This window comes from Saccopteryx leptura, chromosome 13 (genome assembly GCF_036850995.1).
Source record: "Saccopteryx leptura isolate mSacLep1 chromosome 13, mSacLep1_pri_phased_curated, whole genome shotgun sequence".
Classification (NCBI taxonomy): Eukaryota; Metazoa; Chordata; class Mammalia; order Chiroptera; family Emballonuridae; genus Saccopteryx; species Saccopteryx leptura.
In genome coordinates this window covers 38,164,258-38,308,436 of record NC_089515.1, presented here as the reverse complement: position 1 = coordinate 38,308,436, position 144,179 = coordinate 38,164,258, and the positions used below count along the sequence as shown (strand labels likewise).

Genomic DNA, 144,179 nt, shown 5'->3' with positions numbered 1-144,179 from the left:
CAATGCACAACAAAAAAATTATCCAGTCAAAATGTCAATAGTACCAGGTGAGAGATCCCACTCTTTACTTATAAGGACTTTTTTTTTTTTAAGATTTTATTTATTGATTTTTACAGAGAGAAGAGGTAGGGGGAATGAGAAGTATCAATTCATAGTTGCTTCACTTTAGTAGTTCATTGATTACTTGTAGGTGCCTTGACTGGGCAAGCCCAGGATTTCGAACCAGCAACCTCAGTGTTCCAGGTCAGTGATCTATCCACTCTGCCACCACAGGCCAGGCTACAGATAAGGACTTTTTTTAAAAAAAAACCTCAAATCATGATCCTACCTAAAAAATAATTTTAAAATATTGTACATGCAGTCAGTGTTTACATTTCCTCAGTCATCTTGTAATTGCTTAAATGATGTGTTTGAATCAGGTGCAAAACAATGTCGACACATTACATTTAGTAGGTAGAGCTCTTAAATACCTTCATCTATAAATTCTCCCTTTTTTTCATCTTGCATTTTGTTTAATGTTGATCCTGTAGAACTTACATTCTGGGGTTTTTTTTATTACATCTTTGTGGATCAGACTTAGTTTCAACCAAAATTTTGGCAGGAATATTTCAAAATTCCTATTATATCACATCAGGGCCTTATCTTTTTTTTTTTATTCATTTTAGAGAGGAGGGGGAGAGAGAGAGAGAGAGAAGGGGGAGGAGCAGGAAGCATCAACTCCCATATGTGCCTTGACCAGGCAAGCCAGGGTTTTGAACCTGCAACCTCAGTGTTTCCAGGTTGATGCTTTACCCACTGCACCACCACAGGTCAGGCCTTATCTTTTTTTTAATTATTAAAAAAAAATTCCCTATTGATTTGAGAGCAAGAAAGAGGGGGATGGGGGATGGGGGAGGTGAGAGAAAAACACATCAACTTGCTGTTCCATTTAATTGTGCACTCTGGTTGCTTCTCATATGTGCCCTGACCAGAATTTGAAACCTGTGACTTTGCTGGTACCAGGATGACTTCTAGCCAATGAACCATTCCAGCCAGGGCTAGTCTTATGTTTTTATTAAGTAAAACAGACTGGTTGGCTTCAAATGTTGCCAGCTTGATTGTTGCCCCTTGGGTTTCCCATTAGCTTTTCATCACATACTACATGAATTCAGCCTCTGATGACTGCCTAGATTTCTTATCTCATTAGGGTTTACAAAATGATGATATTCTAAGTCTTATCATTTCCTCCTTCATTTAGCAGTTAGATTCTTCTAAAAATAATTTCCTGTCATCAACTATTCGGTTACCTTAAAGAATATTCACACAGGAAGGATGCATGCATCTCTCTCTTTATTTCCCTGTTTTCAGAATGAGATGGTTCCCTAACAGCTTTGAAAGGTGACCAATGAGATGTTTATAGGCAGATAGAGGGGGACAGAAAGGGAGAGACCAACAGGAAGGGAGAGATGAGAAGCATCAATTCATAGTTGCGGCACCTTAATTGTTCCTTGTTTGCTTTCTCATACATACCTTGATTGAGGGGGCCGAGCCAGTGACCTCTTGCTCAAGCCAGCGACCATGGGGTCCTGTCTATGACCCCACACTCAACCCAATGACCTTGAGGTTTCGAATCTGGGACCTCAGCATCCCAGGCCAATGCTCTATCCACTGCACCACCACCTGGTCAAGTGGTAGTTGTTTTAAATCATATGACTCCTAGGTTTTAATGCTCAATTTTTCCCTTTTGGAATAATAGAAGTACTTTCACAGTGACTGTTGAGTCATTGGACATGACCCTAGTAGATTTGGTAGCTTCCTTGCTCTCTAGTGTATGATGTTTCAGTCTCATCTTGTTGCATTTCTCACTCAAGACCTAGAATCAACCATTTCTCCAAGGAGCCCTGATTACTTTTAGTGGGAAATGGTGTTTAGAGAACATGGTTTGGGTGCCAGGGGTGCTCATCAGGAATAGGTTGGTCATTGTTTTCTAAGCTTTTCAATGGAAATGGTTGTTTGTTTGTGTTTTTTCAAGAAAACATTTCCTGAGTTCACAAGAAAACACATTTTTATTTATTTTTGTTTTTTATTTATTTTTACTATTTTAAGAGACAAATGATTTATTTGGTAACACAGGTAAAAGAGGAATTCTTAATTCCTTTTCTCTTTCTGATGACGGAACTGTGATAGTCAAATGGATAGCAACCTATCCTGACAGCAAGGATTGCCTTGCAGTCCTTGATCTTTTACAGAAGTACAAAGATACCTTGAGTTATGTGGCTTGTAATTATTATTTTCTAGGCAGTGCCAGCTGTTGGGCTTTCCAGTGTATCAACAATTGCTACATTTTCCTTTTCATCTTCAGGTTTCATGGAAGGAAACAGCAGTACTCCTCTATGTTATCAGAGTCTGTGGGAAACATGGTGACTGTTGGTGCCTATCCCCCAGCCAGCGGTGGGTGGCACCCCATATGCCAGGGCAATGCAGAAGTTTTTGTCTGTGAACATGGCCTCATCATCACCCAGCGGCCTTGGCCTCGGCCTGTTCTTTGGAAAACTACCATGGCCTCATGGGGTCATTCAACCCAGTCATTCAGGCATTTCCTTCTTCATGACAAAAGCTCAGAGACTCAGTCATACCCTCTTCAGAGCGGTGCCATTTTGCCAAAGGGCTCATTATCTGCAGATGATCACAGATGAATGTAGAATTGATGCATGTCATTTCCAAGAACTCCCCACAAGCTTATCAAGGAGCCTGGCCATAGTCCGCGGTAGAGGGCATTCAACAGCTTTTGCCACACAGATATCATCAAAAATTTTGAGAGTTTCTTCATTTTCCAAGAGTTTAGTTTCTGGCAGCTTCACCCGCAGGGCTTTCCCAGACTCTTCTACCATGCTCATTTTCCAGAAGGGTCAGATGAAGTCAATCTCATAGGATTGGCTTTCTGAATGGTAGGTGACCTTGTAACCACGTTTAATGTGCTTCACCGTCCCTGAAATCACCTTTGTGATTTCCATGAGATTGTGAGGGTCCGCGTAGGCTGTGTAAAGCTCACAGGTGATGAACTCAGGATTGTGAGTCAAATCAATTCCTTCATTCCAGGACTGGTTTCCAATTACGTGAACCTGGTCAATGCCACCAACCACCGGCATCTCTCATGGTAGAGTTCTAGAGCAGTTCTCATGTATAAACTCATGTCCAGCTCATTGTGGTAGGTGGTAAAAGGCTTGGCCACAGCTCCCCCTGGGATAATGTTTATGGGAGTTTCAATCTCTAGGAATCCCAACTTGTCCAAGTAACTTCTTATATATGTAATAATCTTAGAGTGGATAAATTTCTGCCTCACAGAGTCATTCAAAATCAAGTCCAAGTATCTCTGATGATATCATGTGTCCTTGTCTTTGAGGCCAAAGTGAAGATGAGGCAAAATATTGCAAGAAAGGAGACAGCTATGTGATCTCATAGGGAATGACACTCAGCTCACCCTTCTTGGTTTTTCCAAGATTCCCCTGAATTCCAATTTGTTATTGATACAAAGAAATTCTTATGATTTATAATTCCTGGAATTAGCCACAACTTGCAACTTGACCCTCTCTCCTTGAAGCTCCTAGAAGATGAGCTTTCCCCCAGAAACTCTTGGCACGGATCCTACCTGCCACCTTAAGGTAATGTTACTCAGGTTCCCCAGGATGCAGATGACTATATTCTTGGATGAAGGGAGTGAACAAGGCGTCTGCAGGGAGCTTGGGTGGGTATGGTCTTCCCCATTGACCTTTAGTTGGCGGACTGCTGGACTGTGGGTTTTGCAGTGTTGGCTCAGGTCCAGGGCTCCCCTTGGCACCACAGCCTTATCAGCAGAGTGTGGTATGGTGGGTGGCAGCAGCATTGGCCTGGCTTAGTTGTTTCTCACTGAACTCCTGCTTGGCTTTTTTCTTCACTTTTTACTCAGCTTTCAGGCATCTCTTTAGCTCATTTTTGCTCAGTTTTGACTCACTGCTGTCCACATTCACCTCAGGACCCCACTCCATAGCCATCTCTCTGGAGTTCTGAACTGAAAGGAATCAGAGAACAAGTTTTTGTTGTTGTTGTTGTTTTCTTCTTTTTTTTCCAAGTGAGAGGAGGGGAAATAGAGAGACAGACTCCTGCATGTGCCTCGACCAACATCCACCCAGCAACCTCTGTCTGGGGCTGATGCTCTACCCATTTGGAGCCAATGCTCATAACCAAGCTATTTTTAGTGCCTGAGGCAGAGGCTACACAGAGCCATCCCCAGTGCCCAGGGCCAATGCACTTGAACCAATCGAGCCATGTCTGTGGGAGAAGAGAGAGAGAGAGAGCAGAGAGAGGGGTAGAGAAGCAGATGGTCCCTTCTACTGTGTGCCCTGTCCAGGAATCGAACCTGGGACATCCACATGCCAGGCCAAACTCAACCACTGAACCAACCAGCCAGAGCCTGGAAACAAGTTTTTAAATAAAATATGAAATGCTTTTTTCTTCATATATGCAACTCTATGAAAGAAAAAAAAATTCCCAAATTAGTATTTGTCAATTCCACAGTGTAAATACTTCCCCATAGCTGATTTCAAACTTGATGGTCACTTGTCACTGAATGGAGAGTTGAGAAGAGATCCTAACAATCAGCTCTCATGAGTTATTACAAAACAATTTATTTTATTCTAAGACTAATAGGGAGCAATGGTTGGATTTTAAAAAGATGAGCAAGAAATTGCCTGATTTAAGCTTTAGAAATTTGAGGGTTGAACTGGATGAGTAGGTGACACTCAAGGCAGGTTGTCCTAGATATACTCTACTCGTCCCTCCAGGTCCACTCCACCCTCCACTCTCTTCTGTGCCCTGCGAAGCTGGCCCCATGAACTGCATCACTGTGATCCTGCAGTATCTGATTGGGTTTGGGCAATGATGGGCACAACAAGGAGATAAGTTCTGAAAGAAGGTGAAGTAGGATTTACTCATCCAGGTCACTGAATTGGCTGCCTCTTTCTACTAAAGGCCAGAGCTCCAGTCAGGCAGCTCTTCCCAAACAACCACCCTCCCCATATGGCAGTAAGCAGTCCCTCCAGGCCCCGTACTAACGATTCCTTAGCCCCAGGGGTACTGCATTATCCCTCCCAACTCTGCCTTGTTCTCTTTATTAACCTTTCATCAAATTACCCGTTTGAGTGTGCTATCTGTTTGCTGCTAAGGGGACCAATTAAGTTCTCAGTTAGTGAGAGTTTGGTGGCCTGAATTGGGGATTCACAAGGGGACCAATTAAGTTCTCAGTTAGTGAGAGTTTGGTGGCCTGAATTGGATAGTAGTTGTTAGGTTAGAAAGAGGGAGTAAATGCTAGAGATATTTATTAGGAAATAGAGTTGATTTACTGGGTGTTGGGGGGACAGTGGAACACAGTGGAACAATGGGCCAGCGAGTGCTCCTTGGAAGAAGTCTGTGAACAAGAAGGATTGAGATGTGCTGTAGTCTATCACTCTACTTGCAAGTCATGACACACACCACTGTATTCGCTTTGCAAAGTCCTACAGATGAAATCTGCTAAACTATGCATTACCTAGCTCTCACCTAGTGTACTTGACTGCAATACCAGCCCTCTTACTTTTTAGGACACTCCTGTTAGCATCTGTGAAACTCATGTTCTGTGTGTGTGTGTGTGACAGAAACAGAGAAAGGGACATATAGGGACAGGAAGGGAGAGAAATGAGAAGCATCAATTCTTTGTTGTGGCTACTTAGTTGTTCATTGATTGCTTTTTCATATATGCCTTGACTGGGGGACTACAGCAGAGCGAGTGACCCCTTGCTCAAGCCAGCAACCTTGGGCTCAGGCCAGCGACCTTTAGGCTCAAGACAGCAACCATGGGATCATGTTGCTCAAGCCCATGACCCCGTGCTCAAGCTGGTGAGCCCGCGCTCAAGCCTGTGACCTCGGGGTTTCAAACCTGGGTCCTCTGCATCCTAGTCCGACGCTCTATTCACTGCGACACTGCCTGGTCAGGAAAAACTCATGTTCTATGGAGCATGCTCCCAAATGTTGAAGAAAGAGCATAGACTAGAACTTGAGTTCAAGCTTTTCATAACTAGTAAATATTATTTAGGGAAAAAAAAGCAAAAATAAAAATGCAGATACTTATTCTCTGTTTTGCCCTTAATTGTCTAGGAAATAATTTTGACATGGACATGTAAGAAAAGTTCACTTGGTATACTCACTCATAACCACTGGCCTTTATCTGAGGAAACACATTCCCGAATTCCTGTAGGCACAAAAGGACAGAGATTTGGAGGTAGACATTGAAAAGAAACAGAAAAGATGAGATAGGAATTAAAGGGTAGCTCTTCTCATAAAAAGCCAAATCAGAAAGAACTAGCTTCCAAATACAGTGTGTCCATAGAGTCATGGTGCACTTTTGAAAGCAACAAAAGACGATAGAAATATGAAATCTGCACCAAATAAAAGGAAAGCTCTCCCAGTTTCATACCTATTCGGTGCAATTCGATGTTGGCTCATGCACAGATTTTTTAGGGCTCCTTAGGTAGCTATCCCGTATAGCCTCTACAGACTTGTCACTGACTGATGGCCTACCAGAACGGGGTTTCTCCACCAAACTGCCAGTTTCCTTCAACTGCTTATCCCACCGAGTAATGTTATTCCTATGTGGTGGCGCTTCGTTATAAACGCACCAATATTCACGTTGCACTTTGGTCACGGATTCGAATTTAGCGAGCCACAGAACACACTGAACTTTCCTCTGTACCGCCCATATTTCGACTGGCATGGCCGTGGGCTGCTCCGCTGTATACACGGTGTTATGTCATCATCTGCACATGCACACATGCTGCCACCTCATCCTACAGAAACTGGAAGGGTTTTCCTTTTATTTGGTGCAGATTTCACATTTCTATTGTCTTTTGTTGCTTTCCTGTGACTGGTCAAAAGTGCACCATGACTTTACGGACACACTGTATAAAGAGAACCAGTGTTCAACCACCCCTTTGCACTAAAAACCAGAAGTGCTTAGAGAACAGGCTGGTTCTGGGGCTGGGCAGAAAAGTCTGAGATGAGCCTAGATCATCTTGTGCCCAGTAATAAAAAAATATTTATTTATTTATCTACCAAAAAATGAATGGGGAGATATTAAAAGGACACAAAGCCAGCTTGAAAATTCAAATCTGGGATTATTTAAGTGTGAAAAATAGTAACAGTAACAGAATATAACCTATTGGATAAAATAAGAATTCGTGAACCCATTCTGATAGAAACAAGTAGGAAAAGGACAAGCGGAGCCATCAGTGGGAGCTGGAACTAGTGAGTGGGAGCTTGCTGAGAAACAAGATAGTTATAATGTCTCAAAGCCTCTCTCTTGAAGACTCTTATTGATTGCAAAATGAAACAGAAAAAAAGTACAAACTTTACAGTGAGAAACCTGCTCTATCAACATCACCATAACCAAATGGTCCAGCTTAACATCAGTAATAAAACAACTCGGCATCACAGGCCTTCTGACTGATAAACTGAGAAGAACCAGTACTACTCCTGGGCCATTCCTGCCCAGAATGCAAAATCTGAAACTAACCATGAGAACGCACAAGATAAACCCTAATCAAGGGACATTCTGCAAAATGACTTTTTAGTCATGAAAGACAAATAAAAATTGAACTCTTCCAGATTAAAGGATACTGAAGAGATATGACAACTGAATATAGTGAGTGATCTTAGATTTCCTTTTGCCATAAACAATATTATTGAAACATTTGGTAAAAAATGTTAATACCATCTGTATGTGAGATGATAGTACTTTATCAACATTAATTTTCTGATTTTGATAATTATACTGTGGTTGTATAAGAGTATATCCTTGGGCCCTGGCTGGTTGGCTCAGTGGTTAGAACATTGGCCTGGTGCAGTAGTCAGCAAACTCATTAGTCGACAGAGCCAAATATCAACAGTACAATGATTGAAATTTCTTTTGAGAGCCAAATTTTTAAAACTTAAACTATATAGGTAGGTACATTGTTATTAACTTAATTAGGGTACTCTAAGCTGGCCTTTGAGCCCGCACATGGTATTCTGTGGAAGAGCCACACTCAAGGGGCCAAAGAGCTGCATGTGGCTCATAAGCCGCAGTTTGCCGACCATTGGCCTGGCGGATAGATGTCCCAAGTTTGAGTTCCAGTCAGGGCACACAGGAGAAGCAACTATCTGCTCCCCTACACACACTTTCTCTCCCTCTTTTTCTCATCCCAGGCAGTGGCTCCAGTGGTTCAAGAGTTGCCTGTGCCCTGAGCATAGCTCGGTTGATTCTATTATAGGCAACTAGACCAAGGTTGCCAGGTGGACCCTGGTCAGGGCGCACGTGGGCGTCTGTTTCACTATCTCGCCTCCTCTCACTTAAATAAAAAAGATGATGTCCTTGTTTTTATTAAGTAAACACAGGTATTTAGAGATAAAGGGGGCATCATACCAACTTACTCTCAAATAATTTAGAAAAATGAACACATATATTTAGAGAAATGATAAAGCAAGTGCAATAAAATGTTAACATTTGGAGAATCCAGTAAAGAGGCTATGGGAATTTTAGTTTTTGTTTTTATTTTTGTTTAATCAGCGAGATAGATAGCAAGACAAACAGGAAGGGAGAGAGATGAGTAGCATCAACTCATAGTTGTGGCACTTTAATTTCTTCTCATACATGCCTTAACCAGGGGCCTCCAGCAGAGCCAATTACCTCTTGCTCAAGCCAGCAACCTTGGGCTCAAGCCAGTGACTTTGGCCTTCGAGCCAGTGACCTTTGGGCTCAAGCCAATGAACATGGGATCATGTCGATGATCCCGCACTCAAGCAGGCGACCTCGTCTCAAACCGGATGAGCCCGCGCTCAAGCGGGCGACCTCAGGGTTTCAAACCTGGGACCTCAGCAACCCAGGTCTGCAGTCTATCCACTGTGCCACCACTGGTCAGGCAGCTATGGGAATTCTTTAGAGCAACTTTTCTGTACGTTTGAACATATATAAAATTAAAAGTTTCTGCATTTATTTATTTTAAGAAAAAAAGGATCTTTGAGTGCATCAAGAATGATTTTGGCTGCAAGAAATGGAAAACCGGCCCTGGCTGGATAGCTTGGGTGGTTGGAAGATCATCTCAAAGCTCAGAGTTTGGTGGTTTGACCCCCAGTCAGGGCACATACAGGAACAGATCAATGCTCCTGCCTCTCTCTCTCTCTTTCTCAAATCAATAAAATAAACATTTAAAAAAAATGGAAAACTGACTTCCAGTGGTTTAAACAAATTTATTTCACCAAAATCTAGAGGAAATACAATTGCAGTCTTGGTTTAGCTACTCAACAATGTCTATCTTTCTGAATACTGACTTTGTTTTCTTGCTTTCTCTTCTCATGGTTTCAAGATGGCTCCGTAGCTCCAGGCATCCCATCTGTACTCAAAGTATAAAGAAGTAGAAAGGGACTAACTGCAGCTGAATGTGTCCCTTTTATTTGAAAACCAGTTTTCCTAGAAGCTTTCCAATAGGCTTTCCCTTATGTGTCAGGAACTAAACTGGTCCTGTTGCCAACCCATGTGTGAGAGAGCCCAGGGAGTGTGGCGTGTGCCTTTCTGGTCTCTGCAGTACAAGAGTGGAGGGAGTGTTTGCTATACCGAGAGGTTGAAAGCTTTCAATGTGAAAATTACAGGCTATATTAATTCTTTGACACATTCAATTATCCCATTCTTTTTTAAAACATAAAATTTCTTAGGGTGACACTGATTAATAAGATCATATAGGTTTCAAGTGTAGATTTCTTTTTTTTTTTTTTTTTGTATTTTTTTCCTGAAGCTGGAAACGGGGAGGCAGTCAGACAGACTCTCGCATGGGCCCGACCGGAATCCACCCGGCACGCCCACCAGGGGGCGATGCTCCGCCCATCTGGGGGCGTCGCTCTGTTGCAACCAGAGCCATTCTAGCACCTGAGGCAGAGGCCACAGAGCCAACCTCAGCGCCTGGGCCATCTTTGCTCCAATGGAGCCTTGGCTGCAGGAGGGGAAGAGAGAGACAAAGAAGAAGGAGAGGGGGAGGGGTGGAGAAGCAGATGGGCGCTTCTCCTGTGTGCCCTGGCCGGGAATTGAACCTGGGACTCCTGCATGCCAGGCCGACGCTCTACCACTGAGCCAACTGGCCAGGGCAGGAATTTAAATTTTAAACAAGCACCTGATTTCAAACAAGGTTCTAGACAAAGATAATGGAATATAGCAAAACACTTAGAAATGCTAGAAAACTATGTAATGCATAGTTGAACTCACAAGAAAAGAAAATCTTCAAGTGACTAAAAATCAGATCGTAAATGTGTGGTTATTTATCCTAGTAATTTAAGAGCATCAAAAAATAATTTTAATTAACCAAAATTCATACTTTATCAGGGTTTCCCAGTTTTTACCTATCATCCTTTATCTGTTCTAGAATACCACATTGCATTTAGTCATCATGTCACCTTAGGCTCCTCTTGGCTGTGACAGAGTTTCTGTTTTTAATGCTCACTTGGTAAAGGGGAGGGATGCTGGACTTACAGGACCCTGGGAGTTAAGCCTGGAATCCAAGCCAGGACCCTCAAAAGGATACACTCTCAGATGTGTTGGGAGAGGCAACTCTCTATGGGCCCTGGTCATGCTTGGACATTCTGGTTGGTTATGCCACAAATACAAAGCTATGATCATTCTTTCTTTTTTTTTTTAATTTTAATTTAAGTGAGAGGAGGGAGGTAGACAAACTCCCACATGTGCCTGACTGGGATCCACCTGGCAACCCCTGTCTAGGGCCAATGCTCTGCCCATGTGGGGCCAATATTTGCAACTGAGCTATTTTTAGCACCTGAGGTGGAGGTTTCACAGAGCCATCCTTAGCACCCAGGGCCAACATGCACAAATCAATTGAGTTATGGCTGTGGGAGGGGAAGAGAAAGAAGGGGGAGGAGGAGGGGAGGAAAAGCAAATGGTTGCTTCTCCTGTGTGCCCTGACTGGGTATTGAAGCCAGGACTTCCACACACCAGGTCAACACTCTACCACAGCCAGGGCCTATGATTACTCTTTACTGTGACATTTCTCACAGTTGTGTTTGCAATGAGAAACTTTGAGGGATGAGTTAATGCCTTCTTCTGGGACAAAGAGCAGTTTCTTTCCTCTCCTGTAACAGAACCCACTGCATGTATAGGTAACTATCTGAATCACCCCTGTGGGACTTGCTGGGCAAGGGAAATTGACACAAAAATGGTGCTCATGCTGCTTGTTGTTCTGGTGTCTCTGACCCAGGAACCTCATGCCTCTTGCCAGCATCTTTGAAACATTGATGGGCTAATGTCCTAGCTTGTAAGAAGGGTAAAACCCCAACCTGAAATGATGAGACCTACCATTGGTAAAGTTAACGAAGAAGCCTGATGTGGCCAGCTAAAAGCCAGGGTTACTTTTAGTAACTGAGAGAAGGCAGAATGAATATTGGGAGACAACTAGCAATCTCTGCTTGTGTGTGTGTGTGTGTGTATGTTTGTGTGTGTGTGTGTAAACATTTTCATTTCCAGCAACAAGGAATCACCCTGGCTGGTGGCACAGTGGATAGAGCATGGTCCTGGAGCACCAAGGTCACCAGCTTGACCCCAGAGGCCAGCTTGATCCTGAGGGCACTGGCTCAATCCAACGTCGCTGGTTCGAGCCCCAGTCAGGACACATATGAGAAGCAATCAACAAATGCACAACTCAGTGGAACAATTAATTGATGCTTCTCTCTCTCTCCCTTGCTCTCTCTCAAATCAATTTTTTAAAAAAAGAAAGAAATAAGGAATCTATACATATTTAGTGTTTCTGTCTTCAGTATGAATGGAGAGTCAAGGATCACCAGAGATTTGAGGAAAGCTTCTAGATGGAGACCAAAATGAGCAAACTAAAAAAACAAACTCGGCCTGACCAGGCGGTGGCGCAGTGGATAGAGCATCAGACTGGGATGCAGAAGACCCAGGTTCGAGACCCCGAGGTCGCCAGCTTGAGTGTGGGCTCATCTGGTTTGAGCAAAAGCTCACCAGCTTGGACTCAAGGTCGCTGGCTCAAGCAAGGGGTTACTTGGTCTGCTGAAGGCCCACGGTCAAGGCACATATGAGAAAGCAATTAATGAACAATTAAGGTGTCACAATGAAAAACTAATGATTAATGCTTCTCATCTTCTCTCCTTTCCTGTCTGTCTGTCCCTATCTATCCCTCTCTCTGACTCTTTCTCTGTCTCTATAAAAAAAAACCTACAAAAAAACCCCAAAAAAACTCAGACTAAACAGAGATAATGTAAGGGATAAAAGAAAATGTAAAAACAGAAATAACCTATACTTAAAGCACATCCATGGAATAAGTACAGGATGCTATTAAAAAAGAAACATTCAAAAATCAGGAAAGAACATTTACAAATTAAAAATATAATAGCAGAAATATACCTGACTTCTGGTGGCACAGTGGAATGCTGAGGTCGCCAGTTCAAAATCCTCATATGTGACCAAGGCACATATGAGAAGCAGCTATGATTTGATGCTTCTCACTCCACCCCCACCCCCCCAAAATAAATATAGAAATAAATAATAGCAGAAATAAAAGTTCAACAGTAGGGTTGGAGGATCAAGTTAAAGAAAACTTATCAGGAAATAGAAGGACAGAAAAAGATGAAGCAATAGAAAATAAGAGAGAAAAGATAATTAAACAGAAGAGATATCTAGAAGACCCATCAGCTCACAGAATTTCTGGAAAGAACAAGAAAAGTGAAAATTTCAAAGTGAGAAGACAATTTCCCAGAACGAAAGGATAGGAGTGTCCAGTTTCTGAACACACACACATTGCGCAGCACAATGAACAGCAAAAACCCCACATCAAGGCACATCATTGTAATGTATCAGAACACTAAGTCTGCAGAGAATGGCAGTGGGGGTAAAAAATTAATAACAGTTCTTAAAAACCCAGGTCACCTACAAAGGAAAGGGAAACAGAATGTGAGCCACCTTCCCAACAGCAGCACTGGAAGTGAGAAAAAAAAGAAGTGATGAGTCAAATACCTAAGCGAAAAGGGTTTCCTATGGCAGCCATTCTCAGCCAAACTATCAACCAAGTCTGAGGGTAAAATAAAAATATGTGCACAAATAGTCTCAAGAATCTTATTTATTTGTTTATTTATTTATTTTTGTATTTTTCTGAAGCTGGAAACGGGGAGGCAGACAGACTCCCGCATGCGTCCGACTGGGATCCACCCAGCACGCCCACCAGGGGGCGATGCTCTGCCCATCCGGGGCGTTGCTCTGCCGCGACCAGAGCCACTCTAGCGCCTGGGGCAGAGGCCACAGAGCCATCCCCGCCCAGGCCATCCTTTGCTTCAACGGAGCCTCAGCTGCGGGAGGGGAAGAGAGAGACAGAGAGGAAAGCGCGGCGGAGGGGTGGAGAAGCAGATGGGCGCTTCTCCTGTGTGCCCTGGCCGGGAATCGAACCGAGACTTCCGCACGCCAGGCCGACGCTCTACCACTGAGCCAACTGGTCAGGGCCTATTTGTTTATTTTTTAATTGAGAGGAGGGGAGATAGTGAGACAGACTCCCGCATTCACCCTGACCAGGACCCACCCAGCAACCCCTTCTGGGACCACACTCAACCAACCAAGCCATCCTCAGTGCCCAGGGCCCACGCTGGAACCAATTGAGCCACTGGCTGCAGGAAGGGAAGAAAGAGAGAAGGGGAGAGGGAGGGGAAGAGAAGCCAATGGTCACTTCTCATGTGTGCCCTGACTGGGGATAGAACCTGGAATGTCTGCATGCTGGGCCAACGCTCCATCCACTGAGCCAACCAGCCAGGGCTAGATTTTATTTATTTTTATTTATTTATTTTTTGATGAAAGAGAGAGAGAGACGAGAGAGAGGAGAAACATCAACATATAGTTGTTTCACTTTAGTTGTTTATTGCTTCTCATACATGCCTTGACCTGGGTCTCAAGCCCAGCCAGTGACCCCTTGCTCAAGCCAGCAACCTTAGACTTCACTCCAGTGACCCTGAGATTGTGTCAATGATCCCACACTCAAGCCAGGGACCCTGTGCTCTAGCTAGATACCTTGGGGGTTTCGATCCTGGGACCTCAGCATCCAGGTGGAGGCTCTATTCACTGTGCCACTCCTAATCAGGCTCAAGGATTTTATTTTTTTGTATTCCTTTTTTTTTCTCTCAAGAAACTACTGGAGAATGTACTCCACTAAAATTAAGGAAATGGGCCTGGTTTGTTGGCTCAGTGGTAGAGCGTTGGCCCGGTGTGTGGATGTCCCAGGTTTGATTCGTGGTTAGGGCTCACAGAAAAAGCAACCATTTGCTTTTCTAGCCCTCCCTCTCCTCTTTCTCTCTCTCTCTCTCTCTCTCTCTCTCTCTCTCTCTCTCTCTCCCCCCATACTGTAGCCATGGCTCAATTGGTTAGAGCAGTGGTCCCCAACCCCCGGGGCTGCGGACCAGTACCGGTTTGTGGGCCATTTGGTACCAGTCCACAGAGAAAGAATAAATAACTTACATTATTTCTATTTTATTTCTATTTAAGTCTGAACGATGTTTTATTTTTAAAAAATGACCAGATTCCCTCTGTTACATCCGTCTAAGACTCACTCTTTTTTTTTTTTTTTTCCATTTTTCTGAAGCTGGAAACAGGGAGAGACAGTCAGACAGACTCCCGCATGCGCCCGACCGGGATCCACCCGGCACGCCCACCAGGGGCGACGCTCTGCCCACCAGGGGGCGATGCTCTGCCCATCCTGGGCATCGCCATGTTGCAACCAGAGCCACTCTAGCGCCTGAGGCAGAGGCCACAGAGCCATGCCCAGCGCCCGGGCCATCTTTGCTCCAATGGAGCCTTGGCTGCGGGAGGGGAAGAGAGAGACAGAGAGGAAAGCGCGGCGGAGGGGTGGAGAAGCAAATGGGTGCTTCTCCTGTGTGCCCTGGCCGGGAATCGAACCCGGGTCCTCCGCACGCTAGGCCGATGCTCTACCGCTGAGCCAACCAGCCAGGGCTAAGACTCACTCTTGATGCTTGTCTCGGTCACCTGGTACATTTATCCATCCCACACTAAAGGCCAGTCCGTGAAAATATTTTCTGACATTAAACCAGTCAGTGGCCCAAAAAAAAGGTTGCGGACCACTGGGTTAGAGCACATCGGCCCTGGGTGCTGAGGATGGCTCTGTGGAGCCTCTGCCTCAAGCACTAGAACATAGTTCAGTTGAGAGCATCAGCCCCAGGCCCCAGACAGGGGTTGTCGGGTGGATCCAGGTCGGGGTGCATGTGGGAGTCTGTGTCTCCTCTCACTTGGAAGAGAAGAGAAAAAAATAATAATAATAAAATAAAATGAAGGAGAACACAAAACAAGAGGACAAGGTGGGATGCAGGCAGCAGAGGTGAAGGGACTGGAGATGTAGGTAAGCCCAGGATGATGACGATCATCGCCACAGCAGCGCAGCGGGCCTGCAGAGCAGCCAGTCCAGGGGGCAGCAAGAAGAAATTGCTCGAAGACATAAATTTCCCCCAAAACCTATCATTTAATTTTGGTTATGTTTTTCTGAGTTCTTCCAGAGAATTTCAGAAAAAAAAGTCACTAAAAGAGGAGAGGAACAGGGCGGATAATACAAAGCTAAATTAAAGAAAGGATTTATAATGGTTTGAGAAAAATCTAAGCAAATAAAAAATGGAGGCAATTGTTAACTCCAAAAAACTGTGCAAAAATGGCACTATAGTACACTCTGTAAACACTTAATATGCCGAAAATATCATGTATTGTATTTCCTTACATATAAGATGCTCCCATGTATAAGATGCACCTTAATTTTGGGGCCCAAAATTTGGGGAAAAAAAGTATTAAATAAAGTTATTGAACTCGTTTTATTCATTATAAAATTCATACAACTCCTCATCACTGTCAAAACTCCCTTTCATTAGCTTGTCCTCATCTGTGTCTGATGACGAATCATTGTCTTCATTTATTGCCTCGTCCTCAGTTTCATCTATGGCATGTGAAATGCCACACTTCTTAAATGACTTGACAACGATCTCAATCTTGATATTATCCTAGGATCTTTTCACCCAGGTACAAACTTCTCCTATAGTTGGTTTTTTCACTCTTCCTGCTGGTGTCAGATTGTCCCCAGAAGACTTCATCCATTGGTTCTATTCGTCTCTCATGCAGCTTTGAAGGGTTTCTTTTCTTTTTCATTATTATTATTATTATTATTATTATAGACAGGATCGAAGAGAGATGAGAAGCATCAATCATCAGTATTTTGTTGTGACACCTTAGTTGTTCATTGATTGCTTTCTCATATGTTCCTTGACCATGGGCCTTCACCAGACCAAGTAATTCCTTGCTCAAGCCAGCAACCTGGGGTCCAAGCTGGTGAGCTTTGCTCAAACCAAGCTGGCGACCTCGGGGTCTTGAACCTGGGTCCACCGCATCCCAGTCCAACACTATCCACTGCGCCACTGCCTGGTCAGGCTTTGAAGGGTTTCTTTTTTTTTTTGGAAGGGTTTCTTAATGCTGATATTAAGTGATTGGAGCTGGGATGTTAAGCCTCCAGGTATGACAGCAAGTTTTGTTTTTTGCTCTGCAACAATCTTCTTTGTGTTTTTTATGTGTGCCCTGAACTGATCAAGCACTAATAGGGCAGGTTTGCATAAGAGTCTACCTGGTCTCCTTCTCCAAACTTTCTCAGACCAGATCTTCATCCCATCCTGATCCATCCAATCCTTGTCATGACCGTGGACAATCACTCCTCGAGGAATGTCTTCTTTTGGCATTGTTTTGCATTTGAAAATCAGCGTAGGAGGCAGCTTGGTTCCGTTGGCACAACTGTAAAATGGCTCTTTTCATGTCCATTTATCTTCACAGTTACAGTTTTCACCCTCCTTTTATCAACACTTCTGTTACTTAGGATGACTTCTGTTACTTCAAAGGGAGACTTCATCCATATTTGCAGTCTGTCCCAACTCAAACTGTTGTGTCTTCTGACATTGAATGCAAAACAATGAAATTCAAAGACTTTCTGCGTATAGCCTTTAGGCATTTTGGGCAAGTCTGGTGCATGTATGCATGCTTAGTCCATTCTGTTTCACGAACCTGAAACACCAATTGTGCCCTGCTTTGAAATCAGTAACTTCTTTTTCATCAGCAATTCTTCTTGCCTCATGCTGAAACATCGTTGTGGACACAGGAATTCCAATTGCCCTTTGCTCTTCAATCTATATTTTCAATTCTCTTTCTATATCAGGACGTTTTGCTGACTTGCCTCTCATGGACTTCTTCTGCTGTGGCATTTTCAATAGGGTTTCTTCTTCCCGTAGCCAGTCACGGATTGATTTCTCAGTTGGAGGAGGACCAAATTTACGTTCATTTCAGCAGCATGATTTCCATTCACTTTTAACTTGAATTCAGCACTGTATGAAAATCTTTTCTGAGTCATTTCTGGGCAGAACGTGGCAAAAAGTAACCTATTGCAATATACTGGTAACAAGTGTGAAACAAAGGAAGCACTAACCCCCACACGCACCTCCACCGGGCAAAGACAACAAACGCGAAAAAGTGGGAAATGCAATTTAAAAAAAAAAGAGCTATAACCACTGTATAAGATACACTCAGTTTTCAGACCCCAAATTTTTCGAAAAAATGGTGCGTCTTATACATGGGAAATATGGTAACTGCATTGAAAGAATGAGAGCAGGAAAAATTTTTTTGATGGGGACATAAAATAGCCAAAGTTTTTTTTCCATAATAGAAAATGAATAGTTAGCATCAAAAGTTAGAGCCTGGTCCTGGCTGGTGGCTCTGTGGATAGAGTGTCAGCCTGGGTATAGACATCTTGGGTTTAATTTTCAGTCAGGGCACGCAGAAGAAGCAACCATCTGCTTCTCTCTCCCTCCCTTTTCCCTCCTCTCCCTCTTTCCCTCCTGCAGCCAGTAGCTCATTTGGTTTGAACATGACCCCAGGCACTGAGGATAGCTCAGTTGGTCTGAGTGTGGCAGCCTCAGGTGCTAAAATAGTTCAATATTTGAGCATCGGCCCCAGAAGGGGTTGCTGGGTGGATCCTGGTCAGGGCACATGTGAGAGTTTGCCTCACTATCTCCCCTCCTCTCATCTAAAAGAAAAAAAAGTTTAGCCTGACCAGGCGGTGGCGCAGTGGATAGAGCGTCGGACTGGGATGCAAAAGGACCCAGGTTCGAGACCCCGAGATTGCCAGCTTGAGCGCGGGTTCATCTGGCTTGAGCAAAATAAAAAATGCTCACCAGCTTGGACCCAAGGTTGCTGGCTCCAGCAAGGGGTTACTCAGTCTGCTGAAGGTCCGCGGTCAAGGCACATATGAGAAAGCAATCAATGAACAACTAAGGTGTCGCAACGAAAAGCTGGTGATTGATGCTTCTCATCTCTCTCCGTTCCTATCTGTCCCTACCTAGCCCTCTCTCTGACTCTCTCTCTGTTCCTGTAAAGAAAAAAATAAAATAAAAAAATAAAAAATAAATAAAAGAAAAAAAGTTTAAGAGCCTGATTGATGGTGGCACAGTGGATAGAGCATTGACCTGGGACACTGAGGTCTCAGGTTCGAAACTCCGAGGTCTCATGGGCTCATTGGGCTTGAGCATGAGGTCACCAGTCTGAGTGCAGGATCATCGACATAATCCCAGTGTTGCTGGTTTGAGCCCAAACGTCATGGGCTTGAAGCCCAAGGCTGCTGGATTGAGCAAGGGGTCACTGGTTCAGCTTGAGTCTCACCTTCTGTGCCCTCTGCCCCTGCCCCCACCCCATCAAGGCACATATGAGAAAGCAATTAATGAACAACTAACGTGATGCAACTATAGTTGATGCTTCTAATCTTTCTCCCTATGTGTCTCACTCTCTTACAACAGAAAAAGAAAAAAGAAGAGGAAAGAAAGGAAAGTAAAGAAAATATATCACAAAGCAAGCAGCAGGATAAACTTATTTACAGTGAAAATTTGAAATCACTTCTTTTTTTTTTGTGACAGAGACAGAGAGAGAGTCAGAGGGACAGATAGGGAAGTCAGACAGAAAGGGAGAGAGATCAGAAGCATCAATTCTTTATTTCAGCTCCTTAGTTGTTCATTGATTGCTTTCTCATATGTGCCTTGACTGGGGGACTACAGCAGAGGAAGTGATTTCTTGCTCAAGCCAGTGACCCTGGGCTCAAGCTGGTGAGCTTTGCTCAAACTAGATGAACCTGCACTCAAGCTGGCAACCTCGGGGTCTCGAACCTGGTTCTACATATCCCAGTCCGATGCTCTATCCACTGTGCCACCACCTGGTCAGATGAAATCACTTCTTTTTTAAGTTATAGGCTTTGTGAACTATTTTTATTGTTGTTTTTCTTTAATTATTATTATTTTTTCTTTTTTTCTTTTTTTCTTTTTCATTTTCTGAAGCTGGAAACGGGGAGAGACAGTCAGACAGACTCCCGCATGCGCCCGATCGGGATCCACCGAGCACGCCCACCAGGGGCGATGCTCTGCCCCACCAGGGGCAACACTCTGCCCACCAGGGGGCGATGCTCTGCCCCTCCGGGGCGTCGCTCTGCCGCGACCAGAGCCACTCTAGCGCCTGGGGCAGAGGCCAAGGAGCCATCCCCAGCGCCCGGGCCATCTTTGCTCCAATGGAGCCTCGGCTGCAGGAGGGGAAGAGAGAGACAGAGAGGAAGGGGGGGGTGGAGAAGCAAATGGGCGCTTCTCCTGTGTGTCCTGGCCAGAAATCGAACCCGGGTCCCCCGCACGCCAGGCCTACGCTCTACCGCTGAGCCAACTGGCCAGGGCCTTTAATTATTTTTTTATTTTTATTTTTTTGTATTTTTCTGAGGTTGGAAACGAGGAGGCAGTCAGACAGACTCCCGCAAGCGCCTGACCGGGATCCACCCGGCACGCTCACCAGGGGGCGATGCTCTGCCCATTTGGGGCGTTGCTCTGCCACAACCAGAGCCATTCTAGCGCCTGAGGCAGAGGCCACAGAGCCATCCCCAGCACCCGGGCCAACTTTGCTCCAATGGAGCCTTGGCTGCGGGAGGGGAAGAGAGAGACAGAGAGGAAGGAGAGGGGGAGGGGTGGAGAAGCAGATGGGCGCTTCTCCTGTGTGCCCTGGCCGGGAATCGAACCTGAGACTCCTGCAAGCCAGGTTGACGCTCTACCACTGAGCCAGCTGGCCAGGGCCTCTTTAAGTATTTTTAATTCATTTTTTAGAAGAGAGACAGAGATAGATAGAGAGAGAGAAAAGGGGGGGGGGAGCAGGAAGCACTAACCCCCACACGCGCCTCCACTGGGCAAGCCCAGGGTTTTGAACCAGCAACCTCAGCGTTCCAGGTCGATGCCTGATCCACTGCACCACCACAGGTCAGGCTGAACTATTTTTAAATAATTCACTTGTATTTGTTCGACTTAAAAATTAAAATGCTTAGGTTAATAAGAATAGAAATGGAATGAGTATCTTCCAAATCAATAGGGGAAATGTGGAAATGTTTTTAAAAAGTCATTCAATGCAGATATCATATCAATGCAGATATCATATCAATACAGATGACAGATACCTGCATGGGTGAATTGGGGAATGAATGGGGTGGATTTAGCTCAATACCCATTCCAGTGTTCTACTGTACCTTACTATATTTCAGAACTTAACAAGCTACAAATACATTTCCTAGATGTTATTGTGAATAGGATTCTGGATGCAATTTTGGCTCCTCAATCAAATTTTCTCTCTGATTTGGTATCTAAGGTATAAGTGAAGCAGAGCCTGTGTGTGTGCTGTTTCGGTTGGTGAGGACTGTTGTAGGATTGTCTGATTTTTCTGCAGTGGTTTCTTATCATGACAGCAGCTGTATGGTTCAGGAGTGGCAACTGCAGTGACAGCTTTCTAATTCAATAGGTGGCATCCAGATTTTAGAAGAGGCAGTGGCTCCTTTGGTGGCCTGGTTCTGCAGCATGGCTTTCAAAGTCATTCTTGAATGTTCGACTTGGAGCCGCTTCTTGAGCCCTCACAAAGAAGTCCATAAGCCATTTTTTTTTTTTTTTTGTATTTTTCTGAAGCTAGAAACGGGAGAGACAGTCAGACAGACTCCCGCATGCGCCGACCGGGATCCACCTGGCACGCCCACCAGGGGGCGACGCTCTGCCCATCAGGTGGCGATGCTCTGCCCCTCCAGGGCGTCGCTCTGCTGCGACCAGAGCCACTCTAGCGCCTGGGGCAGAGGCCAAGGAGCCATCCCCAGCGCCCGGGCCAACTTTGCTCCAATGGAGCCTCGGCTGCAGGAGGGGAAGAGAGAGACAGAGAGGAAGGAGAGGGGGAGGGGTGGAGAAGCAGATGGGCGCTTCTCCTGTGTGCCCTGGCCGGGAATCGAACCTGGGACTTCTGCATGCCAGGCCGACGCTCTACCAGTGAGCCAACTGGCCAGAGCCATAAGCCACTTTATACTGTGTAATTATCTTTTTGTACTTAAACTATGTAGAATGAATTCTGTTCTTTGAAAATGAACCCAGACAATATAACAGAAAATCAGAAAATAAAATATAAAAAAGCATAGTAAACAGCACAAAAAACCAGAATAAATAGATCATAATTAATAAAACAAGCTAAACTCTAGATAATACAGATAGATTGTCATATTAAAAGTTTTTAAAAATCCAGCTAGCTGCTATATATGAGACACATGAAAAACAATGAAATACTACACAGTAGTTAAGTGAATCAACACGAAAGAATCTCAAAAACGATGGTAAATGAAAAAAGTTGCAAAAAAATTATTTCAGCATGTCATTTTTGTAAGATTTAAAAACAAAATTTGGCCTGACCAGGTGGTGGCGCAGTGGATAGAGCGTCGAACTGGGATGTGGAGGACCCAGGTTCAAGACCCCGAGGTCACCAGCTTGAGCACGGGCTTATCTGGTTTGAGCAAAAGCTCACCCACCAGCTTGGACCCAAGGTCTCTGGCTCGAGCAAGGGGTTACTCGGTCTGCTGAAGGTCCGCGGTCAAGGCACATATGAGAAAGCAATCAATGAACAACTAAGGTCACAATGAAAAACTAATGATTGATGCTTCTCATCTCTCTCTGTTCCTGTCTGTCCCTATCTATCCTTCTCTCTGTCTCTGTAAAAAAAAAAAAAAAAAAAATTGTCATTCCATATGTATTCCAAAAACAAATTTGAGTAGATCCACACATCAGATGTAATAAAAGTATAAAAACATGAAGAATGAAATGAAATGCACCAACCTGAGCGCAGTAACTGTCTCTAGAGAGGAAAGAGAAAGGATAAGGGTGGGGCTTTAGTTATGTCTAATTTTGTATTTCTTTACTAAATACCCAGTAAGTGAAGCAAAATGTTTTGATGTTTCATCTTGATGGTGGAGGGCGTGGATTGTTAATATTTTCTGCACTCTTCTGCCTGTCTCTGATATTTATAAAACACAGACACACTTTCAGAGCTGTCTGCGACATCTTTATGCACGTCAGCATTTATACTGAGTGGCTTCTGAACTGCAAAAGAACTGTGGAGGATGACAGGCTGGTTCAAAAAGGTGAGGATGACATCTGGCTGGAGCCCGAGTTTGCAGAGGCCATTGGGAGATTTGGAAAGAACCTGAAAAAGGAGCCTGGGCTAAGGGGCTAAGAGGTTGCACCAAGGCTAGGATGGTGTCTCGGGATCGTGAAAATCAGGAGATGTGGTTTTAAAAAGATCCAGATTTAGTAACTTTGTCTTGGGTGGTCCTGAGCACACTGTCAGCGAAACGAACGGAAGCAGTGAGCTGGCTAGGAACTAGGGCCGGAGGGTAAACGTTAGGCCCGCCGTGTGGGAACTAAGGGAGAGAACTGCTCACACTGAAGTCCCCCAATTTTCACCCCAAGAAGTAAATCATCATAATTTGGGGGAGAAGGGTGTTTTAAAATTGTAACGTAAATCCAGAAGCCGCGTTATTCTCAAAATGCAGCGTTTCAATAACGTAGTAGGCTAGCTTCTCCAGCGGATTCATTTGCTTTGCTGAGGGGGGTTTCCTCTGGGTCTGCGAGCTGCGGAGTCTGGAGCGGGGATTGGGGGGTGGGGGGAGCCCTGGGTCCGAGACTGGAGGTGGGGGCGGGATCAAGCGGGAGGAACAGGGCGGGGCTTGGCCACGGGAGGGCGGGTCCGGGGCGGGGCCAGGGTGGGGGGCAGACCTCGCGCGCTCCCGGCCGCTCGCTGGCTTAGGGGCCGTGGCGGCTCCTGTGCGGGGTCGCGCCGGAGGAAGGCCCTGCGGCTTCAGCTTGGGCAGCCTGCGGACTGACAGACCGACGGGTGGGTCGAACCGTAGGCCCTGCGCCCGCCGTCTCCCCTCCGCCAGCGCCGGGCCGCACTATGGCCTCTTCGCCGGGCGCGGGCAGCGCGAACCCGCGGAAGTTCAGTGAGAAGATCGCGCTGCACACGCAGCGGCAGGCCGAGGAGACGCGGGCCTTCGAGCAGCTCATGACCGACCTCACCCTGTCGCGGGTGAGGGCCTGGGCCGGTGCGGGCGGGGGCGACCACGGACGCGGGTGGGCCCCGCGCGGCGGGTGAGAGGTCGCGGGCCTGATGCGCCGGGGCCGGGGCGGCGGCCGGCGGTCGGCGGTGGGGGCCGCCGGCCGCGGCCTCGGCTCTTCGCGTGTCGACACCCGCGCCGTGGAGGTGGGAGGTCGCGCGGGGCCGGGCGTGCGGGTCGAGGGCGGCCTGAGAGCAGGGTGACCCGGAACCCGGGAGGAAATCACAAACAGCCCGGCGGCGCGCCGTGCGTCTCTGCCCCGAGCGTGCACCGCCCGCGAGCCCGCGGGACTGCTGGGCGACGGGGCCGCGGGCCGAGTGGCGCCCGCCCCTCAGGAGCGCTCTGGGCCGCCGGGCGCGGGGGTCTGGGCGCCGCCTTTCCTGCTTTCACTCCTCGGAGGTGCTTTATCGCCGGCGCCGGGGTTCAGCCCCGGGTATTTCCCGGGAGCCGGCAAGGTGCACCCGTTGCTGGTGGCCGAAAGGGTTCAGGGGGACTGAGTGGGGCGCGAGCGGGGCGAACCCGGCGGGGTTGGAGAGCCGTGGAGTGACGGGTGGAGGATGGAGAGCGCGGCGGTGTCCGCGCGGGACGGCGGGAGGAGGCTCAGCAGGGGCCGGGCGGCCTGGAGGATCCTGCTGCCGACCTTGAGGGACCGGCGGGAGGATGGGGGAGGATGGACAGAGATGCTGGGCAGGGAGGCGGATGGAAAGAGGCTGAAAGCAGAGTAGCAAACGGTGGCCCCGGCGCACCGAGCTGCAGACACAGTTTTTGGTCAGCACGATGTTGGGGAAAAACTTGAATCTGTTGCCAGAATTTTTTTAATTGAGAGATCTTCACAGAAAACCGAAAAATTTCACAGAAAATGTATTTTCTATATACATATATATTTCTATATATATATATAAGATTTCCTTAAGTATATATTATATTATATTATGATATTATATATACATAATTAATTGGGAGACACTCATTCTGAATTCCCAAAAGACAACCACTGGCTGGAGCTGGGTGTCCTGGCGCCCCCACAGATGGAGCATGAGTTTTCCTAGTTGACCACAGTTCACACCAGGCACTGTTGCGATGCCCCAACACTGAGGCTAGCTGTCACTTGCCACTTACCATATTTTTGGTGGTGTTTTCTTTTAGCAAAGTTAGGGGGAAAGTGAAATATTTTTATACTTACTTACATTTCTATCCCACTCAGAAAAAAATATATAAATAAAGAAGGCTGAGGATTTCAAGAAAACTTATTCTCATTTATTACCTGCCTGGTGTCCAGGGTCATTTACATGTGACCTTGGTTAGATTCGGGATGAGCATGACAAGCTCAGAGCACATTGAGGAGAACAACTGGGTGAACACTGAGGATTAATGCTGGGGCCTGTGTTGTTTAGATACATAAAATATATATGTACAAACACAGGTTCTCTCTGTCTGTGTACCTACAGTTGATCCAATCTCTCACCCAATTCATGAATACCCCTTTAAACAGTGGTCCCCAACCCCCGGGCCACGGACCTGTACCCGTCCATGGGCCATTTGGTACCGGTCCGCAGAGAAAGAATAAATAACTTACATTATTTCCGTTTTATTTATATTTAAGTCTGAGTGATGTTTTATTTTTTTTTAAATGACCAGATTCCCTCGTTACATCCGTCTAAGACTCACTCTTGATGCTTGTCTCGGTCACGTGATACATTTATCCTTCCCACCCTAAAGGCCGGTCCGTGGCCCAAAAAGGTTGGGGACCACTGCCTTAAAACATCCCTGACAGATGAAGCAATGAGTAAGATACAGGCTTTATTTTTTTAAATTATTGTTTGATTTTTGAAAGACAGAGAGGAAAGTAAAGACAGAGGAAAGGAAAGAGAGCAAAGCATTCATTTGTTATTCCACTTAGTTGTGCATTCATTGGTTGCTTCCCATATTTGCCCAGACCAGGGATCGAACCTTCAACCTTCATGTTTCAAGATGATGCTCTAAACTAACTGAACTAACAGGCCTGGACAAGATACAGACTTTTGAAAAAGATTTTATCTATTGATTTTTCGAGAGAGAGGAGAGAGAGAAGCATCAACTTGTAGTTGTTTCACTTTAGTTCTTCATTGACTGCTTCTCACATGTGCCCTGACCGGGCAAGCCTGGGGTTTTAAACCGATGACCTCAGCATTCCGGGTTGATGCTCCATCCACTGTGCCATCACAGATCAGGCATACAAGACTTCTTTTAAAGGAAAAAATTTTCACAGATCCTCAGTGTTCAATTTAGATTATGTTACTCAGATATTTTCAAACATAAACTTTTTTTTTTCTTTTGACGTTAACAGAGAAAATCAGACAGATAGGGACAGATAAACAAGAAGGGAGAGAGATGAGAAGCATCAATTCTTCGTTGCGACACCTTAGTTGTTCAATGATTGCTTTTTCATATGTACCTTGACCAGGGGGCTACAGCAGAGCGAGTGACTCCTTGCTCAAGCCAGTGAGTGACCTTGGGCTCAAGCCAGCGACCTTTGGGCTCAAGCCAGCGACCATGAGGTCATGTCTATGATCCCACACTCTAGCCAGCGGCCCTGTGCTCAAGCCAGCAACCTTGGGGTTTCAAACCTTGGTCATCCAATGCTCTATCCACTACACCATTGCCTGGTCAGGCTCAAACATAAACTTATATATAATGTCTTTTGCTTATAGCTGTGATAGAACCATAAACTAAAACACAAGTATAAATAAATTCAGTCAAAGTTCAGAATGCAGTGAATTCAAGTTAATATTAATTTATGTGACAAATGCTATTAAAAAAATTTTTTTTTGAGAGAGAGAGAGGGACAGACAGGAAGGGAGAGATGTATCAACTCATAGTTGTAGTACTTTATTTGTTCATTGATTACTTTTTTATATATGCCTTGACGAGGGTGGGGGAGGGTGGGGCTCCAGCCAAGCCAGTAACCCCTTGCTCAAGCCAGAGATCTTGGGCTTAAGCCAGCAACCTTGGGCTTCAAGCCAGTGACCTTTGGGCTCAAGCCAGTGACCATGGGGTCATGTTTATGCTCTCATGCTCAAGCCAGTGACCCCGTGCTCAAGCTGGTGAGCCCACATTCAAGCTGGATGAGCCTGCATTCAAGCCAGCGACCTTGGGGTTTTGAACCTGGGTCCTCAGTGTCCCAGGCAGACACTCTATCCAGTACACCACTGCCTTGTAACAAATGCCATTTTGCCAAACTAAGTTGAAGTTCTCGATGTGAATGTAATGCTAATTCCTATAACTCAGAATCTCTTGAGTTTGGCTAGCCTGGTCAGCTGTGCCCCAAGTGATAACTCAATTCAGCCAGCACGTCTCTATGTTCTGCTTACTACAAAACTATGATGTCACTTTGTTCTTCACATAGTACAGAACATCATTTACATGTTAATTTAGCTTTGTTCTTTTCTGCTCTGAATTGCAAGTAAAGAAATACTACTTGACTCTACTGTGTTCATAAACACAAAGACAAATGTTAACACTGAATTTGCTGAGTAATATTTGCTTATTTAAAAATTTAAGGGTTATTTTCAAAATAAGTCACAAAACTGAATACTTCTAGAAAACTCCTATATCCTCAAGCATATGCCTGAATTTCCAATGATCTAAAGATTTCAAATGAAGAAGAATCCATCTAGTTCCTTACTGGTAACTGGATGGTAGCTATCCTGACTTTCCACTACCAGCTCATGGCAGACATCACTAATCAATCTAGGTATTCTTTCCCCTCTAAGCCTGTGCTGGGCTTCAAGACCTCTATGTGATTACAGCTTATCCTTCAAGTGTTGGAGTTAAATCCTATTTGCCTAGTAGGTGAGATGGACTAGATTATGAAAATTTTTTCATTCCAGCTTTAGGGTTCAGCCTTATCAGAAATCAGTTGGAAAATTTTGAGAAGAGAATGCTAGGTTGTCCCTGGGATGGTAAGAAGAGGGAAGAAAGTAAAAGCAGCTATACCTGGAAGGAGGCTGTTCTTTTGTTCATTTATTAATTTGTCAGTACTGGAGTGCCCAGTGTGGCTAATGGGTGTGTGCGTGGGGAAGGTGAAAACATGGTGTCTTGCTTCAAAGATCTTATTAATTTATTCAACAAGTATTTATTGAATGAGCCCTTTGTGTGTGCTGGGGGTTAGGATGGAAACTAGGGATACAGTAGTGAGCTAAGCAAAACACAGTCTTTTCATGGATTTTAGGTTTTAATGGTTTTAATGAAAGACACTCATTTGACAAGTAAGAACACATTTTGATGAATATTACAAAAGGGGAAGCAGAGGGAGCCCTTGGAGTATATGATGGGGAATCTTGACCTCTTCTAGTGGCCTGAACGGTTCATGGGAGTCGGGAAGGCATTTGAGGATATATCCTTGTATGTTGAGGGAGAGAGAATGTTTCAGGCACAGGAAGCAGAGGTTCAGCAAGGGCGCAAGGGTGACTTGAGATAAGGCGTAGAGACAGGCTCTGGGACTTGATTCTAAAGACAATGGAGAGTCATTGAAGGGGTTGAACCAGGAGAGCTTTGCATTTTCAAAGAATGCCTCTAGCTCCAGAATGATGGATGGAACAGAGCAGAAGGTGGCAGAGACATTGTTTGTAGGTTGTCATACCATTCTAGAAGATGAGAGGATGGCATTGACTAGAGTGGTAGCAACAGGGAGGCAGAGAAGTAAACAGATTGATATTTAGGAGGTTGAAATTACAGAGTTAGTGAATGGTTGAGGGCGGCAAGGGAGAGGGAGGACTCAAGGGTGAGCCCCAGCTTTCTGACTCGAACCATTTCAGGGTCTACCCCCTTAAAAGAGGAGCAGGGTGGGGCAGACTCCTCAGTGTGTAGAGATGCTGGGTTTCAGGTGCCTGTGAAGCATGTAAATAGAGATGGTCCAAAAGGCAGTTGTTAAGTGGTCCTGGAGCTCAGGAGGGAAGTCTAGGCTAATGATATAAATGTGGGTATCTTTGCTGTGTAGCTGCAAGAGTAGATTCACTGCCTAGGAAGAATTTCTAGAACAGATCTTGCAAATTGTGGCCTAAATTCGAATTTGGCCCTCTGATGTGTTTTGAATTTGGAGGGCCCAAATATGTGTTTTTAAAAAACTAGGGTCAACAATGAATACTGGAATTTTAGATTAAAATATGGACTCTGTCTTTTTTTGAAAAATGAGATTATCTAACAACACTCAACCTACATTTCTGCTTGGCAGCAATTACCTGGAGCTGAATAGTGGCTGCCACCATCAGATAGGGCATGCATATGTTCTTCAGTTTGCCACAGTCCTCACCCCTCACCACTACCTATGGTGTTCCTCACAGCGATTCTAACTCCCTTTGCTTAATTATCTTCCATACTTGGTCTTGGTACCTGTAGGCATTTGAGTTTGTGACCTCTCCTTAGAGTGAGATGCAAAGAGCCCAGGAGAAGCCCAAGGAGCTCCACTGTTTAAGGGGAGGGAGGGGAGGAGAAGATGTCAGCAAAGAAGACTGAAGAGCCACTAGACAGAAAAGCCAGGAGGGTTATTGTTAAGAGGAGGGAATGTCGACCAGCCTAGCTCAGTGCTGCTGACTTGGTCTAACATGATAAGGACCTGTCTCTTGGTCTGCTAGTCACATGAAGGTCTTTGGTAATCTTGGTGAGAGCCACTTCATTCACAGGTTGCTGTCTGAAAGGGAGGTTGTAAAGCATTGAGGAATGAATGGGAGAAAATAGATGGGTTGGTGACTTGTTCAAGAAGCTTAGCTTTGAAGGACAACTTAGTGTTGAGAAACCAGAGGATAAACTCAGCACATCAACCTGGAGCATTAATTTGGCTGAATATTTGTTTAAAAACATTATTTTTAGGTTAAAACAAACAAATGTTAGATATGTTATGGAGTAGTGAGGCCTCTGAGAGGAATAGAGAGGAGAGATTAGAAAGATTGGTTTCAGCTAAGCATTGAGCATTGTCTTTTTGCCAGGCATGGTACTGATCCTTTACATTCATTATCTCATGTAGTTCTCATAATGACCCTATGGAATGTTTCTAGGATGTTCTTCATTTTGCAGACGAGAAGGCTGAGGCTTGAGAGGAAGGGTTGCATGGTTGGCGAGTGGTAGAACTGGGGTTTAAATCTGGCTGTCATATCAAAAGTTTATATATTCAACTATTTCAGGAGCATTTGTTGAAACTTTTTTTTTCTATTGAATTCCTATGACACTTTTTGTTAAAAATTATTTGGCCATATATGTATGGGTCTATTTTTGTACTCTTCTGTTGTTCTACTGATCTCTCTCTCTCTCTCTCTTTCTCTCTTTCATACTAGCACACTGCCTAGATTCCTGTAGCTATAAAGTGAGTTCTGAAGTGAGGTAACTTAAGTCTTCTAACCTTGCTCTTTTCAAAACTTGGCTTTGGCAAAAAAAAAAAAAAAAAAAGAAAGGAAGGAAAGGAAAAGAAAAGAAAGGAAGGGAAAGAAAGAAAAAGAGAGAGAAGAAGGGAGGGAGGGAGGACAGGTCTGACCAGGCAGTGGCATAGTGGATAGAGAATTAGACTGGGATGGGGAGGACCCAGATTTGAGACCTTGAGGTCACCGACTTGAGTGCAGGGTTGCTGGCTTGAGCCCAAGGTCGCTGGCTTGAGCAAGGGGTGACGCACTCTGCTGTAGCCCCTTGGTCAAGGCACATAGGAGAAAGCAATCACTGAACAACTAAGGTGCTACAATTAAGAATTGATGCTTCTCATCTCTCGCCTTTCCTGTCTGTCTGTCCCTATCTGTCCCTCTCTCTGTCACAAAAAAAAAAAAGAAGGAAGGGGGGAGGAAAGGAAAAAAGGAAGGAAGGAAGGAAGGAAGGAAGGAAAAGGAAGGAAAGAAAAGGAAGGAAAGAAATAGCACTGGCTAGATAGCTTGGTTTGGTTGGTTAGAGCATCCTCTCAAAGCACAGAGTTTGCTGGTTCAATCCCTGGTCAGGTCGATGTTCCTCTCTCTTTCTCTCTCTCTTTACCTTCTTCTCTTGCTAAAATCAGTAAATAAAAATTGAAAAACAAAAAAGAAAAAGAAAAATTGTTTTGGCTATTTTAGGTTTAATTCTACGTTTACTCTATAAAATTTAGAATTATCTTGTCAATTTCTATGAAAAGACCTGCTAGGATTTTGTTTGGGATTGTGTTGACTATTACCATACTTTTTCGTAAATGAATTAGTGCAGATTGGATCTCATTTCATATAGACATTGAAGGAAATTCCGCTAGGGTGTATGACTATAGTCTAAAGCAGGGGTCCCCAAACTTTTTACACAGGGGGCCAGTTCACTGTCCCTCAGACTGTTGGAGGGCCGGACTATAAAAAAAACTATGAACAAATTCCTATGCACACTGCACATATCTTATTTTAAAGTAAAAAAACAAAATGGGAACAAATACAATATTTAACATAAAAAACAAGTAAATTTAAATCAAGAAACTGACCAGTATTTCAATGGGAACTATGGGCCTGCTTTTGGCTAATGAGATGGTCAATGTGCTCCTTTCATTGACCACCAATGAAAGAGGTACCCCTTCCGGAAGTGCAGCGGGGGCGGATAAATGGCCTCAGGGGGCCGCATGTGGCCCATGGGCCGTAGTTTGGGGACCCCTGGTCTAAAGGTTGCTATCTCAAGTTCTGTGGTAAGGCAGGTAAGAGAAATGAGTGGAGGGGTAAGGAAGGAGATAATTCATAGTAGCTGACTTCAGGCTGTAGTGGAGGAATAATAGGGTACAATGAGGACTTGGTCAAACAGGAGAACCTAAACCCTGTCTAAGGAGGCAGTCACTTCTCAGCTTGATGCATTTTGCCATGCAAGAGTATGGCTTTAGTATATTGTTTGATCTCTCAAAGAAGAGAAGCTGGAAATCCAGATTTTTATGCAGTCTTCCAATTTTAAAATTTAAAATTTAAAACATTTAGTGGGTCAACATCATGTGGGTCAGACAGAACTCTCTAGGCTAAATGTGGCCTATGGCCTGTCAGTCTGTGACCTCTACTTAAGGCTAATCATTCTTTGGTCCTCGTTTACATCATTAGTAAGTGTGACAGTGTCGCAGACAGTCTCTATGGTTCTTTCTGGTTCAATTATTCTATGTCTCAAAAGAGGAAAATATAAAATTCTCAGGCTTAGGAGGTAGTTGAAAGTATCAACAATCATGATGTTTTGAGAAGTCCAGAGCTTTACATTTTACATACCACCATTATGTCTGTTCTTTCTTTCAATCCTTATATCGTCTTTATGAAGTAGACTGCAGAATAATTTGCCCAACCACATGGTAGCTCCAGGTTTCAAAGTCAGATCCTTTATTTCCAAATCCAGTGCTCTTTTTACTATAGTTCAGCTGTCTCTCAAGGGCCTAGAAATAAGCACTTTGGGAAGGAGAGCAGATGTGGGAGACCGTGAGAGGGGCTACAGCTCAGCAGAAGGCAGGTCTGTAACTAGATGTAGAACTAAGCTTGGTTGAAGCGTTAAGGCTTTGGGGTAAGAGTCGAAGCCTTTGTGAGAACTCTTTTGAAGGCAGGAACTTTGGTACATATTCATCTTTGTGGGCCAGTGCCTGACACAGTACCTGCCATACAGTTAAAGGTTTTTATGTAGGTGAATAAATGGATGAATTGATAGAAGAAGGAATCAAAAGCTTTAGATCAACCCTGACCAGGTAGCTCAGTTGGATAGAGCGTCATCTCTGTATATCAAGGTCCCGGGTTTGATCCCTGGTCAGGGTACTTACGAGAATCAACAAATGAATGTATAACTAAGTGGAACAACAAATCAATGTCTCTCTCTCTCTCTCTCCCTTCTCTCTCTAAAATCAAATTTACTTATTTTTTTGTATTTTTCCAAAGCTGGAAATGGGGAGGCAGTCAGACTCCCGCATGCGCCCGACCAGGATCCACCCGGCATGCCCACCAGGGGGCGATGCTCTGCCCACCTTGGGGCGTCGCTCTGCCACAATCAGAGCCATTCTAGCGCCTGAGGCAGAGGCCACAGAGCCATCCTCAGCGCCTGGGCAAACTTTGCTCCAATGGAGCCTTGGCTGCGGGAGGGGAAGAGAGAGACAGAGAGGAAGGAGAGGGGGAGGGGTGGAGAAGCAGATGGGCTCTTCTCCTGTATGCCCTGGCCGGGAATCGAACCCGGGACTCCTGCACGCCAGGCCGATGCTCTACCACTGAGCCAACCGGCCAGGGCCTAAAATCAATATATATATATATATATATTTGTATTTTTCTGAAGCTGGAAACGGGGAGAGTCAGTCAGACAGACTCCCACATGCGCCCGACCGGGATCCACCCGGCATGCCCACCAGGGGGCGATGCTCTGCCCCTCCGGGGCGTCGCTCTGCCGTGACCAGAGCCACTCTAGCGCCTGGGGCAGAGGCCAAGGAGCCATCCCCAGTGCCCGGGCCATCTTTGCTCCAATGGAGCCTTGGCTGTGGGAGGGGAAGAGAGAGACAGAGAGGAAGGAGGGGGGGGGTGGAGAAGCAAATGGGCGCTTCTCCTGTGTGCCCTGGCCGGGAATCGAACCCGGATGCCCCGCACGCCAGGCCGACGCTCTACTGCTGAGCCAACCGGCCAGGGCCTAAAATCAATTTTTTAATACAGGCTTTAGATCAAGAAGGGTGAGAATTTTATCTAGAGAATTTCAAGGGCAGAGGTTCAAATGCTTTGGTAAGTGCTTTGAGAATATTAATGTTAAAATCAAAACCTGAAACTTTATTCTTATAACTCAGTTGATAGAGAGAAAGCTCACCATGTCTTCCTTCTCTCATTTGACTCTCAGATCTGGGTTTTGATTAATAGATCATAACCATCTCCTAGGAAGTATGCTAGATAAATCAAATTCTGTGGGTATAAGGAAATTAAGGCCACTAAAGAGCTTCGTATGCCTTTAAAACTTCCAAACAGATACAAATCCTTATCTTTTGGAGATGCATGTTGAAATATGGAATGATATGATATCTGGATTTCTTTTAGACGGGTGCCATGGGTAGTGGTAGGGGTAAAGATGGATCAAGATTTGCCCGACCAGGGGGTGGTGCAGTGGATAGAGTGTTGGACTGGGATGCAGAGGACTCAGGGTTGAAACCCTATGATCGCCAGCTTGAGGGGGCTCATCCGGCTTGAGCATGGGCTCACCAGCTTGAGTACAGGGTCGCTGGTTTGAGCCCAAGGTCACTGGCTTGAGCAAGGGGTCACTCGCTCTGCTGTAGCCCCCCCCCCCCCCCAGTCTGGGCACATATGAGAAAGCAATCAATGAACAGCTGAATTGCCAAAACGAAGAACTGATGCTTCTCATCTGTTCTTTTGTCCCTATCTGTCCCTCCCTCTGTCTCTGTCACAAAAAAAGAAAGAAAGAAAAAAAAAGACTATACAAAAGTTGGAAATATTGTTGAAACTGGAAGATTGCTGGATAGGGTTTCGTTATACTCATGTCTATTTTGTATATATTTCAAAGGTTTCCTAATAAATGCAAAAAACAAAATCAGAGAGCTTCATAGACTCAGCAATACTTTTGGTCAACCAAATTTCACTTTTCTCTGAGCCTGTAAATAGTATGGTTATTAAGGGAGAAATGAAGGGAAAAAAAGGAAAAGAATATGGCAGAAATAAGAAAGAGTGTGGGTTTTGACATAGACCGCCATAGCTCAGCTTCCTGTAGCTTTGCGACTTTGTGCAAGTCTCTGAACTGCTCTAAGCCTGTGTCTCCAGGTCTGTGAAAGTGGGATAATGCAGTCTCCCTTGGTGATTGTGGCAAGTGTTACAGATGAAGTGGGTAATAGAGACTCAGAACTGATAGTAGTTGGTTTTTTTTAATTAGAAAAAGAGCAAGAGTAGCCTGATCAGGCGGTGACCCAGTGGATAGAGTGTCGGACTGGGACGTGGAGGAACCGGGTTAGAGACCCTGAGGTTGCCAGCTTGAGCGTGGGCTCATCGGGTTTGAGCAAGTCTCACCAGCTTGAGCCCAAGTTCGCTGGCTCAAGCAAGGAGCCACTTGGTCTGCTGTAGCCCCCCAGTCAAGGCACATATGAGAAAGCAATCAATGAGCAACTAAGGTGCCACCACAAAGAATTGATGTTTCTCATCTCTCTACCTTCTTGTGTGTCTGTCCCTATCTGTCCCTCTCTCTGACTCTCTCTCTCTCTGCCACAAAAAAAAGAAAAAGAGAAATAGTAATGAAAGGGTAAAAATCTTCCTCACGGTTCCCATCTACCCTTTCTTCCCAACATGAATTATAATTGCCAAGGGTTATATAACCAAGAGGTAATTTATTATTTTAGAAAGAGAACTCTTAAAGACCAAATTGGACCACTTTGGGGTTTACAAGAACTGTAACCAGTTTATTGCCTTTTGAAAAATGAAGCAAGGAAGAACTTGCAAAAGACAGGCATATTAAAACAATGGAATATAACAAATGAACAGAACCAAAAAAAAAAAAAAAAAAAAAAAAAAAAAAAAAAAAAAAAAAAAAAAGGAGGGGAAAAAACAAATGAACAGAACAACAACAAAAATAACCCAAAGAAGTAAAACAGTGGAATCCCATTCTATACCTGTTGAATTGGCCTCTTTCCTTACTGCAATTAATGATCATATCCAATATTAGTGAGGTGTTTGGTGAAACTCTTCCCATATATGCATTGGTTTAACCTTTGAACATTCCGATAGGATGTGTTGAGAGCCATTAACAGGCCCTACCCAGAGATTTAGTAGTTACATTTTGGAATGTCTTCTATGGAAATAATTCAAAAGAAGAAATGTTATGTTGCCATTAAATATAACTATTAAATATATAAAAGGCTTAAGATTATACCTATGTTAGGATTACAGCTATGCAGTTATTACACATAAAGGTGAATGAGTGGTAAAGAGCACGGAGAAGGGAGAACAGGTCATGTCACAGAGTTGTAGATAGTGGCTTAGTTTTTCTTCAAGAAATTCTTTATTGCTGGTTAAATATTATGTCTGCATGCCTATACACACACTCAGAGACCTTGCACAAGAGTGCCTTACTATCATAGTGCAGAGGACATTTGGAACATGGGTAAATTCTTTCCAAAAAAAGACTAAAAAACCACAAAGCACCGGAAACCTGACAGTTTTAAGTAGAGAAGAAATTGAAACCAAGACTTTCACTCTTGAACCATTTCACTACAAAACAGAACACTTTGATGCTTTCTCCAGACCTTTGCTGTCATCTCTCAAAGGTCTTGAAATCTCTGTTTCCAGGTTCAATTTCAGAAGCTTCAACAACTGCGCCTGACACAATACCATGGTGGATCCTTACCAAACGTGAGCCAGCTGCGAAGCAGTGCATCAGAGTTTCAGGTACTCCGGATATTTTCTTCATCAAGCTGAGTGGACTGTAAAGAGATAGGCAGAGATTATCCTTAAAAAGATTAGATCTGGAAGGATAAACCTGTCCTAGATACAGTTCAGTGTTTTTCTGGGAAGTCCATCATTATTCTCTTTCCTAGTTTCTGCAGCACGAGGTAGTGTGAGTTCACAAATAGCCTAAGGCAGCACTGTCCAGTAGAAATATGTGAGCTGCAATGTAATTTAAACTAAACTTTTTCAGTAGTCACATTAAAGAAAAAACAGGTGGAATGAATTTTATTTAAATAGTTTAATTATTTAACTTAATATATCCAAAATATTATTTCAACATACTATCAATATAAATAATGTACTATTTCACATTCTTTTTTTTTTTTTTCTTTTTTCTTTTTTTTTTTTGTATTTTTCTGAAGCTAGAAACCGGGAGAGACAGTCAGACAGACTCCCGCATGCGCCCGACCGGGATCCACCCAGCACGCCCACCAGGGGGTGACGCTCTGCCCACCAGGGGGCGATGCTCTGCTCCCCCGGGGCGTCGCTCTGCTGCGACCAGAGCCACTCTAGCGCCTGGGGCAGAGGCCAAGGAGCCATCTCCAGCGCCCGGGCCGTCTTTGCTCCAAAGGAGCCTCGGCTGCGGGAGGGGAAGAGAGAGACAGAGAGGAAGGAGAGGGGGAGGGGTGGAGAAGCAAATGGGTGCTTCTCCTATGTGCCCTGGTCGGGAATGGAACCCGGGACCTCCACACGCCAGGCCGATGCTCTACCACTGAGCCAACCGGCCAGGGCTATTTTTTTTTCTATTAAGTCTTTGAAACCTCGTGTGTATTCTACACTGAAAACATTTCTGAATTTAGAGTAGCCATATTTTACTCCCTTCATGTGTCTAGCTTCTATCATGTTGGAGAGTGCCGACCTAAGGCACAGACAGGTGATCTCTATTGCATTTAGATTTGTGCTTTAATCATATCAATGAAGAGCCCTGTTCAGAACCATGTGAAATTGGTATTTCAGACAATGGCATATAGTACTTTTGTTAAGACCTGAATTAAACTTATTGAGATGTTCTAGTCTCTGAAAAATTAGCCTATCATTCTAATTACACAATTTAAGATTTTGTGTTCAAATTGAAATATAAACTTTAATATATAAACTGTTTGATTCACTTGGATGCCTCTCCATTTTAAAAGTAGTCTTTCTTTCTTGTGAAAACTGGGTTCACTATTTGATGATGTATCATAAAAAGTATTATTTAAATTGGAGATTTCCACTTAAGACTGCTAATAGGAACTCTGAAACATGCTAGTGATTAGAAAAAGTATACAATATGAACAGATTTGTACCTATTGCACTGGAATCTTGTCTTTAATATACACTGCCAGTGTTAGAGGTCTGTTTCTGTAGGTCAGACCTCTGACATGTTGGCCTGTTGGATCATTTAGTATCCACATAAATTAGGTCTCTGTTTTGTGCTGGGTTTCATGCTTCAGAAAATAGAGCATTGTCAAGGATGGCTGTTTTTGAAATCCCAATTCTGTGGCACGTTATTTTCAATTTTAGAGGAATACAGATTTTGCTATCACATCCCTCTCCTGTTGCATTGGGGAATGGGATGAAGTGACAGCCCTTGACTGTCCCAGGATTCCTTTTTTTTTATTAAGTGATAGGTGGGGAAGCAGAGAGACAGACTCCTGAATGTGTCCAACCAGGATCTACCTGGCAAGCCCCCTTCAGGGCAATGCTCTGCCCATCTGGGAATGCTGCTTGGCAACCAAGCTATTTCAGTGCCTGGCTACAGGATAGGGGAGGGAAAGAGGGAGATGGTGAAGGGGGAAGGGAGGAGAAGCAGATGGTTGCTTCTCCTGTGTGTCTTGACTGGGGATAGAACCCGGGACTTCCACATACTAGGCGAATGCTCTACTGCTAAGCCAACTGGCCAGGGCCAGATTCTTTCTTTGAATACTTTCTCTACTTGGAAACAATCACAAACTTACAGAAAAATTGGAAGATTGGAAGTACCATTCAAATAATTTCTTCTCCCTTGATAAGTTGCTGACCTGATGCTGTATCATCCCCAAAATACTTCCTTCCCTCTGTGTTTGCTACAGGCAAGGACATTGTCCTACATAACAAAAATAGAGCCATTGAAACCAGGAAATTGGCACTGATAATTGTTACCATCTGACTCTCAGACCCCACTTAAGTTTTATCAAATACAGTGGTACCTTGAGATATGAACAGATGAACATACGATTTTTTTTTTTTTTTTAAAGATACGAGCTGTGTCTCAGTCTGTATTTTTGTTCGAGATCCAAGTGAAATTCTGAGATATGAGTCGTGATTCGGGAAGCTGCCGCTAGTTGGCGCGTGTTGGCGCACGGGTCCAGTATTGGCAGTTTGATATACAAGTTGACTGACTTACGAGCTTGGTTACAGAACAAATTAAATTCGTATCTCAAGGTACCATTGTGTCACATTACTGTTTTCTGTCACAAAAAGATGCAATTCAAAACCTAATGTATTTAGTTATTGTCTTTAGTGCCTTTAGTCTCCTTTAGTCTAGAACAATTATTCAGTTTTTGATCTTTGACATGAAAAAAATTATTTTTGCCCTTTGTGGCCTTGCCACTTTTGAAGAATATTTCTTCCCTGGGGTCTATCTGATGTTTTTTCATGATTAGATTCAGATTATGCATCTTTAGCAGAAATAGCATAGAAGTGAGGTTGTTATGTGCCTCATTAAGTGGGTGATATCCATTTATTACTAATGATGTTCGATATGATAGGGTTGTATCTTTCTGTCAGCCTTCTCCTTTTTTTTTCCTCTTTTTTTTGAGACAGAGTCAGAGAGAGGGATAGATAGGGACAGACAGACAGGAATGGAAAAAGATGAGAAGCATCAATCATCAGTTTTTCATTGCGACACCTTAGTTGTTCATTAATTGCTTTCTCATATGTGCCTTGACCGTGGGCCTTCAGCAGACTGAGTAATCCCTTGCTCAAGCCAGCGACCTTGGGTCCACGCTGGTGAGTTTTGCTCAAACCAGATGAGCCCATGCTCAAGCTGCCGACCTCGGGGTCTTGAACCTGGGTCCTCCGCATCCCAGTCCGACGCTCTATCCACTGCGCCACCACCTGGTCAGGCAGCCTTCTCCATTTTAAAGTTATACTTCTCTTTTGTAATTAAATAATATTTTGTGAGGAGATACTTTATATTGACCTTTATCAAACTTTTCTAGTTTGATACATTATTTTTCTATATGGTTTTGTGTTTTTTTATTTTATTCCATGTGTTATAATCAATAAAATTATTATTATTTTGACCCTCACATTATCCCTGATTAGGCCAGGGGGGACCCTCTTCTCAGGGTTCCTGACAAACTAAGGATAAAAGGGAATTCCTCAAGCACAGACTTTTTTTTTTTTTAATTTAAGTGAGAGGAGGGGAGTTAGATGCTGACCAGGATCCACCCAGCAACCCCATCTGGTGCTGATGTTCTGCCCATCTGGGGCCGATGCTTGCAACTGAGCTATTTTTAGCACCTGAGGTGGAGGCTCCACAGAGCCATTCTCAGTGCCTGGGGCCATCTCACTTGGATCAATTGAGCCATAGCTGTGGAAGAGGAAGAGAAAGAGAAAAAGAAGGGGGGAGAAGCAGATGGTCACTTCTGTGTGCCCTGAACAGAAATTGAATCTGGGCCTTCCACATGCTAGGTCGATGATTTTTTTTTTAATTGATTTGAGAGAAAGGGAAGAATGGGAGGGGTTGGGGAAGGGACAGAGGGAGAGAGAGAGAGAGAAACATCAACTCATTGTTCTACTTAGTTGTTCCATTCAGTTGGGTACTCATTGGTTGCTTCTCACATGTGCCCTGACCAGGAATTGAATCTGTGACCTTGGTGCACCAGGACAGTTCTCTGTTTACTGAACCATCTGGCTAGGGCCTGTTCCACTTGTTTATGCATTCATTGGTTGATTCTTCTGAGTCCTGACCAGGGATTGACATCACAACTTTGGTTATATCGGAATGATGCTCTAACCAACTGAACTACCTGGCTGGGGCTATCCATTTTTAAACTTAAATGAAATATGTTTGTGTCAACATAAGAACCTGTAGAGAATTTTTATAAAAAGTATTTGCATCAAACAGGAAATACTTTTAGATGCAAGATCTTAACAGACTGAGAAAAAGGATTCCTAGCACAGATTTTTTATTTATTTTTTATTTTTTATTTATTTATTTATTTTTATTTATTTATTTTTTACAGAGGCAGAGTTAGACAGGGACAGACAGACAGGAACGGAGAGAGATGAGAAGCATCAATCATTAGTTTTTCGTTGCGCGTTGCGACTTCTTAGTTGTTCATTGATTGCTTTCTCATATGTGCCTTGACCATGGGCCTTCAGCAGACCGAGTAACCCCTTGCTGGAGCCAGTGACCTTGGGTCCAAGCTGGTGAGCTTTTTGCTCAAGCCAGATCAGCCCGCACTCAAGCTGGTGACCTCGGGGTCTCGAACCTGGGTCCTTCCGCATCCCAGTCCGATGCTCTATCCACTGCGCCACCACCTGGTCAGGCTAGCACAGATTTTTTAAAGTAAACATTTTTGAAGTATAGTTTACATATAATACAATGACCTTTTTTAGGTCTACAGTTCTCTGTGAAATAATCAGCACCGCAGTCATCCCCCAAAAGTTCCCTTATGTCCCTTTATAATCTATGTCTACCCCCCACCTTCTGCAGTATATCTTTTAAATGGAATAAGAAATATGTAGTCTTTTGAGTCCTTCCACTTAGCACATTGCATTTGAAACTCACCCATGTCCTTGCACCTTGTAGTTTCCTAGAGCTGCTGTAACAAAGTACTGTAAACTGGGTGATGTACAACAGACATTTATTCTCTCCCAGTTTTGAAGGTGAGAGCCTGAAATCAAAGTGTCAGCCGCTGTGTTCTCTGAAGGCTCTGGAGGAGAATCCTCTTGCAGTTTCTGTTATAAAGACACCAGTATTGGATTTAGGGCTCACTCTAGTCCAGTCCATTATAACTCACCTTAACTTGATTGCATCTGCAAAGATTGTTTTTCCAAAATTATCAAGGTCACATTCACAGGTACTTGGGATTAGGACTTAAATCTGTCTTGTTTGGGGAACATAATTCAATCTACCACATTGCATTTATTGGTAGTTCGTTTCTTTTTTATTGCTGAATAGTATTCCATTGCATGAAGGTACTACAGTTTATCTCTTTACCCATTGATGGGCACTTGGATTGTTTCCACCTTTTAGCTATTGTGAATAAAGATATTATAAATGTTTATATACAATTTTTGTGTAAGCTCATAGTAGTGGAATTGTTGGATCATATGGTTAGTGTATATTTTATAAGAAACTTCGAAACTGTTTTACAAAGTGGATATACCATTTCACATTCCCATCAGCAATGTATGAGAGTTCTAGTGACGGCCTTCTCTCTCCATCACTTGGTTTTCAGTTTTTTTTAAATACAATAAAAACAACATAAAATTAGCTGTTTTAGCCATTTTTACGTATAAGTCCAGTAGTGTTATGTATATTCACATTGTTGCACAAGCAATCTCCAGGACTTTTTGATCTTGCAGAACTGAAACTCTGTACCCATTAAGTAACAACTCCTCATTCCCATTCCCCAGTCCCTGGCAACCATTGTTCTACTTTTCTGTCTCTGTTAATTCAACTATTTCTAGGTACCTCTTATTATAAGTAAACTCATGTAGTACATGTCCTTTTTGACTGGCTGTTTCATTTGGCACAGTGTCCTCAAGGTTCATCCATATTGTAACATGTGACAGGATTTCTTTCCTTTTTAGACTGAATAATACTCCATTTTATGTATAAACCACATTTTGTTTATCCATTCATCCATCAATGGACATTTGGGTGGCTTTCAGCTTTTGGCTATTGTGAATAATGCTGCTGTGTACACAGGAGTGCAAATCTTTCTTCCAGAACATGATTTCAGTTGTTTTGTGTGTGTATACTCAGAAGTGGGGTTGCTGGATTATATGATAATTCCTTTTTTTTTTTTTTTTTTTGTATTTTTCCAAAGTAAGAAGCAAAAACGGGACGGGGGTGGAGAGAGGCTGACAGAACCCCGCATGTGCCCGACCGGGATCCACCCAGCATGCCCACCAGGGGGCGATGCTCTGCCCATCTGGGGCGTTGCTCCACTGCAATCAGCCATTCTAGCGCCCGAGGTGGAGGCCATGGAGCCAGCCTTAGCGCCCAGGCCAACTCTGCTCCAAAGGAGCCTTGGCTGCGGGAGGGGAAGAGAGAGATAGAGAGAAAGGAGAGGGGGAAGGGTGGATAAGCAGATGGGCGCTTCTCCTGTATGCCCTGGCCGGCAATCGAACCCAGGACTTCCACATGCTGGGCCTATGCTCTACCACTGAGCCAATTGGCTAGGGCTCTATTTTTTTTTTTTTTTTTGTAATTTATTTATTTATTTATTTTTACAGAGACAGAGAGAGAGTCAGAGAGAGGGACAGATAGGGACAGGCAGGAATGGAGAGAGATGAGAAGCATCAATCATTAGTTCCTCGTTGTGACACCTTAGTTGTTCATTGATTGCTTTTTCATATGTGCCTTGACCATGGGGCTTCAGCAGACCGAGTAACCCCTTGCTCAAGCCAGCGACCTTGGGTCCAAGCTAGTGAGCTTTGCTCAAACCAGATGAGCCCGCGCTCAAGCTGGTGACCTCGGAGGTCTCGAACTTGGGTCCTCTGCATCCCAGTCCGATGCTCTATCCACTGCACCACCGCCTGGTCAGGCTAGGGCTCTATTTTTAATTTTTTTGAGGAGGTCCTCAACTGCTTTCCACAGTTGTTATACCATTTTACATTCTTACCAACAGTGTGCAAGCATTCCAATTTCTCCAGGTCATCACCATTGCTTGTTATTTTCTGGAAATTGGAATTTTTTTTTTTTTTTTAGTAGTAGTCATCCTAATGGATGTGAGGTGGTAGTATTTCTTTTTTTTTTAATTTTTGGTTATTCTAATGCATGTGTAGTGCTAGCTCATTGTGGTTTTGATTTGGGTTTTCTTAATAAGTAATAACATTGAGCACCTTTTGTGTGCTTATTTGCCATTCGTGTATCTTCTTTGAAGTGTCTCTTCAAATCTTTTGCCCAGTTTTTAAATTGAGTTGTTCATTTTCTTATTATTGTTTTGTGAGAGTTCTTTATATATTTTGGATACCATTTCGTTATCCAATATGTATTTTGCAAATATATTTTCTCAGTCTGTGGCTTGTCTTTTCATTTTAACAAAAGTCTTGAAGAACAGATGTTTTTAATTTTGATGAAGTCTAATTTATCATTTTGTTCTTTTATGATTTGTGCCTTTTGGTCTTTTCTAAGAATTCTTTGCTTAACTCAGGGTCAAAAAGTTATTTCTTCTTATGTGTTCTTCTAAAAGTTTTATACTTTTAGGCTTTACAATTAAGTAATTTCAACTTAATTTTTTTAATGTAGTACAAAGTATGGGTTGAGGATCATTCTTTTTGCACATGGATGTGGACTTGTTCCAGCACCATTTGTTGATAAGACTTTTCTTTCCCTATTGAACTGCCTTGGCAATTTTGTTGAAAATCACTTGACCATATTCATGTGGGTCTACTTCCTGGCTGTATCTTCTGTTCCATTGGTCTCTCATTTTGCTAATGCCATGCTATCTTGAGTGCTGTACCTTTATAGGAAGGCTGAGAAGCAGGCAGTGGGAGTCCTGCAACTTTGTTCTTTTTCAAAGTTGTTTTTGTTTCTTTGCTTATCCATGAAATTTTAGAATCAGCTTGTTGATTTCTATAAAACAGTTGACTAGTATTTTTTTTCTATTGATTTGAGAAAGAGAGAAAGAGACAGGGGAAGAGAGAGAGAAAAGCATCAATTCATTATTCCATTTAGTTGTTCTGTTTAGTTGTGCACTCATTAATTGTCTCTTTTACGTGCCCTGGCTAGGGATTGAACCCACCCTCTTGGTACGCTGGGATGATGCTTTATCCACTGAGCCACCCAGCCAGGGAAATCTGCTAGTATTTTTTTTTTTCATTTTTCTGAAGCTGGAAACAGGGAGAGACAGTCAGACAGACTCCCGCATGCGCCCGACCGGGATCCACCCGGCACGCCCACCAGGGGCGATGCTCTGCCCACAAGGGGGCGATGCTCTGCCCATCCTGGGCATCGCCATGTTGCGACCAGAGCCACTCTAGCGCCTGAGGCAGAGGCCACAGAGCCATCCCCAGTGCCCGGGCCATCTTTTCTCCAATGGAGCCTTGGCTGCGGGAGGGGAAGAGAGAGACAGAGAGGAAAGCGCGGCGGAGGGGTGGAGAAGCAAATGGGCGCTTCTCCTGTGTGCCCTGGCCGGGAATCGAACCCGGGTCCTCCGCACGCTAGGCCAACGCTCTACCGCTGAGCCAACCAGCCAGGGCGAAATCTGCTAGTATTTTAAGTGGGTTGCATTGAATCTTTAGAACAGGTTGGGGAGAATTACTAGCTTAACAATACTGAGCCTTCCAATCCACAACTTGGTACAGAAGCCCGGGTTTTTATTCCATTTAAGTTTCTTACAATTATTTAAACACAATCATCTTTTATGTTTTAGATCATGTTGGAGTTTACACAGCTGTTAATTTACTTGATCCTTACTACAACATCAGTTGCTAAGCGTAGTGCTATTTTAACATTGATTAAAGACCAACAATTTCTGTATCCTCATGAAGGATCTAAAAGCACATTCTTTTCTCTACCCCACGAGGCCTTTATCAGAGAACACAGACTTATCAGATGAGTAAACCAAAGCAAGCTTTTCAGGCTGCCCTCAGGGATGGCTAGGGTCATAGCCCTCATATTTCTAGGCAGGGCCTGGCCTGTGGACATTGAAGGCAGAGAGGAGGAAGTGGGCATTATTTTCTTCTCTGTGTCTTCTGGTTAGGGGATGGCTAATTGTTTTCTAGTGTGTTCCAGCTTGCAGAATAGCTAGGGTACCTGTTGTCTGTGTGGCCTAAAATGAGCTACAGAGAGAGGGACATATGGCTTTTATCTATATAGGACTATCTGCATATAGTTGTAGCCTTTTGTAGCCTTCATGTAACCCACCTTGTTCTTTCATATTACACCACTAAAGGTCCTGGCCAGGCAGCTCAGTTGGTTAGAGCATCATTCTGATATGTCAAGGTGTGGGTTTGATCCCTGGTCAGGCACTATAAGAAGCAACCAATGAATGCACAACTAAGTGGAACAAATTGATGTTTCTCTCTCTTACCTTCTCTCCCTCCCTTCCTCAGCTCTCTAAAATCAATTAAAAAAATACACCACTAAAAACGAATCACACTTTATACATTTCTGACTATGGTGTATTACATTTTAACAAAATTGTGTCATCTTGTTTGTAACTGAGGGTTTGTGAGTTTCAACTAATGTAGGGAATAATCCTGTGGCCAAAAAAGCCCTGTTGCAGAGCAGTAAGGCTTGGTGGGCCAGGTCCAAATGGTGGTTTTCTTGAGGCCTACCACCAATGAGTGGGTATAATGAGGCCTAGAGTCTGCATAGCAAGTATATAAGAGAACCAGAACTTATCAGTCAACTCCTAGTTCAATTTCAGTGGCTTTTCTTTACTGTACCTTCTTTTAAATTTTTAAGATTCTTTTTAAAAGATAAATGGTAAAAGATGTTGTCCCTGGCCGGTTGGCTCAGCGGTAGAACGTCAGTCTGGCGTGTGGAAGTCCTGGGTTCGATTTCTGGCCAAGGCACACAGAGAAGCGCCCATCTGCTTCTCTACCCTTCCCCCTCTCCTTTCTCTCTATATCTCTCTTCCCCTGCTGCAGCCAAGGCTCCATTGGAGCAAAGTTGGCCCGGGGCATTGAGGATGGCTCCATGGCCTCTGCCTCAGGTGCTAGAATGGCTCCTGTTGCAACGGAGCAATGGCCCAGATGGGCAGAGAGCATCATCCCCTGCGGGCGTGCCAGGTGGATTCCAGTCGGGAACATGCAGGAATCTGTCTCTCTGCTTCCCCGACTCTCACTTCAGAAAAATACCAACCCCCCCCTCCAAAAAAACAAACAAAAAAAAAAACGGTAAAAGATGTCAGTTAAATTCAAACAAATGGACCTGGCCTGTGGTGGCACAGTGGATAAAGCATCAGCCTGGAACGCTGAGGTCGCTGGTTTGAAACCCCAGGCTTGTTTGCTCAAGCCACATGTGAGAAACAAATATGAATTGATGTTTCCTGCTCCTCCCCACACGCTTTCTCTCTCTCTCTCTCTCTCTCTCTCTAAAAATCAATCAATAAAATCTTTTGAAAAAATTCAAACAAATGGAAAACATAAGTAGCAATATTAATCTCAAAATACTACAAGTACTAATAGCCATCATTTATTGAGTACGTGTTTGTGCCAGGCACTGCATTAAACTCTCTATATAGAATAATTAATCTTCACTGAAACCCTTTGGGGTTGGTATATGTATTTGGTAATTGTCATAGTTTTTGACTTTTATATGATGAAATTACATAGCAACAAATTACAAAAAGCAAAAACTAGTAAAATGAGGGTATGACAGAAGCACAGCTATAGATTTTTTTTTTAATTGAGTGAGAGCCAGGGAAGCAGAGAAACAGACTCCCACCTGTGCCCTGATCAGAATCCACCCAGAAAGCCCATTTTGGGGCAATGCTCTGCCCAGGGCCAACTTGCTCCAACCATTTGAGCCATGGCTGCGGGAGGGGAAGAGAGAGTGAGAAAAGGGGGGCAGGTAGAGAAGCAGATGGTTGCTTCTCCTATGTGCCCTGACATGAAATTGAACCTGGGGTTCCCATACACCCAGCCGATGCTCTACCACTGAGCCAACAGCCAGGGCCAGCTATAGATTTTTAATTCATGGTTAAGCCATTATCCAAAACAAAGATAAAGGACAGTAACATCCTTAACAAATCAGAATTACTATATATAAAATTTTATTTTTTATAATTTATTCTCTAAAAAGGCAAAATACCTTTTTTTTTTTTTTTTTTTCATTTTTCTGAAGCTGGAAATGGGGAGAGACAGTCAGACAGACTCCCGCATGCGCCCGACCGGGATCCACCCGGCACGCCCACCATGGGGCGACGCTCTGCCCACCAGGGGGCGATGCTCTGCCCATCCTGGGCGTCGCCATGTTGCGACCAGAGCCACTCTAGCGCCTGGGGCAGAGGCCACAGAGCCATCCCCAGCGCCCGGGCCATCTTTGCTCCAATGGAGCCTTGGCTGCGGGAGGGGAAGAGAGAGACAGAGAAGAAAGTGCGGCGGAGGGGTGGAGAAGCAAATGGGCGCTTCTCCTGTGTGCCCTGGCCGGGAATCGAACCCGGGTCCTCCGCACGCTAGGCTGACGCTCTACCGCTGAGCCAACCGGCCAGGGCCAAAATACCTTTTTTATATATTCATAGACAAATATTAAAAACATTTTTGTTTCCTTGTTTTATTTATTATTTATTATTTTTTATTTTTTATTTTTTTGTATTTTTCTGAAGCTGGAAACGGGGAGAGACAGTCAGACAGACTCCCGCATGCGCCCGACCGGGATCCACCCGGCACGCCTACCAGGGGCGACGCTCTGCCCACCAGGGGGCGATGCTCTGCCCCTCCGGGGCGTCGCTCTGCCGTGACCAGAGCCACTCTAGCGCCTGGGGCAGAGGCCAAGGAGCCATCCCCAGCTCCCGAGCCATCTTTGCTCCAATGGAGCCTTGGCTGCAGGAGGGGAAGAGAGAGACAGAGAGGAAGGAGGGGGTGGGGGGTGGAGAAACAAATGGGCACTTCTCCTATGTGCCCTGGCCGGGAATCGAACCCGGGTCCCCCGCACGCCAGGCCGACACTCTACCGTTTGTTTCCTTGTTTTAAAAGTGACAGTGGACCCGGGTTCGATTCCCGGCCAGGGCACACAGGAGAAGCGCCCATTTGCTTCTCCACCCCTCCGCCGCACTTTCCTCTCTGTCTCTCTCTTCCCCTCCCGCAGCCAAGGCTCCATTGGAGCAAAGATGGCCCGGGCGCTGGGGATGGCTCTGTGGCCTCTGCCCCAGGCGCTAGAGTGGCTCTGGTCGCAATATGGCGATGCCCAGGATGGGCAGAGCATCGCCCCCTGGTGGGCAGAGCGTCGCCCCATGGTGGGCGTGCCGGTTGGATCCCGGTCGGGCGCATGCGGGAGTCTATCTGACTGTCTCTCCCCGTTTCCAGCTTCAGAAAGATGAAAAAAAAAAAAAAAAAAAAAAAAAAAAGTGACAGTGGCGCCTGACCTGGTGGTGGTGCAGTGGATAGAGCATCAGACTGGGATGCAGACGACCCAGGTTCGAGACCCCGAGGTCGCCAGCTTGAGCGCGGGCTCAACTGGTTTGAGCAAAGCTCACCAGCTTGGACCCAAGGTCGCTGGCTCAAGCAAGGGGTTACTCGCTCTGCTGAAGGCCCATGGTCAGGGCACATATGAGAAAGCAATTGGTGAACAACTAAGGTGTCGCAACGCGCAACGAAAAACTAATGATTGATGCTTCTCATCCCTCCGTTCCTGTCTGTCTGTCACTGTCTATCCCTCTCTCTTAAAAAAAAAAGAAAAGAAAAGAAAAGAAAAAAAAAAAAGTGACAGTGGCATATTATGGAAAACAGTTAACATTTCTTTTTACATTTCGGTTATTTTCTTTCAATAGTTTTAAAAAAATCAGCATCTGGCCCTGGCCGGTTGGCTCAGGGGTAGAGCTTCGGCCTGGCGTGCAGGAGTCCCAGGTTCGATTCCCGGCCAGGGCACACAGGAGAAGCGCCCATCTGCTTCTCCACCCCTCCCCCTCTCCTTCCTTTCTGTCTCTCTCTTCCCCTCCCGCAACGAGGTTCCATTGGAGCAAAGATGGCCCGGGCACTGAGGATGGCTCTGTGGCCTCTGCCTCAGGTGCTAGAATGGCTCTGGATGCAACAGAGTGATGCCCCAGAGGGGCAGAGCATCGCCCCCTGGTGGGCATGCCGGGTGGATCCCTGTCGGGCGCATGCGGGAGTCTGTCTGACTGCCTCCCCGTTTCCAGCTTTGGAAAAATGGAAAAAGAAAAAAATCAGCATCGTACTGCATATATAGTTTTATATTTTTATTCTTTATGTCATGAACATTTTCCTTTATGTTTAAATGCTCTTTAAAAACATTATCATTAGTTTTTCCTTTATTAAATGAGAGGCAGAAAGGCAGACAGATAGACTCCCACATGCACCCCAGCTGGATCCAGTGGCAAGCCCTCTACTGGGCAATGCTCTGCTCATCTGGGGCTGCTGCTCCGTTGCTCGACAGCTGAACTATTTTATATTTTAGCTCCTGAGGCAGTAACCCAGCGACCTGAGGTGAGGCCATGGAGTCATCCTCAGCACCCAGGCCCAACTTGCTCGCGTCATTTAAGCCATGGCTGCAGGAGGGGGAAGGAGAGGGGTAGAGAAGCAAATGGGCGCTTCTCCTGTGTGCCCTGACCAGGAATCGAACCCAGGACTTCCATACACCTGGCCGACACTCTTCCGCTGAGCCAACCAGCCAGGGCCCAAAAACATTACTTTTAGTCACTTATAATATTCTATCACATGGATATACCACAGTTTATTTTACTGCTCCCTTATTAGTGAACATTTGGGTTGTTTTCACTATTTGTTCATTGGATATATGCATCTCTGTGTGTGTTTGTATATGTATTTTATATAGAAATTGATCATATACTACTCCCAGGAAACTTTTAGTAAATCAAAAAAGGAGAAATTGAATCTGAACATAATTGATAAAATTGTAATTAATAAATTTAAATTAAAAAACCAGCCACGTGGGCCTGACCTGTGGTGGTGCAGTGGATAAAGCGTCAACTTGGAAATGCTGAGGTCGCCGGTTCGAAACCCTGGGCTTGTCTGTTTTTTTTTGTTTTTGTTTTTTTTTATTCATTTTAGAGAGGAGAGAGAGAGGGAGAGAGAGGAGAGAGAGACGGGGGGAGGAGGGGGAAGGAGAGGGGTAGAGAAGCAAATGTTCGCTTCTCCTGTGTGCCCTGACCAGGAATCGAGTATGGGCCTTCAGCAGACCGAGTAACCCCTTGCTCAAGCCAACGACCGTGGGCCTTCAGCAGACCAAGTAACCTCTTGCTCAAGCCAACGACCTTGGGTCCACGCTGGTGAGCTTTTACTCAAACCAGATGAGCCTGTGCTCAAGCTGGCGACCTCGGGGTCTCGAACCTGGGTCCTCCTCATCCCAGTCCGACGCTCTATTCACTGTGCCACTGCCTGGTCAGGTTCTCATTTACTTTTTAAATTTGTTTTTAGAATAAAAATTTATTTAAAATTTTTTTCCATTGAGAAAGAGAGAGAAGCATCAACTCATTCCACCTAACTGTTCCATTTAGTCATGCATTCATTGATTGCTTCTCTTATGTGCCCTGACCAGGGATCGAACCCATGACTTTGGTGTGCTGTGATGCTTATCCACTGATCCACCTGGCCAGGGGTCTCATTTACTTCTTTAAAAAAAAAGATTTTTTTGTTTTTCTGGGTTTTTTATAATTTTTATAATTATTTTATTTTATTTTATTTTTTTACAGAGACAGAGAGAGAGTCAGAGTGAGGGATAGACAGGGACAAACAGACAGGAACGGAAAGATGAGAAGCATCAATCATTAGTTTTTCGTTGTGCATTGCGACATCTTAGTTGTTCATTGATTGCTTTCTCATATGTGCCTTGACTGCGGGCCTTCAGCAGACTGAGTAACCCCTTGCTTGAGCCAAAGACCTTGGGTCCAAGCTGGTGAGCTTTTTTTTGCTTAAACTAGATGAGCCCATGCTCAAGCTGGCGACCTCGGGGTCTCGAACCTGGGTCCTCAGCATCCCAGTCTGACACTCTATCCACTGCGCCACTGCCTGGTCAGGCAAAAAAAAAAGTTTTTAAGGGGGAAGATTTCAAATATTTTACACTTGTTTCTGTATGTATTTTGAACCTATGCCAGGAACATTTTGGCCAAGGATGATATACAATTACTTAGGTTTGTATTTCTTATTAAAAATTAAATATTAAAATATGGTTTTCTTTATCTTTTTATGCATGGTGTTTTGAATGTGTAAATGTATCCAAAGAGGCCCTGGCCAGCTGGCTCAGTGAATAGAGAGCATCAGCATAGTATATGGATGTCCTTGGTTCAATTCCCTGTCAGGGCACACAAGAGAAGTAACTGTCTGCTTCTTTCCACCTCCCTCTCCCCCTTCCTCTACCCGCTGCAGTAGCTTGATTGGTTCAGGTCTTCGCCCGCGTCCCGAGGATAGCTCGTTTTGTCTGAATGTTGACTGAGCATCAGCCCCAGATGGGTGGATCCCAGTCAGGGTGCATGTGGGAGTCTGTCTCTCTGTCTTCCTCTCGCTGAAAAAAAAAAGGAAACACTAGAAAATTGTGGGGGCTGTTTCAGTAACTTGGTACAAGGTAAGAGGCAGAGAAGGACTTACTCAACAGTATCTATGCCTTGCCATTGCTCCTTTAATCCTCAACTAGCCTCTTAGTCTGTGAAATCTGTTCTCTTCTCTCCTCTAGCAGAAAATGCAGTCATGGCCACATTAATTGCATGCCAGATGTTCAAAGCTGCTTCTTTGAATTTCAGAGTTATATCCTAAGTAGCATATAGGCTGCCACACACAATCTAAAACACCTTCACTTTCTGTAGTCAAAGCTCACCTCTCTGAGCTCCACCAGACTCTTGTCCTCCTCACTGTAGGCTGGGAGGGCCCGAGAGGGGAAGGGAAAAGGGTATTAGCAGCTGGTTTGGACCAAGAATTGAGCTCTGCCCACCCCTGACACAGCACAGGGAGCACTCCTAGTTTTTTTTTTTTTTTTTGTATTTTTCTGAAGCTGGAAACGGAGAGAGACAGTCAGACAGACTCCCGCATGCGCCCGACCGGGATCCACCCAGCACGCCCACTAGGGGCGATGCTCTTTCCCACCCGGGGGCGATGCTCTGCCCCTCCGGGGCGTCGCTCTGTCGTGACCAGAGCCACTCCAGCGCCTGGGGCAGAGGCCAAGGAGCCATCCCCAGCGCCCGGGCCATCTTTGCTCCAATGGAGCCTCGGCTGCGGGAGGGGAAGAGAGAGACAGAGAGGAAGTAGAGGGGGAGGGGTGGAGAAGCAGATGGGCTCTTCTCCTGTGTGCCCTGGCCGGGAATCGAACCCGGGACTTCTGCACGCCAGGCCGACGCTCTACCACTGAGCCAACCGGCCAGGGCAGCACTCCTAGTTTGAAGGGACGGAATTCCAAATAGTTGAGAAGCTTATGTGGTGAAACAGGAGAGATTGATTCTCACTGACTAGCCTTGCAGATCATGTAGGATAGAGTGATGAGATGAACAGGTACTTGTCTTTTTTTCTTTTTTTTAGCACACACACATGCAGGCAAGAGAGAGAGAGAAAGACAGGAAAAGAGATATGAGATGCATCAAATCATAGTTATGGCAGCTTAGTTGTTCATTGATTGCTTTCTCATATGTGCCTTGACCAGGGGGCTCCAGGCAAGCCAGTGACCCCTTGCTCAAACCAGTGACTCAGCGACCTTGGGCTTCAAGCAGCAACCATGGGGTCATGTCTATGATTCCACACTCAAGCCAGTGATCCTGTCCTTAAGCTGTTGAGCCCGCGTTCAAGCAGGCAAGCTTGGGGTTCAAACCTGGGTCCTCAGTGTCCCAGGCCAACGATCTATCCACTGCACCACTGTCTACTCAGGAGGTACCTGTCTGTCTTGTACTTCTTATTCCAGAAGGAAGAGCTGAGGCTCTTTGATGCCATCTGGATAGTGGTGCAGTTAACCCCCCTCAGGGGCTGCCAACAACCTCCCACTGAGTCTTCTTTGGCAAACCTCACCTATAAATGATAATGGCAGTTACTTGTTAGGGTTGTTATAAAAATCTAATGAGTACAGAATGAATGCAGAAGAGCTTTGGAAACTGGAAAGTACTAACTAAGCAACCATCAGTTATTAACACAAATAGTGCTTAGGAACAATTTGGAAGAAGTTTGTATTTATCATTTTCTTGTTTTTTTTTCCTGTGCTTTTCTTACTGCACCCGCCACCCAGATCTGTGCTGTCCAATATGGTACTATTTAAACTTATGATTAGATGAAGTTAAAAATTTAGTGTCTTGATCTCATAAACCACATTTCAGTTGCTCAATAGCCACATAGGCTGATGGCTACTGTGTGGGACATGCTGTGCCAGCTACGCGGAAGGCTTCTGCTACACTCTGTCCCCACTTTCAGCTCTGGATTGAGTCCTCACTGTCCCCTCCAAGCCCAAGACTTTAAGCTGATCTTTCCCTCCCTCCTTTCCTTCATCAGCCAATCAAATTTCTGTCTTGGCTAGTATGCAAATTTTGATTATAAGAAAAGTGTTCTGATTAGATTTCATATAAAAAATTTTAGCCTAGTTGAACTACCCTGAGGCACATGCATTTCAAAAGAGCGTGTCGCCTGACCTGTGGTGGCGCAATGGATAAAGCCTCAACCTGGAACGCTGAGGTCACCGGTTCAAAACCCTGGGCTTGCCTACTCAAGGCACATATGGCAGTTGATGCTTCCTGTTCCTCCCCCTTCTCTCTCTCTCTCTCTCTCTCTCTCTCTCTCTTTCTCACTCTCTGTCGCCTCTCAAAAATAAATAAATTAAACTAATTAAAAAAAAAGAGGGTGTCTGCAAAATGAAATCTCCATTTGGCAGAATTTCACACCGTAAAAGGTGACAGTTAATGTGAAAGACTGTGTGGAAGGACTCATCCTTAAATTTTAGCTTTCTCTCACACCCATCCACACACATGCACACGCACGTGAGTTAGGTGGGCATCTGTTAAATTTTTTAATTATTATTTATTTATTTTAGAGAGGAGAGGGAGAGACAGAGAGAGAGAGAGAGAGAGAGAGAAGAGACAGAGAGAGAGAGAAGGGGGGAGGAGCTGGAAGCATCAACTCCCATATGTGCCTTGACCAGGCAAGCCCAGGGTTTCAAACCGGCGACCTCAGCATTTCCAGGTCCACGCTTTATCCACTGCGCCACCACAGGTCAGGGTGGGCATCTGAATGAACAAACAGACCCTGGGAGGGTTTTGTGTTCTGCTCCCTATCTCTGAGAGAGGATTTAATTACTCTTCTTTTTCACTTCTCATTAATTGATAGATAAATAATAAATAAATTCAGCAAATAATTCCTGAGCACCTACTATGGTGGCAGAAATATAATATTTCTGTATGAGGCACAGGAAACAGAAATGAATAAATTGGCCCCTCACAGAAGAAGATTGTGGCCTTGTTTAACAATCAGCTTTGTGTCCTGAGGCGGCACAGCCTGCATCTGGCTACTGCCCCTCACTGAAGGGGGGCTCCTGTGCCTTAAGCCATGAATGATCATGGAATCTTGGAGACTATCCCATAGTGGTTATGTCTGAAGCCACAGATAAAAGTCTCCACAGAGACATCAAAACAGTCTCTTGTGCTATCTATTGGTTTTCAGAAATTCTGTCTTCACCTTCAGCTCCCAGCTCCTCAGATTTCCCAACCATTCCTTCTCCAGATCTTTTGTCTCCTGGAGTTTTGGTAGCAATTTGCAAAGTGAACTCGCCCTAAGCCTCTGCTTCCTCTGGGTGCTGCCTAGGATGCGGCTGTAGTAGAGGAGGTGTATGGCTGGCGCCTGACAGACCTGTGCTTGAGTCCTTACTCCACTTTCCCTTTGATCTGTGATCCTGGGCATTCCTTCCATCTCTCCAAGTATGTTTTTTACCTTTAAAATAGGGATAATAACAATTGTCCATAGGATAAACTGAGTAATGAGTGGCATGGAGGCACTGGCCAAGGGGTTTGGGAGCTGGAATAGTTAAGGGAACAAGGGTGGAAAGATAACTGATTCCTTCCCAGGCCACTAACTAAACTCTGTTTGTGTAGGCCCATTCGTCATAGTGTGTGGCTTTTGTGGCATAGTCATCTGCTTAAAACTTAAAAGTGAGAGGGAATTTTGTTTCCAAGGTTATAAACCTTAGACAGCCTGCTCTTGGGTACAGCATGCTCTCTGCCATGCCTGAGACAATACCCTTTTATCCAAATACTATTAGGATAATGAGGAAGGGCGGTGACCTTGGGGTTCTGCATGAAATTTAGAAGACCACATTCACAAATTATTGTAGCATGCATTATTTGCAGGAAAGATTTTCACCAATTACTAATTCTATTTTGTGTTATATGTCTTAGGTTCTTTTTCAGAGAATGACATTTTTCTGACTTTGTCTCTAAATTCTGTTTAGGAGTCTGTACCTCCCAAGCCACTGGCACTTTGCAACTGTGATTTTTTATTTTTTTACTGTCTGTGTTTGATTCGCTCACTGGCTTGCCTTTGAGTTTTGCCTTCCAGCAGCATCTTCTCTTCTGCTGAGGAGATAGTGAGAATCACAGAAAGTTAGGGGCTGACTTAATAGCTTGGGAATGTGCATCTATCCCAGAAGAGGAGCTGCGACCAAGAATATGGTTGTCATATTTTTAAAGCATAGATGAGTAGTACTTTTCCTTTGAATCAACCCATATGTGTTGAGAAGAAGCCTCACAGAATGAAAGGGAAAAGTAGACAACCCATTAATTTCTAGGAGTTGGGAATAAAGGGCCTTTGAAATGATGGAAGGGGTGAGGAGGCACTGGCCCCATGCACCGAATTAGGAACATCTGCCTCCATGAGAACTTGAATGAGAGAACTGGCATATTGCCACTCTCCTTCCGTCTTTCACATGCTTCCCGTTAGTCGGAGTTAGCACAGACCTCCAAATGGTGCCTTAAAAGGCTGATGTAGTCCATTAATTTTAAGGTTCTAAGCTGGGAATGTTGGAAGAGATGGGAACTTCTTAAGCTGAGAAGTTTATCCTGTGGATAAAACAAATGGTCTATCTGAAAAGAAATATTGCTAGGACTTATGTGCCAGTGTATGTTTTGTTTTAAAAGAAAAGCTTTGGGGACAGTACAGAGGCTGCAGAGTATGGTGGCCAAAGGTCAGACTCTGAATTCAAATGTGGCTGCTGCTACTTTCCAGTCCTGGGACCTTGGGCAAACACCATATTTTTGCCTGTTTCCTCACCTGTCAAATGAGGATGGTAGCGATGACAATAGCAGAGTTGTGAAGAGTAAATGAATTAATATTTATATTATAGCACTCTTAGAGCAGTGCTCGGCACAGGTAAGATGCAGGTAAGCACGTGAGAGGCCTCCAGGGCCACAGCCACACCATGGGTTTGAGTTCTCCCTCTTCCACTTATCAGCTGGGTGTCCTATTTAGGTCTAACGTCTGTTTCTGCATTTGTAAAATCGAGGTGTTAATGATATCTGTTTCACAGGGTTATGGTGAAGATGAAATGGAAGATGCCTGTGAGGCTTGAGCACAGGGCCTGAAACAGTAAATGCTTGCTGCTGTGTGACTGTTGTTACTGGGTAGGTCTCAGCCAGGTGTCTTCCACAAAAGAGTGTTGGTTTCCATTGTGATTTATGTCCCAGGTAATTTGTTCTTATTAATAAGCAAAAATTAGCACGACCTAGGATAGCTTGGTTGGTTAGAACGTCATCCTAGTACGTAAAAGTTGCCAATTTGATCGCTGGTCAGGACACCTACAGAAACAGATTGATATTTCTGTCTCTCTCTCTTTCTCTCTAAAATCAATAAATAAAAATTTTTAAAAAGCAAAAATTATGTTTTATTTTAATAGGGAAAATAATTTTTAAAAAGTAATTAAACCTAAATCAGAATTGTCCTTGCCATACCATCTGTGCTTTTCACTTCCATTTTGAGAAGTGGGGAGCGCTTGGAGGGAGACAATCGTGTGGTCTCGGGATGGGCACGCCCTGACACACCTATTGGATACAGAGCCTACATTTTTTTTTTTAATTAAGTGAGAAGCAGAGAGGCAGAGAGACTCCCTTGTGTGCCCCAACCAGGATCCACCCGGCTAGCTTCCTACTGGGCACTGATCTGCCCATTTGGGGCTGTTTTTCTGTTACTTGGCAACCAAGCTATTTTAGCCCCTGAAGCAAGGCCATGGAGGCATCCTCAGCGCCCAGGGCCAACTTGCTCCAACCCAGCCGTGGCTGCGGGAAGGGAAGAGAGAGATTAAGAGAGAGAAGTGATAGGGGAGGGATGGAGAAGCAGATGGTTGCTTCTCCTGTGTGTCCTGACTGGGAATTGAACCTGGGAAGTTCATAAGCCAGGCAGATGCTGAGCCAACCGGCCAGGGCTGAGGGCCTACATTTGAAAGTCGGGTGTTCTCTGTGGGGGCAGAAAACAAGTCTGAGACTCACTGGTGTTAGGGTACTGTTCTTTCTGCCACAGAGGGTACTCTTCACACTCTTTCATATTCATGCTCTTCCATGTGGCAAACCTTTGTTCCCCTAGCTGTCCAGACAAGTGCTGCAGCCCCCCAAAGCCCAACCATTCTTACCCTGTCCAAACATGGAGATGCCAGGAAAATACTTGTTTTGACTGTTAAAATCAGTTTTCTATTACTTTAAACATCTACTGGAACTTACCCTGCCTTTCTCATTAATAAATATTGAGTGCCTATTATGAGTGAGATATTATTATATTTATAGAGCTAATCAAGAGACTGTCCAGTTAAGAAGCTTAGAATCCAGTTTGACAGACAGGTTGTGCCCACAAGAACTGAAGCAGAAAAACATTGACCCCAGTGTTCTATTCATTTCCTTTTTTGTTTCTGTTTTTAAGCTTTTACATTCAAGAAATACATCGTATTTCTTTATAAGTTGGTTCTTTTTTTTTTGGATTTTTTCTGAAGCAAGAAGTGGGGAGGCAGAGAGACAGACTCCTGTATGTGCCCGACCGGGATCCACCTGGCATGCTCACTAGGGGGCAATGCTCTGCCCATCTGGGTGGGGTATTGCTCCATTGCACCTGAGCCATTCTAGCACCTGAGGCAGAGGTCATGGGACTATCCTTAGCGCCCGGGCCAACTTTGCACCAATAGAGCCTTGACTGCGGGAGGGGAAGACATAGAGAGAAAGGAGAAGGAGAGGGGTGGAGAAGCAGATGGGTGCTTCTCCTGTGTTCCCTGTCCAGGAATCGAACCTGGGACATCCACACATCGGGCTGACACTCTACTGCTGAGCCAACTGGCCAGGGCAACTTGGTTCTTAATTCTTTGTTGTTCATTATAAAAGTATTACATGTTCATTGTATAAAATTTGGAAAATATATAAACATTAAAAGGGACAAGAAAATTGTCTACATTTTATCAACTAGTAATTACCATTATAATGTATTTTGTAGTTATTTTTTTCATGCAACTTTTATACAGGTCATATCATTCTTTTTTCTTCTTCTTCTTCTTTTACAAGCGAGAGGAGCAGAGATAGAGAGACAAACTCCTGCATGCACCTCAACTGGGCATGCACCTGGCAACCCTTGTTGGGGCTAACGCTCTGCCCATCTGGGGTCATGCTTGCAACCAACTTATTTTTAGCCTGAGGCGGAGGCTCTATGGAGCCATCCTCAGCACTCGAACTAATTGAGCCATGGCTGTGGGAGGAGAAGAGGATAGGTGGTGTGGAGAAGCAGATGGTTGCGTCTCCTGTGTGCCCTTACTGGGAATTGAACCTGGGACATCCAGATGCTAGTCTGTGGCTCTATCACTGAGCCAACTGGCCAGGGCCTCATATCATTTTTTATGTCCTGTTTTCTCTTTCATTTCAGCCATTATGTAATAATTATTTAGCTATGTTATTAAAATACTTTATAATTTTAATAGCTAAGTAATATTTAATCATATATGACTTATAATTTATAACCACTCTCTACATGTTGGACAATTTGGTTGATTCCAATTTTTTTAGTGAGAGGAGGGGAGACAGAGACAGACTCCCACATGCGCCCTCACCAGGATCCACCCAGCCAGCCCACTAGGGGTCGATGCTTTGCCCCTCTGGGGCGTTGCTCTGTTGCATCCAGAGCCATTCTAGCACCTGAGGCAGAAGCCACAGAGCCATCCTCAGTGCCCGGGCCATCTTTGCTCCAATGGAGCCTCGCTGCGGGAGGGGAAGAGAGAGACAGAGAGGAAGGAGCGGGGGAGGGGTGGAGAAGCAGATGGGCGCTTCTCCTGTGTGCCCTGGCCGGGAATCGAACCCGGGACTCCTGCATGCCAGGCTGATGCTCTACCACTGAGCCAACCGGCCAGGGCCTATATAGATATTTCTTTATTAACAAAAGTGAAGATTAGTAAAGGTCTACTACTGTCTAGTTGCTCGATAGTATGTATTAACCTGTCATTTCTAGAAAATAAATTTAGAAATAAATTTTTAGTGCCATCTATAGGAATGATTCTCTTTATAATAAATAATGAAATGGTTATACATATCTTTATAATAAAATATGAAAATAAATACCTTAATTAAATTATCAGACAGTGCTAGCTCCTACAGATATTTCTCCCTTATTTGCTTTAATTTTAATTTTTTTTTTCATTTTTTTATTTTTTACAGAGATGGAGAGTGAGTCAGAGAGAGGGATAGACAGGGACAGACAGACAGGAACAGAGAGAGATGAGAAGCATCAATCATTAGTTCTTCATTGCGCGTTGCAACACCTTAGTTGTTCATTGATTGCTTTCTCATATGTGCCTTGACCGCGGGCCTTCAGCAGACTGAGTAACCCCTTGCTGGAGCCAGCGACCTTGGGTTCAGGCTTGTGGGCTTTTCCTCAAACCAGATGAGCCCACACTGAAGCTGGCGACCTCGGGGTCTTGAACCTGGGTCCTCTGCATCCCAGTCCGACGCTCTATCCACTGCACCACCGCCTGGTCAGGCTATTTGCTTTAATTTTAAAAGAAGTTCTTGTATTTTGGTGGGAATGTCTTGTATTCTAGCTAGGAAAGAAAGTGTGGAAAACAATTTAATCAGCGTCTAGGAGCCTGAGAACAATCTTAGCACAAGAAGCACTGCTTCCAGTGGTAGTCAGCCTGGTCCCTACCACCCACTAGGGGCGTTCCAGCTTTCATGGTGGGCAGTAGCGGAGCAACCAAAGTATAAATAAAAAGATAGATTTAACTATTGTAAGTTGTTTTTTATAAAGATTTATTCTGCCAAACTTAGCGAAAATCCGACATAAAGTTCTTGGTAAATAATTATTATTATATGCTTTAACTTGCTGAAACTCTGCTTTATAAATTTTATAAAGTAAAGTGACTTCCCTACTTTATAAATCACCATTACTGTGGAACTGGTGGGCAGTTAGAAAATTTTACTACTAACAGAGATACAAAAGTGGTTGTAGGTATAAAAAGGTTGACTACCCCTGGCTTAGACCAACCACAAATTAATCTCTGCTTCACCTTGTACTTCTAAGTGGAACCACCCATCCTACCAGCCCCAACATCACAATCTAAGAGCATCTCCCCTCCCCTCTTTGTTTGAACTATCCCCCTTGAAGTTACTTTCTCTTCTTTTGGTTGTAGTGGAGTTGCCTTCTGTCTCCCACTCAGAATATCTCTTGCTTTTATTTCACAGTCAAACTAGCACCTCAGCTCTTCCCATTCCAGGACCTACCTTTTCTCCCCTTGTGGAGGGAGTCATTTCTGCATGCCTGGACTTTTCATATGGGGATCTGGTCTTGTGGCCCTGCCCAGTATGTTAAAGGCCTAGAGTTCGACATCACACTGATGATACAGTTGTGGATGCAGATGCAGGGTTTCTTGCTTCTGTTGTAGCCTTTTCCAGGCTCTTGACTAGGCCATGACTAGGCTTCATCTTGCCTGTCTCTAGGACACAGCCCAATTTGAGCCAGAGCGCCTGAGGCTGCCTCACACTCTGTAATTTGGCCTCAAGTCACCATTGTTGGCTTTGTGCCTCAGCTCCGATAACTGGACTCGTCTGGTTCCTGGTGCCAGAATCCCATGGTAACCTGCCTCATATCCCAGTGCCTTGTTTTTATCAGCCTCCCTCCCAGAGACTGATGTCCTGACCTAAAACACAGTGGCCAGTACACTTTCCTACGCTTGACCTTAGCCAAAAGGCTGAGAAGTGATGTAGTGCACTTTCCTGATGGCAACTGCCCATTTTGCCCTTCTGATTGGACTCCAGCATGCCCCACATTTCTCAGTGCTCAGTAGCGCCTGCAGTCAGGAAGCCTCTGTTCTGGACACTTATCTCAGCAAATGGCAACTCTGTTCTTCCAGTCACTCAGGCCAAAACCTTGGGAGTCATCATTTACTCCTCCCGTTCTCGCATGTCCCACAGCTGAGCCTTCAGCAAATTCCTGGTTCTCCATTACAAATATATCCTGAAACTGACTACTGTGCTCTGAGCCACTGTCATCTCTGCCCTGGATTCTTGCACTAGCCTCTGATTGGTCTCCTAGCTTTTGTCCTTCTCCCCTTTCAGCTATTCTCAACATGGTTGTCTGAGTGATCCTTTTAAAATATGAGCCAGATTATATTTCTTCACTTTTCAGAATCCTCCGTGGCTTCCCATCCCACTCAGTGTAAAGCCAGGGCACAAAGTGCCCTGTAAGGCCCCGATTCATTACCTCTTAAGTGCTCTTACGTACAACATATTTGTTCAACACCCCTTGTTGCTCTCTCCACTGCAGCCACAGTTGCCTTTCTCTCTACTCCTTGAACCCTCTCTAGGACCTCTTTGCAGGAATGTTATTCCCCAGATATCTGAGTGGCTCCTCTCTTCTCTAGCTCTTTATTCAAATATCTCTCATGAATGCAGCCTGGCCCTCTCTAAACCACATCCCCCTCCACCTTTCCTGCTTAATTTGTCTTCTTCTTATACCCAGCATTCTATATACTTCTATTTATTTTTATTATTTATATTTTGTCTCCATTAAAACCTAAGCTCTATGAGGGCAAGGGCACTTAGGTCCACTGATGAATTTCCAAAGTCTGGACCAGTGCCTAGCCAGAGTATGAGTTCATTAAATATTTGTTGAATGAATAAATCAGACATTTGAATATCTGCCATGTGTTAACACTGTTCCAAGCATTGTCTCACCTAATTCTCACAGTAACTCTATATTGATGGGACTTTGTAATTCCCATCGTACCTCTGAGAAAACTTAAGTCTAATATGAGAGCTTAATTGACTTGACCAAGAGGATCTGAGCTGTGACACAAATATTCTGATAGGGCAGCATGTTAGAGCGAACATAGACCTTTTTATTAAAAAAATCTGCTTTCAATGCCGAGCTTTGTCATTGTTGCTTGAGTTGAAATCTCTTCAAGTTTGTCCTGGCTGAATAGCTCAGTTGGTTAGCATGTTGTCCGGAAGTGCAGAGGTTGCCAGTTCCATCCTGGGGCAGGGCACAGACAGGAACAGATCTCTCTCTCTCAAAAATCAGTTTAAAAATATCTCTTCCAGCTTTAGTTTTCTTATTTATAAAATATGAACAATGATTCTCCCTTTCAGAAGGATTGCATGAGATCATGGATATGATATCTTCATGTGTATTTTCCTGATTGCTGGTGAGTTTGACAGTTTTTTCTTACATTTATTGGCCATGCAGATTTCTTCTGGGAATTTCCTGTTCATAACCTTTGCCTAGTTTTCTCTTTTTTTCTTATAAAGTTGTAGAAAGTTCTTTGAATAGTAGACGTACATGCTTCCTGTGTTATAGTTTTCATCACACTATCATTTTTTTTGAAATGTCTTTGGAATCTTTTAATCATGTAGTTAGAAGTCCAGTGTTAGTGACTGATCAAGTCAGTGAGAATACAGATTATTCATTCAACAAATATTTACTGACTACTAGGATTCTGGGGATGTCCATTCAGTTAGGACAACTCTTAAGTCCTGACTTTCAGTTTGCGTCACTGATGGTGGCTCTCAGCTTTGGTTTTAGCAGATTTTTGAAAGACAGTGTGTTTTCTGAGTCAAGTAGACCCAAACATTTCCCAGACTTTGGCCACATAATCAGAAATTTCAAAAGAGTTCTGAAATTTATGGGCTTGGCTCCAAATGATCAGGCCTATGTTGTCTCCTCTGTGGGCTTACTCCACCTTCCCTGCAGCTCCAAGGCATGAATTGGGCAGATGATGACTACTTCAGACATCCTGGTGGGGTGAACCCCAAGGGCCGCCTCAGAAACTAGACACATAATTCATCTGGTCAAAACCTGGGAGGCTTTTCTGAAAATCCTGTGACATAGTATCAGGCCACCAACTCTGCAGATCCTCAAAGGTCTGAGTGTTGCAGCTCCAGTGCGAGTCTAAATAATAAAAGTTCCTTGAATGTACCCTGGCCAGGGTAGTTCAGTTGGTTGGAGTGTCTTCTGATATGCCAAGGTTGTGGGTTTGGTCCCTGGTCAGGGCACATACAAGAATCAACCAATGAACCTGACTAGTGGTGGTGCAGTGGATAGAGCATTGACCTGGGATGCTGAGGTCCCATGTTGAAACCCCGATGTCACTGGCTTGACCATGGGCTCATCCAGTTTGAGCTCAGGGTCATCAATATGATCTTAAGATCACTGGCTTGAGCCCAAAGTTCACTGGCGTGAAGCCCAAGGTCACTGGCTCAGCTTGAGCCCCCCCCCCCCCCCCGTCAAGGCACATATGAGAAACAATCAATGAATAACTAGAGTGACACAACTATGAGTTGAAGCTTCTCATCTCTCTCCCTTCCTCTCTCTCTCTCCTTGCTAAAAAAAGAAAAGAAAATCAACCAATGAATGCATGAATAAGTGGAAGAACAAACTGATGTCTCTCTCTTTCTGTACACACACACACACACACACACACACACACACACACACACATAAAATCAATTTTTTAAAAACCCCTTGAATGTGCCGCCAGTGCCCCTGTTTCACCTTCCAGATTCAGGGTTTGTTTGTGGAGATCTCACTTGAGAACTGTCTTATATGCCATTTGAGTATTCAACAAAATGGATCTCTCGAAACCTTTAACATTTTACAAGTCTCTGCTTTGGAAAAGCAGCTTGAGTAAATCTCTCCCATTAGTCTCTACAGGCTGCCATCCAGTGCATCAAAATAAACAGTTTTCACACTTGACCTCCATGTGTCAGATGGTGGTGAAGAGTGTGGTCCCTGGCGTCAGACTGGAGCTCTGATGACCAGTGCCACCACTAAGTAGCATCGGGATCTGAGAGAGGATTGTTAACCTCTCCATGCCTCAGCTCACTCACCAGTGAAATGTAGCTACTAAAAACCCAATATAAAGTTGTTGTAAGGATTAAATTAATTAATGCATGTGTATTTTTAGAATATGTGTATGCCCAACACATGGTTATTGTTCAATAAATGTTGCAAAATTGCTAATACAAACTCTACTGGTGAGTGAAGTACCAGAAGCCGGGCATTGTCGGTACCACCTTCTCTCTTTCAGTATAGGCATACTTCTCTAGGACTGGAGAAATAGCTTTTGCTATACATATAAAGCTTCTGATTCCAGACAGGCTAGTCACATCCTACTCATTCTTCACTCACTAGATGAAAGCACTCTTTCTGAAAGTCTTCATTCCTGGGATCAGCAGGCTATTTGCTGATGCCCTGACCCAGGGCAGCTCCCAGGGGAGGCAGAGGGAAACCCAGAGAGCAGACAGGCCTGGGCAGCAGCAGAGCCAGCAGCAAGGACAGAGCTGGGTCTGTGATTCCCTTGAATTTTGATGCCGTGTTAGGTTCAAATCATATTAATGAGGAGCCATCCTTTTACATTTCTCTTTGAATGCAGCCTCTGACTGCCGAGTCAGAAAGGGAGGGAGAGGCACTGCATTTAAAGCCATGATTGTCTCTAACTGAACTTAAGTTCTCACATTTTTTGGCAGAAGAACTAGCCAAAGTTTTGTTCCAATTCCCTGCAAAGTTGCACAATAGTTAGAATTGGTCCCTATGTTATGAAACATCCCGTTTTTATACTTTAAACCTTCAAATGAAGCTTTAGTTGTTTATGATTACTTTGGATGTTTTCCAAGAGTCAGGATAACATCTGTAGAAGATTCTACACAGGACTTGATGCCAGACACCAAAGTGGTTTCCCCATTCAAAGGCAATGGTCTAGGCTTCAAGGAACTCCCTGGGTATGGAAATTGGCAACAGCTAGCTAACTAACATCTCAACCCTTTTTCGTCTTTCCCTCCAACCTCTTGGGGATGTGACTTCAGAAAGTTTTCCCCGTCCCATTTTTTCCTGAAGCCTCTTTGGAGGCAGTCACCATGGTAACCACCTTCTTTAATGCTAGCTTGCTTGAGTGCAAGGGAAAGCGCCCCCCCCCCCCCAGACACTGACCAGAGAGCCTAACAGTCCTGAGGAGACAGTACAGTTACTGAGAACCTGACTACTTTGTGGGCCTCACAGCAGCCCTCTGAGACAAGTATTATTACCCCCATTTTACTGGTGCTTAAGCAGTAATGTGCCCAAGGTCATACCCCAAGGGTCAGTGACTAATCTGACTTCAGACCCCGATTTATCTTTCTCATGCTTTTGCTCTTATTTTGCAAATTAAACAAGTATAAACACAAAATCAATTTGTTTTCAGTTAGGAAATGTATTTTATTTTTATTTTTCTCAATCTGGATAGATGCCGTTTTTTCTTTAGTCCCTGGTGCCATCAGATGCCTAGTTCAATGTGACTTTTGCTTAGTTCCTTCTCTTAGTTTATATTGTTTGTTTATTCCCTCAGTCATCTGAGAAGTCTTTTTGCTAGTTTAATCCTATGTTCAGTCCTTCTCTTGACTGTCTGGGAAATCTGTTCGTGCATGACTTCATTCTCCCCTGAACTGAGATTTTCACGCTGGAACTTGGTCAGGAAAGACCAGAACTGGGAGGCTACACCCAGGATGAATGAGGGAGGCCAGTTAACAAAGGAAAGATCCAGCAAAACCAGGAAGGCAAGCAGGGTCCAAAAGATCAGAGAGCCCGGGAGGACAGTGTTCAGCCAGAGCAGATGTTGCCACACCATCGTGACTCTTCATTGCTGTGGACAGAGAAGTCTGCCAGGACACCTGCGGCCAGAAGAGCTCAGGGACCTGCTGTTGAATTAGAGACTGCACTTACCTCTTCTCAGTATCTCTCCCCCGCCATCTTGTCATTTACGAAATTGCTCAAGAGATTGTTTCTACCAGCCTGTACTGGTTCAGTCTCTTAAGTAGTTTGGAGGTTAATTTAGAATGAATTAATTCAGAACTATCATTTAAAAGGTTTGAAGCAGCTTATACATTAAAATGTAACTCAGAATGAAGCAGAGAGAAGAATGTTAAAGGGGAAACATTTATGGGAAGCAAAACATAGCCTTTACTGGGCTTCTGCCAATAATAGACGGCTCTGATTTGGAACAGAGATCTTTCCAAATTGACTACTTGCCCTGGCAGATGAATCAGAATTCTTAGAACCAGAATAGCCCCTGTAGCTCTTTTGATGCAATGTTATTACTTTAGAGGTCAGAAAATTGAAAGCAAAACAAAACAAAACAACCACCCCAAACCCCCCAAAAAACACCTAGGTGATTAGTTCAATGTTATTCAGCTAGTTAGTGGCTGGTGGAGCTTATGGAGTTGGAGTTGTCAACGAACACTTCATACCATTTGACCAACATGCTTGCCCTTTGTTTCTGAATGCAATAGAAGAGGAAATTTATACCTGCCTTCTTTCCAAAGATTACCACCATTAGTATTAGTACTGCTACCACTTCTTCTATTACGAGACTGTTGGTGAAAATATACTGAATTTGCACCATGCATCAGGCACTATGGCTAAGTGCTTTGCATTCATTAATCTTCCTGGTACCCCCAGAGTTAGGTACTGTTGCTGCCTCTATTTACAGGGAGACAGTGGAAGTTAATGCTTGAGCAACTTCCCTAGACCCCAACCATAGATAGTAGAGCCAGATTTCAAGTCCAGGCTCTTTGATTCTGGAGTCGGTGCTTGTAACTACTAGCTGTCCTTCCGGCAAAATTTTTCCCCTCCTTTTGTTGGATTACTAAAACAGAACTGTGTTCTCTGAATGCAGAAGTTAAAACCTGTTGAGGAAATTCAACCAGAGTATTTCTTGAAGAAAGAAGAAACCATTTCCTGATTTCTTCATTTGTTAACACTGTGACATCATTAGGGCCAGTAGTAGCAGCTCCCTTGCCTTTAAACACAAGAATGAAGTGGAGATAGTTCTTCAGGAACTTCCGAAGTTGTTTGGAGGACTAGAAGCTTGACCATCCTATTTGATTCTCTCTGCCCTCCATCTGGCCCTTGAAGCCTCTGGAAGTCACCATCCCAGCCATCAAGTAAAGGCAGGCAGCAAAGGTCCTAAGACTAGTCCCTGAGGTTACTAGAGAATTCTCTTTTTCATTCCAATCTACTTTTACTACAAACCCTGTCTTACCCATTGCCAAAACCTTGGCTTTGTAACCCTACCTTCAAGCCACCTCTGACCCTTTGGACTTGCTTATATTTGCCATGGATAGAGAAATCAGGAAATTCATCCTGGAGAGAAATCTTTGAAAGTACGTTCGTTGTCACTATAAGTAGTGACATGGATTAAAATAATAATGAGATACCATGGCATATGGATCAGGATTTGGACAGCTTGGATTCAAAGTCCCCTCCAACCTTTATGAACTTTGCATTCAAGAACTTAAGCTTTCTGGCCTGACCTGTGGTGGCACAGTAGATAAAGTGTTGACCTGAATGCTGAGGTCGCCAGTTCAAAACTCTGGGCTTTCTCGGTCAAAGCCCATATGGGAGTTGATGCTTCCTCCTTCTCTTTCTCTCTCTTCTCTAAAATGAATAAAGTCCCACCTGACCAGGCGGTGGCACAGTGGATAGACCGTCAGACTGGGATGCAGAGGACCCAGGTTTGAGACCCCGAGGTCGCCAGCTTGAGCGCAGGCTCATCTGGTTTGAGCAAAAAGTCCACCAGCTTGAACCCAAGGTCGCTGGCTCCAGCAAGGTGTTACTTGGTTTGCTGAAGGCCCACGGTCAAGGCACATATGGGAAAGCAATCAATGAACAAAGATGTTGCAACGCGCAACGAAAAACTAATGATTGATGCTTCTCATCCCTCTCCATTCCTGTCTGTCTGTCTCCCTCTCTGACTCACTCTCTGTCTCTGTAATAAATAAATAAATAAATAAATAAAATTAAAAAAAAATAAAACAATAAAATTAAAAAAAATAAAGTAAAATGAATAAAGTCCCTTTTTGTTAAGATTTTTATTTTTTATTTTAGAGAGAAGAGAGAAAGAGAAGGGAGGAGGGAGGAGCTGGAAGCATCAGTCTCCATATGTGCCTTGACCAGGCAAGCTCAGGGTTTTGAACCGGTGACCTCAGTGTTCCAGGTCAACACTTTATCTATCCACTGCGCCACCACAGATCAGGCTTTAAAATGAATAAAGTCTTAAAAAAAAAAGAACTTAAGCTTTCTAAGCCTCTATCTCCTCATCTCGAAGGTAGGGATAATGATGGTACAATTTCACAGGGCTATTGTGAAGATTAAATTGAGATGATGTGTATGAAGTATCCAGCACTGTACCTGGAACATCATGAATGCCAGTACAGGGTGACTGTTATCAAAGTAATATTTAGCCCTGGCCGGTTGGCTCAGTGGTAGAGCATCAGCCTGGTGTGCAGGAGTCCCGGGTTCGATTCCCAGCCAGGGCACACAGGAGAAGCGCCCATCTGCTTCTCCACCCCTCCCCCTTTCCTTCCTCTCTGTCTCTCTCTTCCCCTCCCGCAGCCGAGGCTCCATTGGAGCAAAGATGGCCCGGGCGCTGAGGATGGCTCTGTGGCCTCTGTCTCAGGCGCTAGAATGGCTCTGATTGTGGCAGAGCGATGCCCCAGATGGGCAGAACTTTGCCCCCTGGTGGGCATGCCGGTTGGATCCTGGTCTGGCACATGCGGGAGTCTGTCTGACTGCCTCCCCGTTTCCAGCTTTGGAAAAATGCAAAAATAAATAAATAAAAATAAAAATAATATTTAGCCTTTTTGTTCATTAAGTTAGGAAAAATTTTGTTGGTGAGGGAGTAATGAAATTTGTTCTTGTATACATTATTACAGATAGTGTAAATCAGAATACTGTACATCTTTTTGAAATCATTTTAGGAATATGTATGAAGTATTATGATATTCATATTCTTTGGTGAATTCTACTTTTTGGACTCTAAAGTAGAACATAATTTAAGGTATGAAAGGAAAACTTTAGGCCTGCTAATGTAGCAGTATTATTCATCATAGTGAATAATTGATTTGAATAAAATATGATACATCTGTTCAGTACAGTTTAAAATTATGAATATAAATACTGCAACTACATGAAAAGGTTCTTGTATTACTATGCTAAGCAAAAAAAAAATTTAAAGGGGGTAGAAAAATTATATGCACTGATGATTAAAGAGTTTATGAGGTTTTCTCATATAGCTACTAGGATGTTGCTGGTTTGTTTCTAAGGTTTCTTTGATGCTGCCACTCTGACACTACCTTTTTTTTAATATGGCTTAAAAAAATGAGCAAAACATAGAACCTGATCCCATGCCTGAGTCATCTGTTGCCAATCCCTAATCTCGGGCTGGTAGTAAGGGATGGAGGAGAGTGACTGATGAGGCAGAGGCAGGGCTCAGAGATGCTCAAAGGAGTCACTTGTATCTTATGTGGGTTTCTTCTCAAAGTCTTTTTTTTTTTCTTCTTTTCCAAGCGAGAGGAGGGGAGATAGATAGAGAGAGAGATTCCCACATGCACCCTGACCAGGATCCACCTGGCAACCCCTGTCTGGGGCTGATGCTCTGCCCATCTGGGGCCATGCTTGCAACTGAGCTATTTTTAGTACCTGAGGCAGAGGCTTCATGGAGCCAACCTCAGCACCCAGGCCAACATGCTCAAATCAATCAATTCCCATGGCTGTGGGAAGGGAAGAGAGAGAGAGAGAGAGAGAGAGAGAGAAGGAAGGAAGGAAGGAAGGAAGGAAGGAAGGGAGGGAGGGAGGGAGGGAGTGAGGGAGGGAGGGAGGGAGGAAGGAAGGAAGGAAGGAAGGAAAGAAAGAAAGGTGAGGGTGAGGGTGAGGGGTGGAGAAGCAGATGTCACTTTTCCTGTGTGCCCTGACCTGGGCATCCATACACTGGGCTGACACTATCACTGAGCCAACCAGCCAGGGCTCAAAATCTGAACTTTTCTCTGTAGACTGTCAGTAGGGAGTTCAGGAAGGATATGTAGGTATCAGTATGATTTTTTACTTTTGACCTCTCCACTCTTAGGGACATTCTCAGTGAAATTCGTAACAGCTAACAGTTTCTTTAGTCATACATTATATTCATGTTCTGACACTTCTTTATAATGATTATTTGGGAGAAGGAATAGCAATTTTTAGGAGCTAACCCAGTAAGCTATAAACTAAATCATTACTTTTAAAAAATTATATAATTATGACCCATTCTCATAAGAATTCACTAGTTTGATAATTAGTGAATTACAAAGCAAAAGTCCCCAGGAATGAGAGATAGGTTAGTGACAAGAAAGGTTTAGGGCAGTGGTCCCCAACCTTTTTTGGGCCATGGACTGATTTAATGTCAGAAAATATTTTCACAGACCGGCCTTTAGGGTGGGACGGATAAATGCACAAAATAAAATTATGCAACCGGTGTAAAAACTGTGGTTTTTTGTTTTGTTTTGTTTTGTTTTTTGTATTTTTCTGAAGCTGGAAACGGGGAGAGACAGACTCCCGCATGCGCCCGACCAGGATCCACCCGGCACGCCCACCAGGGGGCGACGCTCTGCCCACCAGGGGGCGATGCTCTGCCCCTCCGGGGCATTGCAATGTTACGACCAGAGCCACTCTAGCGCCTGGGGCAGAGGCCAAGGAGCCATCTCCAGCGCCTGGGCCATCTTTGCTCCAATGGAGCCTTGGCTGCGGGAGGGGAAGAGAGAGACAGAGAGGAAGGAGAGGGGGAGGGGTGGAGAAGCAGATGGGCGCTTCTCCTGTGTGCCCTGGCTGGGAATCGAACCCGGGACTTCTGCACACCAGGCCGACGCTCTACCACTGAGCCAACCGGCCAGGGCCAAAACTGTGGTATTTTTAAATATAATTGTTGAACTTATGATATTTATTGGGCTAAGTTAAAGGAGGAACAAGCATGTCCTCATTATTCAGGCTGTATTTAAATTTGTTATTCTGACAACGTTTCATGTTATTTATTCTTTCTCTGCGGACCAGTACCAAATGGCCCATGGACCGGTACCGGTCCGCGGCCTGGGGGTTGGGAACCACTGGTCTAGGATATCTATGGTCTGTTGTACACATTAGTTGATTATAAAAACAGTGATCTTTATTTTGGCTTATAAAAACCTCATGTTTTGACAGGGTGCCAAATGTTCCCTGACCAAAATGACTGTGTCATAAGGGTCTTGTCAAAATATCCAGCTTGGGAATACAGCTATGAAAAAACATGCCCAAGGAACAAAAACACTGGATGAAAACAGTGGTTGTGTTTAGGTGGTGGGATTATAATTCCACCTCTCCTATTTTCCTAAATTGTCTATAATGTAGTTACATTTCTTTTGTAATAAAAGTCTAATTTGACAGATATTTATTGAACACTATGTGCCAGACTCTATGATTGATGCTGGAGATAGGACAGTGACTCAGATAGGCACGGTCTCTTATTCGGTGGAACTTCATTCCAGCAGGGCAGGCAGATGATTTTACAAGTCATTGCGAGACTGTCTGAAAAACCCAGGTAGAGGAGTTCAGAGATTGGCTGGAACACATCTGAGTGGTGCCTAACTCAGACCTGGGATAGGGAGCACTTAGGAAGGCTTCCTGGAGGAAGAGATGTCTGAGGTGGGACCTGAGGGCTAACTAACTGAAAGATGGAGTGGGGAGTGTTCTAAGCAAAAGAAACAGCATTCAGCAAAGCCGGGAGGCAAGGAAAAAAGCTTGTCCTATTTGAGGAACTGGAAGTTTGATGACACAGTAACAGATTGAGTGTGAGGTGGGGGTGTAGCAGGTGAGGCCGGAGGTTGAAGCAGGCACCACATCATGAAGGACTTTTCTCTCTTTTTGCAGAGTTCACATTTTCTCCTAAGGGCAGTGGAAAGTTGTTGGAAGAATATTTATTTGCTTGATCACTTATTCTTCCAAATTAAGTTTTCTATAAAAGGAACACGTTTGTTACCAAAACTCAAATAATGTAGAAGCATATAAATGAAATGAAAGATCTTCCTTTTTCTCTTTTGCATCTTCACAAAATCTAATCCCCAGTTACCAACTGCTAAAGTGTTTCTTTTGTACTCTGTCAGAAGTTTTCTGTGTATATGCGGGCACACAAATGGAATCATGCCTTACTCAATAACTTCCCCTTGAAAAACAAAACTTGTGCATCTTGGACATCTTTTCATTTCAGTATATTCTCTGGCCCTGGCCGGTGGCTTAGTGGATAGGGTGTTGGCCCGACATATGGACGTCCTGGGTTCGATTCCCAGTCAGGGCACACAGGAGAAGTAACCATCTGCTTCTTTTCCCCCACTCCCCCTTCTCTCCTTCTTCCTCTCTCACAGTCAGTGACTCAATTAGATTGAGTGACAGCCCTGGGCACTGAGGATAGCTTGGTTGCTTTGAGCATTGGCCCCAAACGGGAGTTGCTGAGTGCATCCTGGTCGGGTTGCATGCAGGAGTCTGCCTCACTATCTCCCCTAAGTAAAAAAAAAAAAAAAAAGTATGTTTTCTTTACAATGGCAGCATTGTATGCCTTTATATAGCTTTATATAGCTGTCTCATCATTTACTTAACCAGTCTCTTATTGAGGGACATTTAGACTATGTCTCATTTTTCACTATTATAAATACAGTGTGTCTGTAAAGTCATGGTGCACTTTTTTTTTTTTTAATGCATTTTTCTGAAGTTGGAAATGGGGAGGCAGTCAGACAGACTCCCGCATGCGCCCGACCGGGATCCACCCAGCACGCCCACCACCGGGCAATGCTCTGCCCATCTGGGGCGTTGCTCTGTTGCAACCAGAGCCATTCTAGCACATGAGGCAGAGGCCATAGAGCCATCCTCAGCGCCCAGGCCAACTTTGCTCCAATGGAGCCTTGGCTGTGGGAGGGGAATAGAAAGAGATAGAGAGGAAGGAGAGGGGTAGGGGTAGAGAAGCAGATGGGCGCTTCTCCTGTGTGCCCTGGCTGGAAATTGAACCCGGGACTCCTGCACGCCAGGCCGATGCTCTACCACTGAGCCACTGGCCAGGGTACTCATGGTGCACTTTTGACAGGTCACAGGAAAGCAACAAAAGACGATAGAAATGTGAAATCTGCACCATATAAAAGGAAAACTCTCCCAGTTTCATACCTATTCAGTGCAGTTCGATGCGGGCTCACGCACAGATTTTTTAGGGCTCCTTAGGTAGCTATCCCGTATAGCCTCTACAGACTCGTCACTGACTGATGGCCTTTCAGAACGGGGTTTCTCCACCAAACTGCCGGTTTCCTTCAACTGCTTATCCCACCGAGTAATGTTATTCCTATGTGGTGGCGCTTCGTTATAAACGCGCCGATATTCACGTTGCACTTTGGTCACGGATTCGAATTTAGCGAGCCAAAGAACACACTGAACTTTCCTCTGTACCGTCCACATCTCGACTGGCATGGCCGTGGGCTGCTCCACTGTATACATGGTGTTACGTCATCATCTGCGCATGCGCACATGCTGCCACATCATCCTACAGAAACTGGAAGGGTTTTCCTTTTATTTGGTGCAGATTTCACATTTCTATTGTCTTTTGTTGCTTTCCTGTGACCAGTCAAAAGTGCACCATGACTTTATGGACACACTGTATATCTTTGGGTATTTATGTAAATGTATCTGTAGAACATGTTTCTAGAAGTAAAATAGCTGGGTAAGAGGATTTGTACATTTGAAATTAAGGTAGATATTACTGGTCCTAGCCAGGTAGCTTGGTTGGTTAGAGTGTCATCCCATCATGCCAAGGTTGCAGGGTTTTTTTTGTTTGTTTGTTTATAAAAATTTATTAAAATTCAAAATTGTCTGATCATCTATCCCATGAACATCCATCCATCCAGCTGCCTCTCACCCAGTCCGTAAGCTGCATGGCTGCTTTCACAAACACCTGGAAATCTTCAGGTCTGCCTTTGCTTAAAACTTGCTCCAGGCCTTGTGTTCAACCCAACTCTTCACACCTTTATTATTTTTAAGAGAAAGTCTTTTTATTTTTTTATTTTTTTACAGAGACAGAGAGAGTCAGAGAGAGGGACAGATAGGGACAGACAGACAGGAACAGAGAGAGATGAGAAGCATCAATCATCAGTTTTTCCTTGCGACACCTTAGTTGTTGATTGATTGCTCTCTCATATGTGCCTTGACCGTGGGCCTTCAGCAGACCGAGTAACCCCGTGCTTGAGCCAGAGACCTTGGGTCCAAGCTGGTGAGCTTTGCTCAAACCAGATGAGCCCATGCTCAAGCTGGCAACCTCAAGGTCTTGAACCTGGGTCTTCTGCATCCCAGTCCGACGCTCTATCCACTGTGCCACCGCCTGGTCAGGCCACACCTTTATTATTTTTATCTTCAATATCTGCACCAAATACAAAGCCAGTTCAGATATGTCAAAGACTCAAGTCCACCGTTCTAACTTCCAGTTAGTTCTTTCTAGTGCCTGTCTATTCATGGCAAAAGTGTGATGCTTGTGCTTTAGGACCTGGGAAGAAAAATTTCATGTCAACTTAGGTGAAATCTTTATTTTCTCTAAATCACCATTTTGCATGCCTCAGTTAAGACTACTAGTGGTAATAATTGTCGTCATTCTCACAGTCAAGAGTAGCAGATAAGGTTGCAGGTTTGATCCCCAGTCAGGGCACGTACAAGAATCAACCAATGAATGCATAAATAAGTGGAACAACAAATTGATGTTTCTCTCTCCCCCTCTCCCTGTCTCTCCCTCTTTTACCTTCTCTCTCTCTCTCTCTTTTTAAATAGCAATCAATAAAAAAAAGGTAGATATTACTAAATTAGTCTCTATAGATGTAGTTACACTTTCTGTTCGCACCAGCATTATGTTAGTGTCTGTATCTCCATATCATCATCATGGCATATGACCATTTAAAAAAAATTGTGGTATAAAACACATAACATAGTATTTACCATCATTACCATTTTTAAGTGGACAGTTCAGCAGTGTTAAATACATCACATTGTGCAACCAATCTCCAGAACTTTTTCATCTTCTAAAACAGAAATTCTCCCCATGAAACCACTCCCCATTTCTCTCCTCCCCATACCCCTGGCAGCCATCATTCTGCCTTCTACTTGATGAATCTGACCACTAGGGACCTCATGTAAGTGGAATCATATAGGATTTGTCTTTTTGTGACTGGCTCATTTTACTTAGCATGATATCCTCCAGGTTCATTCATGTTATAGCATGTGACAAGATTGCCTTTCTTTTTAAGGCTGAATAATACTCCATTATATGAATAGACCATGTTTTAGTTATCCATTTATTCATCAGAGAACATTTGGGTTGCTTCCACCACTTGGCTGTTATGAATAATGCTGCTATGAACATGGACGTGCAAATATTTCTCAAGCATTCACCCATTTTTTAAACCCATACTTTATTCTAATGCTATGATTATTTTGGAGTTAATTTTGATAGGAAACTTGAAACAGAGATTCCCCCTTTTTCCCTCTGTGGCCAACCTATTTTTTTCAATTCCCATAAAATTTATTTTTATATGTGTTTTTCTGTTTTTGTTTTATTTTGTTCCATTGATGCAGCTATTTCACTATTTTCACATCATTGTAGTTGCTGTAGTCTTATAACATGTTCTTTGACTTTAATTTTGTTTTTTGAATAGATATATTGAATAGATTGAATATATTGAATATATTTGAATAGATGTATTTATTTCCGTGGTTCATGATTAAAGATAATCAAAAGAATGTGCAGTGGAAAATTATCCTTTCCATCTTTGTTCTAGCCACCCAGCTCACTGCCCACAGGCAACCTGTGTTGTCATGTTTGTTATTGTTATTCTTTCAAGGATATTTTATGTCAACAAGTGTGAATATATAATCCCCTTTCACATAGTGTGTTGTGGTGATCTTTCCATATCAGTTCACAAAGAACATGCTTATTGTTTCTATTTTGCATGCACGATATCCTCTTGTATGGATTTATTCCACTAGTTCCTGATTGATGTGCATTTATTTACATACATTAAAAAATATACAAAGTTTGTTGCAGTGAACAACCTTATGCACATATAATTTTATATACATGCAGGTATAGCTGCAAGAAAAATTCTAGAAGTAGGATTGCTGGATCACTGAGTAAATGCATTTGTAGTTCTGATAGTGTCAGTTCACCCTCTGTAGAAGTTGTACCAATTCATATCCTGACCTGAAGTGTATGAGAGTTTGCCCACATCCTCCCCAACTCAATGTTTTATCAAACTGATCTTTGTCAGTCTCATAGATGGAAAATCATGTTTCTGTCTAGTTTAAAATTCCATTATTTTTATTCTGGGTGGGTTGCATTTTTCCCTATGTTTATGAATCATTTGTATTGTCTTTACCGCAAAAAATTTGTTCAGCTCTTTCTTTTTTTTTTTTTTTAATTAATTTATTTATTTATTCATTTTAGAGAGGAGAGGGGGAGAGAGAGAGAGAGAGAGAGAGAGAGAGAGAGAGAGAGAGGAGAGACAGAGAGAGAGAAGGGGGGGAGGAGCTGGAAGCATCAACTCCCATATGTGCCCTGACCAGGCAAGCCCAGGGTTTCGAACCGGCGACCTCAGCATTTCCATGTTGACGCTTTATCCACTGTGCCACCACAGGTCAGGCTGTTCAGCTCTTTCTTTTGCCCTTAATTCTTTTGGGTAGTTTATCTTTTTCTTATTGAATTTTTTTAGGAGCTGTTTATATATTAGAAAAAGTAGATATTCATCTGTGATATATGTTGTTAATATTACCCAATTTGCCATTTGTCTTTTGACTTTATGAATTTTTTTCTGTGCACACATTTAATTTTTTTAATATTATTTTTTATACTTTCTTGTTTTTAAATTAAAAAAATTTTAATTTATAGTGTTGACATGGTTTCAACTGTACAGCTTCTTGGTTTTTTTTCATGCTAAAAACTCTTCTCATTTCTTTTAATACTTTGTGCCTTCATTTTTAGATTTAAAATCTTTGATCCATCATGAGTTTATGCTAGTGTGAGATGTGTGGTGTGGATCTGACTTTTTTTTTATTTCAGTTTGCTGGCCAGTTGTCTCAACACTGTATTGAATAATCATTTCCTCTAATTTAAAATGCTGCTTTTAAATTCCTGCCTATGTTAGATTTTGTTTTGAGACTTCCAGTTCTTTTTTATTGGTTTGTGTGTCTATTCATATATGTGAACCACACTGTTTAACTGATTATTATAGCTTTATTTTACTTTTCAAAATTCTGGTAGAAACAAAATTCTCATGCTTCTTTTCAGTAATTTTTCCAGGCTCTTCTTACATGTTTATTTTTCCAGATGAACTTTAAAATCAGCTTAAAATTTTTTTAATCCTGTCATTAATGGGTTTTATGCAGATGAGTGATGTGGTCAGATTTGTGTTTTTGGAAGATTACTCTGATAGCGGTGTGGAAATGAGGTTGTAGGAATCAAGGTTAGAGACAAAGAGACCAATTACAAAGTTGTTGTAGTAATCCTCGGTAGAGTGGCTAGATGGGGACTTGAGATAGCAGTGGGGTCGGGAGGCGTTTAGAAGATCGGAGTGACCAGACTTGGTGATGCCTGGGATCCGTGGTAGTCAACCTGGTCCCTATCGCCAACTAGTGGGCGTTCCAGCTTTCATGGTGGTAGCAGAGCAACCAAAGTATAAATAAAAAGATAGATTTAACTATAGTAAGTTGTTTTATAAAGATTTATTCTGCCAAACTTAGCGAAAATCCGACATAAAGTACTTGATAAGTAATTATTATTATATGCTTTAACTTGCTGTAACTCTGCTTTATAAATTTTATAAAGTAAAGTGACTTCCCTACTTTATTACTACTTTACCATTACTGTGGAACTGGTGGGCGGTTAGAAAATTTTACTACTAACAGAGATACAAAAGTGGGCAGTAGGTATAAAAGGTTGACTACCCCTGCCTGGGATGGAGAGGGTCAGGGAGGAAGCACTCTAGGATGACCCCAAACTTCCTGGGTAGGCAGTTGGGTGGTGTTATTCCCAGAGATTTAAAACACATGAGATAGAGCTGGTTTGGGAGGAAGATGGCAAATTCACTTCTAAACATGTTGAGTTTGAAATGCCTGCAGGCAGTTCTAGAAGAGTTGTACAGTAGGCTGAAGCTTTGGAGAGAGATCTGGGCTGGAGATAAGAGTTGTATAGCAGAGCCCTGAAGAATCCCAGCGTTTTCAGTGTGGTTAGGAAGCTTAGAAGTTTGCAAAGAAGACTGCAGAAAACACCCAGAGAGGTTGGAGGGAAACCAGGGGAGCATGGAGTCACAGAAGCCAGAAGGAGAATGCTTTCAAAAGAGAGCCACTTCCGAGAGGTCAAGTAATTGAAGAGCTGAAAAAGTCCAGTTCTATTCAGTAACAGAAAAGTCCACAGCTATCTTGGGAATAGGAATGTCACTGGAGTAGAGGGGTAGGGGGCTGAAGGGTGAGTGGGAGTTGAGGGAGTGGCTGAGGCAACTCCTCCATCTTGAAGCTGGGCTGTGAAGAAGAGAAAAAGACACAGGGGCTGGGAGTAGAAGAATGATGCAAGTTATATTTCAAACCCGCCCCTGTGGGAGGGGCTTGGCTGTGATTAAGTGGAGAAGGGTGGAGGTTTGTGATCCTCATCTTTGAGGACCAGGAAATACTGAGATGGCAGAGGGCTTAGAGAAATTGGCCAACCTGAACTACCAATAAGAGAATGATTCAGTTATAGTGTTAAAATATGTTTTCTGACAGTTTTAACTTTTAATTTATTGAGTTTTTTATATTTTTGTTTGGCTGGTTTTATATTTTGAGAATTTAGAGAAAGAACTTCTAAGAAATTGGAATCAGTTTTAGACAGTTGATGGAGATTAAGTTAAAAATAAGGTTCAGAGCAGTGTATTAGTATGCTACCATTTGTGTAAAAAAGGAGCAGAAGTAGTATATATTCATATTGGCTATGCCTGTATAACCAGTATTTGGAAGGAGTCACAAGAAACCAAAAATCTGTTTACCCATTGGGAGTGGAAACTGAATGGAAAGGGAACAAGAGTTGAAGGTTGCCTCTTCACTGTCCATCTTTATATTTTTATTTAAGAATGAAAATATATTAGTTTTTAACCCTAGCCAGATAGTTCAGTTAGTTGGAGTGTTGTCCCAGTATGCCAAGGTTGCAGGTTCTATCCCTGGTCAGGGCACATACAAGAATCAACCAATGAATGTATAAATAGTGCAACCAAAAAATTACCATATTTCCCAATGTATAAGACGCACCCTTTTTTGAAAAATTTGGGGTCTAAAAACTGGGTGTATCTTACATAGTGGTTGTAGATTTTTTTTACTTGCATTTTCCGCTTTTTCACGTGGGTGAGGAGTTGTATGAATTTTATGATGAATAAAACTTGAGTTCAATAACTTTATGTAATACTTTTTTCAAATTTTGGGCCCAATTAAGGTGCATCTTATACATGGGAAAATATGGTAATGATTTCAACAGACTGAATTTCCTTAATCACTGATGGTTCTGAGTGTGATTCACTGTTCTTCTGCATCTGTGAACCCCACTGTGAAGTGTACTCTGGCTTTATAATTGTGAGACATGAGACTTTGCCTTTTCTCTACTCCTCCCCCCTGGGGACCAGCATCCCTGGAGAAGTGCATAGTCCTGGATCTTGGGTCAAGAAGGTGGATGATGGCCTGCCCTGACATGTTCTGGCCCTGTTTGTCACATCTTCATTGAGTGAGCCTTTAAGGGTTCTGCACCCAATTTCACTGTGGGGGTAGAGGACTGTTCCCCACACCAACAAGCAATTCTCCTACAGATCAGATCAGCTCTGACACTATCTACTGGGAGATAGCATCAGATTCCACAGATTAAGGGCTCAGTCCTACACATACCTCAGATGCCAGTCACAAGTACATGTCCCTAGGTTATTCATAGCTTCTGTTCAACTTGGCTGTGAAATGGAAGTTCCCATGACCTCCCCGCCTTGGATTCAGTTAATTTGCTAAAACAGCTCACAGAACTCAGAAACACTTATGTTTAGCAGGGTATTATAAAAAGATATAATAAAGGATCCAGATGAACATACAGATGAAGATATGGATGTACAGGGCAGAGTATGTGAGAACAGGCAAGGAGCTTCCATGCCCTCTCCAGAGTACCACTCTCCCTGAATCTCCACCTGTTGACCCTCTTCCTTTTGGGGTTTTATGGAGGCTTCATTACATTGGCATGATTGACTAAATTATAGTCTGTACTAAGAGGCCTGGGTTAGGATGGCAGCTCTCACCAGCTCTACGTGTTTGGTTTTCTCTCCCATCTGTAGGCAGAGGTGGGCACTTGCAGATGAAAAGAAAAGGCTTCCTCCTCATGAGTCCTGCCAGTTGTTCTATTTGGTTGACAAAAAGAACGCCAAACCAACTTAACGTGTAGTCTTCAAACAAGCAACCAGACTCCTTTGCATTTTTAACTCAAGTTAATAAGAGAACCTGGTCCCATGGACCTATTCTTCCACTTTTGGTAGCTTGCTTCCTCATGGAGAAGAATGATCTTACAATGATGAATTTTTAGAAACCTCTCATCTGGGCAGATTCCCCCAAGGACGTTTACAGGTCAGCCTAAGGGAAAAACCAGAAGCATGGCTTATGAAGGAGTGGCCTGCCTGGGAAAGTAGTGGTTCCCATCTCTGGAGGGGCCTTGTGGAGGCCAATGGCCATGGGTGAGGATGCTCCGTAGTTGATTGGCTGACCTGTAGGGCGTTCTTAACTCTTGTGACTGTAGGAATCCACATGGAACAGGACACTGTGTGTGCCTCGTCATAAGTAAGTAGCCAGATGAAAAAGTACCTTAGGCTCTTTTAAATCGAAAACAGGATGTAGATATTTTTTTACTCAATATGCTTTATTTAGAATTGCCATGTGCTATTATATCTAACTAAATATTACTGATTAATTTATTCCCTCCAGAAACATTTTATTTTATGATGCTTTTCTAGTTCCTTTGTGAAATTAGGTAATTATTTGTCCTGTAAAGTCATGTGGACAAAAGCATTTTAGTAATAATTTTTGCTGGCTGTATGGTAGAAAACTTAGCCTTCCTCTTTTTTCATGTCTATAGAAGGTATCAGGTTAAAACTAAAAAAGAAAAGGCCTGACCTGTGGTGGCGCAGTGGATAAAGTGTCGACCTGGAAATGCTGAGGTCGCCCGTTCGAAACCCTGGGCTTGCCTGGTCAAGGCACATATGGGAGTTGATGCTTCCAGCTCCTCCCCCGTGTCTCTCTCTCCTCTCTCTCTCTGTCTCTCTCTCTCCCTCTCTCTTTCCTCTCTAAAATGAATAAATAAAATAAAAAATAAAAAAAAACTTTAAAAAGGCACCCTTAATTTATTACAGTATCACAATTTTATTTTTTTAATTAAACTTTTTATTTGTAAATTTAAAATATACCCAAAAGTAGAGAATAGAATCATGAACCCCTTTATATTTATCACCAGTTTCAAAAATTTTTTTCCAGTGTTATTGAGATATAATTGACATAAAACATTATATTAGTTTAAGATATACAACATAATGATTTGCTATATACATATATAGTTGACCCTTGAACAACATGGGGGTATGGGGCACTGACCCCTGAGTAATTGAAAATCTATAGATAACATTTAAAAAAAATTTTTTAATTAAATTAAAAATTATTTTTTTTGCCCTGGCCGGTTGGCTCAGTGGTAGAGCGTCGGCCTGGCGTGCAGAAGTCCCGGGTTTGATTCCCGGCCAGGGCACACAGGAGAAGCACCCATCTGCTTCTCCACCCCTCCCCCTCTCGTTCCTCTCTGTCTCTCTCTTCCCCTCCCGCAGCAAGGCTCCATTGGAGCAAAGATGGCCCGGGCGCTGGGGATGGCTCCTTGGCCTCTGCCCCAGGCACTAGAGTGGCTCTGGTCGCAACAGAGTGACGCCCTGGAGGGGCAGAGCATCACCCCCTGGTGGGCAGAGCGTCACCCCCTGGTGGGCGTGCCGGGTGAATCCCGGTCGGGCGCATGCGGGAGTCTGTCTGACTATCTCTCCCTGTTTCCAGCTTCAGAAAAATACCAAAAATATATATATATATATATTTTTTTTATTAAGTGAGAGATAGGGGGCAGGGAGGCAGAGAGATAGACTCCCACATGCACCTCAACTGGGATCCATCTGTCGAGCCCCTTATGGGGCAGTGCTCTGCCCATCTGAGGCCACTGCTCTGTTGCTCGGCAACTGAGCTATTTCAGCACTTGTAAGGCCATGGAGCCATCCTCAGTGCCTGGGGCCAACTTGCTCAAACCATTCGAGCTATGGCTGCAGGAGAGGGAGAGAGAGAGAGATGAGAAGGGTGAGAGGGGGAGGGGTAGAGAGGCAGATGGCCACTTCTCTTGTGTGCTCTGACCAGGAATTGAACCTGGGACTTCTACATGCTGGGCTGATGCTATACCACTGAGTCAACTGGCCAGGGCCAATATCTACATATAACATTTGATTCCTAAAAAACTTAAGCTGTCCCTCTGTATCCACGGTGGATTGGTTTTAAGACCTCTCTTGGATACCAAAATCTGCAGATGTGCAAATTCCCTGTATAAAATGGCATAGGTCAATGCATGCAATCAGCTCTCTGCACCCACAGACTCCTAACTATGGATCAAAACAGTACAGGTACTTATTGAAAAAAATATTGTGTATAAGTGGACCCATGCAGTTCAAACCTGTTCAAATGAACTGTATCGCAAAATGGTTACCACAAATAAGTCTACATCCTTCACCTCACACAGTTACAAATTTTGTTTCTTGTGATGAAAACTTTTAGGATCTACTCTTTTAGGCACTTTCAGGTATATAATGTAGTATCCTTAACTAAAGTTACCATTCCCAGAATTTACTTATCTTAAAACAAGAAGTTTGTACCTTTTGAACATCTTCATCCATTCCCTCCCCCAATAATATTCAACATTTTGTGATTTTGTTTCATCCATTCCCCCATTTCACACACACCCCTTTTTAAATCCAACTTACAAAGCTCTCTTCTAAACCAGTGAAGGGTCTTACCAAGTTCAGTCACAGTGGTGTCTGTGTGATTCAGGTTGAGGCAAGACTGGAAGGAGGGGGTGAAGGAATTATCAGTGCCAGCAAGTTTCTGTCTCTTCTGTCTGTTTCTTACATCAGGACAAGTCAGGTGATGGCATGAAACTAGGGTCAGGCACTTTGACTTCTTTCCTACTTGACCTTAACTACCTATTTGACCCTTCTGGCCTGAGGACACCTTGAGCCTTGCTCTATTGTCAGTTGCTTTCCTGCTTAATCTGCCTTCTAGGCACTTTCTGCACTGTCACACTGCTGAAGTCTTAGCTCAAAGAAGCTAATTTTCCCCTTTCACAGTCCTTTCCATCATCTGTCATCACCATAAGAAGCAAGTCAACTTCTTCTGGTGGAAATAAATGGGCAGACCCAATTTAATCTCAACTAGTTTCTCTAGTTGTGATATTGTTGTTAGCAAAGTAAAAGGGGAACTACACTCAGTAGAAGGCCTTTCTCTCCACTGAACACATCATACCAGGCAGGAAGGTGGGGTTGAGGGATGGGCAACTTACAACTTATACCTCTGTGGGAGCTTGTGTGGCATTTCCTGAAAAGACACTAATAGACTTTTAGAGGCTTGGGGTCTGCATTAACCCCTGCCATGCCCCGTACCCATTCCTGAGGATTTGAGGTTGAAATTCTTCATTTTATTATGGAAAATTTTAGCTATCTACCAGTTTTATTAATTATCAACATTTTGTCATTTAAACTTTTTTTGTATGTGTGAGAGGGAGAGAGACAGAGAGAGGGAGAGACAGAGAAAGGGAGAGCGATGAGAAGAATCAACTTAGCGTTGGCAGTACTTTAGTTGTTTATTGATTGCTTTCTCATATGTGCCTTGACCAAGGCTTCAGCCGAGCCAATGACCCCTTGCTCAAGCTAGCAACCTTGAGCTTCAAGCTAGTGACGATGGGATCATTTCCATGATCTCACACTCAAGCCAGCAATACCACACTAAAGCTGGTGAGCCTGTGTTCAAACCAGATGAGTTTGCGCTTAAGCCAGCAACCTCGGGGTTTCGAACCTGGGGCCTCAGCGTCCCAGGTTGACACTCTATTCACTGCACCACCACTTGGTCAGGCTCATTTAAACTTTTCTTTCTTTCTTTCTTTCTTTCTTTCTTTCTTTCTTTCTTTCTTTCTTTCTTTCTTTCTTTCTTTCTTTCTTTCTTTCTTTTTTTTTTACAGGGACAGAGAGAGAGAGAGAGAGAGTCAGAGAGAGGGACAGATAGGGACAGACAGGAACGGAGAGAGACGAGAAGCATCAATCATCAGTTTCTCATTGTGACACCTTAGCTATTCACTGACCGCCTTCTCATATGTGCCTTGACCACGGGCCTTCAGCAGACTGAGTGACCCCTTGCTCAAACCAGCAACCCTGGGTCCAAGCTGGTGAGCTTTTTGCTCAAGCCAGATGAGCCCGCGCTCAAGCTGGCGACCTCGGGGTCTCGAACCCGGGTCCTCCGCATCCCAGTTCGATGCTCCATTCACTGCGCCACCGCCTGGTCAGGCAAACTTTTCTTTCTTTAAAAAAAAATTTTTTTTTATTAGTGAGACAGACGGGGAAGAGAGAGAGACAGACAGGGACAGGGACAGATAAGGGGAGAGAGATGAGAAGCATCAACTCATAGTGGTGGCACTTTAGCTGTTCATTGATTGCTTCTCACACATGCCTTGATGGGAGAAAGGAGCTCTAGCTAAGCCAGCGACCTTGGGCCCAAACCAGCGACCTTTGGGTCATGTCTATGATCCTGCGCTCAAGCTGGTGAGCCTGTGCCCAAGCCAGCAACTTCAGGGTTTCGAACCTGGGGCCTCAGCGTCCCAGGTTGACACTCTATCCATTGAGCCACCAACTGGTCAGGCTTATTTAAACTTTTCCATTATGCATCCTAGTAGTAGAAAAGAGTTTTGCATGCCCAATCTAGGTATCCTTGTTTGTTTATAAATTATAAATTATATATGTATACCGCTCTATTATTATATCATGTACACAAAAAGCAGAAAACTAAGTGGAAACAGAGCTTCTAATGTCTTCTTTATACCCTATTCATATCTTGTATGCCCTCTTGCCTGACCTGTGGTGGCGCAGTGGATAAAGCGTGGACCTGGAAGTGCTGAGGTCGCTGGTTCGAAACCCTGGGCTTGCCTGGTCAAGGCACATATGGGAGTTGATGCTTCCAGCTCCTCCCCCCCTTCTCTCTCTCTGTCTCTCCTCTCTCTCTCTCTCTCTGTCTCTCCCTCTCCTCTCTAAAATGAATAAATAAATAAAAAATAAAAAATAAAAAAATATCTTGTATACCCTCTTGAGGGCACACACACTTTTACAGCCCAGTGATTAAGAAATAATACTTGACCAAACATATATTAGAACTGCTGTCACAGACACTGTGGATGCTGAGAAAAACAATACTGGGACAGGATGACAGTCTCACTACTGCAGCCACTGGGTCACAGAATGTCATACTGACCTCTCCTGTGGAGAAGCATTTGTGAGCCCTAACTGGGATAGTGCCTTTCATCAACCTTTTTCTGAACAAGATCCCACAGCATGAACCCTACCTAGATCCTGCAGTCTGAGCATGTTTTATGCTTTGTTATAATTTCTTTCATTTCTTTTCTTTTCTTGTCTTGTCTTTTCTTTCCTTTTTTTTTTAGCAAGAGAGAGACACAGACAGGAAGGGAGAGGGAGAGAGACGCGAAGCATCAACTCATAGTTCCTTCACTTTAGTTTTTGATTGATTGTTTCTTTTTTTTTTTTTACAGAGAGAGGGATAGACAGGGACAGACAGACAAGAATGGAGAGAGATGAGAAGCATCAATCATTAGTTTTTCATTGTGCGTTGCAAAACCTTAGTTGTTCATTGATTGCTTTCTCATACATGCCTTGACTGCGGGCCTTCAGCAGACCGATCAACCCCTTGCTGGAGCCAGCAACTTCGGGTTCAAGCTGGTGGGCTTTCTGCTCAAACCAGATGAGCCCGCGCTCAAGCTGGTGACCTCGGAGTCTCGAACCTGGGTCCTCTGCATCCCAGTCCAACGCTCTATCCACTGCGCCACCGCCTGGTCAGGCAATTGTTTCTTATATGTGCCTTGATTGGGGCGGGGGGACTCCAGGCAAGTCAGTGACCCCTTGCTCAAGCCAGCAACCTTGGGTTCAAGCCAACAACCATGGGATCAGCTAGGTCCTATCCTCAAGCCAGTGACCCTGCGCTCAAGCCAGGACTTCTGGGTTTCAAACCTGGGGCCTCAACGTCTCAGATCAACACTCTATCCATTGCGCCACCTTTGGTCAGGCTGTTGTTATTTCTTATTTTGACAAATTATTTAGCCTGGACCTCAGATCATTTTGATTGCTTAGGTTTGATTTATGTGTTAGGACTTTTGCTGCCTTAAAAAAAGTGTTTTATCTGTCATTTTTTATAGTTATCTTTTAGCTTAGTTTATCTTACTAATTTTACTTTACTTTTACCTTTCAATTTACAGTAAGGACTAGGAAGGGTAACATAAGCCTTATGTTACCCTTGGGGGTGGTCCTCAACCCCCGGGCCGTGGACTGGTACCAGTCTGTGGGCCATTTGGTACTGGTCCGCAGAGAAAGAATAAATAACTTACATTATTTTCGTTTTATTTATATTTAAGTCTGAACGATATTTTATTTTTAAAAAATGACCAGATTCCCTCTGTTACATTCATCTAAGACTCACTCTTGACGCTTGTCTCAGTCACGTGATACATTTATCTGTCCCACCCTACTGGTCTGTGACCCAAAAAAGGTTGGGGACCATTGACATAAGGGACATGGTGACAGGCTAGGTCTCAAGTTAGAAGACTGAGTGCCAGCATACCCCTGGTCTGCTCTGCTCTTCATTTCCTCTTTTCATCCTTACCGCAGGACTCACTTGGTCCTTTGGGGAAGGTTGGACTGCAAATTCACTTAGTCAAAACAGGCATAGTCTCCCTGCTTAAACACAAAACTAAACGAAAAATAGATGACCCACCCAGGTGATTCAGGGGCTCTGAGGTCCCAGTTACCCTGCAGGACTAGAATAAGAGTAGCCCAAAATAGTGTCCTACTGGCAGATGCTGGGAGAAAGCCTTACCTTGTCCTAGAAGTTAGGAGCCTACAGGAGTTTTGTGAACTCAACCTCGCCCTCTGTCATGTTTAAATAAGCACCAGTTCCTGCCCAGGTCAACACCACAGAGAGCAAAGGATGAGGGTAGGGACCCGCCATCAGGGAGGGCTGGCAAGGCTCTGGCAGGTCTGACCCTGGAGATTTGTAAAGCATTTTGAGTTTCTCTTTAAGGCTTTCTATTTTTGATGGTGGTATAATAGAGTCTCTACCCAAGCTATGAAATCCTTTATAGTCTACTCAATATATAAGGTAGAATTAAATGGTCCATTTAACCCCAAGGCAGCAAATTAATAGCATCTTCTTGTGGGCAGGTCTTCACGACTCCCCTTTCTCATCATGAGGACTAGAGGAGGCACTAGCTTCAGTGATCTCCAGCTGGCTTCCCGAGAGAGGCTCGGTAGTCTCTCGGTTGTCTATGCTAGACTTGCCTTTAATTATTTATTTTATTTTTTTTAAGATTTTTTTTTTTAGATTTTATTTATTCATTTGAGAGAGAAGAGAGAGAGAGAGAAGGGAGGAGCAGGAAGTATCAACTCCCATATGTGCCTTGACCAGGCAAGCCCAGGGTTTCAAACTGGCAACCTCAGCATTCCAGGTCAACGCTTTTATCTACTACACCACCATAGGTCAGGTTAGACTTGCCTTTTTAGAACAGAGAGCGAAAAAAATAAAAGAGAGAGTCTATCTTATCTTCTATTAGCTATAGCCTACATATAAGTAAAAAGCCCTGCAAGCTCTAGGAACCTGCCTTCCTTCCTGTACTTTCCCAAAAGAGATTTATTCAGTACTAGGGGCTACTCTTTTATACATTTACTCCCATCCAAGTACTAACCAGGCCCGACCCTGCTTAGGTTCCGAGATCAGACAAGATCGGGCGCGTTCAGGGTGTTATGGCCATAGACTATGCATTTACTAAGAACTAAAGAAGTAAACTGAAGAACTGAACACCATTACCAGCAAGCTGTAGAGCAAAATAGTGTTAGTGTGACCTTAGGGCCAAGCATTAACTTACCCTATCTAGTACCTTTCTGACCTGTTACATTTCTAGCCCATCTCCTATCCCACCTAAGTTTTCCTGGGGCAGCAGGAAGCAGATGTGGACTCAAATATATACAGAAATTGAGAATGACACCCAAGGCTGAAAGAGCACCTCTTGAAAGAGACAGCGCATTCTTGTGGCAGAAAGAAGAGTATGAGAATTTGTCTGGACAAGACATACATCATGTTTGCTCATGAGCCATTGGCTAAAGGAAGTCACGAGGCCCCTGCCAATGTTCTTTTCAGCCATTCTTCCCAGACTGCTGCTTTCAGAGGTGACATGGTGTAGGCAGCAGATGGATGCCTCATTGAGATCTTTGTCTCTTGGGGGAGACTTCGGGAGGCTCAGAATGCTGTAGAAGCCCCTAACAGTGATGCTATTCTTGCTGTCCACAAGAGGACTCTGCACAGTGGCCTTACCTTTGTCAAGATGCTTTCCATGTCAATCACCTGGGCATCTATCCTTCTTCTAATCCCCAGTGTATTGGTCAGCTCAGGCTGCCCTGAAACAATACCACAGACTGGGGGACTTAAGCAACAGAAATTGATATTCTCACAGTTCTGGAGGCTAGAAGTCCAAAATTGTCAGCAGGATTGGTTTCTGGTGAGGACTCTCTTCCTGTCTTGCAAACAGCCGCCTTCTTGCTTTGTCCTTATATGGCCTTTCCTCTGGTGTCTTGTCCTCTTATAAGGACACTAGTCCTGTTGGATTAGAATGCATCCTTATTACCTCATTTAACCTCAGATACCTCCTTAAAGACTCTATATCCAAACACATTGTGGGTTAGAGCTTCAAGCTATGGATTTGGGAGGATACAATTCACTTCAAAATTTCCAGTATCCCTGGGATAAGGCAGCTTTCACAATCCATAATTTAATGTTTTCAACAAGCCTGCAAGGAAGTTATTAGCATCATCATTTCCACTGTACAGATAAGGAAGATGAAGTAACTTCTTAGTAAGTAGAGGATCCTGGACTGGAACTGTTTCTTTAATTCCAAATCACATGTTCTTTGAACTGTGACACAGAATGTCAGCCTTATAAACACTGGAAATGAAATACTGCATACTTATTGAATTAATAACTGTAAGGATTATGTAATATTTGAAAAATTATTTATAAAATAATGTTAATTGTAAAAAGAGGCCACAAAAATATATGTTTTCTGTGGATACAACCATGTAAAAACAGTGGATAAAACTTGAAAAGGAACAGAAAAAATAAAGTATAGGGTGGGGCAAGATGAGGTTTACAGTTGTTTATATGGAAAATAACACAATAATTAATAATAATACAAGGATAAACTTTCGTGTACTCATAGCTGTAACCCTACATTTGCTGCCCCTTACACTTGGTCTTCAAGGTAGCAGGGTTTTCTTTCCGTTTTTTTTAAGTTGACCTGAGAAATATACTTTTTTTTAAAAAAAAATTTTATTTATTGATTTTAGAGATTAGAGAGAGAAAGGGGCGGGGAGGACTGGGAAGCATCAACTGATAGTTGCTTCCCGTAAGTGCCTTGACTGGGCAAGCCCAGGGTTGTTGCTTCCCATACGTGCCTTGACTGGGCAAACCCAGGGTTTCGAACCAGTGACCTCAACATTCCAGGTCAAAGTTTTGTTTTCTTTTCCTTAAGTGAGAAGCAGGGAGGCATAGTGACAGACTCCCACATGCACCCCAGCTGGGATCCACCTGGCAAGCCCCCTACAGGGCAATGCTCTGCGCATCTGGAACCATTTCTCTGTTGCTTGGCAACCATGCTATTTTAGCGCCTAAGGTGAGGACATGGAGCCATCCTTAATGCTCAGGGCCAACTTGCTCCAACTGAGCCATGGCTGCAGGAGAAGAAGAGAGAGATAGAGAAGGGAGAGGAAGAGGGATGGAGAAGCAGATGGTCACTTCTCCTGTGGGCTCTGACTGGGAATTGAACCCAGGACATCCATATGTTGGGCTGAACTACCACTGAGCCAAAGCCAGGTCCAACGTTGATGCTTTATCCACTGTGCCACCACAGGTCAGGCTAAGAAATATGCTTTTAAGTAACAGAATTAAGCTCTAACAAGGAAGACAGGTTAGAAGTTAGTGGAGACAGGAGATTTGTGTCCGTTTGTCACTAGCTTTTTTGGGACCCAGAGACTTAGGCCAAGTATCAAACATTATACATAGTATTTGACAGGCTTCTTCACTGTGAAACCTCTTTCAGCCCCAGCTTCCCTGACTAGACAACTGTTCTCATTTGATGAGTAAGTCAGGTCCCTGTGAACTGAGAAGGTTGAAGCCAGCTATAGTTTGGAAGATCAGTACTATAGGGGCAGAGAATTGAAGTTGGACCACAGTGAGGAAAAAAAGAAAATACCAAATGTAAGCAAAGACTGACCCCACCCAAGTGAGTCCAGGCAGTATTGGATTTGGGCCAGCAGGGATTAATACAAATAGGTAAGTGTAAATAGAAAATACATGTGTAATAGGAAGCCTAGAAGACAGTCCAAGAGTTTTCAAAAGACCCTCAACCAGCCTTCAGGAACCCAGTCTGGCTATACATGTGCTCTAAGACTCTGAGATGAAAATGCTATGTTTTCCAGTACATGTAACATTGCTGTAGTCAGTATATGATTTTTATTGCCTAAGAATCCTCCCCTTTTCTTTTATCCTGGAACAGTCATCTGTCCCATAAAATCGTGTCTATTTTGTAAACAGGTTCTGAGAAAAAGTATGCTGTGGAACGCAGCCTCCTCATCCAGGTTACCTTTCAGGTCCAGAAGTTGTTCTTTAGTAAGATCTTCTTATTTTAGGAGTTAATAGATTTAGATAGTAAAAACAGTTTGAAACAAACTAAATTAAATTAGCCCTGATATTTTATCAGCCCACTCAATAGAAATAGGAGCAATTCCCAAATTCAAAATGAGAAAATCCATATGTTTAACAAAGAAAAATGAGCAAGCAGTTCTTAAAGATTTTTTTAAATTTTTATTTATTTATTCATTTTAGAGAGGAGAGAGAGTTAGAATGAGAGAGAGAGATAGATAAAGGGGGGAGGAGCAGGAAGCATCCACTCCCATATATGCCTTGACCAGGCAAGCCCAGGGTTTTGAACCAGTGACCTCAGTGTTCCAGGTCAACGCTTTATCCACTGCGCCACCACAGGTCAGAGCAAGCAATTCTTAGCTAAAGGAAGCTCCTTATAAAAACATGTTTCATCAGGGCCAGTGGCTCAGTGGATGGAGCGTTGGCCTGGTGTGCACACGTGAGAAGCGACCATCTGCTTCTCTCCCCTCCCTCTCTCCCTTCTCTCTCTTCCCTTCTCGCAGCCAGTGGCTTGATTGGTCCAAGCCTTGACCCCAGATGGGAGTTGCCAGGTGGATCCCAGTTAGGGCTTATGTGGGAGTCTAACTCCCATCCTCTCACTTAAAAAAAAAACATTCTATCAGAGGACTCCTTTCACAGTGAGTGATCTGTTTTACATATGATTTAATTTAGCTAAAAATCTGTTTTCATGTATTTTACAAACATACACATCCCAATATGTGCCGTGTGCATACATATTGCCCCATTATGTGAGATATAATGGTCCAGCCTAAGGTTTCTTCTCTGACAACCAAAATGTTTTTTATGGTGCGCTTGTAAAAAATGTTAAAAATATACCCCAATCACCCCTTAACAAAGGATTATGGATTTACTGACCATGGATTTATCTTGAATATGTATATACTTCCATTCATGCCATTTTGGGAATAATGAGTTCCATGTTTTCCACTTGTATTTAGATAGTATTCTTTTTTTCCCTTCTTAACTCAGGTTACAAACTCAAATATCTGATATAACGAGTCAATGAAGTGGCGTGTGTGAGCATTGAAAGTGGGAGGGTGGGCATCCCACTTCCGAAGAGCAGCCCCTCTGTTTCAGCCCATTAATTGCCATGTAGGTAGGACCAGTGTGACCAAGATATTCTGATTTTTCCCTAGAAGCCCCTAAGTCTGAATTTTTAAACATTGTCAATTCATTCAAAATGATAAAAAGTCACTGTGCAGAATAAATAGTCCCCAGTCTATAGCTACCCATTTTGTTTCTGATACTGTGTCTGTATTTCTGGACACTGGATACTGCAGGTACCCAATTTATTTCTGTCTTAAATTTTACACTTTACATTTTTTACATTTCAAGTGTACTTCCTAATTTCCAGGATTTAATGTATGAATCCTTACTCCCCTAATTCTCCACCTCCTAACTGTGACAACTTATATTAATATATTATTCTTTTAGCTCTCATCTTAACACACTAAAGACTATTTTTAATTATTCTGTAACTATAGAAACGGCTTCGTGTGCTACTTTATTTACCTTGTCTCAGGAACAGTCAGATAGTAAAATGATAAAATCACTGTTTTCCTTTGTTTTGTTATCAGTTGTTGTTCTGGAGAGTGAGTGGCAGTGTCATGGTCACAGGCCAGTTTTTCTTCCCTTGTCTTTGCAGCCGTCATTTCACCAAGCTGATAGCGTGCGGGGAACCCGCCATCACGGGCTGGTGGAAAGGCCGTCACGGACCCGCTTCCACCCCCTTCACCGAAGGTCTGGAGACAAGCCTGGACGCCAGATATCCTTTTTTGTTGTCTGAGGAGAGTGTATATACATTTTGAAATGTTTGGAAGGTTTTCAGGATTTATCTTCTCTGCAATTCCACTTTGACCTTAAAATCTCCATTTTATCTGATGAATGAAAGCAATAAAAATAAGTGAGTTGGAAACTGAAAATGTCTTTGCAGCCATTGGAAAGATCATTGTAGGTGTTTACTTTACGGAAACATCAATAAAGTTCAGTTTAATGAAGTAACTGACCACAAACAACGCGTAAGTCAGCCCCATTGCACAGCTTCCTCAGTATTTTCTTGAGAAATCAGTCAAGTCAGAGTTAAACCTGACTTTAAATCTGTTTGCAAGATTTTGTTATCTAGCTGAACAGATATGTGATTTATTTTTATTTCTGTTGACCTGCTGACCTGCTGTTAGAACTTACAGAAGAAATTTCATATGATTTTCTGTTTATAGAGTTTCAAACTCAGTAAATGGCAACAAAAATATAAAGCTGGTATTTAGGAAATTTCTCATACAGTGATGTGCACTCATAGGCTGTTAGTAGGAAAAAGAAAAGGGATTGTGAATTTACCTGACCGTTTTATCTGACCAGTCGCTACCTGAGGTGGAAGTGCGGTGTGCAGCTGGATGACCAGCGTTGTGCTGAGGGACCTGGGGGCGCAGGCCCAGCTGGATTTTGTGGGCGAGGACATAGAATAAGCATATGTGGTGGGCACTTCACACACGGAGTTGGAGGAAGGCACAGAGGTGGGTGAGTCTTACTGCAGAGTTGAATTCCTGGCAGTGATAGTAGAATTGGCTCCAGGAGCCTAAAAACCAGGAAGTGGGGGGAAAGGCACTCGTGTTTACTGAGCACCTACTCATGTCAGGCACTGTGCTGGGCATTTTATATGTCATATAGTCCTCAAGACTTACTGAGTAGTTTATTTTTTTAACCCCCATTTTCCAGTGAAAAAAACTGAGTGCCAGAGTTACTTGCTCACAATTCCACTGCTGAGGTCGGAGGGGCCCAGACTCAGTTCAGGTCAAGCCAACTCCCAGGCCTGGGTCCCTCCCTTCCCTATGCCATGCTCATCCTCTCAGCCTTGCCAGGACCATGTGCAAGGAACCCCCTGGGGGGAGTTTTGAAAATGCATAGAGGGAGCTGCTTCTTTTCTTACCTTTAAGCTTCTTACAGTTTTTCATCTATCCATCCAGAGCAAAGGCTGTTCCCCAGGGGACAGTTACTTCTCCCCTCTCTTCTACCCCCAAGGGACATACCACCTTTGGTCCAGGAATATACCCTGACTCCTAGTTTTGTATATTATGTGAATATTATTACGAAAGTGAAGGTGACAACTGGTGTTAGGAACTCCTCTCTGGATTGTGTAATAACTTTCACATAGGGTGCAGAAGGAAATGGAGAATTGAGGCAGTTCTTCAGCTAATCCACAGGTGTGGGTGGAGATCAAACCACTATTGGGAGCTCTTAGAATTTTCAAGCAAAAGCCTTTGAGTGTCTCTTTGCTTGATTTAACAATATATCTTTTTTGATTTCTCAATTTCCTCTTTCATTTTTTTCAGTTTCCTCTTTCTATGTAGGTGTTCTCTCTAAGTGTGTGTGTGTGTGTGTGTGTGTGTGTAGTTATCTCAGATCCCTTTTGCTGCAAATATAGTCTAATATATATACATGTGTTCACAGCTGTTATGACCAAAGGAATAACCTGGAAGAGGAGTGGATTGAAAAAAAGCCACAGAGAGGAATGTTCACTCACTAAACAATTTAAGTTAAATATCTGCCAGGGTCAGGCACCACTGTAGACAATTCTGGTATTATGGCAAACATAATATGGTCCCTAGATGCAAGTTGCTTATAGTTTAGAGTGAGAGGCAGCTAAGCAGGAAAGTGGTCACAGCACAGTGCGGGGAGCAACAGTTGAGGCAGCCCAGGACCTGTGCAAGCTCATAGGGGAAGCCTGACCTGGGCTTGGGGGAATGGAGAAGCCATCCTGGAGGAAAACCTGAGGCTTGGAGGATAAGTGGGTAATGTGTTCGCTTAGTCAACAGATATTTAGAGTTCCTTCTCTGTACAAGGCACTATTCTAAGCACTGGGGACTCAATGGTGCATAAGACAGACTAGCCCCTGCCTTCTTGAATTTATAGTCCTGTGAGAGATGACAAGCAGCAAACAGGTAAAAAAATGACTAAGAAAATAATTTCAGATGGTTGTCAGTGATATATAGAGAGGAAAGTAGCTGTGAAGGGAATGTTCCAGGCAGAAGGAGTAACTTGTACAGTCCCAGAAGGGGAGGCTGTGCTCTGTGTTCAGGGAACTTAGTCCCTTCTCGGGTGAGATATCACAGAGTCAGACCTGACCCTGCCTGTGGGTCAACTGGTGAAAGCAACAGCAAAGCAGATGAACTCCCAAGGGGAGGAGAAGCGGGAACCCAATTAATATACAGATAAATGAAAGTCGTTCAGCAAACAGTGCAAGTCTGATTCACAGATCATGAGACATCTCTAGATTCTCTTCTTAAGTACCTAACTGGACATCTGATTCAAAAAATGTGTTGTTTTTTGTTTGTTTGTTTTTTTAAAGATTTTATATATTCATTATAGAGAGGGGGGAGAGAGAGAGAGAGAGAGAGAGAGAGAGAGAGAGAGAGAGAAGAAGGGATGAGCAGAAAGCATCAGCTCCCATATGTGCCTTGACTAGGCAAGCCCAGGGTTTTGAACCGGCAACCTCAGCGTTTCCAGGTTGACACTTTATCCACTGCGCCACCACAGATCAGGCCCAAAAAATGTTTTTTAGCATAGGCCTGCCCGTTAATGAACAGCAAATCTCTTTCAAGGAATCAAAGGGCTATGAGCTCTAGTAACATATAAAAGTGGAATGATCTGTTGTCGAAGATGTTAACAGATTTGGGAGAACATAGAGGAAGGGGGACCATGATCCTATCTTTCCTTCAGTGACTTGCATTCAGTTGATTTCGAAAGAACTTGCTTAAAATGATTGTCTTTCACACTAATCTATTAACCTCCTTAATGAGGTTTTATCATTTGAAAGTATTAACACTAGTTTGAATCTTTGTGAGAATAAAAAGTAAAACTGTATTCAGAATTCTCTTGTTATAGCTGTTTCTTAGCTGGGTGTTATTTTAGAATGTGCAGACTGGTCTAGACTGCACTTCAGCCCTGTGATATAGTGATCTCAAATGAAACGAGCTCTGTTTAACAAATATTCCAGCTTCCTTCCAGAGTGGGCAGCCACAACAAGCAGCGCTCTAGCCCAGGGAGACTCCTGCAGTGGGTAGCCGTCACCACAGGCAGCTGGTGCGGAAAGCTTGGCAGTTGGCATGGGTGGGCACCACAAGCAAAGATCAGGGAACTGCCCAGCAGGACTCTGGCCTGGGCCGCACTCAGGCTGCTAGTTCTGGGAGAGGGGGGAGGGGTCTGGGCTTGCAAATAGAGTAGGAGCTCTTCCACCTTCCACAGCTGCTCAGGTCTTCAGCAGCCTCCCTTACACCTCTCTCCTCACTCCTCACGGGCAGCAAATCTGTATTCCAGACACCATCTTGTTGAATTCCTGAGCTAGTAACATACATTTATAGCCAATATAATAGTATCTCAGACCTGTGAGTGATACATTGAAAAATAAAGGCAACACTGATGAATCATAGAAAACACCTTCCTCCCATCCAAGTGCTAACCAGGGACAGACCTTGCTTAGCTTCTGAGATCAGACGAGATCAGGCGCGTTCAGAGTGGTATGGCCAAGACAGAAAATGCCTTCCTCTAAAAGAGATGTGTTTTTAGAGAGTAAAACAAATGTTTAGAACATATCTGATTTGAGCATGCATCTAGGAAACCAGTGTGAACTGCTGTGAAGAGATGCCTTCAGACCTGCCAGTTGGGAATGGCTCTCCTCTTTGGAATAGGCCTTGCTTTGATTCTTTTCATACAAAGAGATGAGCATTTTAGGATACTTGTTTATGGATATTGGTTTATAGAATGCTGTTTCTTTGAAATGCAGGGTCTGTTACATTTGAGAAATACTGCACTCACCTTCTTGGAACTTCTGTTAATATCAGGGCCCTGGAAGTCCTGCAGTTATTAAGAAACTTCTTACCTTTAACCCATGGTTTCCAAAATTTATCTGATTACAAAACCCAGTTTTTACCTCACACCCATTAGAAATTTTCATCTCAGAGGACAAGAAAATTCTGGTTTTTAAAATTTTAAGGGAAAAATATTCAGACTTCAAATTCTCCTTGCCACCTATTTGTCACTCATGTGCTGAGGGACACAAGAGGATGCCACTCATATACCTCCCCTAACATTTCACTTTCAGATGTGTTCTGCAGGACAGAGTGAAGGTAAAAGGACAGAGGAAGAAGAGAGATGGTGAGAGCACGGTTTAAAAATTAGGAAGGACCCAAATTGTGACCGGTTTTATATGATTAAATCTGACCCTGGGACTCAGCTTGGTAGGTGGGTTCTATTAAGCAAACTCCAAGTTTACTTATCCCACCAGCTGCATGAAAGGTCACAGGCCTGCCCCACAAACTCTGTTCCTGGTACAACAGGGTTCCAGAGGTTGGGAGAGAAAATGGCAGCCCCCAGGCTGCGTGCAGAGGGCCATTCCTGAACCCTGCTCCAGGTGCACTTACCACATGGGAACAGGAAGCCAAAAGAAGAACCCCACTGGGCTCACCAGCCATGGGGCAGGCAGCATGAAAAAGACAGGGTGAGACTTGTTTGGAGCTTCTGTGGCTCAGTGACCCCACCCATGGGTGAACAGGCCAGCAGATGTTTTTTCTTATCAACAGAAGAGCTACTCCCCTTCCTTTGGGGAAGAGTGAGTAAGAACTTTCCCTCTAATACTCCCCGGGTAAGAAAGGAGTAGGAGTCCCCTCGTCCATGGATGAAGGCAGGACCATGAGAAGGATTTTCCTCTATAGGACTGCAGTCGCTTGGGAAGAGAAAGAACAGACAGGGGTGACTCTGAGGTTCCCAACAAGAGCACCAGGTGGATGGCATCCTCCATTGAGCATGATAGACTAACATTAACATCAGAAAGGCTAAAATGCTGACTATACCTCCGTATTGAAATAATCTGTGTTTGATCATTATATTACTATTGAACCACTGCATTCTGATTTGTATTATCCGACTGGACAATTAGATTTAATGACTTCAAGAACGGCAGGATGCAGAGAGAAGTGGTTAACTTCTGTTTTCTGAAATTAAGGTTTTCTGGACAGAGATTCATCAAACTCTAAAGAAAAGAGATGGCCCTGGCCGGTTGGCTCAGCGGTAGAGCGTCGGCCTGGCGTGCGGGGGACTCGGGTTCGATTCCCAGCCAGGGCACATAGGAGAAGCGCCCATTTGCTTCTCCACCCCCACCCCCTCCTTCCTCTCTGTCTCTCTCTTCCTCTCCTGCAGCCAAGGCTCCATTGGAGCAAAGATGGCCTGGGCGCTGGGGATGGCTCCTTGGCCTCTGCCCTAGGCGCTAGAGTGGCTCTGGTCGCGGCAGAGCGACGCCCCGGAGGGACAGAGCATTGCCCCCTGGTGGGCGTGCCAGGTGGATCCCGGTCGGGCGCATGTGGGAGTCTGTCTGACTGTCTCTCCCCGTTTCCAGCTTCAGAAAAATACAAAAAAAAAAAAAAGAAAAAAAAAAAAAGAAAAGAGAAAGAGAACCATAAGTTGACATTTAGTAGCTGCTGCCTAATCGCTCTGCCAACTAAAATGCTGATGTGTTTCAGCTCCCAGAGGGCCTTCTTATTTCTTTACCACCCTTTCTTCTGTCTCCTACGATGGTCTCTTCTAATCTGTACTTCATATAGTTAAACCTAATAGTTAATATTTAAGAAGTGGCTGTCTTTTGAAACTTTGATTGACTCAGATTAAGAAATAAGATAACTAGGCCCTGGCTGGTTGGCTCAGCGGTAGAGCGTCGGCCTGGCGTGCGGGGGACCCGGGTTCGATTCCCGGCCAGGGCACATAGGAGAAGCGCCCATTTGCGTCTCCACCCCCACCCCCCTCCTTCCTCTCTGTCTCTCTCTTCCCCTCCCGCAGCCAAGGCTCCATTGGAGCAAAGATGGCCCGGGCGCTGGGGATGGCTCCTTGGCCTCTGCCCCAGGCGCTAGAGTGGCTCTGGTCGCGGCAGAGCAACGCCCCGGAGGGGCAGAGCATCGCCTCCTGGTGGGCAGAGCATCGCCCCTGGTGGGCGTGCCGGGTGGATCCCGGTCGGGCGCATGCGGGAGTCTGTCTGACTGTCTCTCCCCGTTTCCAGCTTAAGAAAAAGAAAAAGAAAAAAAAAGAAATAAGATAACTAGACATGACAAAACTAAGACACAAAAAGTGAAACTTGGGATCAAAATGCTTCTCCTGGCCAAGGAATCATTTCACACCAAATCATTGAGAGTTCATTAGTTTAGTGACCACACTGTAGTAATACCAGGTTCTGTGAGGGCCAGCCTAGCCTGCAAGTCGGTCTCTTCTCCATCAAGGGTCCCATTTCCTCCTGAATCCAAACATGATGGCCTATTTTGTAGAGAATCATTGAGGATTTTTTAACAGGGAATAATATGATTAAATTATTTCAGAAGACAGTTCTTTGGGTGTGATTGACTAGATTAATCAAAATATCTCTGTTAATTTCTTCAAGAAGTTTCTCTTGTTTCTCAGTTTTTGCCAACAAATCAACACCACCAACAATGACCTTCTCCAGTGCAGATAATTGTGTATTGTGGAGGTGCACGTTTGTGTCTCTATACCTCTGGAACATGTGGTAGGGCAGGTGAAGCCCACTGAAGAACATAGAATTCATGAAACAGAACCCCTGACCACATAGGGAAGTTTACATTTCTCTACAGTCTAATGCAGCTCTCCTTTGGCTATAAGTAACAGGAACCTTCCTTAACTTGTGTAAAGGAAATTTATTGGCTTATATCACCCAAAGGCTAGATCCAGGGTTCAAACAACAGCATTGAGACTCTGTCTCTGTGAAATACCACATCTGTGTTGATGTCATGCATAGACAAGCTTTCACTACCTCAATTGGGGGAATTCCCTTTTCAAACTCTCAATAGCACTCTTTGGTCCTGTTTGTATCATAAGCCCATTCCTGAACAATCACTATTCCCCGAGAAGTAAGGTACCTGACTGGAAAGACTGGACCTGGGTCCCTCCCATGGGTCAGGGAGGCCTGTACAGAACAATAGCCTTACCAGGTTTGAGGTGGGGTGGAGGGAGTTGTTAAAAACAAAAGCTGCTAGGCAGACATAAAGTATAAACACCCCACATGAATCATGCAAAGACGGCACTGTTTAGGAGATAGCTGTGGACTCTCCAGAGGAAGTTGGTAAGAGAAAGCCTGGAGGAAGAGTGAGTGGGTGTAAAAATGAAGATAAGAAACCAAAACTCAGTTGTTTAACTCCATAATTCCTGTGTCTTCATTCTGCTTCTCCTTTTCATTAAGTTTATATTTCCTTTATTAAATTTTTTACTTTGATGGTAGTACTTTTGGAGCCAGTTATTCCTCCCAGCACCTTGATGAGAGTTGGCCAAGGTAAGCAAGCCCTGGTTTAAAGATACGATGGGCATATTTTAATTTTGGATGCTTTCACTTTATTTTATCTACCTTTAACAGTGTTTTAGAAATTCCTAATGTAAAGCATAGAATTTTATTTGCTTTTATAAAATTTAAGTCTTCTCATGTGTAATCATAGGCTTAGAGGAAAGTCTAAAATGAAGTTATCTAAATAAAGCTAGATCTTCACTTTTAAAACCAAGTAGAAATACATTTTGAGTACATTTACCAATAGAATACTCTTGATTTGTAATTCTTATATTCAAGACATGGAAAAGCAAATGCCTGTCCTCAGGTTGTTTAGGAAGCTGTGGGAAGGAATAAAAGCTGTAGTAAGCGTCCAAAGTGGTCATCTGGGCCCTGGCCGGTTGGCTCAGTGGTAGAGTGTTGGCCTGGCGTGCGGAAGTCCCGGGTTCGATTCCCAGCCAGGGCACACAGGAGAGGCGCCCATCTGCTTCTCCACCCCTCCCCCTCTCCTTCCTCTCTGTCTCTTTCTTCCCCTCCTGCAGCTGAGGCTCCATTGGAGCAAAAGATGGCCCGGGCGCTGGGGATGGCTCCATGGCCTCTGCCCCAGGCACTGGAATGGCTCTGGTCGCAACAGAGCGATGCCTCAGATGGGCAGAGCATCGCCCCCTGGTGGGCATGCTGGGTGGATCCCGGTCGGGCGCATGCGGGAGTCTGTCTGACTGCCTCTCCATTTCCAACTTCAGAAAAATACACAAAAAACAAAACAAAACAAAGTGGTCATCTGCCCAGTGGATTTGATCCAGGGTCTCTGAATATTTTGATATAAAGAGGTTATATATCAAATAAAAAAGTATTTTAATATAGAGGGTAACAATATAAAATTGATGAAGAAGACTGCTACATCCACTATGTGGTATCATTCTCAGATCAAGTCAGATTTAGGAGTCATTTCAAATGTACATATTGAAAACATTTAGCTCTCTGGGTTGAGGGTTGCTCTCATCCATTCTCTGGGCACATCCTGTATAAGTACTTCGTGCTAACCGATTGCGCTACTGGATGGGCACATCCTAACCAAGCACTTACTGTGGATGAGGTAAGCAGGACCTGGGAAAGGTCCAGATGAAGATGGGCAATAGCTGACCCTACCTCAAGTAGGTTTTCAGCTACCCTCCAGAATCTTGGGGAGCCAGCCCAAGGTTGTAGGATAAATACAGTGTTTTAAATCATAAAAAGATATCTCCAAACTGATACTTTAAAATTTGTATCCAAGAAAAAAAAAGTCTTATGCTTTCTAGAGCACTGGGGTCATAAACTGGGTAACTTTAACAGTTACATTTCTGTTCCTGGCCACCTGTGTGGGGATGCACAGTTTTTGCATTTGGGATTGCCACAGCAACCCCTGCACACACACACTGGTTATGTGATGAGGGGTAATTTTTTACACATCTGGGGTAAGGTCTCTTATGCCCTAGAGAGGAATTGATAATAGATTTGAACTATTTCCAAAGGTATTCAAATGTGCTTGTTTGCCCACACTTTTAAAAACTTTTTATATACCCAGCTAGCTAATCACATTCCCATGAGTTTGTGGTAGTTTTTTGTCATAGAAATCAGGAATTGTAGGAATGGAGAGATCATTCAGTCCGACCTCATTTTCACAATGATGAGCAAAATGAGCATTTTGATGTACAGCCTCAGATGTACAGCCAGGTGAACAGAAGAGTCAGTTCTCAGACTCGGGTCTGAGTCTCTCCTTTGATTCTTGTGGATTGAACTCCTTTTGTTTTTATGTCATTCTGGTTTTTAAAGGCAGCAGCCTCCTTGGAAAGAAGAAAAGCATCCTGGGTTCAGGCTGACATCTGCACTTAACAGGTACACGCATTGTGTCCTAGCAGAAATAACTTTTACAGACAACCAATCCATTTGATTGATAGTCTTTGTATATTATCTAGTTGCCAGAGTCTGTTCCTATCAGTTGTGTTTATTTGAAGTACTAAGCAAACCTCACATCCCCCACCATTTATTGAATGTCCACAGAGGACAGAATAACACATTTTAAGAACGTGAGGTCTGGAATGGGACTACAGTGTTTGCCTCTTACTATGTGACCTTGAACAAGTTAACTTCTCTGTGCCTCAGTTTACTCATCTGGAAAAGGGAAACAATAATACCTATATCAAAGGATAGTTGTGAAGATTAAATAAGATAATTTATGGGAATGGTAGGTATTCACTGAATAAACGTTTGCTGTTAGAATCACTTCGGGCCAGGCTCCAGTGGTCATTGTTTCCATCCTGATAACATTCTGTAAGAAGGAGGGCATTTTTTTTGTTGTAGTTCTAAGAGATTAATGACTTGTCCAAGACCACTTAGCTCAGATGTGATGAAACTAGGATTTGAAAAAAGACAAAAACCTTTTTATTGTGAAAAATTTTAAACATAGACAAAAAGGGAAAGTTATAAGAAGTCCCTGTGCTCATCCTTCAGTTCTAGTCCTTCGCGTTCTGTCAGTCTCGTTTCTTCTCTTCCCACCCCCACTTCACCGGCAGCTCGGTTAGTCTTTCTCCTATTAATATATCTAACAGTATAAGGCTGATAACATTTAAAAAAGAAACACAACCACAATGCCATTATTACACTTAACAAATTAACCATAACTTATTAATATTATCTAATACCAATTTATAGCCCAGTTTCCCCAGGGAACGCCCCTCTTGTTGCTAGATGGGATGCTGCCCCATTTGTAGATCACTTAATAAAGCCAATTAGATCTTGAAAAAGGAGAACAAATTTTCCCTTTCGTCTCTCTGCATCTGATGCTCTCTGTTGAGTCTCTTTGACTCCGAAGGAGCTGGGTTTGCATTCAGGGTTCTCTGATTCCAGAGTCCATGCTCGCCGTAGGCAAGTTCTGAACTATTTCTCCCTCACCTGAGCCCTACACCATCATGGTGCAGTCAAGCCACGGGAGACCATCACCTGGAACACACCACAGAGAAGCATTTTAGGTTGATTTGAAGTCCACAGGTTCTTTTTCTGGCAGACAGATTGTGCGTGAGGCAACTACCATCTCTTGGAATCGAGACTGGGTGCACATTGGAGCTGTTGGGGAATTTTAGAACTATGCTCTTGATCAGTGGTTCCTGAGTGTTTTGTCCTCGGACTCCTGTACCACCTTAAAAATCGTTGAGACCCTAGAGTGTCTGTTTATGTGGATGTAGCTGTTGGTGTTTAGCTATTGATATTAGAAATCAAATGGAGAGATTTTTAAACATTACTAATTAGTAATGTTTAAATGAATTTAAAAATAGCAAAATATAAATAATAAGCCCATTGTATGTTAACATAAATATTGTTTTAAGAAAGTTATATTTTCCAAAACAAAAAAATTATTGAGAAGAAGGGCGTGATTATCCCTTTTACAAATCTCTTGACGATAGCTGTGTATGCATTCAGTCGGTGACACCACATGTCACATAGCTACTCCAGAACTCTACTCTTCATCAGAGAATGAGTGAAAGGGCGAGAACGTTTTAGTATCAGCTGAAAGTCATCTTGACGTGCACTCTCCCTGAGAGGGTCTGAGAACTGCTGCTGTAGGTGATCCTTCATTCAGGAAGAGTTACTCTCAGTGGAGGAAGGATGGGCAGGTCTTAGAGGAAGCCACATATCCGAGGCCTTGTTGAAGTAGACCATTATGCTGGGCCATCGGCTTCAAGGTAGAAAGCTATGCGAGTACAAAGTAAAATCATCTTGGGTCTGGGTGATCTTCAGGGGCTGTTATTGAGGTAAGGGACAATGGGTTGGTCCAAACCCCCTATTTTATGGATTATTATAAATCATTATCCTTACCTTCTCTCCCATTGGTAATTGTCAGCAAAGAATATTGCATTTTCACTAAGGAAAAATAGATTTTCAGCCAGACTCTCTTCCTCACTTAGGACCAATTCTGATTCTGCTCTTCACACAAGTGCTCTGAGCACCAAGCCCCAGGACCCCTATGGAGGAGGGGGCCAGTCGGCCTGGCCGGCCCCATACATGGGTAAGACACACGGGCCCCCTGCCAACAGCAGCTGTGCTTTCTGTCTGTCCTACGGGGTCTCACGTGATGCCTGCAATTCTCCAGCATGGTGGTCTTCAGAGAAGAAGCTGGTGGGGAGTGGTGTGTGTGTCCATGGTGAAATGAGAATGGAGCTCATGAGGTCACCTACTTTGTTCCTGCATCTTTCATGGAAGATCCTCCCTCTTTGACATCTCTCAGCCCTCAAGTTTCCTTTCTTTCCCACCACACTCATCATTTTCATATGAACTCATCCTGTCTTTCTAGCTGGTCTCCTTATTTCCAGTCCTATATACATCTAATCCGGTCCCTCTGTGGGTTTTCTTTTTTTTTAATTTTTTTATTCATCTTACAGAGGAGAGGGAGAGACAGAGAGAGAAGGGGGGAGGAGCTGGAAGCATCAACTCCCATACATGCCTTGACCAGGCAAGCCCAGGGTTTTGAACCGGCGACCTCAGCATTTCCAGGTCGACGCTCTATCCACTGCGCCACCACAGGTCAGGCCTCTGTGGGTTTTCTTAAGGTCCTCTCTCCTCATCTAGGATATGAGCAAACTGAGAAATAAAATCAGAAGTGACAGACAGAGCTAAATATCATCTTATTAATAACAAGAGGATGTGGCCTCTCTGTGGGTCCATACCTATTATGCAAAATGAGGTCAACTATCCCAGTGGTGGGCAGCACTGGCCCAGGCTGGCAGCCATGGGAAGGCTGAGGTCAGACTGTAGGTCTGAGAAGAAGAGGGGCTGAGCTGGAGCTGGACATCACCTTCTCAGTTGTTCTCCATTTTGCTGGTTAGACCATTGTTCCCCCTCCCTTGGGCCAGAGTGAGTAGAGGGGAGGAGAGAACCAAGAGTGACCAGGAGTTGAGTGAGGCATCTTCATGCCATCTGCTTCTAGAGTGAACTCAAATCTGACTGTATTAGTCTCCTGCTTCAATCCTCAGTGCTACCCCCTCACCTCCAGGAGAGTCCACATTTCTCAGTCTGGAATGGTGGGAGCTCCGGGACCTGGCCTTCATCCACCCCCTCCCTTCTCACTTAGCAGCTTCACTCCCCAAGTCAGCCATGGGAACCACATTGAGTTCTACTGATGTTTCATCCTGTTCCCATCTCTGCCTCTCTTAACTCCCTCCTGGCCTACCTGCCCAACACCCTCAGCTTTGTCACCATTTCTCTGGAGCCATCCTTGACCTTCCTCTCTTTGCCAGCCCAGAACTGCCCTTGTCCTTCTAACATCCCAAAGCTTCTACATGTGGACAGCTCTCTCAGCACCTGTGTCTTTTGTGACTGCCTTTCTCATGGTTGTACTTCACCTCTTGTGCTCAGAGTAAATTTCTTGAAGTTCGCATCTTAATGGTCTTATTTCCAGCTCTGTCTGGCCCAGAGGAGCCCTCAATGATGGGAAAGTGTGGAGAAACTACACAGTGCTAGGTGTGCCAAGCACTTGCTAACATCTAACCGGCACAGGAAACAGGGCTGGTTCACTAAGACACAGTCCCAGCCTGCTTTTCTGAGGATTATAATCTAGTAAGAACAATGGCTTTGATTTATTCATTCCGTATGCCATTCTGTATTTCAGATTGACTCTTGTCCACAAACAGGAAGGACTATGTCTTAAAACAGGTGAATAAACCTTTAGCCAAGAGAACACCAGCTTTTCTGGTTTCTTTACTTTTTAGACAATTTACAGCCTAAATGGTCTGTTTCTTCCAAGAAAAACATTCCTGATCTTATTATCTTGCACATAGTAGGGATAGGACTTAACAATAATTGTTGCTATATTTGTCCCCTTGGTGCATTTCAGAGATTACTACATTTGCCTAAACACTTCTCTGCTTGTAAATTGTGAGAGCTTCTAGAATTGGCTAGATCCATCTAGCCATGTTTTCACACATAGGGAGAGGATAGTAAAGCTGGCAGTTATGTTGGAATTGGGTATGGTTTAGAGGAGTCAGTACCGGGGGAGGTAGAGTACTTGAGCTCAGGATCGGTAGAGGTGGGAAGGTATAAGCAAAGCCCAGGAGAAGCTGAGACTGTAGTCAGAGGGGGCCCTGTGACTATAGTACGGTTTCAGTCTCCCTGGACTGGGAGGGAACCAGTGGGTAGATTTTTACCCTGGAACCCAAATAAATAGTTGCAGTTCTGCCTCTGCCATTCCTTCTGGGCAACGTTTACTCTAAGAAGGGCCACAGGCCTAGAGAGAACAAGGAAGTCATAGGCAATTTAAGTAAGGTGCTTTTGAGGCTTGCGTGCAAAGAGAAAAGAAAGTAACTGAAGAAAGTGATTAATTGAGTGAAGTATTTATGCTAAGTGATGTTGCTTCTGAGGGAAGAGGTGAGAAATGTCAGAGATGTGAGGATGAATGAGAAAGGTAAAAAAAAAAAACACAAAAAAATGTGGATCCTTGTAGATGAGCAAAAACTGTGAGAGAAAGACATCTTGGAGAAGTCCTAGGTTGACTTGAGGATCATGATGGGCGCTCCTTGTCACCTCAGTAGTTCAACAGTGTTGGCCATAGTATTACGGCGGGAAGGTGGGCTGCCCTCCAGCTTGGACATCTAACCGCGTGGCTGCTTCTGCACAGTTGCCTTGCAAGTATCGCAGAACTCAGAAACACATCCAAATATGGCTGTGTTTACATGGGAAAGCCAGTGTGTTTAAAATGTTATTCAAGTCTCCAAGGATGAGAATTATTTCTGGAAATTATATTTGCTGGTGGGAGCTATTTTAAATAGTTTCATGCATTTTCCCCCTGTAATTCATTAAAGTTTTGCATTTTCTTTTCCTTTTCAATTTTAAAAATATCAACTAGCTCTGCAAAAAGGTATTTCTTATTATAGGACCAACCAAATAAAGTAAAGATTTACTAAGTGATGGGAAAATGTAATTGGAGCCCAGAATTGGGCTTCATAGCAGAAGCAATACCAACTGCTCTGCCGCTGGGAATCTTCCCTGAGCATATGATGTAACATCAGTTAATATTCCCACTCGTTGTTTTATTGTGAGTGAGTAATGAAGGAGCATCTGCTCATAGCTTAACTACATGAGCAATGAACTTGGATACATTCATGAGCAGAGGTTTGTATCCCTAGAAAATAAAGCCATTATTCTGATAGGTGTATAGTAATTTTCATAATGGTATTGCATTGCATGACAATTAGGCATAAGTGATCAGCAGTTGATATAAATGGCTCAAATAAACAAGATTTCTATAATTTCTCTCTTCCTGTTTAATAATCCATAATCTATAAAAAGAAATGTTGATCCTTTTCCTGGCAGCATGCGCAGTTTAATGATCATTTCACATACATACACACAGAGACAATTAAGGGCTCTCTGTGACACTTGCCCTGTCCCAGAGCCTAGGACTATTCCTTAATTGTCCTTGGCTCATGGCCAGCCTGGAACGGAGGGCCTGAGGGTGTGGGGAGCCTCATCCACTCAGCAGTCTCAGCACTAAGGGCTAAAAGAGTGCGGGGTGTTTGTCTTTTCTGCACCCAGAGCTCTAGAAGCTGAATATGGTCAACTTTGGGTCCTACAGCCCTGAGCTCCTCCCCTGGGACAGGTAGAGGCCTGGATATCAGTGACCTTTCACCAGGCAACACACTGTGGCCTGCATAGTTGGGAAAATTTTTTAAATACAAACCGCCCTGAAAGAAGTGAGCCTGGTCATAACACAGGAGGGAGAGGGGACAGGCACAAGCATTCCAGATCAGAAAGAGGGGCAAAAAGTGTCACCTAGATGGCAGGAGGCCCAGAGTGAGGAGGCTGAAGCCCCAGAGGCTTTTCTTCTTCTTTTTTCAATTGATTGACTTTTAGGGAGAGAGAGAGAGAGAGAGAGAGAGAAACATTGATTTTTGTTCCACTAATTTATACATTCATCGGTTGATTCCTGTATGTGCCCTGATTGGGGATCGAACCTACTGCCTTGGTTCTAACAATGCTCTAACCAACTGAGCTACCCAGCCAGGGCCCCCAGAGGTCTTTTAAAGGACCCAATATAGTTAAAGGATCCCCTTCTTGCTGCCACTCTACTCAATAAATCAAGACTGTGCTAGGAGTTATTTTAGCTTCATCAGGCATAGGAGAAGAGGGAACATGGACTCAGTGACACTGAGAAGGTCATCTCGGTGGCCGTGAGACCATGAGGTTTCTGGAACACAGATGCAGCCTTGGTCACTGCTGTGGCATCCCCTGTGGGACTAATGCAACTAATGCAAGTGACTGTCCTCTCTTTCCAGAGATCCAGTCACAACTTGTTCCCTTTTATTTGTAACCCTTTATTTATAGTTGTGTCCTGTGATATTTTTAATCCAGTAGTAAAAATCCTAGCTTGTGTATTTTGCTCAGTTAGTTAGTGTACACCAAGGAAACAAGAAATGAATGTTTCTCTCTCTCTCTCTCCTCTCTCAAGTCAATAAATAAAAATTTTTAAAAAATTTTATTCCCAGCCCCAACACCACTCAGTAGCCAAGTCCTTCTCAGTCTACCCCTGCGGTGCCTCAACCTGCACTCTTTTCTCTACTCATTTCCTGCCTTCGGCCTGGAGTGTTCTATTGGTTTCCACCTGATCTCCCTGTCTTTAGGCGTCCTCCTTTCCTTCTCACACTGTGCTGTCAGAACAATCTCTCTAAAGCTTAGTTGAATTGTGTCACTGCTCTGCCTGAGCCCCGTGTTCCCTGCTCCATGCTGGCTTACTGGCAGACTCTCTCAGTGAAGCCTCATCTCCCCCTCCTCCCATCCTGTGCTCTGGCCTCTCCCCCTCCTGTCTTCACACCTGTGCATCCCTTCCTACCTTACTCCCAAGTCTCTAAATCCCTCCACAGACACCACGTTGGGTATTCAGAAGGCACACAGGCCAGAGTTCTCGTCCTGAGCTTATACTTAGCAGTGTGATCTTGGGGGTTAGTATTAATAACTCCCTTATAGAGTTGCTCTGAGGATGACATGAGATCATCTGTGTAAAGGCCCAGCACACAGTAAGCGGGCAGTAATGTTAGCTGTTGTTATTATCATCTTCCTCGTTATTGTCAGTGTCTAATTCAGATGCCACCGCTTCTGTAAAGCCTTCCTTCTGTTCCAGTCTGACGGAGAGGGTGACACTAGTGGACTGTCATGTGGAATGTCTGCTTAGCACTCAGGCAGTTTCACAAGGTAGCCCTCAGCTGAGTCTTCATGTTTCAGGGACAAGTCAGCTTTGCTAATTAAACCCAGAATGATTGGTGTCTTGCCCTGGCTGTATAGCTCAGTTGGTTAGAGCGTTGTTCCAAAGCACAGAGGTTGCCAGTTCGATCCTTGGTCAGGACACATACAGGAACAGGTTGATGTTCCTGTCTCTTTCTCTCTCTCTTCCTCTCTCACTAAAATCAATAAATAAAAAATAAATGTTTGGTGTCTTGATGAGAAAGAGAACCAATACCAGATTGTCAAAATCGCTTCCATGTTCTCTCTTCTCACTGCCACCTGGCCACATGCAGCATTTAGTGCAGGGACTTAATATATGTTGAGCAAATGATTATTAGATATTTAGTTTAAGTTTTTATGGACTAATCAGGTTAACTTACAGATTAAACTTAACCAGAGACATGTAAACTTTAAGTAAGCTTATATTTAAAGGCTTAGAATATAAAATGTTTTCTTGATTTTATGCTGAAAACCACTTGATATATCTGATGCCTCCAAGGAGAATAGTAACCTCACATTCTTGGTTTTAGAATAGAATAGTTGGATAACTGTGCTTGTCATCAGTGACATAGTTTATGGATTAAAAATATTTTATTCAGCCAGAATTTATTCAAAGTCAAAATTTTAAAGCGTTGTGGCCCTGGCCAGTTGGCTCAGCGGTAGAGCGTTGGCCTGGCGTGCGGGGACCCAGGTTCGATTCCCAGCCAGGGCACATAGGAGAAGCGCCCATTTGCTTCTCCACCCACCCCCTCCTTCCTCTCTGTCTCTCTCTTCCCCTCCCGCAGCCGAGGCTCCATTGGAGCAGAGATGGCCCGGGCGCTGGGGATGGCTCCTTGGCCTCTGCCCCAGGCACTAGAGTGGCTCTGGTTGCGGCAGAGTGACGCCCCGGAGGGGCAGAGCATCGCCCCCTGGTGGGCAGAGCGTCGCCCCTGGTGGGCATGCCGGGTGGATTCCGGTCGGGCGCATGTGGGAGTCTGTCTGACTGCCTCCCTGTTTCTAGCTTCAGAAAAATACAAAAAAAAAAAAATATATATATATATATATAACTTGACTCTTTGCAATAAATATATATACATATATATATATATTGTGTGTGTGTGTGTAACAACATAGAGCATGGCGCTTCTGGTTCATTCCTCCAGGCCCTCATGGTGAGTGGGAGGCAGACTGCTGGAGTTACCTGCCCTTCCCTGTGATAGAGCATTTGGAAGAGGTTTCGAGCCTTACTTCTTTACTTTGTAAAGAGGTTTTTACTTTGAATAGAGGACTCAGGCTTTATAAATTGTTCTTCTGTTGAGGACAGAGGCAGTAAGATAATTTAAGAATGAGATCATTTTAAAGGAGAAGAATAGTAGATGGTAACTAACTTTAGACTTTAAATTAGCCATATCTATCTTAATTTTTAACATAAATGCTAATGTACCTGAGATGAGCATCAACCAACATATCAAAATTGTTGGATTTTCAAAATTCTATTTCAAATCAGAAAGAGTGACTAATTCATGAATAAATAACAATGAATGTTAAAAAAACAACATAAAAGTATTTTTTTCTCTCCCACTAGGTTTCTGTGACGGTGAGAATGATGGGCATGGGGAAGGTATGGACTGATATTGCCACGGTGGTGGTGGGATGCTGACAGTAGTTTACGTAAAATACTTTCAGCATCGTCACTCATGTTTCAGAACTTCCCAAAATGCTGACAACTGCACATTGGTTTACTTTTCTGTGATGCTTTATAAAATTAGGGCTACCCATGACCAAGGCCATGAGAAAGGAAATGTATGGTGAGATGACAAAGGCTCCCCATCATCTGAGTCCCTCCAGTTCACAGTCACACTGTTGTGCAGGAAAGCAAACGTTATCATCACATGAAACTATTAATGAATTGGTCACTTAAACTATTAGTTATTCCAGTATTCCTCCCTCTTTAGCTGCCTATCTCTGCCCATTTAGAAAGTTTTGAGTGTTAGTGATTGATATAATAAATAAGCAATGCAAGGAAAATGCAAATTGGTTTGCAGAATGAAATTGCAGATGTTGCAGAAGATACTGAGTTTTTAAAAACTGATCACAATGAGTTGGAGATCTACTGAAATGATGCTCAAAGCCAGTGACACATGTGGGGTTGACACAGTTTGTGTATTTATTCAGTACCAGGCACTGTTTTATTTTCTCTAAATGTTCATAATCTGAAATTTAATTTTCACAATCTGCAACGTGAACAGCTAAATTAGGTCTATATGTCGCAGAGCTAAGGATGGGGGGGAGGGGGGAGTATGATACATGAGGCCTAATTCTCCAGCACTGTCCTCTATAGTCCTTTTCTAGACAAGCCAATTTAGGCCATGAATAAAATCACAAAAAGATGAAACATCAATAAACATTCACTAGGGCAGAAATAAATAATTGGCTTCAAGCTTTTCACATTCCCCCAGTGAATCCTGTGAGAAATTCCCAACCAATCTTGGATATGAAGAGGGACTAAAAACAATGAACTTCTCTAAGAACACAATCCTCTCTAAGTAAGGCCTTGGCATCAGCCCCAACCATATTCCTGTGATCAACCTCTTATGAGAAGTAGCCTTGAGTCATGAAGCCACCTCACTCAGCCCTTGAAACTTTTCCTATCATCCACCAGTGCCTTGAAGAGCAATTGTTTATTCTTGAGTGTCTCGTTGTATTGCTCTATAAAGACTCTCCAACCTATTATTCCTGCCTGCCAGTTTGGGAGTCTGCTGGAGGGCTAGTGTTTACCTGGCACTGTTTTCAGCATTCCCAAGCCAGGGGGTAAAATGAAGGCCCTGCCCTTGTGGAGTTCACATTTCTGAAGTAGTTTATATTAACCCTTTGAGTAGTACGAACGTTCATGTAGGTCCTCGTGCCTCCTGACCATCCAGAGTACAATCGTACAAAAGTTTTTATTTTAGAAATGTGTAAGGCAACATTTAAAAAAGGCAAATGTATGTTCTTCTTGTTTCCATAAATTGGTTGTCAAAAAACATGATTTTAAGTTAATAAAACTGTAACTGGAACTAATTTCATTTTTTGAAAAAAAATTCACTCCTGGGATCAGTAAGCATTAAAAATAACTCACTACTCAAAGGGTTAAGAGTCAGACTAGGTAGCATTTGAAGAAAAGAAAACCACACAAGGATGTTGGCAAAATAAGTTCTTCAGGAGAGAGTGGTTTAAATATCACAATTAATAGAGAGACCTGGGGTCCGGGCCAATTGGCTCAGTGGTAGAGTGTCAGCCTAGCATGTGGCTTTCCCAGGTTCAGTCAGGGCACACAGGAGAGGCGCCCATCTGCTTCTCCACCCATCCCCCTCTTGCTTCTCTCTCTCTCTCTCTCTCTCTCTCTCTCTCTCCCTCCCCCCTCCTGCAGCCATGGCTTGATTGGAGTGATTTGGCCCTAGGCACTGAGGATGGCTCCATGGTCTCTGCCTCAGGCGCTAAGAAGAGCTTGGTTGCAGAGCAACATTCAAATGGGCAGAGCATCGCCCCCTACTTGGCTTTCCGAGTGGATCCTGGTTGGGGTATATGTGGGAGTCTGTCTCTGCCTCCCCTCCTCTCACTGAGTTAAAAAAAAGGAGAGAGAAAGACTTGGAACGTTGATAAAGCCTGGAACATTTGAGTAGGAATGACAGCTGTCGTGGTGTGAGGAGGTTCCTCATACAGACATTGCATTGGGCTGTTATTATACCTCCGTCATCCTTAACTTATTCCTAGAGCCCACCAATGTGATTACATCCTAAGTTGTGTTAAATATAAGACAATGTTGCCTGACCAGGCAGTGGCGCAGTGGATAGAGCGTCGAACTGGGATGCAGAGGACCTGGGTTCGAGGCCCCGAGGTCGCCAGCTTGAGTGCAGGCTCATCTGGTTTGAGGAAAGGCCCACCAGCTTGAACCCAAGGTCGCTGGCTCCAGCAAGGGGTTACTCGGTCTGCTGAAGGCCCGCGGTCAAGGCACATATGAGAAAGCAATCAATGAACAACTAAGGTGTTGCAACGTGCAATGAAAAACTAATGATTGATGCTTCTCATCTCTCTCCATTCCTGTCTGTCTGTCCCTGTCTATCCCTCTCTCTGACTCACTCTCTATCTCTGTAAAAAATAAATAAATAAAATTTTAAAAAAAAATATATATATATATGACAATGTAAACTTACAGTTTTTCAAAACTTTATCTCAGAATTTACCCTGAAAATTTGGTCCCTGTTTAAGTGACTTCTTTCTGGAGTCTGTTACCTTGGGTGTCCTGTGTGGGCTAAAACAGACAGTCATGACAGTCAGCTCGGAGCTTCGTGGTCACCAAAACCTAACTGTGTGTAGTTCTGAGTAGTCAGCAGGGTCTCTGTTGAATGCCTTCCTGGCATCAGATCCCTTAATTCCTGAGGCTGACCCTTATCTTCTGATCTTTCCTTGAGAACTACAATAAATATTTGTGAAATAAATCTTATTTTTTTACAATGATAATTTGGCCAAAGGTGGGATGGCTGCCATCTAATGCAGTGAATGTGCTTTCTCTCTGCCCCCTTTAGTGCTGTCTTTCCCTGGCCCATTGAAAGAAGAGAATCTGTTGAATGTTCCCAAGCCACTGCCGAAACAGCTATGGGAAACCAAGGAGGTAGGTGAACAGTACTGACCATGTCTGTTGTCACTGAATATTTGCACAGCAGAGGTCATTATAGAATCCTGCAGAGGCGAAATACACTAGGGAATGATGGTTAAAATACAAATTATCACATATTGTTGATGAGTTAATACAGTGATCTTTTGGCTTCCTAATTGGCATGTGAATTAATTTACTCAGAAAAACCTATTAGTCCCCCATGTCTCATTTATATCATTCATTATTTTTGAAACCTGGTCACAAGTCATAAGAAGACTTTTCTGTTTTGTGACCAATACTGTCTACCAGTCACCAGTTTCTATCCAGAATTGCTGGTTCACCAAATAGCTCTTTGTTATTGAAACATAGTTACAAGTCATAGGAAGACTTTTCTGTTTTGTGGCCAACACTGTCTACCAGTCGCCAGTTTCTATCCAGAATTGCTGGTTCACCAGATAGCTCTTTGATAAATCAAGGGCATTTGACCTGGGTCCATAGGGAGTCAGTAAACAAGTCATCTGTTTTATGATTTCTATGAGCCTTTGAGTATTTGCATCTACACTTGTGCTAGCAGACCCCCGCCATGCTCTCACTATGGAATGGGGAGGTCCCATGGTACTGGCTGAGTCCTTCTTCCCATAGGGAAGTTGTGTTGCCTTTGACAGAAAATAGTTTGCCTGACCTGTGGTGGTGCAAAGTGTCAACCTGGAACACTGAGGTTGCAGGTTTGAAGCCCCAGGCTTGCCTGGTCAATGCACATACGAGAAGCAACTACTATAAGTTGATGCTTCCCACTCCTTCCCTACCCTCTTTATCTCTCTCCCCCCCCCCAATTAAAAAATAAAAAATCTTAGAAAGAAAGAAAACAGTTTATCATCCCAGCCTTTAATGATGCAATGGCTGGTCTTGCCTCTGTACTCAGCTCCCCCCCAGCCATGGCCACGAAGGTCCTCTTTAGCATTAGAGTGGGGTTGAAAGTCTTTTGTAAAAGCAAGATGTATCTGCTGTTTCATCATTCGAGGGGGAAAAGGCCTATGATTTAAAATTCACAACCTTAAACATAGGATAAGCAGCCACACTTAGTCTTTCTGGCTGTGGAGACACAAGTCGTTTTGGAGGTGTTATCAGAAGATAGTTACATCTTCTCCAAAGAGGCAGCAGCACCCCTTCCCTGAGTACAGGGCCTTCCTCTGGGAAGAGGGACTCATCCTCCTTCATGTTGAAGGATTTGTAGTCCTCCGTAAACCATTTCAGGGAGAAGACTTGAGTCAATGGGTTCATTCATGGTTTTCAATATACAGTATATTTATTGTATGCAGGCACTCTAGGTCCAGGGATTCTGCAGTAAGCAAACAAACAAAAAAATCCCTGCTTCCCCCTCCCCCACCCTGAGTTTATTTTCTAATTGACATATTTATTTTTTCTGATACTAATTTCTTTTATCTTCACCCTCTTTTATTTTTTGTATTCTTCTTTTCCTTTCAGGCCAGTTGGAAAATAAATGTTTATTTAAAAGCTCTGTATGTAAAACATTGGCCTTTTTGAAGGAAATAATATTCATCTAGAAGATAAACTAATAAAGCATCAAACTAAGAAAATTTATTAATGTTATGCCTCCTTTATGTCTGGAATAGTCTAGTCAAAACTTAAAGGGCTGCTGTGTGAATATACTACTTATTGGCTCTCCCTTGCACTGACTGGAGCCCCAGTATACTACAAAGATACTTTTAAAACATGCATTTGGTTTTACAGTGAATAAACCCGGCTTTCTATCTCTCCCCAGATCCAGTCCCTGTCAGGGCGCCCTCGATCCTGTGATGTTGGAGGAGGCAAGTAAGTAACGTTCTTTTTGTTCATTACTCAGAGGCTATCCTGAAGGTTTTCCTAAAAGGAAAGTCTTACTGCTTTGTCACAGACTATCTGAAACTTCATGTGTTATGTCTAAATTGAAAGTTGGCCCTGGCCTGACCTGTGGTGGTGCAATGGATAAAGTGTTGACCTGGAACACTGAGATGGCCAGTTTGAAACCCTCGGCTTGTCTGGTCAGGGCACATATGCCTTGATGCTTCCTGCTCCTTCCTCACTTCTATCTATCTATCTATCTATCATCTATCTATCTATCTATCATCTATCTACCTATCTATCTCTCTATCTCTATCTCTATCTCTGTCTCTCCTCTCTAAAATGAATAGTCTTAAAATAAAAAAGAGGCCCTGGCTGGTTGGCTCAGTGGTAGAGCATCAGCCTGGTGTGCAGGAGTCCCGGGTTCAATTCCCGGCCAGGGCACACTGGAGAGGCGTCCATCTGCTTCTCTACCCCTCCCTCTCTCCTTCCTCTCTGTCTCTTCCCCTTCTGCAGCCAAGGCTCCATTGGAGCAAAGTTGGCCCGGGCGCTGGGGATGGCTCTATGGCCTCTGCCTCAGGCACTAGAGTGGCTCTGGTTGCAACAGAGTGATGCCCCAAGATGGGCAGAGCATCGCCCCCTGGTGGGTGTGCCGGGTGGATCCCGGTCGGGCGCATGTGGGAGTCTGATTGCCTCCCCATTTCCAACTTCAGAAAGATACAAAAAATAAAAAATAAAAATAAAAAAATAAAATAAATAAAAAAGAAAGTCAGCCCTGGCCATATAGCTCAGTTGATTAGAGTGTCATCCCTTCATGCCGAGCTTGTAGGTTCAATCCCTCATCAGGGCACATACAAGAACGGCATGAATGAGTGGAACAACAAGGCAACGTTTCTCTGTCTCTCTTCCTTCATCTCTCTCTCTCAAAATCAATTTTTAAAAAGTCAATTGAATTTTCATAAAAACAACAGCTTTCTTTTGGTACTCATATTTGATTTATTTAAAGTAATTATATTACATAACTGCAACAACAAATAAAACTGCCATAAATGTGTTTGAAAATAACACAACTGACTCTTGGTAAACACACACCCAAAGCAGAAGCATGCCGACAGAGGTGCCCACCAGCCTCTTGCTGTGGGCACCCGACACCTCGGGTACAGAGATGTCAGTTGAGTTTCTCTGAAGGTACTTAATGCCACAAAACTGTACGCTTATAAGGGATAGATTTTATGTGGTTTATATTTTACCATAATTGAAAACATGAATGGAATATGAATAAATAGGAAAACTTGCCATAGAAATAGAGTTTCTATGGCACCATTAATGAATTAATATATTTAGTGGTATAGAATTTTACTCCCTAAAAGATTTGAGACAGCTTACAAAACTATGCATAGTACATAAAGATCAATAAATAAGTTCATGAGGAAATTAGAACTAGGGGAAAATGAGGAGATGAAGAGGTAATGAAGCCCACATGTTAACAGATGCAAAGAGGGAACCAACCAGTGAGATCAGTTAAATGACAAAGACAGGCGGTTGTGCGGGGACGGACACTGAGACTGGCTGGAAGTCTCTGCGTGGGTCTTCACAGAGAACACCAGCCCCATGGGACTTGATGGGCAGTGTCCAGAGAGAGCGCCAAGAGGGTTGCATGAGGCTGCCCCAGGGTTTGGGACCCAAACAGCTCAGCAACAGCAATTCTTTCCAGAGGAAAAATAATATAGTTTGAAAATGGGGGCCCTGGCTGGTTGGCTCAGTGGATAGAGTGTTGGCCTGGCATACAGACATTCTGGGTTAAATCTCCAGTCAGGGCACACATGAGAAGTGACCATCTGCTTCTCTTCCCCTCCCGCTCCCCCTTCTCTCTTTCTTCCCCTCTAGCAGCCAGTGGCTTGATTGGTTTGAATGTCAGCCCCAAGCACTTAGAATAATAGCTCTGTTAATTTGAGTATCAGTGTCTGGTGTATTCTGGTAGGGGTGCATGTGGGAGTCTCTCTATCTCCCCTCCTCTCAATTAGAAAGAAAGAAAGAAAGAGAGAGAGAGAGAGAGAGAGAGAGAGAGAGAAAGAAAGAAAGAGGGAGGGAGGGAAGCAAGGAGGGAAGGAGGGAGGGAAGGAGAGAGGGAAGGAATGAAAGAAGGACGGAGGGAGGGAGGGGAGGGAGGGAGGGAGGGAGGGAGGAAGGAAATGGGACCCTTGCATGATCTAGCTGAGTACAACCATCCATTCTAGAGCATTCAACTCAATGCACTTCAGACAATTGTTAAATATTTCCTCCAATAAAATTTTCTATGAAATTTCAGGGCACTGAGTTCAGGGCATTGCCTATTGAGGACCTGCAGTGCAAATGTTCTTTTTGGCTAGCTAAATATAAACCCATATACAGTATAAGCAATGGCCCCCTGAGCAAAGATGGGTTGACCTCTTCAGAAGTCACAAGGTCTGCCCAAACACCCCTAGACAGAAGACCAGCATGCCTAGCGGTTATCAAGAGTGTTTAGTCTCTCATCTGTCTGATTGTCCACCCCTGGCATGGCTCTGCCCCCACTGTTCCCATCAAACTGTCCTCAAGAGACATCCTATGACAAGTCTTCCTAAACTTCAGAAATGTGGTATCTAAAGCAGGATTCATTAAGTTACCATACCATCCATCTTTATCCCCAGTTTGCTCTTAAACCTCAATGTCCCTGTCTTAGGGAGTGGCTTCATCAGTCCCCAAGCCAGAAAATCAGTAATCATTTTTGAGCACTTCCTTCATATATCTCGTTTGCATCCCATTTCACCATCGCCAGGTTCCCATGATGTATTGTTTGATGTCTTGTTTGACTGTTCAGCAGGGCCATAACATACCCTTCTGCCTCCAGGCTCTGCCTCTTGCACCCTGGCCTCCACTCCCTCGAGTCTGCTAGCCACACTGTCTGTCCTAAGAATGACTGAGTACATCTTTCCCTGCTTTCAGCCTTAAACTGGCTATTTGCCATCAGCATGTCAGTTCAAGCCTCATACACTCTCTGCCTTCTTGTCCAAGACCATCTCGCATCACCACCTCCCCCTCTTAAACTTGACCTTTCTGTGGTCCCTAAGTTCCTAGGGCACACTATGTGGTTTCACACCTTTCTGCTTTGCCCATGCTGTGGACTCTGCCTGAAATGATTTTTCTGTGTAAATCATCTGAATTCTATAGCCTTCAAACAACTCAGATGGCCTCCAGAAAGCCCCTCCAGGCTGCTGGTTGTTTTCTCCACACCATATACTTCCAGGCTTTGTCATTGTGCTCCTGAATTGTATTATGTTGCAAGTTATTTTCTTTTTGGCTCTATCTCCCTGCTGTGTGAGTCTTCTGAGGCCCTGATATCAGTGGTTGGCGTGAAATGTCCTCAATTGAATTCATTCCCTTCCGCCCCTTCCTGGACCACAGCCATGGCTCCTAACTGATTCTGCGTGCTGTCTCTCTGCTCCCTTAAGCCATCTTCCATACTGTAATTGAAAAAGTGTATCTTAGAAAGTATCTGGTTGATACAGAGATGCCTTTTTTTTTTTGTAGAAAAGATAATTTAGAAATCCAGCAAACAGAACCTACACAGCAGCATGTCACATTTTATACTGTGCTTTATAATTTTTAAAGTACTTTTGCATCAGTTATCTCATCTGGTCTTGGAAAATATTCCTATAAAGTGGCATAGATGGCATCCTCCGTTCAACTGCACAGGTGAGAAGGTGGCACTTCAGAGAGGTTAAGCTAAGGAAGTGTTCTTAGGAAGAGGCAGAGCTTACATGAAGACTTGGATATTTGATACCCCTTGCTTGTATTTGACAAGGAACGGTATCAGACATGTCCTGTTTCCCAAAGCCTTAACGATTTTAGAAAAGTAATACTTGTTTTTCCTTTTTCAGTGCTTTTCCACACAACAATCAAAACATAGGCCTCTCACCCTTTCTGGGGACCCTGAACACCGGAGGTTCACTGCCAGATCTAACCAACCTCCACTACTCAGGGCCCCTGCCAGCCAACCTGGACACCGGTGACCACCTCTTTGGCAGCATGAGTATGGGGAATAGTGTGGGCAACCTTCCTGCTGCTATGACTCACCTGGGTATAAGAAGCTCTTCTGGTAAGTATCCACTGCTCTGTAAGGACCTTGCCCGTGTCGACTGGTGGCTTAGTCATAGGTGCTCCCTAGCCAGGTGGCCTTTTAGTGGATCATGGAGTAAGAGTGACTACATCTAGGTTAGAAATAATAACGTACCTGTCCTTGTTGCGCTTGACCCTGCTGTCATTTTGCTCTGGTGGCCCAGTTTCTGCTGGATGTGATGAGCTCTGGGGCAGCTCTGCTAAACCTCCTTTATCGTCTGCATCAGCCCATGTGTCCTGTGAACTTGGAGAATAAGATTTGAGAGTCAGGAAATAAGTGTCCCTTCTATACTGTGGCCAAAAAATGTCAGTGGCTTTTATCAACATGTGATGATATTTAATCATTACAGCTGTCTCTCTAGATCCCTCCAATTTTCCACTGGATTTCAAAGGAGAAAATTTGGAATTTTTGAAAACTTACAGTAGATATGATGACAATATTTATACTTAATAGATATGTATATTAAATAGAAATCTACTATAGCTCAAAAGTATTGGCTCAGATGTTCAGAAGTGCTAAAAGATGTGGCATTTACTTGAACCCTGACACATGTTCTTGTCGGTGGGTAGGGCAGTTGTTCCTACTCCCCGTGCCCCCAGCAGTGCAGTGTGTCCCTGGCAGTCGCGGCCACGAGAATTGTGGTGTGGACCTTTGGAAGGGTCCGCAGAGATGGTCTGTCTGCAGGGAAAGTGCTTGCTGGTCTCCACTCTGGGTTCAACACGACTTGTCTATGTAAATCAGAACTCACCACCCAAGAGAGCGTGGTCCCCTTTAGAGTGGTTACCCGGAGGGCTCTCTGTTGATGAGCAGTGATGCTGCCAGGGTGCTACATAACTTTAGGTTGGAAGAATTGATTTCAGCCAGCACCTTTATTTCTGGTTCTTTTGGTCTTTTTTATTTCCTGCTGCTTTACTTATGTGACTATGGTCAGTTCTCTGAACAAACATCCAAGGTCACGTAAGTAATGTCGCACCAGCACTTAGCTCCCTTGGGTCTTGGGGAAGCTGGCATTCTCCAATATAGCCTCCAACACTTTGCTGCAGATCCCGAGTTTAATTCCTGGCTGTCATTTTCCTCAAACAACATTATTTTGCCCAAAACATCAAGCTTTTCTAGTTTCTATGCATGGAATTTAAAGCATGGTACACAAAACTGCACATATTTTTTAAAAATATCTGTGAATGAGTGGGGTTTTTTTTTCTTTGAAAAAATGAAGTTCTGGGCTCTGGCCAGGTGGGTCAGTGGATAAAGCATTGACCCAGAGCACCAGAGGTCACAGGTTCAACCCTTGGTCAGGGCACATACAAGAAGCAATCAATTAGTGTACAGTAAATGGAACAACTAAGTGAAACAACAAGTTTATGCTCCTCTCTTTGTGTCCCATCTCCTCTCTCAAATCAATGGGAAAAATTTGTTTTTTAAATTGAAGTTCTGGCCCTGGCTGGGTGACTCAGTGGATAGAGTGTCATCCTGGCACACTGAGGTCATGGGGTGAGTGCACAACTAAATGGAACAACTAAGTAGAACAATGAGTTGATGCTTCTCTCTTTTTCCCTTCCCCTCTCTCTCAAACCAATGGAAAACATTTTTAAATCGAAGTTAATATCTTTAGCTCTAATTCTAATTTTATTTTTGAGAGAGTGAGAGAAGTGAGAAGCATCAACTCTTAATTGGTTTCACTTTAGTTGTACATTGATTGCTTCTTGCATGTGCCTTGACCAGGGCTGTGCCAGTGTCCCCTTGCTCATACCAGTGACCTTGGGCTTTTCATGCCAACAACCTTTGGGCTCAAGCTGTGATCATGTGGACAATCCTCCGCACAAGCCAGCAACCCTACACCGACGAGATTGTCCTCAGAGCCAGCAACCTCAGGGTTTTGAGCCGGCGACCTCAGCATTCAGGGTCAATGCTTTTTTTTTTTTTTTTTTTTTTTAATGAGATTTTATTATTTTTTTAATTTTATTTTACAGAGACAGAGAGTCAGAGAAAGGGATAGACAGGGACAGACAGACAGGAACGGAGAGAGATGAGAAGCATCAATCATCAGTTTTTCATTGCGACACCTTAGTTGTTCACTGATTGCTTTCTCATATGTGCCTTGACCGTGGGGCTACAGCAGACTGAGTAACCCCTTGCTCAGCCAGTGAGCTTGGGTCCAAGCTGGTGAGCTTTGCTCAAACCAGATGAGCCCACGCTCAAGCTGGCGACCTCGGGGTCTCGAACCTGGGTCCTCTGCATCCCAGTCCGACGCTCTGTCCACTGCACCACCGCCTGGTCAGGCCAGGGTCAATGCTTTATCCATTGTACCACCACTGGTTGGGCTAATTCTAATTTTTATTTGAGCCAATCTTATCTTTGAACTTTACATGGAGAGTTGAGTTATGGTATACTACCTAAGGTTTTATCAGAGACATCTTTCTTACCTTTTAAAAATTATTTGCCAGCTGCTCTGGCCAGGTAGCTTGGTTGGTTAGAGCATTGTCCTTAAGCACAGATGTTGCTGGTTTGATCCCCAGTCAGGGCCCATGCAGGAACAGATTGATATTCCTGTCCCTCCCTCTCCCTCTTTCTGTCTTCTCACCCTTCTTCTCTCACTAAAATAAATAAATAAATAAAAGATTTTTGAAGTTATTTACCAGCTAAAACTACTTTACTTATTTATTTATTTATTTTTAATTAAGGGAGAGGCAGGGAAGCAGACAGACAGATTCCCACATATGCCCTGACGGGGCAATGCTCTGCCCATCTGGGGCCACTGCTCCTATTTTAGTGCCTGAGGTAAGGCCATGGAGCCATCCTCAGCACCTGGGGCCAACTTTGCTCAAACCATTCTAGCCATGGCTGTGGGAAGAGAAGAGAGGGTGGAGGGATGGAGAAGCAGATGGGCACTTCTTCTGTGTACACTGACTGGTAATCAAACCCTGGACTTCCTCATGCCTGGCCAACTGTCTACCACTGAGCCAAACAGCCAGGGCAAAAACTACTTTATTTCAAAAAACAAACAAACAAAAAAAAAAAAAACTACTTTATTTCTTCACTTCCATAATTTTTATCTAACCTTTAATTTTTTTATCAACATGAAACACTACACAGTTCTGCTCACCCCATCTACTGGTCCAAGAGTGATGGGCTGATCTCTGAAACATAGGCATCGCTTGTTAAGGTACATTGCAGCGTCAGCAGCATCTGTTCACAGAGCAGAGCCGTTCTGTGACAGGACTTGTGTCAGTGCCGAGGACCCAGCAGGGCACAAGGCAGGGTCCCATACTCCTCAAGCTTGTGCCCTAGCTACCTCTGTCATGGGAATCCCTTTCCCAGACTCTCTTGCTGGTGGTAAAACTCACTAGCCTCCCTCCAAAATAAAACTAAGCACCAGCAAAGATGTCCTTTTCTCTGAATTGGAATAGATTGTAATGAACAATTTCTCGGGAGCCAGAAAAAGAAAGAGAAAGTAACTGTAGGGCAGGGGACATGGAAAATGTCTTTTCCCAGGGATCTCTGGTGTGCTCAGGACCTGTAAAGGCTATGCTGGGGCAGCTCCTGGAGCCACACCTCCCAGTGAGAGGGTGCCCTGCAGAGCAGCAGAGGATCCAGGCAGTGTGCCTGGGACAGGCATTTGGGGGCTCTACACAGAATTTGTTGTACAGCCCAGGGGCATTTCCCTGGGTTGGAGCTAAGCACACTGCACGTTCACCTCTGCTGCTCACTGTTCACCTGGTCCTGCTCGCCCAGCGGTCTTCATTTACACAATCACCATCCTCATGGGGAAACTGTTCTCTTGATGGCACCTGTCCCTTGCCATTGGTACGTCTGAGACATGTTTAGTAGGAAGGTTTCCCAGGAACTCCTTCACATACAGAATCATCATTACATCATAGGAAGTTACGTTTTCACTAATATTCGGAAAACAAACAACTTGGTCTGAAATTGTGACAAGTAACTTGTGCATTTGTTGTCTTCTAGGTCTCCAGAGTTCCAGGAGCAACCCTTCCATCCAGGCTACGCTCAGCAAGACAGCTCTTTCCTCTTCCCTAAACAGCCACCCACAGACATCTGCGCCCAACACCTCTGCTCTTCACCCTTCACTTCGTCTCTTTTCCCTTAGCAACCCATCCCTTTCCACCACAAGCCTGAGCGGCCCCTCTCGGCGCAGACAGCCTCCCGTCAGCCCTCTCACGCTTTCCCCTGGCCCTGAAGCACATCAAGGTTTCAGCAGACAGCTCTCTTCAACCAGCCCACTGAACCCCTATCCTGCCTCTCAGGTACAAATAACTGCAATGGAACAGACTGAACAATATAGGAATGGCTTGCCTTCTCTGTATAATTTTGGATTGGGTCCATTACACCAAGCGTTGTCCATGTGATCACTTCTGTGTGAAATCAGAGAGAGAGAAATATGAATAATTCAGAATGCACTAGTGATTTTCTAAGAGCAGACCTTTGTTGATTATTCCTAAGCAAACATTGTACAGTTTACAGTCACTAAAACTCAAAGTTTGGGTCAGGGAAGAGGGTGAAATATAGAGGATGCAATCCAGATATGTCTGCCCTTTATGAGGAAAACCAGGCTGGGATTTTACAGTTGGTATGGAAAATCAATAATTGGCTCTATAAGTACTTTATTTATTTATTTATTTATTTATGTATGTATGTATGTATTTTTCCGAAGCCAGAAACGGGGAGGCAGTCAGACAGACTCCTGCATGCGCCCGACCGGGATCCACCCGGCACGCCCACCAGGGGGCGATGCTCTGCCCATCTTGGGGCGTCGCTCTGTTGCGACCAGAGCCACTCTAGCGCCTGAGGCAGAGGCCACAGAGCCATCCTCAGTGCCTGGGCCAACTTCGCTCCAATGGAGCCTTGGCTGAGGGAGGGGAAGAGAGAGACAGAGAGGAAGGAGAGGGGGAGGGGTGGAGAAGCAGATGGGCGCTTCTCCTGTGTGCCCTGGCCGGGAATCAAACCCAGGACTCCTGCACGCCAGGCCGACGCTCTACCACTGAGCCAACCAGCCAGGGCTCTATAAGTACTTTAAACCACCAGGATAAACCAAAAAAGATATTTAATATCTTCCAAAGCTTTGATATTAGCCCACTTCCCTAACTACAACTACAGATTTGAGAAACAGTACTTTTATTGTTTATGGATATCACTATAAAAGAACCCAAAGAAGCCTGTTTAGAAAAATGCTTAACTCCCAAGTCTGTCGCAGAAATTCAGGGGTTGAAACATATTTTGACTTGCTGACTTTGTTTTTATTCTGAGCTCTTAGGGTGGTTCTCCTTACCAAAATCATCAATGAATATATTTTTAACCTGTTGGTCACTCCCTAGATACATTATAGCATCATTTACTAACCACTTCTCCATAAATGAGTAATAACTTCGCGAGGAGGAGTGGACAGGACACAATGGAAGGATTGGCCGATCCTGCTATTAGTCATTCTTTAGCAATTACTAGCTACAGGATCTAGATGATGAGTAATCTCTTTTGGGAGAGGGTGAGAGGGTATTTCGTAACTGTTTCTTTAATGGTCCTTGTTATGTTATTAATTTTATTTTTCAAAATTATTTAATAGGATATGAAAATTATTATTTGGGCTTCTGAGACACATTTTAAAGAAAGCATCCTCTTTCAGATGTTTCCATTTTTAAAATGTGTTTTATATTTAGATTTTTTTTTTTTTTTTGTGACAGAGAGAGGGACAGATAGGGACAGACAGGCGGCAGAAAGGGAGAGAGATGAGAAGCATCAATTCTTCATTGCAGCTTTTTAGTCTCCTTAGTTGTTCATTGATTGCTTTCTCATATGTGCCTTGACTGGGGGGCTACAACAGAGCAAGTGACCCCTTGCTCAAGCTAGCTACCTTAGGCTCAAGCCAGCTACTCTGGGCTTCAAGCCAGTGACCTTGGGCTCAAGCCAGCAACTATGGGTCATGACTATGATCTCACACTCAAGCCAGTGACCCTGTGCTCAAGCTGGTGAGCCCCCACTCAAGCCAGATGAGCCCTTGCTCAAGCCAGTGACCTTGGGGTTTCAAACTTGGGTCCTCCAGGTCCCAATCTGACGCTCTGTCCACTGTGCCACTGCCTGGTCAGGCTAGATTTTTTTTTAATCAGTGTTGTTTATGATCATAGTTTAAAAAGTCAAATAGCCTCACTAGTGGTGGCACAGTGGATAGAGCATTGACCTGGGTAGAGCATTGACCTGGGATGCTGAGGTCCCAGGTTCAAAACCCTAAGGTTCATCCGGCATGAGTGCAGAGTTGCTGGCTTGAGCACAGGGTTGCTGGCTTGAGCGTGGGATCATAGACATGACCCCATGGTCACTGGCTTGAGGCCAAACGTCACTGACTTGAGCAAGGGGCCACTGGCTCAGCTTTAGCCCCTTGGTCAAGGCACATCTGGGAAGTAATCAATGAATAACTAAAATGATGCAACTATGAATTGATGCTTCTCATCTCTCTCCCTTCCTGCCTCTCTTTCTCTCTTGCTGTAAAAAAGAAAAAAGCAAACAAACCAAAAAGTCAAATAGTTCTAAAGGACTTGTTCTGAAGTTAAAATTGTTTCCCCTTCCAGCCGTGTTTCTCATTCCTAGAGGTAATTACTTGCAACCATCTTAGCTAATCTCTTTGGCATACGCTGCTATTTCATGCTTATTCTGTTTTACTTTTTTTTTTTCCAAATTTTTCTGAAGTGAGGAACGGAAAGGGAGGCAGACAGACAGACTCCCACATAAACCCAACCAGAATCCACCCAGCATGCCCACTAGGGGGCGATGCTCTGCCCAGCTTTGGCATTGCTCCATTGTAACTGGAGCCATTCTAGTGCCTGAGGCAGAGGCTATGGAGCCATCCTCAGCGCCCGGACAACTTTGCTCCAATGGAGCCTTGGCTGCAGGAGGGGAAGAAAGAGATAGAAAGGAGAGAGGGAGAAGGGTGGAGAAGCAGATGGGTGCTTCTCCTGTGTGCCCTGGCCAGGAATCAAACCTGGGACTTCAACATGCTGTGCCAATGCTCTACCACTGAGCCAATTGGTCAGGGCCTGTTTTACATTTTTATTTATTTATTTATTTATTATTTTATTTTATTTTATTTATTTATTTTTGTATTTTTCTGAAGTTGGAAACGGGGAGGCAGTCGGACAGACTCCTGCATGCGCCCAACTGGGATCCACCCGGCATGCCCACCAGGGGGCAATGCTCTGCCCCTCTGGGGCATTGCTCTGTTGCAACCAGAGCCATTCTAGCACCTGAGGCAGAGGCCACAGAGCCATCCTCAGCGCCCGGGCCAACTTTGCTCCAATGGAGCCTTGGCTGCGGGAGGGGAAGAGAGAGACAGAGAGGAAGGAGAGGGGGAGGGGTGGAGAAGCAGATGGGCGCTTCTCCTGTGTGCCCTGGCCGGGAATCGAACCCGGGACTCCTGCACGCCAGGCCAACACTCTACCACTGGGCCAACCAGCCAGGGCCTGTTTTACATTTTTAACGTTAGGTATTATCTCATGACATCTACCATAGAAGATTAGTGTTTTGTTCTCTTTCAGCTATTCCAAGACATACCCACTTTCCTCCTCAATCTTCACAATGCGTTGTATTATGATTTTGATTAAAACAGTATTCAGTGTTTAATGTTTTCATAGTTATAATATTATAATCAGAGTTTAACTGTATAGTATACTATGAGATAACAAAAGGGACCCCCCCCCCCATTAGGAGTTAATAAATGCCTTATGTTGTTAGTCTGGCTTTGTATGTGTGCATTACTAATTCAGTTCTGGACTCTGGGAATTGAATAGCTCTCCTCTCAACACAGCTAAAAACAAATCCTCCATTAGCTTTCCAGGAAAGAGTACATGACATGATTTAGATATGTCTTTATTCGCCCACCATTTCATTAATAATTAGCTGGATATAACAAAATTTGAAATTATTTTCTCTTGAGATGTTGAAATTAATCCACTGACCTTTTGGTTTCTAGAGCTGCTATTGAGAAATTCAATTTCTTTCTGATTCTTTATACTTTGAATGAAATCTCCTTTTTCCCCCCTCTGGGGGCTTATAGGATCTTCTTGTCCCCAGTTTTCTGAAACTTCAGGGTAATGTGGTTTGATATGAGATTGGATATTTGGTAGCTTTCTTCAATCTGGAAACTCTCATTCTTTATTTCTGGGAAATTTTCTTTAATTATTTCTTTAATGTTTTCTTTCCCTGAGAAGCAAGTTGAGAAAAAAAGGTGGAGGGCTCAGGTTGAATAGTGAGGATTCTCATATACTGTATTTTCAATAGAGCGTCTCACCTGCCAGGGTGTGGTGGGCCCTTTCCAGAGGCCCTTGTCCTCTCTCCAGAATAGAACCCTCCAGTCTCCTACAGGCCATGGCTCAGAAGCCATGCTTCTCACCTAAACTTTGACAAGATCCCCCTAGTTTCCTTTTTTTTTTTTTAAAGAATTTATTTATTTATTTTACAGAGACAGAGAGATTCAGAGAGAGGGATAGACAGGGACAGACAGACAGGAACAGAGAGAGATGAGAAGCAACAATCATTATTTTTTCATTGTGACACCTTAGTTGTTCATTGATTGCTTTCTCATATGTGCCTTGACCATGGGCCTTCAGCAGACCGAGTAACCCCTTGCTCGATCCAGCGACCTTGGGTCCAAGCTGGTGAGCTTTGCTCAAACCAGATGAGCCCGCACTCAAGCTGGCGACCTCGGGGTCTCGAACCTGGGTCCTCCACATCCCAGTCCGACACTCTATCCACTGCGCCACCGCCTGGTCAGGCGATCCCCCTGGTTTCCGCTCTGCCTCCCCCCACCCCCACCCCGCAAACTCCCCTTCTCCCCCCCCCCCCCCCCCCCCCCCCCCCCGCCACTGCCTCAGGTCCGGATTCTGGGTGTGAATCGGATTGTGTCTTGGTTTCTCCACTGCCAGTTTAGCGTTAGGCCTTCCCCTCCTGGCCAAGCCAGTCATTTCTTGTCCGTGGGCTTTTTAGTTTCCAAATTTTGTTGCCATTTCCTTCTCTCCTATTTTTGTCCTGTGTTATTTATTATCATTTTATTGTTATTATTGTTATAGTGTTGTTTTTGAATGTTTACTGTTTTAGTATTTTAGTTAGACTTTTGGGAGACTATAGAGCTAAATGCTTTTTTCAGTCTTCCATCTTTAACCAGAAATTATGGCTGAAAAAAAACACAAAACTTGGTTTTTGTTGAGAAAACTGAGGGGAAACTGGTAAATTAGCTGTGTGTGTGTGTGTGTGTGTGTGTGTGTGTGTGTGTGTGTGTGTGTGTGTTTTAGGATAATAGAAATTGTCATTGAATGGGAAATGCTTTGTGGGGAAGTGAGATTTGAGATACATTTCAAAGAAGCAGAAATGGCTTCTTAGAGCACAGTAGAATGCCATGGTGAAGCAGCTCTCAGGTTTCTCTTTACTGTGACATTTCCTGATCTTAAAGGACTTTCTACTAGAAACTCAGAGGCCAGTAAGCTAATTAGTGACTTTGTTTTTCAGATGGTGTCCTCTGATCAAAGCCCACTTTCCTTCCTGCCCACAGAAGCTCAAGCACAAGTGACCCCACCGCCCCCTTACCCCACAGCCCAGGAGCTCCCCCAGCCTCTCCTGCAGCCACCTCACCCCCAGGAGCCCCCTGCTCAGCAGCCACAGGCAGCTTCGTCACTGTCACTGCCGCACTCAGACTTCCAGCTCCTCACAGCCCAGGTGAGTCCTAGCAGGAACACCGGTCTGCAGGGAATTCTTATTTTGCCTTGAGTTCCCAACTAAATGATCCCCTTCTTGTTCCCTGAAGGGTTCATCTTTGACCAACTTCTTCCCAGATGTGAGCTTTGACCAGCAGTCCATGAGGCCAGGCCCAGCCTTCACTCAACAGGTGAGTGATTGCCCCGGGGGCTTGCTTCTCCGAGCAGAGTCTGTTCAGTGTGTTGGACCCACACCAAGCAGACTTGGTGCTCTGCTTTATCTGATAGCAGATGTTCTTGGTGGCTAGGAGAACCTGGAATCTCCCCTGGCCCTAAAATGCTGGCGTTGTCTACCTCATTTAGTGTCAGGCCTCAGCAGAGGAACTATTTTGTTTTCTGTATTTTCTTTTTTTAATTGATTTTAGAGTAAGAGAGAGAAACGTTGATTTGTTGTTCCACTTATTTAAGCATTCATTGGTTGAGTCTTTTTTTTGAGAAAGAGAGAGAGGAAGAGAGAGAATCATCAATTTGTTTTTCCACTTACTTATGCATTCATTGGTTGATTCCTGTATGTTTCGAACCTACAATGTTGGCGTAGTAGTACAACGTTCTAGCCAAATGAGCTACCAGCGAGGGCACAGGGTAATAGAAGATTTGTGGTGACTCTAGTCATAGACTTGTAGAATCATTCATATGGCAAGGGCCATAGCAGTCCACTAAACTGTTCTAGTAAGGAGACATAGGGAGGGGCTTAGCCTGCAGGCTTAGTTGCTGTACCCAGCAGTATGTGGCCTCCTAGGAAAGCTTGGTTCTTGTGGGGGCAGGGGTCCTTCCCTAAATATTTTCCTTCACTCTTTTCCTTTTGCTTTTTAATTTTTCCATAACACTGACCATTTTTAATATTCCTAGATTTTAGAATGTTTAATAAGTATGGACTGGGCTCTAACATTAATTAAGGAGAGAAAAAGCACTTTCCAGAGCTTAATAATAGCAAGATAAATAAAGACTTACTTCCTGAGGAGGCTATGGTACAGCCTCGTGGTAAGAACCAATAGTCCTGGCCCTGGCCAGTTGGCTCAGTGGTAGAGCGTCGGCCTGGCGTGCAGGAGTCCCGGGTTCGATTCCTGGCCAGGGCACACAGGAGAAGCGCCCATCTGCTTCTCCACCCCTCCCCCTCTCCTTTCTCTCTGTCTCTCTCTTCCCCTCCCGCAGCGAGGCTCCATTGGAGCAAAGATGGCCGGGGCGCTGGGGATGGCTCCTTGGCCTCTGCCCCAGGCGCTAGAGTGGCTCTGGTCTCGACAGAGCAATGCCCCGGAGGGGCAGAGCATCGCCCCCTGGTGGGCAGAGTGTCACCCCCTGGTGGGCGTGCCGGGTGGATCCTGGTTGGGCGCATGCGGGAGTCTGTCTGACTGTCTCTCCCCGTTTCCAGCTTCAGAAAAATACAAAAAAAAAACAAACCAAGAACCAATAGTCCTGCCTTCCTGTTGTCTGGAGAAGCCATTTTAGTCTCAGTGAGTCAGTGTCTCCCAGAAACACAGTGGAAATTTTTACTTTTTGGGGTGAAACTTTTACCTTTGAGAAATTTTTAAAAATTGGAAAATTAATTTCTGAAAAGGCACTTAAGATAGGCCTCAGTTCTAACCAGTTTTCATAGAGGCTTTCTCACAGAAAGGGGCTGCCTGAGGCTCCTCCCTCTGAGTGTCACAAGAAAAAGGTTCTACTTTCTCGTTTTTCTGGAAACCAAAGAGGACAAGAGCCTATTGGCTACATCAGTTCCTTGGTCACACTTGGGGAGGGTTGACAGGGTTCCCACAGAGGGCAGTATGACTGCCCACAAATCCCAGTATGACTGAGGAGGGAGTTTGAGACTAGTGGGGCACAGGAGCCACAGCTCTTGGTGTCTCCTGGGACAGCTTAGCAGGTCAGGCAGTATGTGAATGGGGAAACATCTCCCACAGTGTAGACCTCAGGTGAGGAGCCATCTCTGCATAGTGGGTTCTCACGACAGCGAAGCACTCTGGGATCCTGCAGAGAAGGACTGGAAGACAGTTTGCACTCAGGTTTTGCCCTGGGAGCCCATTGCATTATTCACTCTTCAGAAGCAGAGATCGTTCCTGACAACATAACCTTTGATGCTTCCAGATGCCCCTGGTACAGCAAGGTCCGCAAGAATCACAGGACTCGTTTCATTTGAGACCAAACCTGTATTCCAACTGTGGGAATTTCCCGAACAACATCTTGACGGGTGAGTATGGACCACTCCTCAGCTTCTTTTCGCTATTTTTATTTTGCAGTATGTTTACAAACTCCATTGTAAGAGAGTTTAAACAACGTTGAATAAAGCAGAATGTGAAAGTTCCCAGCTCAGCTTTATCTTTTTCAGTTGTAGGTGTGCAGCCCAGAGACTATGAGGCAGAAAGCTTTTTCTGAAATTAGTTTTAAGTGATTGATAACAGTTCAAATGGAGAAAGCCTGAAAAAATCGGGAGTGTGGAACTGACTGGAAAGAACATAGATTCCAGAGCAGCACTGTAGGCCTGGAAGTGGTTGGGACAGCGATCATTGTCCTGGTTGGGAAGATGACAGGGATAGCACTTTGGGGATCTCATCTGTTGTGTTGTAGCCTGGGGCCCTCACGCCTCCTAATTTGCCCTGTTGTTCCCTCTTTCTGCTGCTTCCAGAAGACTCGAGTTCCAGCCTGTTCAAGGACCTCAGCACTGCGCTGGCAGGCATGCCCGAGGTCAGCCTGAACATGGACACTCCATTTCCCTTGGAAGAAGAGCTCCAGATTGAACCCCTGAGCCTGGATGGACTCAACATGTTAAGTGACTCCAGCATGGGCCTACTCGACCCCTCTGTTGAAGAGACTTTTCGAGCTGACCGACTATGAACAGAATGGAACAGAACAGGAGAATTTATATCTGAAATAGCTAAAATAGAACAGAATAGAATGGAGCCAGTTCCACCCCTGGGCTGTAGTTATCTCGGGCTCTGACGTGGAAAGAACCAATTCCATGGCTCCTAGCTTTCCGATGGGGTCCATCCTCACATACTGTGGCTTATTTTAGACCAGAGCTATGCACTGCCTCTCAGGCCTGTGGTGCAGGTTATGTTGCTGCAGGCAGGCTAATTTGGAGCTTCCAATGAGTTGGTCATTACCATAACCATCACATCTTTTTATTGGCCACCTAGTTGGTCAATGTATCATATAAAAGTAGAAAATATGGAATCGAGGCCCCCGTGGCACTGTCTAGTGCTCAGAACCACTGATCTCAGTCAACACTGAAGAACGGACCTGGAGGGTGTGGGAGGCAGTCAGCGGCCAGGGCCTTCAGGAGTGGGCCCTGAGCAATGGTACTGCAGCCCCAGATGCTTCTGCTAAGCTAGCTATGTGGCAGGGCGCCTGCCAGCTGGGGGCGGGTGCTCAGGGCAGAGCGGAGAGCCACAGCTCTCTCAGATGCCTTAATGTTAATATGAAGAACAATTTGCACCATGAGTCCAAGAACAGACTTGAGTTAAGTAAGCTGAATGGAAATTTGTTTTCTTCCCATTTGTAATCTCTTTTCTCCTGCTTCAGTTCATCTTTTCCTTTTTACAAGAGGGAAAGGAAGACTGTTTTATTCAGTCACTGAAGAAAAAGTCCCCCAGTAATGGATGAGCCTGAAGAAAGCACAGTGCTTCTCGGTGGCTGTGGAAGAAAAGAGGGGGCCTGAAGGTATCTCGCGGACACACAATGTCTTTCAGACAGGCTCTGGACAAGCCTGAGACATGCGCATGCCTCCATGTGCACACAGCACCTGGAGGGAGCAGCTGGACGTTTGAATCAGACTTAGCAGCAGCTGAGCAACAGCAGAGCAAAGCTCTTTTTCTGTGGAATGGGAGAGTTAATGTAACTCCACTGGACCCTGAGCTCCTTGGGGGTGGGCAGGGACTGTGCCTTATTCATCTTGAACCCCTAGTACCAAGTGCCTGGCACTGAACAGGTGCTGTGTTTCTGCGTATTGAATGCATGAATGAATGAATGCATGAATGCATGAATGAATGAGTCTGTCTGCTGGAAGGCAGTCTAATCTTTAGCTATTCCTATTCCTTGCCAAATCTTCTCAGAGCTTTCACTTTTCTGACTCTTGTGCCCGTGGTTAAGTATGCACTTTAATATGCTTTTAACACTAGGTGACCAAATCCACCATTATGCTAGGCACCTGTCCTCCTCGAGGGCATTGCTCCACAGCAGGTCGGTGCCCGCTGTCTTCAGTGCGCCCAGAATGGCTGAGCAAGCTGAGGCCTCCCAGGTGCTAGGGCCCCACCTCAAAAGTTCTCCCCTCTGAGATCCATGTTTTGCTCTAAATTGCTTTAAAATATTTATTCTTTGAAGTTGAAGAAATTCTGTAGTAAAATGAAGGCCTAATTTATGAAACCACCATTAGTCATTAATACCTTAGCATAAAATAGAATTAGCAGATTTCCATCACTGCCTGCTCCCTCTGGCTTAGGCTAGGCCAGCCCCTGGCAGAAACCTGAGGGTACGGGGCCTGCTGAGCACCCCTGGGGAGGGGTCTGGGCAGTGTTTGGGCATGGGAAACAAGGTGGGGAGGACAGGGACACTGAAGGAGAGGTGAGAAATGCCAGAACCTTCCCCTAGACAGTCACTGCCCTTCCAGGAGATACCAGGAGTGTACCTCCCTGAAGGTAACTAGGCTACTCCCAGCTGCACAGTGTGGGTCTGAATCTAACACTTCTGTGCCTTATCACAAGAGGAATCTGTTATAGGATTCTGGGCTGTTAACCTCTCCAGGCCTTGTTCCATTCCCTTTCTATCTTCCAGCCTTTCAAACAGCCCTGATGGTGTACAACTCCGTCTATTGCTATGGAATCCAAGTCTTCCCACCTCTCATCAGCCCCCAGTCCCCACTGTTGAATTAGGAAATCAAACCAGAGTCCTCCTTGATGAGTGCTGGCTCAGGACACGGCAGATGGCCTCCCCTTTCCAGCTTTATTCTCAGTTGAATTTTCAGATCCTTTTATACTCAAGATTTCTGAGTGGGGCTGGAGAGTGACTGTGTTCAAGTAAAGGGCCTTCCCTTCTAATGGTACCCAGCACCCCAGTGTGCTCAGAGCAGCCAGCTCCTTGCTGTCTTTCCTGTGTCCCTGACCTCTGGTCTGGCCTTTCAGACAGGGATGGTGCTGATGTTATAAGAGGTTTTTATTAAAAGTGGCGATTCCAGCATAATTCACTCTTTGCACAGTGCCTTACACGTGGGGGTCATCAGTGTCAGGGTCCCAGCTCTTTTTGCCTGTGAGACAGCCCTGCCTTATAGACAGAGACCCGTAGGCCTACATGATGACTTGTACTGCCCTGGGGGCTTTCTCTGTGCTCCTGGGCCTGGAGGCTCCTAGGAAAAGTGGCTTGTTTGGGGAAGTATAATAATGGAAATAAGGTTTAGCACTGAATTAAAGTTATCTTTAGGTCCATCATCCGATCTTTTCCTGTGAAAAGGTTTTGGGCATTATACAACCCACTTTGCTTAGAGGGTGTCAAGGACAACCACAGACAGGTAGTCGCTCTGACCTTCGGCGGGTAAGTCTGCCCTCACTGATGCCTTTAAAACAAACCAGGTATGATTCTCACCATCTGAAGTGGCTGCATACTAAATATTTTTCAATATTTAGTTTTGTTACAAGAAACGGATGGCTGTACTCCTCTCTTTTACTAGCAGTTAAACAGCATAGAACTAAAACCTATCTGTGTTTCCATTTTTTCTTTCTGTACAGTTGTGGTTTTTAGGATGTAAGGTATTAGGAGAACATTTTCTTCATCATGTCAAGATGAACATACATTCTCCTTTGTCCTGTTTCATTTTTCCTAAGTCTACTGTATATTACCTGAGCTGAACTGTTGTGTATTCCAGTCCATTTGCATATTTGAAGACATTTCCAGTGCTGACTTGCATCAGTTCTTCTGATTTATGCACAGATGGTTCTGAGCATGTTTCCATTGCTCGTGATGGAACCGTCACAGCAACTAACCAGACTTCCCGCCAGTGCCCTAACTCCCAGGTCCCTTGTTAAACAATATTTAAAAATTGGGATTTGTATAAAGTAGCTTCCAAGTTTTATAATGCATCATTTTACATCTTTCGTAATTAAAAGCACAATGAGGTTGTATCTGTATTTGGTGTTTTTATTCAGCCTCAAATGAGATGAATTGGGGGAAAGCCTTTCTGTCTCGCCGCCTCCTGGGCAGCTCAGCCTGCAGTTAGGGATTTCTGGTCCTTGGCTTGGCAGGTCCTGCACTGACCTGCTTGTCATGTGTCCACTCCTGAGAGAAGAAGCTCAGAAAGAATTAGGGCGTGTGGTTCTTTTGAAGCTGTGAGTACCAAGGACAGAAAGTGCCCAGCAGTGCCTGTGTTCAGCCTCCCTCTGCCAGCACCCCTTCCAGACCGCTGCTCCTGCCCTCATCTAAAACCCTTCCCCTGGCCTGACCTGTGGTGGCGCAGTGGATAAAGCTTCAACCTGGAACGCTGAGGTCGCCAGTTCAAAACCCTGCACTTTGTTGGTCAAGACACATATGAGAGTTGATGCTTCCTGCTCCTCCCCACTTTCTCTCTCACTTTCTCTCCTCTCTAAAATGAATAAATAAATAAATAATTTTTAAAAACCTCCCCTGGGGAGGTTCTGGCTGCGGGTGGTCCTTCCTCCAGTGCTCCAGGGGCATGGACTGGCCTTTAGCCCTCTCCCCCATCTCACCAAGGACTTTGGCTTTGTTCTCTACCCTAGCCTTCTCCCCCTTCTCCATGTCCCAGCAGGGTTCACAGACCTGACCTAGCCAACAGCCCAGAAACCCACATTCTCAGCTACACCCAGAGCTTCTCATGAAGGTGACTCTGCTGAGCCCTGGCCAGGTAGGTCAGTTGGTTAGAGCATCATCTGATATGCCAAGGTTGCGGGTTGGATCCCTAGTAATGATAAATAAGTGGAACAAATTAATGTCTCCTCTCTCTCTCTCTCTCTCTCTCTCTCTCTCTTTCTCTCCTTTCCTTTCTCTCAAGTCAATTTTTAAAAATTAAAAAAAAAAAGGTGACTACTGGAATCTTACTCAGGAATCACATCTCTGACCCTAACTTCCTAAGCCATTGTTTCTACTTTGGTCCACACATACCCTGTTCTTTGAGCCCAGTGAGAATTCTATCCCTGTCCCTTCTCTCAGCCTATGTGTCCTCTCCTGGCTTCCTTTCCTTCCCAGGCCTGGTCCACTGGGTCAGTGGCCTCTATGATACGCTTACCAGTCCTCCTTGTGTGTGCTCTGACCCTCAGCCTTTCCCTTTCAGGAGCCCTGCTGGAGAAAGACAACAGCCCCACACTACCCACTGACTCAGTCTTCCTGACACCAAGGGGCTCTCCAGACCTCTCCTCAAAGCCCTCATTTCTCTCCTCACAGCCAGAAATTCAAAGCCATGGAGGGGCGAAGGGTAGCATCCTCGGTATCAATTATTATAAGTATTATTTTTTGTTTGAATATGTCCTTTCTAAGACAGGATACATAAATCTTTAGAAGCACAAAATCTGTATAATGCTTTCTTTGAAATACTTCCGTATTTCCCCATGTATAAGACGATCCCATGTATAAGATGCACCTTAATTTTGGGGTCCAAAATTTGAAAAAAAAATGTATTATATAAAGCTATTGAACTCAAGTTTTATTCATCATAAAATTCATACAACTCCTCATCCACGCGAAAAAGTGGGAAATGCAAGTAAAAAACTACAACCACTGTATAAGACGCACCGTTTTTGGACCCCAGATTTTTTGGAAAAGGGTGCATCTTATACAGGGGTAAATATGGCCCATCTTAGTAGGGGGAGGAATGTTTTAAATTGATCTTATTTAGGTCCTGTTTGCCCGATGAGTGCTATACCTTTTGCACCTATGGAATTTGAGGGGTTTGCAGCCAGCCAGTTAAACTGTGTGACTATGTCCTGCTGTGGACACTAGATGGAGCTGAGACCATAAGAGTGGCTGTTAGGGCTCAAAACAACCAGACAGGCCTACCTGGCCCTCAGAGTTAGCCTGTAGACTGAGTTGGCGCCGATGTTGATTAGAGTGGCATCCTATGATGGCACAGTGTGAATAAGCCTCTCTAGAGGCTACTCCACTGTGAACAGAGACACTGCACATCACATGTCCCCCATTGCAACCTGAGTATGCAAGCGATGGAGACACCTCCTTCTGCATGTGTTCAAAGGGCAGGTAGATGGATGGAAATTTTTACAGAAAAAGGACTCTTAAACACATGCTCATTTGGGAAGAAGTATTTAAATTTAACATAGCAAATAAAGAAGCCTAAGTGTACCTAGAGTTTGCCCAACTGCAAATAATTGTGCTTCTTAATTATTTCTCTAAAAGGAAAGAAAAATACCAAGAGGCTGGATTCATTCTTAAACCTGTTTCAACTGTAGATGGCATCTCTAGACAGCCTGCGATTTAGGATGAGGAAATGAGCTCACCCACTTCCTACCTCCTGCCCCACTCCCAGTGTTGTGAGTTCTTATTTTTACATTGTCAAGGTTTGTACTGTTTGCATCCTGTCCTGTAACCATCCTTCCCACCATTGTTCAGCCCTGGTGGCGTTTGTGTGTGGGTCCCTTGCTTACTGCCAGTCCTTTCAGAATGGGTTTCCCAGTCCTCCATTCCTGAGTTCTTTATTTTGATTCACCTCTAGGCAGCCTCGGCTTTGTCATCAAGGGCTCTATTCAAGAAGGGCTGTGTGGGTCACAACTAGAGGGGTGCAACTGCCGCTGCAGGGTGGAGACCTGAACCCTGAAGTGGAAGTAGGTGGGCTATAAAATTGGCTGATTTACACCCACTGGCATACATCCATAGTGAAGGAACAAGCACAACACTTTTCAATATGAAGCCTGCTGAAAACTGAGTCTTGAACTTGTGTTAGGTGACACAAAGTGTAAGTTTTAGAATTTGGAAATAAAGAAAATGTGTGAGGGGCCTGAAGAGCACTGTGTTCAAAGAAAGGACATACCAGGCTCCTAGCTCAGGGGAGCTTTATGACCAGGCCCCCTGCCTCTACCCTATCCCCCACCCCATTCCATGTCTTTGAGGGCAGTGCCCTATTCCATCTTTATTTGGAAAAATCCAACTTCTCTTTCAAGGCCTTGGTCCAATGGTGCCTCCTCTGTGAAGCCTCCTGTGAAGCTGGATTATTGTTTGACAAGTATTTCCTTCCTCTCCCTCCTGTTGTGGGAGTAGGATACCTCCAGGACCGTTGCCCTTGGGCAGTGCTCCGTGACTTGCTTTGGCCAGTGTGCTGTTTGGAGATGAGTCCTGGAACAAAGCTGTGACATGGGCTTGATGGCAGAGCTGGTCCTCTTGGACTTCTGCCATTGCCCCGAGCACAGCTTCCCCACCGTGCAGCCCACTGGTTCCAGAATGAGAGACAGGGCACCCTTCAGCCAAACCCAGGCCCAGGAGCCAATCAGTCAAGCTTAAGCTGGCAGGGCTGTGCCAGTGAATCAGTGGACACATGAGCCAGAAATAAATGCTCATAACAGTAAGTCATGAATTATGGGGAATTTGTTATGTAGCATTGTTGTGGCAGTAATTGACTGATGACCTTCCCTGTTTGTTTTCTCTTTTATGTTTGAGTTGCACTTTGTCTCCATAGCTTTATTAACTCTAGGGCTAATTTTGTTGTAGAGAGTCTGCCTCCACCCCGCTTGTGAGCAATTAGAGACAAAGACTGTCTGATTCAATTCTGACTCCCCAGTGCCCAGCTAAAGGACACCCAATGTCATCCTTTCCATCTGCCCTCTCTCCAGGACAGCTGGTCGAAGTGGGGAGCCAAAGGCCTCTGCTTCCATGACTCACCTGCAAATATGGATGAGAAGGTTCAAAAGCCGCAAGCTTTGCTACCCACCACTAAGGAAGACACTCAGGGCACAGCTGCCCTTTCCTGGGAGCACCAGGGACCCAGCAGCTGCTTTCTTAGCCAGGCTGATGTGTGAAAACAGGGAGAAGACCTTGGTAAGTACATTCAGGGCGTGAGAACTGAGGGAGAAAACTGAGCTCTTTGTCCAAATATAGAGGCTTGGAGTATGGAAACCTCTGAGGGCTGGCTTGCAGAGGGCCCACCCACCCAGGGCTGATGAGGGCCGTCTCACTACCATAACACAGACCCGCTGGGAGAATGCACACTGGGAGCCAGAATTCCGCGACAGTGAGGGGCAGCTGCAGGCTGGGTGTCCCCAAGCATCTTGCTGTGATAATCTAGGTTCCACCCGGCCTACTTTCCTTAAAATTTATCATCCAAACCAGGATACTTTTGAGAGTGAAAGGAGGCCCTGTTAACTCTGCCAGGACAACAGGCATGAACAGGGACATGTGGTCAGCCAGTGTACAGGAACAAGACCTAGAGGCAGTATTGCTTATGAGACCCAGGTTCGAATCTGCCCTCCATCCTTTGGCTGAGAAGCTGGGGCAAGTCAGTGGCCTTTGTGTGCCTCCGGTTCTTTATAAAATGGGGTAATGAGATGTACCTCATTAAGTTATGTCTGCCCCTAGAAAGTACTTCCTACATGTTTGCTATCATTTTCAGTTATTCTTTTTATTAAATGAATATTTCACATTGCTAGACCTCAGAAACACAACAAAGGGGTTTGTTGATAAGACTAATGGAACATAGCTTTCTCAAAAAGAGTACTTCTGTCTGCGCCCACCCTCCTCCCGAGCAGCCGGCAGGGCTAACAGTCTGGCCAGGGTGCCAGCAGCATCCTTTGGCTTCTTGATGCACTGGGTTCCTGGCTCACGGGCCTCAGGCCTCCTCACTGATGCTTATTCACCTGCTCAAAGCCTGCCTTCGGAAATACGGACTCTTCCTTAACTGGTTTCTGCAGGGGCTTCCTTGCCTTCCATCAAGCTATGCATGCTGCCAGGGACCAGTTTTCTGGTTGCAGGCAGAGCCATGTCACCTGGAGGCTACTTGGGCCCTCCTGTCCCAGAAGCCAGATGGCACAAACCCCATCCCCTGCAATGCTGGCTTGAGTCACATGGCCAATCAGATGTTCTTTCCCAGAAATTTGAAGCTTGAATGAGAGATGCACAAAGTCTGTGGGGCATTGAAATTGGGCAATTGACCATTAGTGGCAGTGGTCTGGAGAGAAGATTGTGAGCAAGGCCCCTGAGTGGCTACTGTTCTGCCATTGGAAACCTGGCTGTTCAGCAGCAACTCCGAGTTGGTGTGCTGCCCACCAATTTCCTCTTCAGTCCCCTGGAGCCAAGACATCTTCAATAGCTTCCAAAGTCTGAACTTCCTGGGAGCAGCCTGGGTGTCCCCAAAACAGGGATTCGCAGCAGCCCTGTCTCTGCTCCAGCCTGGGTGGCCTGCCTGCCATGTGGGCTCCTGTCTCTGCACCTCTGCTTTCTCTGTCTCTTTTGGATCAGGCGGTGGTAGCTGGCGAAACATATCACTTTCTACTCCAGGTTCTTTCTGAAGATAGATTCCTGGCCAAGTTCTGGGAACTTCCAGTGTTACATCATCACACAGCTCTTGCCACTGCAAACGGCACTGTTTAACCACTTCTCACAGAAGATCCTGAGAGCCAGCTTGCCCCATGGCAAGGCCTGGTGAACACTGGCTCTGCAGAGTGCCAATAAGGGAAGCACAGATGGTACTCCTGCAGGCTCAGTATAATGCCAGCGGCCAAGGCCAGGCAGGTTCACATTGGATTTAGGCAGACAGTAGAAGAACTGCAGAGCCAGAAAGCATTGGGCCATTGCCATTTAATAGAGTCTCGCAATGGCAGACAAGTGAACTGACAGGGAAATCCCTTTTCTTACGACAGCAGGCAAATGAATAGCAAAAACGACCCCTCGCAGTGGTGGGCAGGCAATCCACAGTCTTCCTGGAGGGCAAGCACCCATAGCCTTACATAGACTATACACACATGGCCCTCCCATGTGCTCACCCACTAACCAGGCAAAGTACAAGTGAGCAAGCCTAACACAGCTGTTTTCCCAACACCCAGGTACTAGCTGCTGAAACACAGTGACAACATGTCTTCATCAAAGGGCTCCCAGACGCTTTAAAATATCAGCCCACTTCCAAGAGGTTGACATGATAGTTAACATTTCTCAAACTTGTTTGGCCCCTGAATCCTTTTGTCAGGACCATTTTGTGAGGCTGATATTCTGTGGAGCACACTGGGGAAGGCACGGAAACAGGAAGGAAGGATGAGGGCAGAATGTGGAAGAGAATGAGACTTTGAAAGTATCAAGTGAGAAGGGAAAGGATGGCGCAAGAACCAGAAACAGCGACAGGTAAGGAGAAGAGAGCACCCAGAGTTTCCATGGAGGACTTAAGGACCCAGGCTCAGGGAAGCCCGAGAGACACCTTTGACCAAGCCATTAATATTACTATCACATCTATCGATTACCAATGTTAATATATGTAAATGACTGTGAAGAAGCCACACCTGAGATAATACTAACTGGAGAGGAGGCTGTTACCAGTAAAGAGTGCTCCCTTGTTCTTCCCCTGCCTTGAAGAAACTGTTTCGGGCACCCAGCCTGAGACACACTGACCAGGAGCCTCTGATCTAGGAGTTGATTTTTTTTTCCCAATTCAAAAATATCTGCCTGGTCATCTAGTTTGTGTGAATGAGAGTGCGGCTCATCAATGCGAGCTTGTTAGCATGTCTTTGGCAAAATAATCAGTCTTGGCAGAATGATTCTAGGACTGAAAGCTTGAAGAAAATCAAATTTAAAACCACAAGAAACAATAAGAGAAATCAGTTATGTGATTATGTAAGAATTAATGACAAAGAGATTGAATCAAGATGGTAGCTTCAGCACTTGTTCCAACCACCGTTCCAACCCAGCCCCCTAAACATAACCAAAAAAGTGTGTGTTAAAAAGTCTATCAGAATGCTAGAAACTACAAAGGGATATGCTCATTATCAGAAAGTATGAGGAATAAAGGATGCTGGAAAGCTAAAGACAAATAGAATCAAACTGAAGGTAAAAATCTAACCATAGCCTGGCCCATGGTGGCACTGTGGATAAAGCGTTGACCTGGAACGCTGAGGTTGCTGGTTTGAAACCCTGGGCTTGCCTGGTCAAGGCTCATATGGGAGTTGATGCTTCCTGCTCCAACCCCTGCCCTTTCTCCACCCCACCCCCAATGCCTCTCTAAAATAAAAATAAAAGCTAACCATAAATGCTCAGAAGAGGACACCTGTAAAGAGAGGGGCTGGCCCTAGGGCTGCGCCGAGTGCAGGGGAGGCCCAAAGCCGCTGACAAGGTGACTGGTGAGGTGTGGTAAGGTCTTGCTCCTCCCCCATTTCACTTCACCAAGCAGCCAGCAACAGCAAGACTAGCAGAGAAATAAAGACAAACAAGGAACTCATTTACCAGACAAGGGTTGGACACCGGTCTCATTTCCTTCATAAACAATGAGCCCTTTATCAATAAGATAAAGACCAATAGCCAACAGAAAATACAGGGCTAGAGCAGTGTCAGTAAGTTCAAAGAGAAACCCATGTGATGAATCTGTATCTCACTTATAATTAAAGAAATACTAATTAAAACAATGAGATACATATGGCTCACTTTTAGCTAAGATTTGAAAAGACTGCAGATGTGCGAGGCTGGTGAGGGTGTGGCAAATAGAGCTCATATACACTGCTGAGGTTGTGAATTGGTGCAGCCTTTCTAGAGGACAATTTGATATTTGCTACCAAACAGAATTCTCTCTCCCCCCCCCCCCATTATTGATTTGAGAGGAAGAGGGGGATAGAGAGCTTGGGGAGGGAAGGAGAGAAGCATCAACTCATTGTTTCACTTAGTTGTTCCATTTAGTTGTGCACTCATTGATTGCTTCTGATATGTGCCCTGATCAGGGATCGAACCCACAACCTCTTGTGCTATGGGTTGACGCTTTATCCACTGAGCCACCTGACCAGGCCCCAAACAGTACTAGAAGAAAACATAATATTGTTTTATATTCTTGGAGTGGGAAAACCTAACTAAGCAAGACACAAAGTCTAGACACCATAAATGTAAAAAAAAAAAAAGGGCAGATTTGACCTCATAAAAATTTAAAACATCTGTAGGGCTAGAGACCATATTAAAGATAAGACAAGTGACAAACAATGGGTGCAACATGCATAATA

General features: G+C 44.2%; 1 protein-coding gene and 1 pseudogene across 3 annotated transcripts; one reads left to right on the top strand and one right to left on the bottom strand.

The window, feature by feature from the left end:
- Positions 1-2,273: 2,273 nt before the first annotated feature.
- On the bottom strand, positions 2,274-4,010 carry LOC136384438 (lysine--tRNA ligase pseudogene; annotated as a pseudogene).
- A 19,190-nt stretch (positions 4,011-23,200) lies between these two features.
- CRTC3 (CREB regulated transcription coactivator 3) lies at positions 23,201-136,163 on the top strand. 3 transcript variants are annotated; one of them, XM_066354851.1, is made up of 15 exons: positions 23,201-23,512; positions 35,774-35,872; positions 92,811-92,930; positions 100,420-100,481; positions 102,282-102,344; positions 104,411-104,511; positions 111,280-111,315; positions 114,260-114,345; positions 116,114-116,163; positions 120,072-120,289; positions 124,274-124,572; positions 129,815-130,021; positions 130,110-130,190; positions 132,142-132,244; positions 132,683-136,163. In XM_066354851.1, exons 1-15 carry the CDS (start codon positions 23,381-23,383, stop codon positions 132,886-132,888), a joined length of 1,863 nt encoding a protein of 620 aa, XP_066210948.1. In that variant the 5' UTR covers positions 23,201-23,380; the 3' UTR covers positions 132,889-136,163. The 3 variants fall into 3 exon arrangements, with proteins under 3 accessions (XP_066210948.1, XP_066210947.1, XP_066210949.1); XM_066354850.1 differs by having other exon boundaries at positions 132,680-136,163; XM_066354852.1 differs by lacking the exon at positions 111,280-111,315 and having other exon boundaries at positions 132,680-136,163.
- The last annotated feature ends 8,016 nt before the right edge of the window (positions 136,164-144,179 follow it).

Coding starts and splice junctions, on each gene's coding strand:
- CRTC3 (XM_066354850.1), top strand. CDS start 23,381: ATGGCCTCTTCGCCGGGCGCGGGCAGCGCGAACCCGCGGAAGTTCAGT. Junction 35,873..92,810: donor GCAGTGCATCAGAGTTTCAG/GTACTCCGGATA, acceptor TTGTCTTTGCAG/CCGTCATTTCACCAAGCTGA. Junction 114,346..116,113: donor AGCTATGGGAAACCAAGGAG/GTAGGTGAACAG, acceptor ATCTCTCCCCAG/ATCCAGTCCCTGTCAGGGCG.